Source organism: Zalophus californianus, chromosome 2 (genome assembly GCF_009762305.2).
Source record: "Zalophus californianus isolate mZalCal1 chromosome 2, mZalCal1.pri.v2, whole genome shotgun sequence".
In the NCBI taxonomy this organism is placed as follows: Eukaryota; Metazoa; Chordata; class Mammalia; order Carnivora; family Otariidae; genus Zalophus; species Zalophus californianus.
The window spans coordinates 38,005,694-38,134,137 of NC_045596.1; the positions used below are offsets into that span (position 1 = coordinate 38,005,694).

The 128,444-nt window shown below is 35.2% G+C and overlaps 1 protein-coding gene across 2 annotated transcripts; it reads right to left on the reverse strand.

The window, feature by feature from the left end:
• Positions 1-35,645: 35,645 nt before the first annotated feature.
• GABRG1 (gamma-aminobutyric acid type A receptor subunit gamma1) lies at positions 35,646-121,634 on the reverse strand. 2 transcript variants are annotated; one of them, XM_027600581.2, is made up of 9 exons: positions 120,819-121,634; positions 101,330-101,478; positions 84,805-84,872; positions 63,889-64,109; positions 62,990-63,072; positions 59,646-59,783; positions 59,369-59,521; positions 52,386-52,474; positions 35,646-41,579 (listed from the first exon to the last, which is right to left on the reverse strand). In XM_027600581.2, exons 1-9 carry the CDS (start codon positions 120,920-120,922, stop codon positions 41,310-41,312), a joined length of 1,275 nt encoding a protein of 424 aa, XP_027456382.1. In that variant the 5' UTR covers positions 120,923-121,634; the 3' UTR covers positions 35,646-41,309. The 2 variants fall into 2 exon arrangements, with proteins under 2 accessions (XP_027456382.1, XP_027456381.1); XM_027600580.2 differs by having other exon boundaries at positions 35,647-41,579; positions 52,386-52,597; positions 120,819-121,633.
• Positions 121,635-128,444: the final 6,810 nt, after the last annotated feature.

Sequence of the window (128,444 nt, forward strand, 5' to 3'; positions counted from 1 at the left end):
CACACTAAGTGTGATCTTAATGCTGTCAAACCCTTTTACTTGAAGACTAGTTGTTGTTTATGTTGAAAACATATATGCAATAGATTGTATCTGCCTGACTATATGAAAGGATAACATTTCTTTTTTTTCTTTGCAACCTAGTAGACTCCCTCTCAAGCACATCACATTCTGACTGAATGCTTACTCCATAATAAACTGTTTTCTTTCTCTACTACATTTGTGGACAGGTTTACCAGATTGACAGAAGATTTTGCTTTCAATTATATTTTACCAAAATGCTTTCTCTTTATAGGTGGACCAAGAGATACTTGGGCATTTATAGCTATAGAGAGAGAACAGATGACAATTGGCAAAAACTTCTGGATTTCTCCCTTACTTATGCTTTGATCATTTTTTTCTCCTCTGTACATAAAGCAGTAGTCAGAAAATCTGACAAATATAGGATTTAGATAGACAGTCTTTCTTAAGTGTTAGCAAAGAACTAATCCCTCAGAATCACTTGTTCTGTTGATAAAGAAGAAGATAAGGGATTCACTGTATCTTATTTGCCCAAGTCCTATTGGCCAATTGGTAATTGACCAATCCTCTAGGTAAGTAACTTAAGGGTCCAAAGTTTCAGTTTAATCATCATAAAAATGGGGCTAACATCTACTTCCCTGGGTTGTTATGCTTAGTAAACCTTCTGATGCAGTATGCTAGTCCATTTTCACTAACACTGTGTTGTGGATTTGCTGTCCTTGTCATTATTCTTTTGTTTCAGTCATGATAATCTATGATTATCACTGAATTTCTTGGTTCCACTAAGGACATCTGTTTGCAATTTGTGATTGTTAATGCCAAAACTGCCAGTAAAAAAAAAAAAAAAATCAAAAGCAATTTAAAAGTTTTTAAAAGATTTCTACATTAATATAAACAATGTCCAAGAAACTACTTCAAATCAACAAGAAAACACAGTTAAACACATTAGAAAAAATGGACAAAGAATAAGATTAATTTACAGAACAAAACCCCCAATGACTAAAGCTACATGAAAAGACAATTAACTCCTCTAGTAAAGAGGAATGGCAAAATAAGACCACAATGATATACCTTTAATCAGCCTGGCAAACTGGCAAACCCTATGATAAATATCAAGGGTTGTATATTAGGTAACAAGATAGTGATGTGGATGCATTCTGGAATGGAATAAAAACTGGTATAATTATTTTGGAGAGTACTTTAATAGGATGTAGTAAAATTTAGCATGCATATAGAGAATGACCCAGCAATTCCATTCCACATCCAAACATACAAGCGAGCCTCAAAAGAGAATTTTGCAGAACGTTTACTGCAGTATTGTTTGTAGAAGCAGAGTGTTGGAACTAATCCAGGTGTCTCTAGCAAGGAGAAGTTACATAAAATGTAGTTAATATACATTATAGAATGGTATGCCGCAGTAGTGGTTGGAAGCAATGAATCACATTTTTACACTCTTGTGGACAGATCTTAAAAATGTAGTGTCAAGTGGAAAATCAAGATATGGAAAATAGATCTACATGACAATGCAACATCTACAGAGGCAGGTTAAAACTTCCAGATTCCATAGGCACATTATCTGGGTACAATTTCCTGTTAGCTGTATGAGCTTGAGGAGCTCTTGCTAGCTTTGTGCCTCTTCCTTTTCTGTAAATAAAATAAAAAATGATAGTATTTGCATAATAAAATCATTATAAGAATTAAATAAGTCAGTATATGAAAATCACTTTTTTAAAGACTTTATTTATCTATTTATTTGAGAGAGAGAGAGAGAACAGGGCGGGGGGCAAAGGGAGAGAGAGCGAGAGAGAATAGATGCCCTGCTAAGCAGAAAGCCCAACGTGGGCCTCGATCCCAGGACCTGGAGATCATGACCTGAGCTGAAGGCAGACGCTTAACCAATTGAGCCACCCAGGTGCCCCTGAAAACTATTTTCAAGAGCTGAATAATTCTTAAAACTTTATTATCTGTTTTATTTTTTTTAAAGATTTTATTTATTTGACAGAGAGAGAGGGACCATGAACGGGAGGAGGGGCCTAAGGAGAGGGAGAAGCAGGCTCCCCGCGGAGCAGGAAGCCCAATGCAGGGCTTGATCCCAGGACCCTGAGATCATGACCTGAGCTGAAGGCAGACACTTAGCCAACGGAGCCATGCAGGCACCCTTTATTATCTATTCTAAAATGTATTTAAAACATGTATATATACCCAACAATGCTCCCTGTTTTTCAAAAGACCTATGCATTTTCGTGATGATATGTGAACATGAGAATTTTTTTCAGGGTGGGATAGGTATAAAATAAAATGCAGGAAATAAACAAAATATATAATATGAGAGAAGACTTGTAAAGATTGGTGATGATAGAGTCCCATGAATGGAAGTGCATGATGAACTAAACTATTCTCAACTGAGATCTAAATAAAACTACTCTATTTTAATAACTTCAACTGGATTCAGGCTTTTTCAGGACAACTTATCACAGTTAGTTAGAATACTATTTTTGCAAAAATCCTCAACAAAATTTGCATTTGATCATGTATCTAGAGAACAATACCCTAAAACCTTAAAGGAAATCACGTAAAGACAATCAAAATTTGATGTTCCTCAGTCTTACCACAATAATATGTACATAAAAAACTTCTGATTGTAAAATAAATTATTTTTTGGTGTGTAGAAAGGGAAAGGGAAATTCTGGAGTGTAAGCATGTAGTATTTTTTAATAGCTTTAACCCTAGCATCTGGAAACATATCTGACACTTCGGTTCTCAGTTATTATTTGCTGAGTTAATGAATAGGTACTATAATCAGAGATTTTCACTCCTTTTTCACTTGCATTTTTAAGGTGGATTTCGCTTGCATATTTAAGGGCTTATTCCTTCCTAGGGATTCAGTGGTCACTACTTCACCAATAACAAATGTAATCATAATGCTTTATGATCTCTGTCTCTTCACGCTTGTGCTGAGTTGCCCAATTAATGAAGCCTGACAGATGCCGATGTAGTTCCTTTCTGTCCCCAGGCAACTAACAATGATCCTGGTCGTGTGTTACAAGCCTTTGGATGCAACAGATAGAGTCAGCATTTTGTTTTCTGTCTCAAGCCCATTATCTAAAATGGTTAAAGTGAGGCTCCAGGCCTTAACTGAATTGCTCCCCATTCCCTTCTCTCTGCCAAGTGTACAAAATCGGCATGAAGAGATTTCTGCCACAGCATTTTGATTATGCCCTCATTTCATCCTGAACTTGTCAGGAGCTATAACAACGTATTAAAATCCTCATCAGTATTTTCTCCATGGTTGAGAAGACTCTATTCACTATGATCTCAGTGAGACTTAGTCTCATCATCTCCTCCATTTATGCTTAGAGATGCCTATGATGGATGGGTGCCCCTGGCCAGACCAGTACCCTCAGGTAGTTAGTGGGTGTGAATCAGACCAAAGCTGATGTACTCCACATTCCTCAAATCTTGGCCATTCAATTCCCAAGCCACTTCCCTCTCCCTGCCTGCCTGATTCCCATACTGATTTGTGATTGGGTGTCCGCATGTTAACATGACAAATTGTCTGTGTAAATTTTCCTTTCTTTTCAGTTATCAAAGATTAGCAACTCCAACAGAGCTCTGTTAATTAAAACAGAACATATGACAATGAATATGCTTATGTCTTGAGTTGTAACTATGATAAGCGGCGTTTTTTTTCCCTGATGAGAAGGTTTATTGTCCTTAGTATCTGAAGGACATAAACTTCAGATTCTTCTCTTTAAGTCCCTTCAATAATATATAATAATAAAATGTTGTTTTGTACTGTACAAAACATGTCCTCATTTACAGTCCCTTTATCCCCTCTTAATTTTCATATTTATTAAGAAATTAAACCTTGGGCACCTGGGTGGCTCAGTCGGTTAAGCGACTGCCTTCGGCTCAGGTCATGATCCTGGAGTCCCGGGATCGAGTCCCTCATCGGGGTCCCTGCTCAGCGGGGAGTCTGCTCCTCCCTCTGACCCTCTTCCCTCTCGTGCTCTCTATCTCTCATTCTCTCCCACTCAAATAAAGAAATAAAATCTTTAAAAAAAAAAAAAAAGAAATTAAACCTTGGTTTTGAAATTTCCTCACTGCAAAATCTGACTTAGTAATTAAATTTATCATATGTGCCTTCAATATGTACCTATTCCTAATTATGGAATGATAGCAATGATGAAAACAAATATAGCAGTAATTATAGGTTTCAAAGTTTTAGGATCAACAAAAATGTTATGAGTATGTCTTAATTTCTCTCCAAGTAGATACTAGCACCACCTATCATTAAGGATTGCTATAAGAATTAAATTTGGTACATATTAAGTGCTCAATACGTGTTATATATGATATCAATGTATGCTGTGGTGCCATATATTGTATAAGAGAAAATAATCGGCACAATTTTATATTAAAATATAAAAGCAAAACAAGTGTAATGTGTGATAATAGTAGTCATTCAAGAATTACATTATTGATAATGGTAGAGAGAAATATTTACCGTTTCCTGTGGGTTTTCCTTGAAGCTAGCCAATTTAACAATTCATTGTATCTGTGAAGATGCTAACCAGGGCTTTAAAGATTTATTTATTTATCTTAGTGGGGGATGGGGAGAGGGACAGAGAAAATTTCAAGCAGACTCCCTGCTGAGTGCAGAACCCACACAGGGCTTAAACTCACTATCCTGAGATTGTGACATAAGCTAAACATCAATCATTTAAGTGACGGTGCCACCCAGGCACCCACTAACAAGGACTTTAGAGTTGAAATTTCATAACAAAATCTCCTTCTGACATCTCCTGTGGTGGACATTCCCACTGCTCGTAAAACACAGTGCCCATCTCATCATGCTATGAAGGAAAATGACATGACAGATTCTTTCCATGTTGTTTTACTTAATGCAGTTTATCCTTTTTTTTTTTTTTTTTAAAAAGACACATTTATTCAGCGTCATGATCAGACTATTACATTTAGCAATCAACAGCATGGGTGCAAAAAAAAAAAAAAATCTACATTAAAACCCTTTGTTGGAATGCTTTACACTTTCCACAGAACAGAAACTAAAATAACCTGTTATAGAACCAAGGTTAGAATTTTCAGTAATCAGGATGAATTTTGTGGGGTTTTTTTTCTTTTTCAGTTAGAGGGCTGTAAATAGTATCTTTTATACTGATGTAGTTATATAGCCTTTGTTTCATATACGAAAATTCAAGCTGCAAGGTTTATTTTATGCACTCACTTGTTTATTTAATGTGCATTGTAAATTATTCTGCCACTATATTATCTAATAAATCAAATTGTTTGATGTTTACATAGTACTTGCTATCTCAAGATTGCAAATAATTTCTCAGGCAACTCATGGAATGTCAGAGAATCTCTATGAAATAGTAAATCCAATATTTATGAATAATGATATTTCAAAAAATACATAGTTGATATTTTTGAATTCCACTCCTGAGAAAATAAAAGTCAAACAAGATTTCAGCAAGTTGTTCTGAGCATGTACAGTTTCATTTTACCAAAGCCAGATCTATATATCAAGTTGGAGTGCATGGTGAATTTAGAAGAGATTCTTTTTTTCATATTCCCCAAATCTGATGAAAATTTTTGCTTTTCTACAGTCTTTTAAGTGATTGAAGGCATGTGAATTCTTAGCAATTTCATATGAACATCTGGGACTAATAGAGTTCAGAATTTGGAATTTAAATATTTTTTATGTTATATATCAACATATAACAATCCAAATTGGTGCAACCACATAGTATACTACTCAAAAAATAAATAAATAAATAACCATTTTCTGACAAACATCAGGAATGGTAGCAAATTGTAAGATGAAATAACTTTTTCTAAATAATCGCATTTTTTAAAAGATTTATTTATTTATGAGAGAAAGAGAGAAAGAATGAGTGGGGAGAGGAACTGAGGGAGAGGGAGAGGCAGGCTCCCCACGGAGCAGGGAGCCCGATGTGGGGCTTGATCCCAGGACGCTGGGATCGTGACCTGAGCCAGAGTCAGACACTTAACCAATTGAGCCACCCAGGCGCCCGCATTTTGTTTTTTTGTTTTTTTTTTAATTTGGGTCTTGAGACAGGGTGACACACTGCCAAACAATATAAGTTTTGAGGCCACACCACCCGTGAGAATTCTAACTTATCACCGCAGATATTTAATTTCGTGCTCATTTTGGCAGCACATATACTAAAATTGGAAGATTATTTAATTTCTCTGTGCATCAGATTCCTGATATCTAAAGTAAGATTAATAACAGTGCCTAATTGCATGGGTTGTTCATATAAAGCACATGTAAGAGTGATAATATACAATAAGCACTCAAAATAATTTTTAATATCATAAACCAACATGAAGAACAAAGTAGAATAAATGTTTCAATAAATATGATGATAATTGGTTATACTGATTTTTCGCACAAATCTATTAATAGATAAGGAAAAGAACATGTATTGATTATGGGAAATACAAACCTCACTGGTAAGCAAAGAAATATATACTGAAAACAATAAAATATTTTTTTGTCTTCTGAAGTAACATAGGAAAATATAAGAATACATTATGCAGGAAGTTTACACTTAAAAACATTTTTGCACAAGAATGGCTAGGACTCGCAGTACTATGGTAAATAACAGTGGTGAGAATGGACATCCTTGTCTTGTCCCTGACCATACAGGAAAAGCTCTCAGTTTTCCCCCATTGAGAATGATATTAGCTGTGGGTTTTTCATATATGTCTTTTATTATGTTGAGGTATGTTCCCTCTAAACCTACTTTGTTGACGGTTTTTATCATGAATGGATGTTTTACTTTGTCAAATGCTTTTCCTGATTCTATTGAAAGGATCGTATTGTTTTTATCCTTTTTTTATTAGAGTGGTGTATCACACTGATTGATTTGCGAACAGTGAACCACCCTTGCAACCCAGGTGTATATCCCACTTGATTGTGGCGAATGATTCTTTTATGGTATTATTGGATTCAATGTGCCAGTATTCTATTGAGAATTTTTGCATCCATGTTCATCAGGAATATTGGCCAGTAGTTCTGTTTTTTAGTGGAGACTTTGATTTTAGAATCAAAGTAATGCTGGCTTCATTGAGTGAGTTTTCCATCCATTCCTATTTTTCAAAATACTTTGAGAAGAATAGATCTTAACTCTTCTTTAAATGTTTGGTAGACTTCCCTGTGAAACCATCTGGCCCAGGATTTTTTTGGTGGGAGATTTTTGATTACTGATTCAAATTCTTTTCTGGTTATGTTAGTTCAAGTTTTCTATTTATTCTTATTTCAGTTTTGGTAGTTTATGGTTCTAGGAATTTATTCTTTGCTTCCAGATTGTCCAACTTGTTGATATATACTTTTTCATATAATTTCATATAATTTTCATATGATTTCTTGTAATTGTTTATATTTCCATAATGTTGGTTGTTATTTCTCCTCTCTCATTTGTGATTTTATTCATTTGGGTCCTTTCTCTTTTCTTTTTGACAAGCCTTGCCAGGGTTTATCATTTTTATGAATTTTTTCAAAGAACCAGTTCCTGGTTTCATTGATCTGTTTTGCTGGGGTTTTTTGTTTTGTTTTTAGTTTCCATACCACTTATTTCTGCTCTAATCTTTATTATTTCCCTTCTTCTGTTGGCTTTAAGTTTGTTTTGTTGTTCCTTTTCTAGCTCCTTTAGTTGTAAGGTTAGGTTGTTTATTTGAGATTTTTCTTTTTTCTTGAGGTAGATCTGTATTGCTATATACTTCCCTCTTATGACCACTTTTGCTGCATCCCAAGGTCTTGGGCCATGGTGTTTTTATTTCCATTTGTTTCCATGTATTTTTTGCAATTTCTTCTTTAATTTCCCGATTGACCCACTCATTCTTTAGTAGGATGTTCTTTAACCTACGTGTATTTGTAGTTCTCCAAAATTTTTCTGGCGATGACCTCAAGTGTCACAGTGCCATAATCAGAAAAGATGCATGGTACGATTTCAGTCTTTTTGTACTTGTTGAGGCCTGATCTGTGGCCCAGTATTTAACCTATTCTGGAGAATGTTCCATGTATACTTGAAAAGAATGTGTATTCTGCTGCTTTACGATGAAATATTCTGAATATATCTGTTAAGTTTTCTGGCCCAGTGTGTCAATTAAAGCCACTGTTTCCTTGTTGATTTTCTGCTTAGATGATCTGTCCACTGATGTAAGTAGGGGTGTTAAAGTTTCCCACTATTATTGTATTATTCAATGAGTTCCTTCATGTTTGTTATTAATTATTTTATATATTTAGGTGCTCCCAAGTTGGAGGCATAAGTATTTACAATTGCCTTATCTTCTTGTTGGAGAGACCCTTTTGTTATGACATAGTGCCTTTCTTCATCTCTTGTTAGAGTCTTTGGTTTAAAATCTAGTTTGTCTGATATAAGGATTGCTACCCCAGCTTTCTTTTGACATCTATTTGCATGGTAAATATTCTCCATTCCCTCACTTTCAATCTGCACGTGTCTTTATGTGTAAAATGAGTCTTCTATAGGCAGCATATGGATTGTTTTTTGTTTGTTTGTTTGTTTGTTTGTTTTTATCCATCCTGGCACACTAAGTCTTTTGATTGGAACATTTAGTCCATTACATTCAGAGCAATTATTCACAGATATGTATTTACTGCCATTTTATTACTTGTTTTGTCATTGTTTCTGGAGATTTTCTCTGTTCCTTTCTAGTCTTTGTCACTTTGGTTTTCCTTTTTACTCAAAGAGTCCCCTTTAATATTTCTTACAGAGTTGGTATAATGGTCGTGAACTCCTATAGTTTTTGTTTGTGTGGGAAACTCTTTATCTCTCCTCCTATTCTAAATGACAGCCTTGTCAAGAATAGGGTATTCTTGGCTGCATATTTTTCCTGTTCAACACATTGATATATTATGCCACTCCCTTCTGGCTTGCCAAGCTTCTGTGGATATATCTGCTGTTAGCCATACGGGTCTTCCCTTGTAAGTTAGGGACTTCTATCATCTTGCTGCTTTTAGGATTTTTTTCTTTATCACTATATTTTGCAAATTTAACTACAATATGTTGTGCTGTTGGCCTGCTTTTATTGATCTTGATGGGAATTTTCTGTGCCTCCTGGATTTGGATATCTGTTTCCTCCCCCAGATTAGGGAAGTTTTCAGCTATTATATCCTCAAATAAACGTTCTGTCCCCTTTTCTCTCTCATCTTCTTCTGGGACTCCTATGATACAAATGTTATTGCATTTCATGGAGTCACTGAGTTCCCTAAGTCTACTCTCATGATCCACAATTTTTCTTTATCTCTTTTGTTCAGCTTCATTATTTTCCATAATTCTATCTTCTGTATTACTTATTCATTCCTGGACTTCTTCCATCCTTGTGGTCATTACATCCAGTCAGTTTCAAATCTTAGTTATGGCATTTTCCATTTCTGCCTGATTGTTTTTTAGCTCTTTTATCTCTGGGGTAAGGACCTTCCTGAAGTCTTCCATGCTTTTCTCAAGCCTGGCAAGTATCCTTATGATTATTTCTTTAAATTCTGCATCAGGCATATTTCTTATATCTGTTGCTATTAGATCGCTGGCCATGAACTTTTCTTGTTCTTTCTTTTTGGATGAATTCTTCCATCTTGGTATTTTGTCTAGGTCTCTGTCTTGTTCTCTGTGTTAGAAAATCCTTGTATGTTTTCTGCTCCTGAGAGTAATGGTTTTATGAAGAAGAAGTCATATAATGTTCAGGGTCTGGGGTTTCAAGAAGTGTCTCTGATGTGTGCTTATGTGCAATCTGCTGCTGTGTTTTGGCTGCTCTATCCCCCAGGTCAGTCATCTGCAGAGGTTCTCCTTACTTGCAGTGGGTTGTATTTGGACCTTGGCCAGAGTGTGGTGAGTTTTAACTAGGTGTGCTCCGGGCTGTCTGTTTTTGTTTTGTTTTGTTTTGTTTTGTTTTGTTTTTGTTTTTTGTTTTTTCTAGATAGAGAGAGAGCACATGCACGAGCAGGGGTGGGGGGGTAGGGAGAGGCATACTGAGAGGGAGAAGCAGGCTCCTCACTGAGAAGGGAGCCCGATGTGGGGCTGGAGCCTGATGTGGGCCTCGATCCCAGGACCCTGGGATTATGACCTGAGCTGAAGACAGTTGCTTAACTGACTGAGCCACCCAGGCGCCCCTGGTCTTCTTGTTAAATGAGACTTGATGGTATTTCCACTAGAACTGAAGCTTGGCAGAACTCTATGGTCAGTAGACATGGTGCATGTGGGGGTTTGTGCTTGTCTTCTGGGATTGGAGCCCTTAGTGCTGGTCCTTAGATACACTTGCCCAAGAAAAGCAGTACCAGCAGAGCACAGGGGAGGTGGCTTGGTGTAAGGATGTGAGGCCGCCACTGTTGGTGTGTGCTGTTTACTGAACTTTGTTCATGCCAGGGGTGGGGGAGGGAAATCGTGTCAGCAGCATCTTTGTCCCTGGACAGGATAGTCTGTGCTCGCTGCTTTCAGGAAAACCCTCAGAAAAGTGAATAATTTTCCCCCATGCAACCTAGGCATTTGTCAGATCACTGCTTTCACTCTCTGTCTCCAGGTTGCTTGCCTGCCTGGAGCAGTGCAGTGCACTTCAGGCTCATTCCAGCCAAGCCAGCAGACTTGTAAAACCCCAAACTTTAGGGATCTGGTTTGGCGGGGACCTGTGCTTGTCCTCTGGTGAAGGATCTCATCATGCTGGGACCGATGCAGGTTTGATCCAGAAGGGCAGTCGTGCCAGAGTGCAGGGGCATGGGATTTGGAGCAAAGCAATCTAAACAGCCAGTTTCCAGGTTAGCCGCGCTCAGTAGGTGTTTCTGTGCCCATACTGAGGGGCGGGAGAGGTAAATGGTGCCTGCCAGCTCCTTTGTCCCCGGAGAGGCAATGTTACCTCTCACAGATGCCCTCCAAGAAAAGTAAAGTCTCCAGACATGTGCCTTAGGCAATCCTCAGATCTCACCATCTGCCCAGGATTTCTTGTGTGACTTCTCCCCAGGAATAGGGCGACACCCTCAGGTCTCCATCCCAGCCAAGCCCAGGGACCTCTAAAACTCCAGTCTTTGAGTCCTACTGGTTGCAAAAATTCATAGAAATTGGCCCCTCTCATTTTCCCAGCTTCCCAATGGCTTTAAGGAAGTGTTCTTGTGTGTATTCCCATGTGCTGCACTCTCTCGCCTTTCTCTAGGACCAGGGTTCCCTCTCCTCTGCAGCATCCACGATCTTTTTCTCCCCCAAACCATGTCTCCACAATTCCTACCTTCCTCTATGTGGCTTTTTCTCTCCCTCTAGTTGTGCAGTTTGTTCTATCAGTCTTCAGGTCTATTTCTTGAGTATTCAGAATGATTTGTTATGTATCTAGCTGTGTTCAAAGGGCAAGGCAAGCCTAGGGTCCTCCTATTAAGCCACCATCTTAGCTTCTCCTTCAGATCTCATTTTTAATCTGTATATTTCTAATAATAACATATGAATAAAGTGTATTTGTTTTCATAATGGTCTCTATGGAGTCCCTGTAAATATCTTAATTTTGAACTTTATTTATTTATTCAATTATTTATTTTCAACTCATTTTATTAATCAGGAAGTTGAAGTTCAGAAAAGTAAGATGAGTGTCCTCAGGTAACTTGAGCACATAAATGGTAAAACTGGAGCCCTGGGGTATTCTGATACTGAATGTATGTGTCTTGCTTTATACTATGTGGGTGCTTCTCTTCTCTTATTTGTAAGAATTAAAGGCAAAAGGAACAGGTAAAATATTATACCCATTTTGTTATTTATTCAACAAGTATTCATTGAGTATAATACATCAGACCATGTGATAAATACGGACATTAAAGAGTAAATCATAATCCTAAAATACATGACTGTTGAAGTTTCTATGGTGACGAGCATATAAAAATATAGAAAATGTCATCTTGGAAGTATGTGCCAAACACCTATAGGAAATGCCACCATGGAGGTGTGTGCCAAGTACAATGAAAATATAGTAGATGCATAAGAATGTCAACCTGGGGAGTCAGGGAAGGCTTCATAAAAGTGGCGATCTATGAAAGGATTTCACCAGATTGAAGAGGAAGTAGAGGAACAAGGTCTCAAATCAGGTGGCACTTTAGAAGAACAGTAGGGTATCCTCTAAGATACAACTACAGTGGACTGAAGAGGTAGTACATAAAGCTGGGACATAAGCTCATTGTGGGATAATAGGTGATTCAAGTGAGATTAAAATATATGGAGTAGTGAAAAGAACATTAGACTGAAAAGGAGAAAAATTTGTTTCCAGTATTGCCTTTCTTTTATAAGCAATTATTGTGAGTCTTTTATGTGCTAGACACTGTACTACTTGCAGAGCTTATGGCAATTAGCAAGAACAAATAAAAACCCTGCCCCAATGGAGTTCATAGCCTAGTGGATAAACCTACATTTTTAAAAATATTTACAATATATATTATAGTTGCTAAGTGGTATCTGGGAAGGGGGTAGGTGTGTGCAGGGAACTAAGGCAGTATGCAGGAGATATTAGTGACATTCATGTCCTGACCTCTAATCTGTAGGAGTTAGATTCAAGGGGAAGGTAGAAGTCCATTTAGAGCAAGAGAGTAGCATTTACAAAGCCCAGAGGCATGCAAGAGCATGCTGAGGTCAGTATGGGTAGTGAATAGCCCTTGAAAAGGAGAGATGAGAAGAGTTCAAGCAGAAAATCAGAAGTGGTCAGATGAGTCACACACTTGTAATGGAATTAGGTATTATTTTAAGGCAATGGTAAACCTTAGAGATTTTATGACATCACTCTGAAGAACATATTTTTGAATGATCACTCATTTATCAGTGTGGAGAATGCATTGAAAAAGGCAACGATATCATTTAACTAGGTGTTGTAGTGAGGAAGGGAAGACATAGTGGCAGTTTCAAGTCACTAGAGTCATAGAAGTACAGAAGCCAATTTCACTTAATCTTCCTGGGCCTCAGGTTCGTCTTCTAGCAAATAGAAATGTTGGGTTGGATGGGCTCCCATTAACTTTCCAATGGAAAAATTCACCCCAGAGTGTTCAGTTCATGTACTAAAATGAAAGGAGCATCTCATCCCCACCAGGGGCATTCAGAGAGTGGTGCAATGAAAATTTGACTTACCGCATAGCAATGAGGGTCTAGGCTGTAAGAGTCTGAAAGAGAAAAATAAAAAAGCAGCCACAAGAGAAAGAAGAAAGCTAATAAAGTGGAATGTCTGCTGGGAACATCTTCACACAGGCTCATTTGTGAAGATTCTTAGGGGAAACCAACAAACTAGAACAGTGTGAAATTTTTATCAGAAAACCCCAAATGACATGAAAATGGCCTCCTTCCAATTTATGTATAAATGTCACACCAAAGCGAATTCATTCTGATTTGGGGAATGTTTTCCCCTTAACCCAGGAACCTTTCATCTAAACAAAAAAGAGAAACCTGTTACCTTGTCCAGAGAGGGTACTCGCTCCAGATTGGTCGTCCCACTCTCCGCTCTGTGTGTTTGCAGTCTAACAAGGAGTGGAGATGTTGATGTAGGTGTTTGGCTTTTCTGTGTTACTGCATGGAAATCAGAGCAAGCATTTTTTAATAATACCTGAAAGGAGAACCAGATTCCTGCCATTCATGGTGGGAATGGAGAAAGAACTGGATAAAAGTGCTCACCTAGCCTTCTCATTCTTACACAACACTCCCCCAACTCTGTCGCTACCCTCCCTATGATTTATGGCCTTTCCCCACAAGGGGTCCATACACTTTTCTTTCCACGTGGTTGTCAGAATTTCTTCGGTCTGGTGATCTACTGTGCTCACCTCCAGCTCTGATGTACCTCTTTTGCATTCTGCCCTGTTCCTACCTAATCTGTTACCACTAGATATATAAAATTGTAAACTTCAAAGACCCTTTAAGAATCGGATAATCCAACAGCTTCATCTTACTGCTATAACAACTGAGTTGGAAGTCTCTGGCATCCTCTGCCTTCTCAACCCTGTCCTTAACCAGGACTGAATAAATAGGAAAAGGGTACTACTTGCCAAGTCACAATACTGATTAAGGCTCTTCCCTTCTATTACCAAGAAGGCATTCTCTTTGCCATCATTCTGAATTTAATACAAGGAAATAAAATGGTATTTCTGCTTCCAAAATTTTCTAATTAACATAGTAGTGTTTTTCCTGAATGTTAGAATTCAGTCTGCCCCTATCTTCACATAATTTTACCCTGGTGGTTAAGGTGAAGCGCTTAATGAAAATTAAGGAGGGCGCGTACTGCATGGAGCACTGGGTGTTACATGCAAACAGTGAATCATGGAACACTACATCACAAACTAATGATGTAATGTATGGTGACTAACATAACATAATAAAATATTTTAAAAAAAGAAAAAAGAAAATTAATTCAGAAAAGCGTTAGTGTTTATAAACATTAGAGGTAGCTGATCTATTCCCTAGATCCTATAAAGTTTTATTCATTATATATTTTTTTCGTTCATTGTTTTTTAGGGTTCCTCTGGCACCGTTCACTCATATATCTCATTACATGCCTGTCTTCTTTTTAAACTGTGAGCATCTTGATGGCAGAACACATGTAATCTTCATTTTTGTATTCTAAACCTCTAAAATTGTATCCGGCAAATAAGGCTGAGTGAATATTTACAGAGTGAGTAAAAAATTTGGTTTTGAACTGAAGAGACAGTATCACCTACATTAAATAAAGGCAGTATAAAAATCATGCAAAAATACATATGTCAATGAATTTCATTTAAGATACCTTAACTCTGGAGCTTTGGTGCTTACTGAGGCATGAGAGAAATTTGAAAAAGTAATTTATGCTACTTTGACATGCTTCCAATTTCTTCTTATAAAACCAGGAGAAAAACAGTAAAAGAAGCTAATCATTTGAATTGTGTAATTCTCTCATTTATTGAAAGTATTATGCAGTTTTAAGAATTAGTGGCTTGAACTGGTTCATCATTTCTACCAAAAGAAATTATATGTCTATCTAGGGTCTGCAAAGAGTTTCTTTGAGTTTTAATTTGTATAAGATAATCATGAGCATAGTCTTTAGCAAAAATTGTATTACATAAACTAACTTCAATTTCTACATTTCCAACTACTCTTTATTCATTCAAGGCTGACATAAATTTTTCAACAGTGGAGGTAGATGTGTAGTAAATGCGGCTCTCACACATATAGTAACATTTCTCATATGTAATTCCAAGTCTTCTTATGCTTAAATCATTACTGTTACATAAGGAAGACAAATTCTTGAAGACTGAGGAGGCAGCAATTTATTTGTTTCCTGGATTTGGTGTTAAAAAGAGGCTTTGTGTAAATGATCATTAAGTCACTGACTAGGACTGCTTAATTCATATTGAACCATCACCTACAAGCTGTAATCTGGAGGCAGTCTAGAGCCTCATCAGCAGACTGGCTGAATTTGTCTTTGGATCTTGCCAGAAGAATTTATCCTTGGATGTCTCCTTTCTCAAGGCAATAAAGAATCCTTCTGTACAGTTTGCACATGTGAAAATAATGTTTCCTCTAGCTTTGCCCCTGCTGCTTAAGGGCCGCATTGACACACTGGGAAATGTCTTTCTGTAGAAATTATCTAGAAGAACATTCTTAAAATGTATTCTGTGCAATACTAGTTTGATTAGTTTTTCCCTTTTCAAAAGGGGAAAAGAATTCTGTGATCAAATAGTTTAGGAAAACTGATTAGACAGACTCCTTTGCTGATGGATTTCTTAGGAGTTTAAAATTCTGTTATGCATTATCTACCTCGAGAAAGGAGAGAGAGAGCACAGTGTTTTCCAAACTTAATGACTACGAAATCTTTATTCAACTCTAACGCATATTGTGGGAATAATGTTCTGTTAAAAATACTTGCAAAAATTGTATTCATGTCAATGGGAATGGAAGTGAAAAGAACAATAGTCCATTAGTTGAGAAAACTGAAATGAGTTCAAAAGTTAAAGGCTTCTTTAGAAGAATATAATACATTCAAATGACAAAAAAATATCATTTTATGCCATAATGCCAACCAAATACAGTAAGATTTTTTCTTTCTCTGTTCTGTATTTGTCTTTTCTTCCATAGTAAGAATCCTGGCTCCCAAAAATCCCATTGTGTTTGCTTATTTGCTCAGTCCTGTACTACAGGGTTTAATTCCTGTTTCTATATTCCAAAAGAATATAGTAGCAATGGAACTACAGTAGCAGTGAGCACACCTCACAACTTGTCTTGTAAATACTCTTCCTCATTAAATGCAAAACAGGAGTGCTTAGGGTAATGGCTGATTATAAGATGACTCTGGAATATCTTACCGAGCCAGGAACTATGCAATCACTCAAAAATGAGGGGTCATGTACAAATGACACAAGAACCAACTTGACAAATTTCCCACTGACCAAAGCTGGGAAAGGAAATCTTCAAAATAAATAATGACAGTTATGGATTAAAACACAATGAGTATTTTTAACACGTGTTGCAGAGACCAGAGATGTACAGGACAACAAGATATATATACATTATATATATTTTACACACACACACACATACATACAGTTGACCCTTGAACAACATGGGTTTGACCTGGGCAGTGCACTTATATAGATTTTTTTTTAATATAAATACAGTACCGTACTTGTTTAGAAAGCAAGCTATGCAGTGTACTCACTCTGACTGTAATTCCATTGCTTCTATACCCTTTCAGAGCGTAGAAACAGGAGGGGCGCCTGGCTGACTCAGTCTCTAGAGGCTCTGACTCCTGATCTCAGGGTCATGAGTTCAAGCCCCAGGTTGGGCGTGGAGCCTCCTTTAAAAAAGAAAAAGAATATAGAAACAGGAATTATGCCATGTGTATTGTAGGACTCATTTGCTCATAATACAATCCATTGATATTGTTGGGAGCCAGGGTTCTTATTATGAAAGAAAAGACAAATAAATACAGAATGGGGAAAGAAAAACCTTACTGTATTTATTTGGCATTATCAGCATAAAGGGATAATTTTTGTCATTTGAATATATTTTCTCTTTTTATGGTTTTCTTAAAAACATTTTCTTTTCTCTAGCTTACTTTCTTGTACCAACGCATATAACATACAAAATACGTGTTAATTAACTTTGTTACCAGCAAAGCTCCAGGTCAACAACAGGGTACTAGTAGGTAGTTTTGGCTAGTCAAAAGTTTTATGCAGATTTTTGAGTTCACAGGGCATTGGCACCCCTAATCTCTGTGCTGTCAAGGGGTCAGATATAACTCAAGTTACATGGGAGTATTTTCTTATAAAATTAAAAATAACAGAAGAATTATATTTGCTGTCGTATACTGTATGCCAAATATTTTGAGTAAGTGTCTTACTCCGTTATAGTTTTCTAAATGATTAGTTTGCTACTACCTGTGGATGCTATGAAAATAAATGAGAAGAGATTTGGTCAATGAAAAGAAAAGGACACCAACAAGCACAAAAGAATTCATGAATCACATATTAACACTAAAGATCAAGCAAACAAATTCAGGAAGAAGGGAAAGCTCTTCTTTACAGTACAATGCCAACTAATAATTGCCAAAAAAGATGATGTAGTCAGAAAAATCACTATTTTGCAACCAATAAAGTAAGAATAAATTCAGGGTGGCGCCTGGGTGGCTCAGTCAGGTAAGCGTCTGACTCAGGGTTGTGAGATCAGGCCCAACATCAGGCTCTGTGCTGGGCATGGAGCCTGCTTAAGATTCTCCCTCCCCTCTGCCCCTCCCAGCTCATGCTCTCTCTCTTTTTCAAAGAAAAAAAAAAAAAGAATAAATTCAGGTCAGGATGATTTTTCATACAGCGTTTTCTACATTACCTTTGGCTTAATTCTTTATAAGTGAAACTATGAGTGATAATGGTCAAGTGTAGTCCACACAAATATAAAAGAAGGAGGTTTTATAGAAAAGATATATTAAACGTCTAGATGCAATGCTGATGGCTTTCTTTTTTCCCAAAACTGTTCTGAATTTCATGGTGTGAGTTAGAATTCTTAGCAATATTTTGACAATTATCTAAATTGAATAGCTTATTCTCCACTTCTGTCTCTAATCTTCAGAATCATTAACCCTTTTCTTGATGAATTCTGATGTACCATATGTTCTTCCTCAATTTTTATTTTTGTATCATTTCAGCAAACTACCACTAACATTAAAGTGTAATATTGGGTATTTTACCTATAGATTCTATTTCTTTTCTTATTTTAGTAGTTGTTTTGTATAGATATTTCCTTCCTAACCACCTGATGTGTAGTACTTTTCCTCTGCTTTAATTTTTTTTTTAAATTGGTTATATTTGCTCAGTTGTTGAATGACAAGGAAGCAAAAAGGAAATCTATCAGAAATAATATTAATCTTATAAGAAAAATTCATAGCAGCTTTCTGAATTTATCAATTACTTTTCCCAAGTTGAACATTTTTATAATACTGACTAAAAACATCATTTAACTTTCACATTCTAAAGTAAGTGTCATAATAACAACAAAGTTGTAAGTTTTTATAATTAGGGGGCATCGTCTCATTTTTTTATATCTCTTGTTTCCTAAGTTTCTGGGAAAATGCAAGTATGCACCATGAGTCTGGGAGATAATTTTGACTTAGATTAAAAACTAAAAGTTAGTTATAGAAACAGAAAGTCATTTGGTAATTTTTTGATATGATTCAGACTTTGGTGTAGGCAGATATCTTGTCATAACGAACATTTGTTTCATCACTACTTAAAAATCTAATTTGAGATATCTTTCGATGCTACAGTCATAAACTGACAAGTAGGAAAAAAAAGCCCTTATTTCAGTATGGGTGGTTTATTAAAATTGCTAGGTCATTCCTTGATTTACCAAATTTCCTTGTCTTTCCTGGAGTTGGGAAGTCAGTCTATCAAGGTATTTAAAAATCGATCCCTATAACTAGAACATGTATTATAAAAAACAGCTAACCTACATGTTCTAACATCTAACTTCATATTCTTGTGGATCATAATAACTAATATCACGTGATATTAGTTGTTAGGACTCATCACTGCTTTAAAGAATGGAGAATCTGATTAGTGAAGAAAATACAAACATTTTCTATTAGTGTATGTGTATTCAAAGTCAACTGGATATGAATTTTAGTCCTCCTTGGGAAAAAAAAACAAACAGCAGTGTAAGTAGTTTTGTTCTTCATGATTTAAGAATTACAACAGATACTATATAAGTTTAGTTTCTTGAAATATGAATGTATCCATCTTACAGAAGATGTAGATAGAAAAAATTATGTCAATTATCTTGGCAAGATATTACAAGAACAAATTAGTCTTCCTTTAAATGGCCTTAAAGCAGTTTCTTGCAAAAGAGAAATATAAAGGTTAATATCAAATTTCACTGATGTGGAATTAGGAAATGCTATCTGAATTGCTGAAAAATCAGAATCTTTGGAAAATTGAAGACAATCAGCTTTTACAAAGATCATAAAATATGAAGTCATTTTAAATGGTATTGACACATAAACAGAGTTTATGAGGACATGCATTATTGATTAGATCACAATTATGATTAAATTGGACATTTCACATTCAGAGAAAGATAAAAGCAAGAGTTAAGCTTTATTTTTCTTTGCATATAAAAAGGTTAACCTAGAGCTTGATGTATATAGAAGGAACAAAGTGAAAGTTTTTGTCTATATAAATGGTTAAGTGAATGGCAAAATGAATGACAATGTTTGAGGAGTTTGTTTCAATTGAACAAAATATCTCACAAATTACTTTTTCCCCTATAATAAATCTTTTTTTTAACATAATGGTAAAGTTTAACCCCATATATTGGCTGTTAAGAAAATTAGAAAGGGCTTCATTTTACTTAAAATGAATACTGAAAGAACATAAATTCAAAAGGATTTGTTGAACACCAGGTCTGGTTTGTAACACTGTAGTTTTATCTATTAAAGATCCTATGTAAAAAAATACTTAACCTTGGTAATATTTAAATAGAAATTTAGGAAAAAATAACAATCAGGGAATAATCATTTGATTTAATCCACCATTGTCACGAAAAGTCACGGAGAAAAATCAAGCAGAGTGAGGCATTATCAACTGCAGTGGAGAGGGGGAAAAGAGGTTGTTATTTTATGTAGGTTAGGGAAGGCCTCTTTGATCAGGTGATATTTGAACAGAGTGCTGAAGAATGTGGGGAGGCTAATTACGAAGAGATCAGAAGGAGGACTTTTTAAGCAGAAGGAACAGCAAGTACGAATTGTGGCTGGGAGTATGCGTGTTGTATTTGAGCAGATTGTAAGAAAACTAGTACAGCTGAGGTGGAAAGAATGAGGGAGGGAGTAGAAGGAGAAGCCTGGAATGTAGTACCAGGTCAGTCCGTGTAGCTTTGTAGCTCATTTTAGGGATTTGGGATTTTTACTTGAAAGAGATGGGAAGCCATTAAAACATTTCAAGCAGAGGACTGGAATGATCTGATTTACTTACATGTCAAAAAGATCACTCTGACTGTGGTGTGGAGAACAGAGGACACAAATGAAGAGTCTATTCAAGCCAGGCAAGATATGATGGTGACTTGTCACCCTGGAGAGAGCTTGGGAAGAGCTAGGAAGTAGCCATAAACTTGGCAAATCTTTAGAAAGAACCAGCAAGATTTGTGCTTAAGCTAAATGTTTGGTCAGTCACAAACCCAAGGTATTTAGTCTGGGCAACTAACCAGAAGGATGCAGTTCTTTCATGAACATGGAGAAGACTAAAGGAGGAGCATGTTTAAGGAGATGGAAATCAAGAAATTGGGGCAGGATATGATGTCTGTTGGAGAACCAAGGAAAGATGATAATTTGGCAGCTGAGTATAGAGTTCAAGGAAGAGATATGAATTGGGGAGCCATTAGCATTTCAGCAGTGTTTCCTGGATGAAATCACTTAGGAAGAGAGTGACTTAGTAAAGAAAATAGTCTAACAGTTAAGATCTAAGTACAAATTCCTATACCCTAAAAACAGAACGCAAGATTAAAGTTCCTTTATCAGACCTATCAAGTCCCGTACTTGCAACAATTGAAAAATAAAGATATGTCTTGAAAATAAATGAATCATTGGTTGATTGCACTCATTATGAATTGCCATTTATTTTATTTTTTTTTTAGAATTAAAAAGAAATGGAATAGATCTTGCCTCCACAGAGAGAAAGAGAGAACTATGTGTGAGGAGTTTGGCTTCTGTTTACAAACCTAAGTGTGGTTTTTTTTTCAGGCCCAACCTTGGGCAATTACAAAGGCTTTCCATGGGGAAAGCTGCTGTCCCCATACCAGATTTGGGGCACAACCACTGCATTGTAGCTTCTGGGGGGAGTTGAAGTCAAGAGTTCAGGGCCCCACTGGCTGGTCATGCTCTTCTCATATTTGCCTTCCTAACTATAGAACCTTCTTTCCTTATGTCTATATCTTGAGATCTTGGGCAGAGGTCTTCCAGTGCCTCTGCTGAGACCTCCTTACAGGGGAAGGAGGAAGAAAACCTAGAGGCACTCTTACTCAGGTTGACCCAATACTTTTCTGCCCCTAACCTTTCTCTTTGGTCTCCTCCCAACCCCAAAATCCATAAAATTGCCAATGCCTTTTGTTCAGGGCTTCCTCAACAGTGAGCCAACCCAACCCTTATGTCTTTGTCTTTGTCCGCTCACCTGACACTGGACTGGTGTGCTGCTTGGGGTGGGGAAATGGAATGGGGGATTGACACTTTTTCCAGTTTCAGACTCTTGTTTCAATTATAGAAGTAAGTAATTAAAGGCTTAACACTTTTATTTTTGGTTTGTTGCTTGAATGGGCTACTCCAACACAGGTGTTTATTCTCTTTCTCAGTTCAGCTGAGCTCTTAACAGTGTCAATCATCTGTTTACATTATTTTATCAGAACAAATTCAATATATTTTACTAACATTGTGTAGATTAAATTTTATCAAGGTATTTTTCTACATTTGAAATAGATTATGATTTCTTTTTTTTTAAGATTTTATTTATTTATTTGACAGAGAGAGACACAGCGAGAAAGGAAACACAAGCAGGGGGAGTGTGAAAGGGAGAAGCAGGCTTCCCGCGGAGCAGGTAGCCTGATGCAGGGCTCGATCCCAGGACTCTGGGATCATGACCTGAGCCAAAGGCAGACACTTAACGACCGAGCCACCCAGGCGCCCCATAGATTATGATTTCAACATTTCTTGATGTTCAGGTAATTATTCCAAAAATCCTATAAGCACTATTTTTGTAGGCAAATACTGCTTTGGCTTTATGTTAATGCTTGTATATTCCCACTGATGCCTTGGCAAAAAAATTAATAAACAAATCATATTTTACTCACTAGGCTCTTTCTTCTGCTAATTCTTTCTAACAGCCTTGTTAAATAATTATACTCCCAATGAATTAATGATAAGCCACAAACTTGGTTTTATACAAATTACTTGAGTATAACTACAATTAATCAATTTTCCCAGACTTATTTGTATTGCTTGTTTAGTACTATAATTGATAAACAAAATTTAATCTACATGAAAATCTGTCATTATTGAACAGATAACATGTCCTAAGATTCTTTTGAAAAGACAAAATACTAAAATTCAGTCAAAGCCAATTCCATTTTGATTCTAGATATGTAGGAAAAAAGATAACTTATGCATCATTATGAAAAGTGAAATGTGTCTATTAAGATTACTTAGCTTTTACCCACTACTTCATGTTTCATAGGAATTATAATATTTAAATATTATTCTTAATTCTATTTTTAATGTTGTCATTAGGACTGAAAGGACCAAAATGTCTTACACATGACAAGTACAGTTCACTGTAGAGAAAATTAAATGGGGATAGGTGTAAAAACTGGTTCTGTTTTCAACTCTGGAACTTAGTAGCTGAGTTCTATCGAAGTCACCAAACCTCTCTGAATTCCAATTTTCTTAGCTCTAAAATTAAATGTCAAAACATTGTTTTATTTCAGGAATCAAATTAGTTGGTATAGTTTAAAATGACATGTATTGTGACTACTCAACCCTTCAGTATTTTTATTACGATATTAGATCTGTAGATTTTCTTGGTGAAATGTGTTGAACCTCCTATGTGGCAATAGGTCGACTGTACCTAGGCAAGTTTGTAGTCTTCCTTTTCCCCTTCTCAATGCATTCAGCTCTTCTCCACCTTGCTTCCTTGCTGCGCACCAGGCTGAATGATCTCAGATAGGCTTTTATCCAAAGGATATTTGCTCTTGTGGGCCCAGTTCCTTCTCTCAGACAGAACCCTCTGTCTCCTTCCTCACATCTAAATTATCTGGGCTGGCCAAAGTGCAAGGTCACTAATCAGAAAGGAATAGTGTTGTGGTAGAAAGAATTCTGGAATTAGCCCTAAGAAGGCGTAAATCTTTGGTCTTCAGTGACTACTTTTCTAACTTTAAGAAAATAACTAGTTCTTGTTTCCTTAACAGTGCAGTGGAGTTAGTGATAATCTTTAGCTACTCTTCACATTTGAAGATCTAATGAAATAAGGTTCCCCGTAAGGGGCCTTGTAAACAATAAAACATGTAAAAAGCAAGTAGATATTACAGTTCAGATAAACATATCCATGCTAGTGGAAGAAAGACAATGAAATGGGAAAGACAATGACAAGTCTCTGAAAAACTTCCGTCATTATGAAAAGGTGTTTGAGTGTTTAACAGAGGGCTTCCAGATATAAGAGCTCCTCTCTATTGTTGAATTGAAAGGAATGGCATAGAACACTGCCTAGGAATGAGACACATTTAGTCAAGAAGGTGCTTTGGGTATCATTTACATATTAAAAAACTGATATCCTTAAAAAACCTGACAACCTAGGTGTAGAAATATACCATTTAATTACAATATATCCAAGTTTTATTTTTAAAAAAATCATGCAAGGTAGAAATGTTAATGATAATTCCTCTGGCATCTCCTCCAATAAATCTCTTGCATACCTTTTATCCCATCATGACTTTCTCTTTCCTGGAGAACCCAACCATCCTTCCATATGTTTACATGTGCCACCCCACTATGTCACACACATGACTTCAAAAAGTTCATATTAAAAAAATTAGATAAATTATTCCTGTAGTTTGGAACCAGTAATAGGAATAAAAATTATTGGACTCTGGTGAGATGAGGCTATCGTGTTACTCTTAATAACATCAACTGTATTTGAAATTGCTTGATGGTTCTTAATTTCTAAGGTTAGGTCTTATGACTCCAAGTGTTTCTATGCTAATTCTCAAGACCAATAGATACCATGCTGTGTCTGGAAGAAGTTTCTGAAACAGAAATGGATAACAGATGGTTTTTCGTAGATTGGAAGGACTTTTGATTCAGATGTTAAAGATGAGATTCAAAACACTTGGATGGTATCTAATTGTTCCAGAACTAGTAAATGGAAAACTCAAGTGGTTTTTTTAATGTGATTGGATAGTAGTAGATGAAGAGTGGTCTGTTTGACTCTAATTGCATATGTTTTCCCAGTGTATATGAAAGCACTAGGTGTAAGATATGCCAAATGATTACCATCAGAAGCATAGTCAGCATTCCACAAACATAACAGAAAATATTTTCAAACTTGAAAGTTGTCTACATACTCTTGGGTAAATGTCCATCAAAATTCAATGTTGAATATTTAATGAAGAATTTCTGTATTTTGTAGAATTGAAAATTAGAAGTGACTCATGGAAAAGTTGATGGAGGCAGAAGTGGAAAGACTCAGAAAGCTGAGTCCAGGATTTTTGTTTGTTTGGGGTAGCCTGTGACCACTGAAAGAAATCATATTTAGATTCCAATTAATTTGAATAGGCATTAAAACAATAGCAAGATTCCTCGGGCACTTTGCAATTATCACAAACAGGCTGATTAGTCCATTTTTTACAATTTACTACAAAAGTTTAAGTTTTTTATTTATCATTTTTATGGCCTTTAAAAGTCTAATTTCATTAATAGGTGCTCTCATCAATCCCGACGGCGATTTGTCTTCACTTTATTACTTTCACTTCACTTTTATTACTTATTAATGCACTTTTGAAATGAGAATGTGTTCGTATTTGTGGTATTTCAGCAATTTGGAAATAAAATATTGTTCTAAAACAATATCATTTGAGAAAATAATCCATGATGTTTATAATATTTCCCATTGAGAGCCACTGTTCCTAATGTTTCTGTGACTTAACTTATTTTGCTTTTTATAGAGGTAACCACATTTCTTTTATTTTTCTCTATATCCAACTGTGAAATAAAGAAACACACACACAAACACACATTGTAATTAGTCAGGCTAATCCAACTTCAAATCTTACTCTGCCATTTACCAACAACACGACCTGAACAGATAATTCTACTACCAAAATCTTCACTACATCATTTTATTTTTTTAATTTTGTAAAAGACTTTATTTATTTGAGAGAGAGAGAGAAGGAGGAGAGGGAGAAAGAGAATCCTGCTGAGGGAGGAGCCCAATCCAGGGCTCCATCTCAGGACCCTGACAGAGATCATGACCTGAGATGAAATCAAGAGTTGGATGCTTAACAGACTGTGCCACCCAGGTGCCCCTTCACTACCTCATTTTAAAATGACATAGGGAAGGGATGCCTGGGTGGCTCAGCAGGTTAAGCATCTGTCTTCGGTTCAGGTCATGATTCCAGAGTCCTGGGATCGAGTTCCGCTTTGGGCTCCCTGCTCAGTGAGAGCCTGCTTCTCCCTCTGTCTGCTGCTCCCCCTGCTTGTGCTCTATCTCTCTGACAAATAAATAAATACAATTAAAAAAATACCATAAGGAAACTCTAGAAATTAAATGAATTAATGTATAATATATATGTGTGTATATATACACACACACATCTATAATAAGAATATATAAAGAATGTATCATAATGTATTTAATTCATGTCTTCATGATTTCTGTGAGGTATTGGTGATCACAGCCCTCTTGGATTATCACCTCAGAAGATCTAGTCTGTCAGTCATGGAATTATGGCTGCTGAATTTTGTTTGCTGGAATATCATATGAAATGTATTACTGACACCTATGCAACAGGCCTATAGTTTTCTTCGTTCCTCCTTTTTTCCAGATTTTGAATAAGTTTTGTGGAAAAGTCAAATTGAGAAATTTAAAAAACTTATTTCTGGTCTATTCCTTGAAATGTAAAATAATTCTTTGTTACATTTCTCTGGCTCCAGTGCCTTTCCTTCTTGATTCACAGTGTTATTGCGGTAGCTAATACTTCCATTTCAATCTTGGGTAGTTCTTGTTGACTTGTTACTATTGTGTAATTGTACAAAGTACTTTAAGATGCTTCAAGTCTTTCTTTAACTGATGTTTTATCTTGCTTACATTTCCAACATTGTTTACATGAATTATCTTTTTATTCTCACTTGTTTTATCAGTGTTTTTTCTTCTTTACTTTTCAATTGCTTGCCTGTGTTAATCTATTCAGTTCACGTCATGTTTATCAGTTTACAATTTTCTGTCTTTGTCATTTTCCTCTTTTTTGATTTTTCTTGCATTTGTTATATTATTTGATTGAATTTTTATTCAATCCATTTTCTTTTTTTCTCATTGATAATGATACATTAAATACCGTCCATTTGCTCGATAGACTATATCTTGTTCCATACTTTTTAAAGGAAATTTTTCACACATTTGTTGTCTTATAATCAGGGTATAATTATAGCTTTTCTGTCTTTGAACCGTTATTTCAATACTTTTTTCAAATAATAGTTATTAATTTCCTCTTATGTGGCAGCTATTTTGGACCCTGACTTTCTGAAGTTTACAACATAGAAAATAGACAATCAATTAACCAATAGATCAATATTTGTGTAAATATTTATAAAAGTTACCGTTTATAATAAGTGCTTCAAAGTGAATAAATGGGACTCAGATCAGTCAGATATGGAGAACAGAGAATAATTGTAGGGTCCCACATTTATAGAGTTATCAGAGGATGCCTCCATTAGATTACGATTAAGCTTAGATATAAAATACAAGAAAGGGACAACAAAGCAAACTATAGGGGAAAGAATAATTTAAGCAAAAATAATAAATTATAACAAAGTTCTTAGTTATTAGCACTCCAGGGGCTTTGAAGTGACACTAGACAATCTTGTAGTTGTTGGCAAGGCCAAATGTTAACATGACTTTCTAGTAAATGAGTAACTGAATGAATTTATATTAACAAACTTCAAAGTGTGTGGAGATTAGATTGCAATGAATAAGGGTGGAAGGAGAAACATCAGAATTTTGAGCCAATTTAGGAGTTCAGGGGATAATGAAGATTGTGTTTACGAGCTCACAGTGGAACTAGAGACAAATAAATCACGAAAGTAGGAACAACAGGTATGTAGTATGTAGTATGTATGGGTTTTCCCAGAATATTGAAACAAATATTAATTTAAGTGCCTTACTTAGTATATATGCTTTTCAGTTTGCTACTCTATCTACTCATACCAGTCTTGGGTAGGCTGCTTCAGAAATTGTATATTTAAACAACCCACCTGGCCTAGGAGGCATTTAAATTAAGAAATACATATATATCCCTGCATTCATGAGGCTCACATTTATTCAGAATTGGAGAGATGATATAGAATGAATATATAGGTTATAACATTACTATCACTAAAGAATCCTAGGTTCCATCACTCACAGCTCCTTCATTTCTAAAGAAGAAAAGTTGCAGTAGTTACTGTTACTGCCTAAAATACCTCAAAACGTACTGCATGAAACACTCCTGTTGATATGCTCTTAGTTTTTATAGATTAAGAATTCAGATATGGCACAATGGGGATGATTTGTCCTGATTCCATTATGTCTGGGGCCTCAGGGAAGAAGATTAAATAGGTAGAGCCAATTCAGTACCTGAGGACTGCAATTAATCCCGGACGTCTTCACTCACTTGTTGAGTAGTTTGATACTGTCAGCTGGGACCTTAGTTGGCCTAAAGGCTAAGAACACCTACATACTATCTCTCCACGTGATTTCTCTGTGTAGGCTATTTTGGGCCTCCTCACAGTATACTAGGTAGTTTGTAGGACCGAGTACCCCAAGAGAACTAGGTAAAAGTTGTATTATTTTTTATGATCTAACATTGGAATGTTTGCATCATTACTTCCACTAGAATTACAAGCCTTTCCAGATTATAAAGAAATAACATAAGTCTTACCTCTTAACTGGAGGAAGGTCAAAATCACATTGTAAAAAGAACATGTACATTCGGCAATGTGGTTGCAACCATTTCTGAAAAAACACAATCTACCGTGCAACTGATACAGTAAATAATGGAACTCTGGAAGTATAATTTGCTTTATATAGTACTTGCGAAGAGCCAGCCACATCATTACTTCATTGCATATTTCATCTTAGTTTAAATGTTATTTTAATTTTCATCTTGATAGTTTTAAGGAAAGCAGGTCATGGTTGAAAACCACACCATTTAAAGACCATTAGGAAACACATTTTTCAGAATAGTCAAAGAAGCATTTCAACTTATTAGCTTTCCTATGATGAATCACAAAATAAATCAGCTTTATACTAGGAAGTCAGCATGGCTCAATAAACTAATCAATGAACTAAGGCTTCAGCATATGGTAAACACACTCTACTCCCCCCAAGATATTTTAAGCTCATTAAAATGGTCCAAACCAGATTCACATCCTTTTTTTTATGCAACTGTGAAATCCTTACCAAAAATGATTTTTTGCAAACCCTTTGAAAGTTCTCACAATTTATTCACATGCATTCTTGAATGTCTACCTTCCTTACTGTTCAACTAATCAGTCAGGATATATTGGAACAACAGCCCTGTGAAAAACCTGAGGAAACTCCTAATATATTTGGCCTCTTACAATTATGTATTTATTGGCAAAAGTTAAGGAAGTGATAAAAATATTGAATTATGGCTTACTTGGAGATTGATACTAATGCATTCTTCTTCTACCATATATTCTGCATCATAGAATATGAAATAGAAGGGTCATGAGATGCATATGCAACTTGGCACCCATGTCTGTCAATAATAACTTGCTGCAGGCAAGTAAGTGCTTTCCTTTTCTTGCTTCTTTTAATGCTTGCAATATGCCTGTACAGTGTCTTTAAAAATAGAGGCCTATTTTTTAACTCATAAAGACAAGAAATCCTGGGATAAGCAGTCTAAGGCTTATTTAGCAACTCAGCAGGGGTATGATCTCTGTTCTTTCTATACATCAACTTTTACACCTCCAGGTCTTGTGTCTAAATTTGAGGGAGGAAAAAGGGAAAGGCCAAAAGCTGACAAATCTAAGGACTGAATGTACCCACCAGCCTCATATAATTCTTAACAAGAAAAAGAAAAGTTTGCTGGAAGGAGACTCAGGGACTTTCTTACATCTAATTAATGGGGACTGGATCACGTGGTCACCTTTAAATTATAAAAAAAAAGTATGAGGAGACAAATATTTATTTGCTTCGTTTGCCTCTATAGAAGAGCAAAGCTGGGGGAAGAAAGGAGCTGTGAATAATCTTCTTTGGCACTCACTTCACATTGTCTACTGCACATCCTATGGAGTCATTGCGTTTATTGTCATCCTTGTTTTACAGTTGAGATGAGGGTGGTTGGTGGGGTGAAGTAGTTTCCCTAGTGTCATATAGTCAGTAACGAACAGAGATGGGCTACAAACTGGGCATCTAACATTCTCAACTGCTGTACAATGCATCTTCCTATTACCACCCTGGATCAGAACGTCATCATTTCAAGAAATCTCTTTTTCATAACTCTTTCCCCTTACATAATCATCAGAGCAGATATTAATAATTTTGGATCATCTGAAAGATGCCAAAAGTTTCTATAAAAGTTATCTTTACTAAATCAATTAAAACAAAACAGTAAGGCTTACAAGTTTAAGAAATTTGTCTATGGTCACACAAAAATAAGGGAGGGCTAGGATTTGGTTCTAATTCTACATAATTTCAAAGCCGTTTTGTTTTTTGTTTTTGTTTTTTATTACACAACAAGGGTTGTAATTTTCCTAAATATAATGACTGTTCTAGATGCCACCCACTTATATCCACTCTGCAAAGAAGATTTTAGAGGTAATTTATCTATCATCTATCTATCTATCTATCCATCATCTATCAATCTATCATCTACCTATCTACTAACAGACACATATTTAATTACGGTGAAAAACACAGAATATAAAATTTATCAGTTTAACCATTTTTAAGTGTACAGTTCAGATGTGCTAATTATATTTACATTATTTTGCAATAGATCTCTAGAACTTTTTCAGCTTGCAAAACTGAAACTCTATGCCTATTAAACAATTCCCCATTTCCACCATCCCACAGCAACTACCATTCAATTTTTTGTTTCTGTGAGTTTGACCACCTCAGATAACTCATATTAATGGAATCTACAGTATTTATCTTCTGGTGACTGGCTTATTTCACTTAGCATATTGTCTTCAAGTTTCATCCATGTTGTAGCATGTCACATAATTTATTTCTTTTTAAAAGCTGAATCAGATTCCATTGTATGCATATACTACATTTTCTTCATCCATTCATCTGTCGTTGGCCATTGGGTTGCTTCCAACTTTTAGCTATTGTGAATAATGCTACAATGCACATGGGTGTACAAAGATCCTGTTTTAATTCTTTTGGATATGGATAGTATTGCTGGATCATTATAGAAGTAATTTTAATTAATAAAATAATTTAAAACATTAAATCTGTAGATATCATTTAGAGATTGTCCTTTTTATCTACCCCTGCATCCTTGTAGTTTTATGTTAGAACAATTAACCTGTGGCCTTTGACTCTCCAGTTATATAGACCTATACAAATAATCTTGTTTCTCCAGATTGTTAGACCCTTAATGAAATCTTCTGCTTTTAATACCATTCTGGACATGCATGTCCTGCTAATTCTATCCTTCAATGTCAGTGACCACAAAAGAAATACATTTATATTAATACTTTAGGGCTTAGACTGGGTATGTGGAGCTTAGATGCTTACGGAGGCAGTTTTGTAGTGTGATATAGAGCACAGGCTCCAGGCTGGCATGCCTGGGTTTAATTCCAGCTGTACCACTCATTTTCTCTGCGTCCTTGGGCAAGTATCTCAACCACTCTGTGCCTCAGCTTCTGTTTATGTAAACTGGGGATAATAATACTATCTACTTCTTAGGCTAGTATAAGGATTAGGCTGGTTAATATGAATAAAGCTCTTAGGACAATATCAAGTGAGTATTATGTGCTGGCTATAATTACTTTTCTTATTGTCATATTATTTGTTATTGCCCACTCCTTTTTCATTCTCAGAAGCCATTCTGTCCTACAAGTTCTTAGAAAAACATGGTTCTTAGTCCCATCATAGTTATTCAACATGTCACCCGCAATTTCCTGCATTAATTATTTGTCGAAGGTGGTTAAATTAGAATTGAACTATGGTGTGTTCATGTTGAATCATAACTGTTCAATTGTGGGGCCAGCCAATACTACTGATACATTTTAAAGTCGCACCCTCATTCATGATTGAATTTTTGTAAATAATTCTGGGTACATTGTAAAAGCTCAGTGTATACTATTTTATTATGCTTTATAAGAATTATCAAACTCAGAAAGTATGTCATAGTCATTGTAATCTTAGCAAGAAAGGAAGCACTAGGAAGATTCAGATCTTGCCTTTCTTGGCCCAGCTTCTCTTCCTCCATTCAAAGTGTCAGGAAAACAAAAAAAAATTTACCATGGAGACAAAAAAAAAGAAAGAAAGAAAGAAAAGAAAATCACTAATATTAACCAGAACTTTGGCAACAAATGTCACTTTAAAAAAAAATCTAGCAAAGTAGTCCTTGGCTCTTAGAGCAAATATATACTTAGAAATTTATTGCACCAATGTGCCAAAATTTTACCTGCCAATATCAGGGAAAATGGAGTTGGAGAGATGGAGATTCTTCCTTGATGCCTGAGTTAAGCTTGCCAAGGCATCTTGGCCCAGTCATGGCTATTGACCCTGTAGTGGGAAGCAAGGAACTCAGTATTGCCTGGGGTGGTTCTAACTCTTATTTTCCAGGTAGAGAGAAAATAAATATATGACCTTAAGGTATATTAATTGTAATCATTTCTGAATCTCCCAGTATTGTCCTCAAACATTATTCTGAGTATGTTCCATTTCCCCTCCAAATTCTTCTAGCCTTCCGCTCTCTCCTCTGTGTCCCAGAAAACTGACTGTAAGGATTAGATTAAAGTCCCCCTTGACCTCTGGCTTTCAGTAGGGTTTGCCAATGATGAGCACTAGCAGAAAATCAAAGGAAGAAGGGAAGAGATGTCAGTGAGATATTTATTCTACAGGTTCCCTCCAGCAGAGTTGCCATGAGATGCCAGTGTCCTTCAGTTAAAGGTCACAGTGCCTGTCAAATGTCCTTTTTAAAAAAAAAGATTTTATTTATTTATGTGACACAGAGAGAGAGAGCACAGATAGGCAGAGTGGCAGGCAGAAGGAGAGGGAGAGCTGGCTCTCTGCTGAGCAGGGAGCCCAACGCGGGACTCAATCCCAGGACCTTGGGATCATGACCTGAGCCGAAGGCAGCCGTTTAACGGACTGAGCCACCTAGGCACCTCTCAAATGTCCTTTTGCCTACAGCTCTTTCCTTCTATCTTCCTGCCTATTCCCTTCCCCTTGGTCCTTTAGCACTCACTACTACTTCTGTAATTAGTTTCAGGATTCTAGAAGATGCTTGGGGGCTTTTCTAACTCTTATCTGTACTTTCATAAAGTGTCCTTTTATTAAACCCTTCTCAAATTACACAATTCAAATATCCCATCATTCTCTTTCTGGGATCATGACTGAAAAACACATCAAAAACACTGAGGTGAAAATACATTTTCTTACAAAAAGGGAGACAGAGTTAGGGAAGATGGGAGGGATTATGCCTGCTGGACAAATTGTTCAAATTCTTTTTTAACATACCTTAAAATCCAGAGTTTACATTGTAGACACAGAATTTATAAGAAAAAGGCAAGAGCTTGATGTGGGATGTTCACCAGGTCTCCCACACTCTCTGGTTCACAGAGTTCTTGTTTGCCAAATGGAGTGCTTACTATTGGTCCCTCATTTCCCATAGACTTTGCTAATGGTCAGCTGAGATCATTAATATAAAGATACTTGTCTAGTAAAACAGTATGCTAATATTATTTATAATAATGCAAAATGAGGTCTTTCAAAATTTTTATTATGAGTGTAATCTTTTAAAAAGACAAGTCAGAATGAAGAATTGAAATGTTAGCACAATTATTTGAAGGTTAGAAGCTAAAAATAATTAAAAATCTAAATCTTAGTTTGAATATAAGAAAGTTTTAGTAGTATACTTGAATCAATATTCAGAAATTTGATTTATGCTAAATGTTGAGGATGTCATTACTAAGTTACTTCTTATACAGAATTACCTGAAAGAAGCGTCCTATTTTATTCAGAGCGTACAATTTTTAACAAAATACTTTTGGTGACTATTTGAAATGTAAATTTTAATAATTAAAGTGCACATCCTGAAATGCAGAGGGAAAGTACATGAGTAATGTGCACAGTAAATTAAATATTTATTCCAGTGAAATTATTCAGAAAGGGCTGCTTAGATTTTAATACCGTGAAAATATTAAAAGCAAGATTTTATTTTGACACAAACAATTTTAATGAGAAAACATACTTCATGTTTTCTAAGGGGGAAAATATTAAAATTACTTTAATATTTGCATTTATAACTTTTCTTTTACTTAAAGCATCTTGTGTCAATTTTGGTGGCAATAGCAATCTTCTCTCTAGATTAATCTACTTATCTACTTCAAATAACATTGAAATAATTATGAAGAAGCATGTATTTTCATTAATAAAACAGATTTACAATAATTTTTTTTTTACAAATTCTAAACAAGAAAACAGAGCCTCAATTAATGTCTATTTGAGAGGGGCTGAAACTATAAAATACAGTGGAAAGCAATTAAGTGCATTATTTCACATAAAACTCTTTTTAACTAAGATCTTTTTCTTTTAAATTCAGATAAAAAAGGGGGGGCTTGGGTGGCTCAGTTGTTTAAGTGTCTGCCTTCGGCTCAGGTCATGATCCTGGGGTCCTGGGTTTGAGCCCCACATAGGGCTCCCTGCTCAGCAGGGAGTCTGCTTCTCCCTCTGCCCCTCCCCCAGCCCATGTTTTCTCTCTCTCTCTCTCTCTCTGTCTCTCTCTCTCAAATAAATAATCCTTTAAAAAATTAGAATAAAAAAATAAGAAAATGAATTTTTAAAAATGTGGTACATTTTTAAACGTCACAAGTAAAGTTATTCCAAAATATAAGTTGGCAAACTTTCTCAAGTGCCAGAGAAAAATATTTCGGCTTTATGGGCCACTTGATTTTTGTTGCACTTATTCAACAGTGCTCTTGTCGTGCAAAAGAAACCATAGACAATACATACATGAACGGAGTGGCTGTGTTCAAATCACCACTGCCGTAGCCATAGTTTGCCAATTCCTTTTCTAGAAAGTCAACAGTCTGTATTATATTTGATTGGATGGCAGGAGAATTTTTCAGAACACTTTTAGTACATATTTAAAACATTTCAGCTAAAATGAAGTCCACATTGGAAATAACAAATAAGCTGGTAAAGATCATGCTCTTACTAAATAATAGAATATTTTTGTGCATTAAACAGAACTGAGTAGATTATGCTTTAGGTCTAAACTTCTCTTTTGTGAAGGAAATCTGTCTTAGTGTTAGAATATGAACAATCATTTTGTCATTAGAGTAGTTCCATGTAATTGAAAGATAAGTGTCTCTAAATTTAATTTCAGGTTACAGGCATATGAGCTTGGAGAATGAATCTAACATACTGAGCCTTGGTTTTCCCATCTGTTAAAGAGAGCTCTTTGCTCTGAATACTACATTATTAATATAGAATGCTTAAAGTTCCAGACAATGGCAGGTGCTCAATAAACATTAAATCCTCCTCCATCTTCTTCAGTATTTTATGGAAACAGCACTGGACCTGAAGGAAAACTCATAAACTCTTTTCTTTTTTAAGTACTCTGCCATGGTGGCAGAGAACAGAGAACTTCAAGGGTGAAGCAGAAAATACCCTCTTTGCTGATTTTCTGGCTTTTAATTTTCCATCCCTATTTCCTCAAATGAAATAAGACACTTTCATGACATGGAGTATTTGGAATGGCCTGGGTATAATCCATGTAATATATATTGCTCTCATTGACTCACCTGGGGAAGAATATCTCACAGTTCATATTAGGATGAAATCCCAGGTTGTTAGAATAATCCAGAAATTCATAGTCTTTGTAGTGAAAATCATGCATAAAGATGAACTACCTTACCTACCTTTTTATAGTTCATTTTCAGAGCTCTCTATCAAAGAGAAAACCTTGTTTATGTTTTTCATTGGAAAAATGTAAAACAACATTGATCAGGAACTTAATTTAAACATTAAAGTCATGATTATATACTACCAAAACAATAAAGGGACATATCTGTAGGAAAACTATTTAAAAAAACACATTTTAAGAGAACGTAACACTGTTTCTCATTCCAAAGTTACTGACTTTATTTTGCACTTAGAATCGTCAAAGTACAGAATACTTTGAAAAGTTGAGTTACCTTTGCCACACACTCACAAAATGTTCCCCAAAATGATAAGGCAGAAGCAGACAACAGAAGCCATTACAATCACAAGCCATAAAACTTTATTATATGAAGTGACCGGATACACTTAATGGGTGCAAATAGCTGTTATTACAGTGTTTTATCGAGATCCAAACTATTTCCATAATTTAGGTCAGTCATGTCTTTAAATTCTGTTAATTAGCCCTTTGTGCTTAACTGCCTTACAGTTTTCACAGGCTTATCCTATCCATTCACAGATTCAAACTATTCATGGTCCAGGTACTTTTCATGGTCCAACAATAAAAATTTATTTATTTATTTTGAGATAAACACTTCAGAAATTGAGAATACAAATCAACTTCTTGGATTTGTCTCATCCCACAGCAACCTATTTCCTACTGCCAGTTTTCCTCCCTTCTTTGTCCAAATACATTATTTTTTCTTTCTCAGTTAGAAAGAAAGAAGAGAAAATTATTTGGAAAGAAAGCCCTTTTAATGAGAAATAGATTTAAATAATAATAGTAATCTGGACAGACCTGCCTTATGATTTGTACTTCAGGAGATTTTTCTTTTTCCTCATTCCTAATGTGGGAAAAACATATATCAATTGGAAAAAGATAAGCATTCGATTGAAATGTTCAAAGTAACAGCAAACAAGATTGTAATGCCTCCATAACTTCCTTGTAGTGTTTTAGTGTCTATTTACACACATGTCCGTACTGTTCGCTACAGGACCCCCGCTCTCCTCACGCACACCATGTCACTCCGTTAATGCTGCCTGTTCATCACCGTTCCGTCTCCATTTTCCTTTCTCATTCAGGGGCTAGCTTTCCCTTTCCTCCACTGAACTTGTATCACCGCAGTACTAACCTTCTTCCTCCCTCACCTCCTGTTTTATAATTGCTTCCTAACTGGCTTTGGCCTTTCTTACTCCAAACATCACACACCAACGAGAGGAAAGTTCTGCAGTATTAACAATGATTCTTTTCTACTTAAGTATCTTTGTGAACTCTCCATGAATTTAGACTATCACCCAGCCCCCTGTGGTTTGTATTTTTGCCTCTTTACCATAGGGCCTAACCTATCTTTGTTTGTCTCATCTTTAATTGTCTCTATATGCGTCTTAACTTGCAATTAAAATGGAACTTTTATTTGTGCCCATGCTTCTGTTTCTTTAGTCAAGCTGTTTACTCAACTGGAAGTGTGATCTCTAGTTAACCTCACCTAGTGACATATTGAATTCTCAAGCTCCCATCTGTGGAAACTTTCCCAGAGTTATCCTCCCTCCTTAAATTGCATAACTAATCCTCTCACTATATGTTTCTTGAGATTTCATTTTTATGTATCCCCTGTTGTACCTTATGCATAGGAAGTGCTGCATAAATATTTTGCATTAGGTTATGTCTCTTCCAAAATGCAAAGACAAAAAAAGGCAGAACTGACCTTATATTTACTAGAGTTTGGAAACTCCATTTGGAATCTTAAAAAAAAAAAGATTTATTTACCCATTTTTAGAGAAAGAGGAGAATGGGGGGCAGAGAGAGAGAGAGAGAATTCCAAGCAGACTCCACGCTGAGCGTGGAGCCCCACGCAGGGCCCAATCCTACGACCCCAAGATCAGAACCTGGGCTGAGGCCAAGAGTAGGATGCTTAACCCACTATGCCACCCAGGCACCGCCATGTGGAGTGTTTTTGACAGTGATTTAGTAATGGTTTCTGTGACTTTACAGTGACTTGTCAAGGGCTTCATATAACAGTGAGAAACAATGATGACCAACGGAAACATGAGACCCAGTATGTCTGTACTTCATATGGCAAGACATTGAGCAGTTAAGTAAATTTGATGATGTAAAGAATAATAGCTTGGTCAGAAATTATTTTCAAAAATGTTTTTGGTGGGACAAATGCTAACTCACTAAATGTCCACTGAATCACTTCAATTCCAGTGCTAAGTAAGATCAATGAAATGATCAAGAATGTGGTATCTTGCTACAGGAAATTTTCCAAGTGAAAATGGGCCCTGGCATAGAAGTTTGATAGTTTTATATATGTACTTATCCATTTATTAGGTGCTTATTCAATTATTGGTTATTAATTTAAATTTTACTTGAGCAAATGATCCTATCTAAATCACCCTTTTGCGTAATCAAAGTACAAGATGCATTTGGTTACAACATATTGACTTGGGGGGTGCCTTAAGCATCTGCCTTCAGCTCAGGTCCTGACCTGAAGTCCTAGGATTAAGCCCCGTTTCGGGGACCCCACTCAGTGGCTAGTCGGCTTCTCTCTCTCCCTTCACCCCTCCCCCTGGTTGTGTGCATGCTCTCTCTTGTTTGCTCTCTCTCTCAAATAAATACATAAAATCTTTTAAAAACAAAACAAAACACAACATATTGACTTGGAATACAATTTCCCATTTTACAGTTACGGGCCCCTTGATCTGAGAGTACTATCAATCATTCTTTTTGATGCTAGATCATTGACAAGCATGCAGCCCTCAACTTTGGCCTTGCTATTAAGCAAAACTGCAGCATATTCTATGACACTGTATTAATGTCAGATATGGGAACACTAAAGGAGAAAGCTGGTGATTTTATAACTACACACATTTACTGTGCTTTACCCTATAGTTAATCAGTTTTAATAAGTCCTTAATGAAATCTATGTCTTTAACTTAAAAAAACATCCAATAAATTGTCTGATTTCTATTTACATTAAAACTTTATACTTAGTTGGATTTACTGAGGAATTTTGCCCTTTCCCTACCAGATTCTCAGGGAAGCTGTCTTTTTTTTCTTTTCTCTTCTCTTGCTTTCCTTCTTTCTTTCTGTCTGTCTTTTTTTCCCCTCAGAAACTACTTGGCATTTTAGGAATTAATTTCAAGTGAGCCTAAGTTTTCTATGTAATTCAAGAATAAATAAAATATTACGAAATTGTAAATGTAAGAGAAAAAGATTGTGCCAGTCACAGTTTCCCTTCTCAGAACTTGTAGATCCTGGTCACATATTTAAAGGATGGGTCTATGTGAATTAATATTTTCCCAAATGATTCTGCTCCATTTAGCCTTCCTATACTCTACATCCACTTCTTTGGTCTGTATTAGTGCTACAACCACTTAAAGCAGCTAGGAAGCACAAATTCCAGTAGTCCAATGAATTCAGATATAACTCTGAAAGGAGGATTTTTTAGAAACCTGTTTCTCAAGATGATAAAACTTCTTGAAAGAAGAAAGGGACAGGAATTAGACTGCATTTGCTTTAAAAATAAGTTCGATTTGATTTCTTATAAACAGAGTCCAGTTGCAACTTCACTTTTTTATTCTCATTATTAGAAATACCAAGATTTGTACCCTTCTCTTTCTGATCTACATGTTTAAATAAAGCTGCTCAAAATTCCACTTGCTTTGAAAACAAAGTGCTTGTTTCAATGATTTATACAATGAATGTGTATAGTAAAGCATCTTTCATATTTTTATTAGTTTTATTTCCACTTGTTAATATTGCTAACATTTAAAGCCAAGTTAATGGAACACCAATGAGAAAATCAAAGCTATTTATATTAAGCATTTTAAAGTATTTTAAAATACAGCCATGCTCAGATAAAGTTGAAGAATCCCAGAATTCAAATTGCCTTCATGAAAATGAACAGGTTACAGCTTAGAACATAGAAATAGCCATAATACATTTTAGTAAAGTGTTTTATCCTTCATGGATACTTCATTTTCCATTTATCCATAAGTGAATATTCACATTAAAAATATCCATCAATACTCAGCTATAAAGATGAATGCGTGAGTTATTTGTAAGTGAATATATACATGGCCAAAGTTTAATTTGGCTCTCCATTCGAAAAAAGTAGTGTCGGTGGATATTGGGCATTATCACTCAAGTCATGCTTACATTGTTTCAGAGGTTTATAATCAAAGGAAAAAAAACTCTGATTTAGTTGAGGAATGCACAATGAAATGTATTCAGATTAAAAAACAACTATATATTCTATAAAGATAAGCATAACCATGCCAGAACCTCATTCATGTATTCTCTAACCATGTGGGCAGAATTACTGCATCAAAAACTAGTATCAAATGCAGAGGCCCTAGCTCCCTCCACATGCCCTAGGATAAGCTTTGATCACAAAACTCCTGATCCTCATGCTTGCTCTTGGCAATGAAAACAATTTTTAAAGCTTATCTCCAAAATCACTTTGGTAATTTCCCAAAAAATTAGGTAGTGGTGAATGCATGGTGAAGTCCTTATAATCGACGGATATGCCAAACTATTTACAGGAATGTAATGACCAAAGCCTAAATTTAACTCTTCTCGTAATGAGAGAGGCATTTGGGAAACTATCAACCAACATGCCCTACACTGTAGTGTGGTTTTCTCTGCTCCTATCTTTAAGAATCTACAGAGCTCCAACACTCGTGTTCCTTCGAGGTGCCTCTAATAGAACTCCACTTTTAACATGAACTTTGAGCCTGCTCTCATTTTTTAAAAAAGAGAACATCATAACAATTTACAACAAAGATATAAAACTGACAGTGTCCAAACATAGAAGCTGGCAAAGATAATATGCGATACGCACCTAAAACTATATTTCTAGGATGTTTTTAGTCTGGCAGTTATTAATAGTATATATTTAAGACCATATCTTCAATATGAACCATTACTCAATTTGCTAGATAATAATTCTTTTCCCACAACGAGTGAATACAAGCACTGTTCTTCAATGTTTTTCGTCCATTTAGGGAACGTTAACACTTTTGTAGAGCATAAAGAAAAAAATCAGTTCTTTCTGTATTTAATTTCAGTGTTGGTAGATCTAAACATTTCAGTGTTAACTTCATACTTCATAAATGCTGCGAGGCAGAGAATAAAATGGTTAAATGTAACTTTTTTTCACCTGTATTTAAAAGAAATTACTTTGGCGGTTTCCATCCTAGTTTGTAAATCACCAAAACTAAAGTAACTACAGTTCTATTTAATATTGTGTCAGGAAATGGACTTGATTAAAATACAGATAAAAATTGTCCTTCTAATAAGGTAAAAATTGGCCTTTTCTTCTAATTTAGTTTGTTCTTGGGAGTGAAAGATCTGGATATAGATGCCAGGAAATCAAGGCTTTATGGTTTTCACTAGCTCTATTCCAAACAGGGCATACAAATAAGAAGTAAGGGAAAAAATCAAATAACAATATTTTCCAGGCAAAAAATTACTACATAAACATTAGGCATGAGATTAGGCTCCCATTACAAACAATGATAGATTATATTTAAATAAAATATTATTAAAGTTATTAAAATATTCCATCTTTAAAATATGAATCACGGAACTTACAAATTCAAAATCTTAATGGGACACAAGTAAAATAAATAAGATTAAAGTAAAAATATATAATAGTATTTTACTATACGGAATTTTGCAACTAATCCCTTTTACATACAGTGAAGTAATTAACATGAAAGCCGCTACTGTATTTACCTATGAATCCGTAGAACAGTTACAATATTTTTACATTTTAACCATTGGTTTCTCTGCATTTTAAATTTAAACTTCGTATTACTGAAGTGCAATAGATTGTATTGGATTCAGTTAAACTTCTTATGATTTTTGCCTGGTAAATAGAACTTATAAGTAAAGATAGCCAACCCAGTAAACCAGATTGAACAGGGCAAAAGCTGTTGGGAAAAATATTCGAGAATAGGAGTCAATTTTAGCAATGCGTATGTGTATCCTTCCTTCCCTCCATGACCCTGTTCTGCAGTCTTCAAAGCAACAGAAGAAGCTGGTACAATCTTTGCCCTCCAAACACTGATACCCATAATCCTCTTCTCCATGTGGCAGAGAAATGCTATTCATTGGAATCAGAGTGGATCCAGGATGGAGTCCAGGGGACATCTGAGTAAAATCATAAATGAGTTTTTGAGAAAAAATATCATAAAGAAAGATCAATTTGTCTCCTCAAGGCGAACTCTAAAAGACTTGGTATGTAATAAAAATAACCTTAGTTTACAGAAATCAAAGAGGTGTTCGATCCCAATGCATTTTTAGATTATAATTTACTTTGTAAGACATAACATTATTTTCCATTTCAAAGACCATGCGGGAAAATACTTTCAAATATGCAATATATTTTATAGCTTTAGAAAATCAACCCACCAAAATATTGTTAACCATGAATCTAATTCTAAAACAAAAATAAACTCTATATTTCTCTATTTTAAATTAAAACATTCACATGCTATAAGTATCTGCTTGCTATTATTATATTATGTAATTTATTTTATTTTAGTTATAATGAGAACAAAGAGCAAAGATGACATTTTGAAAATGCAGAAAAGCTTTGAGGAGCTGTGAATGAATAAAAAAAGACATAGGTTGGCTTTGTAGCAGTGGATAAGGCATCATATTTTGGAGACAGAATATGCAGGAGTTAAAAACTCAGGTTTGATGGGGCACCTGGGTGGCTCAGTGGCTAAGCATCTGCCTTCAGCTCAGGTCATGATCCTGGGATCGATTCCCACATCGGGCTCCCTGCTCGGCGGGAAGCCTGCTTCTCCCTCTCCCGCTCCCCCTGCTTGTGTTCCCTCTCTTGCTGTCTTTCTCTGTCAAATAACTAAATAAAAATCTTAAAAAAAAAAAACCTCAGGTTTGAGAACATCTGTGCCCAAAATTCAACTCCTTCTACCAATATAGTTATCCTCACAGCTGGAATTATATTAGCACCTAATCTTTGTGATGGCTATGATGAGTAAGTTTCATGGCTTATTTAAATGAGTGCCCCATCTTGTCCAGTTATAATAGTTATTATTATCAGGATTATTTGAAACACATATCAAATTAACTTTTTAGGATACCAGACTCTAATACTTTTATAATAAAAAGATTTAAAAAAATATTTAAAAATCAAGCAAGTCTAGGATACCATGAAACACTAAAGCAATCACTTCGGAGTCAGACAGGCTTGGACAGAAATTCCAGCTCTGCCCAGGAGAGTTATGTCACTCTGAACAGAAAATGTTAGTGCTCTTCTTTCTACCTCTGTGTCCTCTCCTATACAAAAGTCACAATAATACATAGATCCATTTGATAATTAAATGAGATGATGTACATAAAGCACACAGCAAAACATTTGAAACAGAGCAAGTATTCAGCATAGGTGATATTATTGTTGTCATTGTCATTGCTAGTGGTGATGTTTGAAGAAGAAATACCACCATTTGGTATAAAATACATGCTAAAACAAGCAACAATAACAACAATATGGACCTCATGAAAAATGCTACTGGATAAAATACTTAATGAACTCTTGAATAAAATGGCAATTAAAACATTAATGAAAACTAGTTTTAGTAACTCTCCCTTCAGAATTTCTGCGTATTTTAGGGGTTATATTAAAATGTGAATCTTACAACTTGTTGTAATTGGTGGCTTTATTATCTAAACACTAAATATAATGCTGAGATTATAAAAATTATTTTAACCTGATCTTAAATTCTTCCTGATGAAAATGTTTGCAACAGTTTTTTCATCCTGCATTTTGAAATAGAGAAATTTCAAAGCTATGAAAATCAAACATTGTATGGAAAAGGTTTTAAAAGACACAAAAGAGAATTTTTAAATATTTGGACCTATATTCAAATCTATTTTGTTTCTAATTCAAACTACTAAATATTAAAATTCAGTAGATGTAAAAGTAGCAAATAATCATATTTAGTGATATTTTAAAAGAGAAATGCATCACACAAGTCATAATACTAGAAACAAAGTGTGCAGCCTGACGATAAGGAGCAATGCCCTAAACACAAATAAATTCATGACTCTACTTGCCTGGATGTATCATAAAAAGCAGAAGCAGTATATTATTAAATGTTCATGACATATCTTTTGAGCTTGACACTTGGGAATACCTGACTAGAGTCCGAAATTTTAGCGAAACAGTAAACTTATGTACAAAATGAGGCAAATTGGTATTCATTTCCTTGTTACTTAATACTTAAATAGCATATGTTCAAATACTAATCAGAATGAAAAGTGATTAAAGTACAAGTTTGTTAGTTGGCAATTTCAAGGTTACATGGCACAAAATTCCATATATCACTCAGCACTGCCCTAAATAGGAAAACGATGTGTTTGTTGGAAGATATCAATTGTGCATGAGGGGGATGATTAAACATGAAAATGTCCAAAAGTGGAGAAAAACTGCAAGTCGTTCATTTTAAAACTGGACTAATCTCTGGTGGTCAAAATCATGGAGAGCTTCTACAGGAGTGACACTTTCAATTGACATCCAGTTCCTGCTGCCCCCTCAAAACACAAGTTCATAAAGTAAAAGAAGCTACACTTTAATGAATGGATGGATGTGAACAGAAATAGACTTTATAGATGCTGAGAAAAATATCCCAAGAGCTGACACAGTAGCAATAAAATAAAATATTTTGACACATAGATTGTGACCTGGAAACCACTAAAAGAGTAATCAGAAGAATATACACATTCCAAACCTTATTTATCTGAAGTGCAGCTGTGTTACCCATCTTATAATTTCTCAAATAAAACTCCTATTGCCCCCCAAAATAGTAAGTATTGAAAAAATAAAAAATAAATTAGTTTAAGTAATATAAAAAGAAACTACACACTGAGTAAGATTTTCTTTTACTCTAAATAATATAATTTTGAGAATATACCATTTTGTTATTTGAAAAAGTCACTAAGAATATAGCTGACTTTAACATTATGAGACATTGATCCCATTCTCATTATTAAAGATATGTTTGTCTGCTTATATATTAAATACTACATTACTTATATATTAAAGATTTATTTATTATTGGGGGGGGGCTCAGAGCAGAGGGAGACAGAGAAAGAGAGAGAGTCTCAAGCAGATTCCCTCAACAGCGCAGAGCCCAACATGAGGCTCAGTCTCACGACTCAAGATCATGACCTGAGCAGAAACTAAGTCAGAGGCTCAATCAAGTAAGCCACTCAGGTGCCCCCCTTTATTTTTTAAAGATTTATTTATTTACTATTTGAGAGAGAGAATAAGTATTACATTATTTATATATTAGTGATACAGTAAAGTATACAAAATATATTTCAAGCACCAAGATACACTAATGCCAAAGAAATATTAAGTAGTAAATAAAATATTTATGAAATTATATTTATGTATGTGTTTGTATATTATAATTATTTGTGTCATATACTAAAATCATCAATGTTATTAAATATTAGAAATATGAACATAAAACGTTATTAGTCATGTTACTGATATTATGAAATACTGACTAATATTACTGTTATTAATTTCCCATTTAAAAACTTTGCATGCGAGAATGCAAGCCTGAGCACAGGTTTTCTCCACTCCACTTTTATAAAATCCCATTGAAGTATCAATCGGGATTTCAAAAACTACAAAATCCACATCAGTGTTAAAAACAGACATGAAGTGGATCTTCGTGATGCGGAGCAGCCAATCAGCATGTCGGAATTCATACTACGTTTTTGAAAGGCGAGCAACAGGTGAAAATAGACCAACAGATAAGGTAGACCAAAGGAAGCCCCATTTCAGAAGAGGCTCAGAAAATGGAAACCTGGGTGTGGGAGCTATTGTTCCCACCCAAGACACTTCAGAAACACTCTAATGCAGGACAATTGAAACAATAAGCAGGATGGGACACATGGCGTTAGTTAAATGTCCATCTCCAGAATAGCTACAGCTGTTTGAACCACTGTTCATCTGTGTATATAGAAAAGTAGAGATGCTGACAGGTGGGTGTCTGCTCATGTGTAGAATTCTGTAACTTCTAAAAAAAAAATAATAATAAACAGACAAATTCATGCCACTCTAGGCAGGACTAGGGCTCATGAAGTTGTTATTGGAATGTTCTAGTGATACCCTCATCATCTTTTAGAGTGCATGTGTGTATGTCTGGAAGCAGTAAGATGTCATGCTCCCCTTCCACACACATGATAATGAAATGTGACAGTTGCACACTCAACAGTTACATACAGGTCAAGCTTGCTGGGCCTACTGGAGAAAAATCACCAAGAACTTTCAAGGTAAACTAACAGTATAAAGGAAAAACATGAAGACAAACTGATTCTGAATTACTGATTCTAATGATTTAGGAAACATAAAGGAATATTAAACTTTTGAATTAGTTCACTCAGAAATACTTGAAGGGATGTTGTGTCCACTTAAGGAAAACAGGCGGGAGAACACTTAGAAAATGGGAGCTCTCAGAAATTCAAGAAGTTATTGTAAATTTAGAAAAAAACCTAAAGCATTGTAAAATAAAATCTTGAGGAAGGAAGTTGCCCACAATATACAGTCAAAAATACCTCAATAAAAAATATGATACAAATGATGTAATATATGGTGATTAACATAACAATAAAAAATTAAAAAAAAGAAAAAAAGAAAAAAAAATATGATAAAAAGAAAATCTGGAAGATGTGGATAATTAACCAAAGAGGTCTAAAATCCATCTAATGAGAACTTTAGAGGAAAAAAAGAAGTAAATTGAAATAAAGAATCAAGAAAATTCTCAGAAATGAAAGATAGGAATATTAAACAATGAGGAAATGATTAAAGTCAAAAAAAAAAAACCAACAGAAAGTGTACTGATTCTTAAGAAATTTTAACCCCATGGAGAAAGAGATGAAGATGAACACTTTCAGGTAGGAAAAGAAAAAGCTTTACTGACAAAGAAATAATAATCAGATTGGCATTATAATTATCGATAATAATGAATTAAGAAGTAGCTATTTAAGTGTATTATTTAAAATTTGGAAAATTAAGCAATAATTATTAAAGGTAAGATAAAATATTGAAGAAAATAATAAGGAGACAGTGGGAAAGCTATATTTTTCTCTTACACCAAAGAGTGATGACTATTTTGAAATCTGGTACCTCAAGAATCAGAAGTATACTGGAAATAATCATCACAGGAAAGTAAGGGCAAAAATGGTTAAAATGTGGTTAATTCTGAAGACTGGGACCAAGGGTTCAAGGCAAAGAATTTTATTCTTCACTTATACATTTTGCATTGCTTGATTTGTTCATGTGTTTCAACCGTGCATGTATTATTATTATTATTTTTAAATTTAATTTTTTAAATGAGATTTTTTACTTGTGATTCATCTGGTCCATTTCAGCTGTAACAATCTATGGGTTTAGTAGGAAGAAAAATATCAAGGAGTGTTATTTGGAAATCAAGGTGAAAAAAACAAGGAGTTGGTGGTGGTGGTATTTATATACCTCTAGAAGAGCATTATATACCATTGCCACAATTGATATTAAATGACTATTCTATCCATTGAAAACATCCCACATCCACTGACTCTTTACAATTATTTAAATAACCCTGTTTTTCACATCTCATCAATATCAAATGATCCCTTCTGGAAGCTTTGCCAAATATCATTGTAGGAAAGAAGATGTATAATTTGTGAAACTGTGTGACTTTTCATTATTTTAGCATTCTGAAAGGCAGACAAATGTTTATGCACATAGATATGCACTAACTGAAAACAAGATCTTTTCTTTGCAGAGAAGGGGCTGCAGGTTGGGGATTGTGGGCAAAAGAAAAACTTTCCCACATATTATCTTCACTCTAATACCCTGGTTCCTGCTTCAGGAATATATTGCTTCTTGAACTATTGCAATTGTTTCCAAATTTATCTCCCTGCCTCTTTTGTCATTCAAGTGTATATTCTATTCTGCTCGTATCCCTCAGAAACATAGATATGAATATGCCATCTTGCTTTTAAAAACATGCTTGGCTTAATAGGGCTCACAGTACAGAATGTAAAATTTTTACCACGGTACTGGAGACTTTCCACAACTTGGCCATAAACACTTTTCTATCCTCAGCCTAGGTTATTTTCTTTCTGAAGATTCCTATTTTCTAGACCAGCACTGTCCAATACAACTTTCTGTGATGATAAAAATGTTCTAGATCTGCACAGTCCAATATGGTAGCCACTAGTCACACGCAGCGATTGAGCACTTGAAATGTGGACTAACGATACTAAGATACTGAATTTTAAATTTTGGTTAATTTCAATTAATTTAAATCAACCTAGCCATATATGGCTAACGGTTACTGCATTGGACAATACAGCTTGGAACACATAACAGTCTATATTTTATTCTCACATATAAGACTCGGCTCATGCGGTTCTTTCTGTCTTAAATGCTCTTCCTAATTTTTTCTCCTGAAATTTGCAACTTATTCTTCAAAGAACTACTTCAATGATCTCTGTAATTTTCTCTGTCAAATCCCCTTTGGAAGAATTGGCTTACAGCTTTTTGAATGAATTATTTACACTTGAAATGAAAGGGAGCCATCCTATTTCACTGTGGCTCACATTGACATAGCCTCTTCTCACTGTTATATGCTTGAGTCAATGTTTCACAGACTGCATGCATCATATGGTATCCGGAGGTTTCCTCAGTGCAAGGGATAGAACACATAGCTCAGGCTTTATGGTACCTATCTCTATTTCAATATGAACATCTCCTTTAAAGATGTTTTTTATTGGAGGACCTGGGTGGCTCTGTTGGTTAAGCATCTGACTCTTGGTTCATGAACTCAGGATCCTGAGACTGAGCCCTGTGTCAGGCTCTATGCTCAGCAGGGAGTCTGCTTCCCTTCTCTGTGTCCGTCTGTCCTTTCCCCCCATGCTTTCTCTCTCTCTCTCTCTCTCTCTTTCTCTTTCTATCTCTCAGATAAATGTCTTTAAATTTTTTTTAAGGATTTTATTTATTTGAGAGAGAAAGAGCACAAGCAGGGGGAGCGGCAGGCAGAGGGAGAAGCAGGCTCCCCGCAGAGCAGGTAGCCTGATGCAGGGCTCGATCCCAGGACCCTGGGATCATGACCTGAGCTGAAGGCAGACGCTTAACTGACTGAGCCACCCAGGCGCCCCTAAAATATTTTTTAACTTATATTCATTGTAGAAAATATTTACTTCTGAAAAAGTATTTGAAATCTGTCATCTAATTGAGCTAATTCCCCTATAGGATCTTTGTTTACTTTTAATTTTTAATTTGTATTGTACTTTATGTATAGTATATTTTTCCATAACTAGATTTAAAGATTAATGAAGACAAAAATCATATGCTATTGTTTTTTTCTCTCCAAAGTGTCTTGTCCATGGTTGGTGAAATAAATTTCCATCATTGTACATTTTAACCAAATTGAAAGGTCACAAATAAGTCAGTCTGTCCTCAAATGGGTAAAACAGGACCCTGACATAGGTATGTATGACATGGTTTTCTGAGATTCCTAATCATCTATGGGAGGAATATTCTAGTTTCAACATGACTACTCTTGTGGCTTACCACAGTTACATTCCTATGACCTTTATCTGTTTCATAGAGTCTTGATTCCATGTTCCAACATTCTTAACTTAGAGTTTTTTAAAAAATAGATAATTACATAAACATATCTGAATCATATTCTTAATGAGTATAAATAAAAACACAATAATATGTATTAGATGGGATGGAAATGTGGACCAAATTAAAATGTCATTGGTATTCATAATAAAAATATAAAGAGGAAAGAAAGATATGGAAAGAATGATCAAAGGAAGGAAGGAAGGAAGGAAGGAAGGAAGGAAGGAAGGAAGGAAGGAAAGGAAGGAAGGAAGGAGGGAAGGAAGGGAGGGAGGGAGGGGGAGGGAAGGAGGGAAGAAAGGAAGGAAGGTGGGAGTTAAGGGGGAGACAGAGAGAATGAGGGAGAGAGGGAGAGAAAGGGCCTAATATTTCACATGTAGAGTAAGGTAAAAAGCATTTTTTTTTTTTTTTTTTTAAAGATTTTATTTATTTATTGGACAGAGAGAGACAGCGAGAGCAGGAACACGAGCAGGGGGAGTGGGAGAGGGAGAAGCAGGCTTCCTGCTGAGCAGGGAGCCCGATGTGGGACTCGATCCGAGGACCCTGGGATCATGACCTGAGCCGAAGGCAGATGCTTAACGACTGAGCCACCCAGGCGCCCAAGGTAAAAAGCATTTTTATTAATTTATGTTTTTTAAGAGGATTCATGGAAGCTAAAAATCTAAATTTGGACACATCTAAATATTATCTCTTTTTAAAATAAATTAGAATATTCTGGGTTCTCAGTTAAGCAGTCAGACCTCAAGAAAGTGATTTTGGTTTTGCTTAATAACAGACACGTTGATCTTTCAATGACTCTAGTCTAGGTCTTTGGTTCTGACCTATTACCATAAGTCATCTAAAGAACAAAAGGAGGAAATGCTAGATTTTAAACTACTCAGAATTTTAAACTTATGGAAAAAAGTGTGGATATGGAAGGAAGAAAAAGAGAGGAGAAGAGGAAGAAGAAGGAGGAGCAGGAGGGAAGGGGGAGGGGTTAAGGGAAGAAAGAAGAGGAAGAGGAAGAAGAAGAACAGAAAGAAGAACAACGACAACAAAGAAACATTTGAAAAGGTTTAAAAGCAAGACCCTGCAAGATTTCTGGGTCTAAGTTGTGTGTGTGATTGTCCTGGCTTGCAGAAGTAAAAGCAGACTCCACCAAACCATTAAATAGAGCACTTGCGACAACAAGCAGAGCTGCTTATTCTTCATAAAAGTGCATTCTGATTTACTTGATTAGCAAGACCAGATGGCTGAACACTGAACCAAGCAGGGAGTCAGATTTGATTACTGATTCCAGTTTTTCAACCAAAATGTCATTTAGTATTAAAAGAACTCATAAATCACATAACTGAACAGAAAGGAAAGACTACAGAACTTTATTTTGGCTCTGAGGAAAATATTTTTGTACCCACGTAGTCAGTTATATATATCAATTTAACTTTTGATGTTTGAAATTTAGTGTTTCAAAGCTCTTATTTAATTTTTATTCCATATTTTTTCATCTTTACTATTTGCTTCCTGGGCTTGATGCTAAATTTTAAATAACTCAATATAGATTTTTTTTTTTCTTAAATAACTATTCTAGAACATTGCTTAAGACACGGGTGTCCTTAATAAATATTTGGTGAATGGAAGATTAAAAAACATCATAATTTTAATGTTTGCACTCCAATGTTTAAGTTTACTGAGTAAATGTGACAAACTGATTAGCAATAGTCCCAGAGTAGACACTTGGTTGAGTGTCTTTGATAATATAATAACAGTATGTACATTATATATTCTTAAAATGAAATTAGAGAATCTATGTGAGATTGTACATTTCCTGATTTTATTCACAATTTCCAGAAGTAAAATTTTCAAAGTAGTAATTGAACATAGCTATGGGTGAGTAAAAAATAAAATGGAACACCCAGAGTGGATAATTTGCTTTGATTAAGGGAAAATAGTAGAAAACCTGTATTTTTCTTTACCTAAAAATTCAGCAAACGGATATTAAAGTTGACATCATTGCCCTCTGTTGGTTTGTCCTTTCAGGGGCTACAATATGTCCCATGGATAAGCTAAAATAAGTCAAATTGAGAAAGTCACAGGCTAATTCTGCAATGTAAGTTATCAAATGTGTACTGCCAGCCATGTGCTCTGCTCTCCTGGAATACTCTGGGAAACCGAGAGCAAATCTACATAGGGTTTGGTCCTTGGAATATGACATGAAAAGTAAAATATAATTTAAAAATATGTCAAAGATTTATAAAGAAATTAATGAAAAATGGGAGGAGGGATGAAAAGCATTGCATCTTAGAACTTACGAAGTTAGGAGATAATATGTAAAACTCCATGCCTCATTATATAGGCTCTATGGTAGGCTTACAAGCTTGCCACTCAGGCGTAGCTGTTGTATATAGTTCTCATTTATTTAGGTATTTGGGAACAAATCTGCTTTGAAAACATTTACTGGAATCAGCAATAAAGCGCCTTTTTGGTCAATATTGGAGAAACAGATGTTTGCTTTTCTGAGTCCTATGAGAACAGGAAATATAAAGGAAGGATTACCAGCTTCAGCTCTGGCACCAAAAAAGACCTGGGTATGAGTCTTGGATTTTTCACTTCCTCAGGCTGCTCTTGTGCAAATTACTGAACTCGTACTCATAGGAGCATAAATGAAATCATGAACGTAAAACACCTGGCATATTCAGTAAAAGTGTTAGGTATTATTTTAAGGTTGTTGTAATTGCCATTCCAATAAGAATTTATAGTCAATCATCCAACACTTAAGTATCTTAGAATTCATAGAACCAATTCTAATATATCAATTTGATGTTATCCGTGTTGAGGTGGATACACGATAGGGAAGAGGGACTAAGAGCACACAATTATACACAAACTGAAAACACTTTATAGATAGGACTTTCAAACGCAGCTGAATACTCACATTAAAGAGCGTTCTTTATCTTTAAAAATGAAGTAATTTTGTGGGCCACCTGTTGTTAGCACCCAAATCCTAACCCAAAAAAATAGAATCAGAGAGATCTTAAATATTTTTTTAGGTACAAAGAGTCTAGCACTTGAGGAAAATTCACAGTGTAAGAAACCACTCTTTACAAGGGGGATCCTTAGTCTTTTCTAAGGGGAACTATATATACTTTTCCTGGTGGGCAATGACCTAACAGTCATTGAAACCTCCAGTTTCATCTTAATGGGATTTGGCTTTTGTTAGAGTACCTCAAGAATTCCTATTAGTCTAAGCAAGTGTAACATGAGCATTCAAAATATCTCTAAGAGTAACTTGCTGTTTATGAAAATAGAGATTTTCAACATACCGAGCTTTTATTCTTCAGCTTTCTGTCTCTAGCAGTCTTTATTTTTTTGTTGCTGGTAAAATAATGCAAGGTGCCATATTCCATCAAGGCTGCAAAAACAAAAATGAAACAAACAGAAACAAAGAGATCCATCGCAGTCACATAAGAAACCTTAGGTAAGGACTTCCTGGCGATTGTACTCAGAGTTGTCATAGTCAGAACTGTAGTGATACCTGTGGAGGGAGCGGAAAATACAAGATAAAAAAATAGCACCAGATTTCTATTTTTCCACCTGATTTGGCAATGTTGGGAGTAGAAAGAAGCAATGGAAACAAAAGGAAATGATTACTCGTGATTTACAGAAAAAATGACCGGTAACCATAGCTACGTTATGTTCGACGTGCTCTTTGCATCTGCGATGAGTTTTAATCATCTAAATTTGTGGACTACAAATAGCTGACTCCCCACACCCATCCTTCCATTCCTCCATAGCAAGAGACTGTCCAATTTTTAGCTGGCATGAGATTGCATGGAAGAACTTCTTTGCCACCTTGGCTCAGCTATGTGTGGACACAGGCTGAGATCTAGCCAAGGAGAATCAAGTCAAGGGTGTAAACAGTGTCCAAAAGATGGCATTAAAAATGCAAAAAGGGAGTCAAAAATTCATATTTCCAATTGTGAAATAGGTAGGTCATGGGGCTGTAATGCAAAAAGCATGGTGATTATAGTTAATAAGGCTGTGTTGTATATTTAAAAGTTGCTGAGAGTAGATCTCCAAAGTTCTCATCACAAGAAAATAATTCTGTGACTATGTATGTTAGCTAGACTTATGGGGTGATCATTTTGCAACAGATATAAATATTGAATCATTATGTTGTACTCCTAGAACTAATATAATGTCAATTGTATTTCAATAAAAATAAAAGATGGCATTAAAGAGACAGAAAATGCCCATCTTTCTTTCTTCCTCATAGCTTTCTGCTGGAATGGAATGGCCAGAGCATCAACAGCCATCAGAACATTACATAATCGTGAGAATTAAAATCATCCACAACATAGCAGAAAACTAGAGGGAATCTGAGCCCCTCACCCTGAAATCACCCTTTGTCTATGTACCTCTGGGCTTCTCACATGAAAAACAAATACTCTTCTACCTAATTTAAGCTACAGTGATTTGAGGTTTTCTGCCACATACAGTTAAAATTAATCCAAACTAATACGGTGTTTTCTTATACAATAACTTGTAATAAAGCTATTTTTTAATCTCAAGGTTTAAGCAAAAAATACAAGCAAGATTACGTCAATGGTACACTTAAAAAGCACAGAAAAAAATCTTCATATTTTAAACAATTCGGCATATAAATTGGGTATCTCCCTGGGCCTCAGCCTTGTGTATGTATCTCTGGGTATGTCTGTTTCTCTTTAGTCGTGGCTTTCTTGTGGTTCTTACCACTGCTAATCTGGACACTCCTAACTCACGGCTGTACATGCTGTATGTCTCCTTACCTAAACTGCTATAATTCTCATTCTCTGTCCACTAAAATATGGCCCCATGAATGGAATTATGTACTCTCCAAAGAGTACTTAAAGTAATGTCAAACTCTTCTTAATTTGGCCAATTATTTATACAGTGACAACATCTGTGATGAAGAAAAAAATAGAAAGGGTCTCTTTGATATAGTAAAGGCAATACCACCTTTATTCTTCATGTCTCCTTTGAAACATGCCCTAATAATTTCTCTTACACACCTGTCTTTTTACTTTTATCATCGCTTAGGATTGAAAAAAAAAAAAGTAAAGACAGGAGTATGATGGATTGGGAGTCATGGTGGCAAATCTAGGTTCAAATTCTGACTTTTTTATCTATTAGCTCTGTGATCTTAAGGAAGTTTCTTAACTCCTCTATGCCTTTCATCTAAAAAACTGACACAGCAATATCTTGCTTAGTACTTACAATACATTTATACATAAGGTATTTATTTTATTTATCGGTTAAGGCAGATACTTAGAATATTGATTTTATATCTACCTTTCTAATATTAGCATTGTAAAGCTACAATTTCCCCTCTAAGCAAAGCTTTAGTTGCATCTCACAAATATTTATATGTGAATTTCTAATTAAAATTTAGCTTAAAATGTTTTCCAATTTCCATTTTCACCCAAGGGTTATCTAAAAGGTCATTTTTAAATTTCCAAATACATAAGGTCATTATTATCTATATTATTTATATTAATTCTTTAAAAAAAATTTTTTTTTTAGAAAGGGGGAGGGAATGAGGGAGAGAGAGAGAGGCTGGGAAAATCCCAAGCAGGCTCCATGCCCCCAGCATGGAGCCCGACTTGGGGCTGAGTCCCACAATCCTGAGACTGTGACCTAAGCCAAAATCAATAGTTGGACATTCAACTGACTGAGCCACCCAGGTGCCCCTATTTATATTAATTCTTAATTTACTTCCATTTTGGTCAGAAAATATACTCTGGAAAATTTTGGTCTTTTAAATTTTATTGAGATCTGGGTTAATGCTCCATATGCACTTGAAAATATGGAATATTCTGTAGTTAGGTATAGTCTTCTATAAATACCAGTCAGTAGTTGATAATTTCATTCAGATTTTCTACATTTTCATTGATTTTCTTCCATGTACTTGTTCTATCAAAGAGTGAGAAAGGATGTTAAAATATCCAAATATAATTACAGATTTTTTTTCTCCTGTTATTCCTGACAATTTTTGCTTCAATTATTTTTAAACCAAAACTACAAAGCTAGGCATATGGTAAGTGCTGATTTCCATGAATAAACAAGTCTTTCTTCTTCCTCCCCTTATGTGTTTTTTTCTGGTAACTGACTAAATCATAACATTGCTACACTCAGACAAAGGTAGATTTCCAAATGTATTCCTGGATTCCATACTTATGTCCCAATTTACTAAAAAAAACCCTTAAAGACAATGTGTGTTTTGATTTCAATATTAATGACTGCATTAAATTTCACTTTATTAAAATACTATTACATTTCTATTCATAAAGAATGAAACCTACAGCAAAAAACTTAGCTTTCAGACATTTATTTATTTTATTTAGTAATTATTATCACCATGGTTAGCTTAAAAATAAGTGGATTTCCTATGAAAATATATTTGAATCCATGATAATAAGAAAATATTTGGGTTATTAAGCAGATTCATTGATATATTTCCTGCTCAAAATCCTACAAGTCACATTGAGAATAAAATCTAAAGCCCATAAAGTGACCTACTAAGCCTATATGATCTAACAATTAGCCATATCTCCAATCTCATTTTCTACTACTTTTCGGTCAGTTCTAGCCATAGTTGTCTTTTTCTGACCTTCAGTCATGATGGCAAGGAAGATCCCACTTTAGGACCTGGTGGTTGTCCCTGTCTGGCCTTTCTTTCTATCACGTATCCACCAGGCTAGCTCCCATGCTTCACTGGGTCTCTGCTACCTCCTCAAAGGGGTGTAGCCTGACTCCACAGGATAAGATAGCAAACATCATATTTACGCACATCCCCTGCCATTCTCTTTCCATTTATTTTGGTTTCTCTTCATAGCCTCATTACTCACTGACGTTCTATACTCTTTATATTTGTACATTACCTGCACACCCCACTAGAACATGAATGCCATGAACATGGGGATTTTATAGCTACGGTTCACTGTTAACACTGAAGCACTTAGAACACTGCCTGTTTCGTAAAAAGCATTTGGTAAATGTTTGCTGAAACACAACGTGGAATAAATAAGCTCGGGAAATTGTACTTCAGTGACATATATATGTATCTATGTATGTGCATATACTTGTTTTAAAAAAAATCTTGAGCTCCAAATACATACGGCTCACAATTATAAGAGATATTCTTCAAGTTAGATCTGGCTATGGCTTATCTTTATAGTCAATATGCTAATACTAAAAAATATGAACTCAGATAACAACACAATTCCACCATTGGTTATCCCCTTTGATGACACCATGGCATTCTTTTTGGCTTCATATAAATATTATGGAAGAAGCAAGGGCAAAAATGAACTATTGGGACTTCATCAAGATAAAAAGCTTTTGCACAGCAAAGGAAACAGTCAACAAAACCAAAAGACAACCGACAGAATGGGAGAAGATATTTGCAAATGACATATCAGATAAAGGGCTAGTATCCAAAATCTATAAAGAACTTCCCAAACTCAACATCCAAAGAACAAATGATCCAATCAAGAAATGGGCAGAAGACATGAACAGACATTTTTCCAAAGAAGACATTCAAATGGCCAACAGACACATGAAAAAGTGCTCAACATCGCTCGGCATCAGGGAAATCCAAATCAAAACCTCAATGAGATACCACCTCACACCAGTCAGAATGGCTAAAATTAACAAGTCAGGAAATGACAGATGTTGGCGAGGATGTGAAGAAAGGGGAACCCCCCTACACTGTTGGTGGGAATGCAAGCTGGTGCAGCCACCCTGGAAAACAGTATGGAGGTTCCTGAAAAAGTTGAAAATAGAGCTACCATTCGACCCAGCAATTGCACTACTGGGTATTTACCCCAAAGATACAAAGGTAGGGATCCAAAGGGGTACGTGCACCCCAATGTTTATAGCAGCAATGTCCACAATAGTCAAACTATGGAAAGAGCCAAGATGTCCATCAACAGATGAATGGATAAAGAAAATGTGGCATATATATATATATATATATATATATATATATACAATGGAATATTATGCAACCATAAAAAACACGAAATTTTGCCATTTGCAAAGACATGGACAGAACTAGAGGGTATTATGCTAAGCTAAATAAGTCAATCAGAGAAAGACAAGTATCATAGGATCTCACTGATACGAGGAATTCTTAATCTCAGGAAACAAACTGAGGGTTGCTGGAGTGGTGGGGGGTGGGAGGGATGGGGTGGCTGGGTGATAGACACTGGGGAGGGTATGTGCTATGGTGAGCGCTGTGAATTGTATAAGACTGTTGAATCACATACCTGTACCTCTGAAACAAACAATACATTATATATTAAAAACAAAAAAAGAGGATAGTAAGAAACAAAAAAATGAAGAGGGGGAAATCAGAGAGGGAGATGACCCATGAGAGACGATGGACTCTGAGAAACAAACTGAGGGTTCTAGAGGGGAGGGGGTGGGGGGATGGGTTAGCCTGGTGATGGGTATTAAACAGGGCACGTTCTGCATGGAGCACTGGTTGTTATGCACAAACAATGAATCATGGAACACTACATCAAAAACTAATGATGTAATGTTTGGTGATTAACATAACATAATAAAATTTTAAAAAAAAGACAACTGCTGATCTGATTTCTAACACCATTGGTTAGTTTTGCTGTTTTAGAACTTCACATAAATGGGGGCACCTGGGTGGCTCAGTCATTAAGCATCTGCCTTCGGCTCAGGTCATGATCCCAGGGTCCTGGGATTGAGCCCCACATTGGGCTCCCTGCTCAGCAGGAAGCCTGCTGCTCCCTCTCTCACTCCCCCTGCTTGTGTTCCCTATCAAATAAATAAATAAAATATTTTAGAAAAAAACTTCATATAAACAAGCTTATAGTATGTATGCTTTTGTGTCTTGCTTATTTGATTCAGCATCCTATTTTTGAGATTCATCCATATTGTAGCTCTGTGTTGTGTATCAGTAGTATGCTCCTTTTTATTACAGAGACATATTCCATTGGCCATAATTTACAATTTACTTATTCATTCACCCATTGACAGACATTGGGTTATTTCTTGTTTGGGGCTATTGTGAATAAAGCTGCTATAAACATTAAAAAAAGAAATAATCCATTCAAATTTTCTTTGGGAAAAAATATGAGAATAATATTTAAAAACAAAAATGTAATATTTAAGTCATATTCATGGTAGCAAACAAAGAATCTGAAATAATTTATTTACTCTAAAGTATGGTCTAAACATAAAATAATTAGAAATAATAATAATAGTTTAAATAGGAAACAAAACTCAGGTATTAAGTACATTTTCTTCACTGGCTATATGTACATTTCTCTTTAGATTCCCAAGGGTACTGCATTTTCCAAGTTTAGAGCTGGGTGCCTCAGGCTTTATCTTGCCACTTTTATGTGATTTTCATTTTACTGTATTTATTAATACAGCTATCATAGAAACCACAAGAAAACCTCCCTATTGTTGAAAACAGACTGTCCCAACTTTATATTTTTTAAGACACAATTATCAGTAGTGTGATTCATGTCTTGCACTGATCTTGGGAATGAAATTGATCAATAAGTTGTCTTTGTATATCAATACATAAATGGATGCTATTTTCTTTTAAACAAACGTGTAGTAATTAGACACATTTTTATATGATTTTGATTATTGCAATTGATTGCTAAAGAAAGAAACCAAAAGTCTATTTTTTCAAGTATGAATTACAAATTACCCTTTTAATCAGTGTTATTGTACAGGCATGTCTCAAAATATTCATAGACTAATTACACATTTTATAGATTACAGAAGCCCAGAAGTTTCTTGTCCCTTTCAGTGACTTGCCCTTTAGAAAAGTTCACTGTTGATTAGCACCATTGTAAGAGCAGGGGATTTCAAAGCCTTCTAAACACACATCGGTTAATAAATGCTGGCTATCAGTGATTCAGCTAAAAAATAAAATAAAATCTTGATGAAGAGTGATTAAAAATACAGACCAAATTGAGATTCATGGATTATGTGTGGTTTTTGTTTATTAATTCCTGCTGAGTATTTATGTTTCCTTTGAACTCCATTAGCAGGAAAAATTTTAAAAATTCTAAAATTTTAAATTCTTTGTGATTCTGTTTCCTACTTGTTTGTCATATATTCATTTCAACATTTCATAAAGCACTAGAGTACTTGTAAATTTTTGCTTGATTGTAATGTAGAGGAATATTCTAATACATTCAACTATAAACTTTCTTCACATTAAAATATTTTAACAATCTCATGACACTATAGCATAATATTCGTATCATACCAAGTGATGTTCTTGCAGGTACTGCATCTTTATTGATCCAAAAAGACACCCAGGAAAGAACAACTGTCAGGATACACGGAATGTAGGTTTGAATAGTGAAATATCCCATTCGTCTACTCAGGTCAAAAAAAATTGTCATGATAATATAATCCCCTGGAAGAAAAAAACAGTTTTATTTTTGCTATTAAAATATATAAAAGTATAGATTCCAACCTATAATTTAAATCCATAGTCATTTGATGCTAGCATCATTCAGTGATTGGTGTTTCCTTCTTACCAGAGATTGTGTGAGAAATTTCAGTTGAGTTCCGTAACCCTACAAATGCAAACTGATATAATCTCCAGTATTTAGGATCAGCCACTTCTACAGAAGGTTTTTTCCACTTATACTCAATTTCATTTTTAGGGTACCCATCTAGATAAAATAAAAATAAAAATATATGGATTAGCAAGATTCAAGTCTGTTACTGTTACAATACCAATATTATTCCAAGGCAAGTTCTTTGAAATTCATGTTTGTATTATAGGTATGTCAAATATAGAAAACATGGCATAAAATATATGTGTATAGTTTAAAAATCATATAATGATTAAATAATGATAATCCATGTAACTCCACTTAAATAAAAAAATAGAATCATGCTAGTGTCTCGGAAAACTCATGTGTCCACCCCAATACAGTAGTCCCTCTTGTAAATAGAGGTAACCACTAACTTGATTTCTGTGATAATCCTTCCCTTGTGTTTTGGTTATAGATTTTCTGATATGCATTTCTGAAACATATAGCTTATTTTAGGTTCTTTTGAATTCTACTTGATTGTTGCCATACTAGATGCATTACTTTATACTTTACTTCTTTTGATATGATATTTGTAGTAGTCATCCGTGCTAATGTATGTAGCTTTAGCAAATTTGTTCCATCCTAAAGATGTACTGAAATTTATCTATTTTACTGTCGGAGACACCTATAATGTTTCCTTTTGGTCAATAAGAACACTGCTACTAGTGACATTACTATACATGCCTCACAAAATACATAGTGCAAGTTTCTCTGGGATCTATACCTAGGTATGGAATAGCTGGGGTCATAGATTGCATATAATTTCTACTTTATGAGACAGTGCCAATCTTCTTTTCATAAAGAGTATACCAATAAATTCTCTCACCAGCCAGAGTATGAAAGTATACTTGGATCCATATTCTCATTTAACTTGATGTGGACAGTCTATTTTTGCTGGTCTGTAAGCTAATTTTATTTCACATTTTCCTGATTATGAATGAAATAGTCATTTTTTCATATGTTTATTAGATTCTTAGGTTTCTTCTTTGGAGAATTGCTTGTTGAATCACCTATTCCTTTATTGGGCTTTCTCTCTCTCTCTCTCTCTTTCTCTCTCTTTCTCTTTTTGGTCTGAATTAGTTATATAACCTGAATACTAGATCTTTGTTAGTAATTTGTGTTGAAAATGTCTTTTTCATCTTGGAAGTTGCTTAGCATGGAGGTGTATTCTTTCAAAAAAAAATTTTTTTTTCTGCCACATGTCAGAAAAATCCACAGGGACTTTTCAGAGTAATCAAGTGATGGAAATTTGGGCTATAAATTCATGTGAAGGTGGGTTTGTAATTATATCCTCTCAAGGAATTACTTCACCCCAGTATGCTGATTGCAGAGGCAACTTTTCTTTTAGACTTTAGTATGTTTGTACATACATACACGTGTGTGTTGCTTCTCCATGTTACCTTAAGCATCCAGCCTTTGTAACCCAGCTGCATGTAGAAATTATGTAATATTAGAACCCTAATCCACAAGGCTGTCAAAGTCAAAGCTCAAATTTACCTTGTTTGGCAAATGTCCTTAGGTCAAAAGTGACTATAAATCTTTCTGGCTTAATTTTTTATGCTTCAATTCCTTCTTGGTGATTTCACTTACATGTTTTTGAGAAGATTTTTAATAATATAAAGTTTTAAAATGTTTTCAACAGAAGAATTGGTCTACTACATTACAGGAACAGAATTCACTATCAACTTCAAAAATTTTCAAAACATTGTATCACTTTGTACCAGGATATCCTCATCAGCCATTCAATGAAATAGCTCATCTCTCAACTAACCTATTAAAAATCTGTTTTCTCTTTTCTTTTTCCATGTCTTCTTTCTTGTTCTATCAGGCTCTAACCTTCCTGCTTTTCCATAATTTGTATTTTTTTTAAACTATCATTATCAATGCAATAGAATATAGTCATAGTATATGAGTGTGTGCACTGATAAAAATAGTGAGCTCGTTACTTAACTATTCTAAATGTAATGATATTGACTTTTTAAATGGGAATGTATTGAAATCTTTTGAATATATTTGTTGTGAAATTAGGCATAGAAACCTTAATTCTCTGCTGGATCCATGTAGAAGATCTCAAAAGTTAGCTATGATTATTATATTTATGTCAGTGATAACCAATTGGATTCACAGGGACAGATTATTAATTTCTAGCAATGACAATCAAAGCCAAAGAGATATCACACCAAGAATTTAGTTATGGTGTCTAGGAGGCAAGTACAATAATTGCTAGATTTTCAAATATTTGCATTTCAACTATTCCTTGAGTGCTTGGATTAATCAAGTCTTCGTTATGATTTGGCTGTTTTACTCATTGAGAAGTTAATGTTAGAAAATTAAAGCAGTGAGATAGATTATAAATTTAAAAGGACATTTTAATGAGACAAAAATCTTTAAGAAAAGTCAAGAAAATCTTTAATAAAAGCAACAAGAGATATTTGGGAATTTTGTAAGTGAAGAAGCAGGATAATACTGGTGAATACATAAAATCTAGAGTGAATAAACTTTAGAATGTGATATATAAAGAAGTCAAGTTTCAATAGAAGGAAAATAGCAGACAATTTGTGTATATAGGCAATAACATTTTGTAAACGCATTTTACATGTTTTCAAGACTTGTTCAATTATATATTATCTAGAAAAACACTTTTATAAAAATACATGTAAACAATAAATGTGAAATAAAATTGATATTCATATACAAAGATAATTATTTTCTTGGAACAAAATACTCTTTATTTTCAAATTATTTAGTTCTAATCATTTCTCTGTGTTTCAATCTTTCTTTTGAATAAAATAAGCTTATTTCTACCTTGGTTTTTCCAATTCATTAAAGTCTTCTCAAAGATTTGCTACTCACGCAGTAAATATTATTCACCAAACCAATCTTTGAAACATATTTTAAGATCCAATATAATAAAGTTAAATCTTGCCTCAGGAGATGAATAAAATTTGAAACAATATTTTATTCATGGCAGTGTTAAAACATTTGAACACAAACCTATCTTCAGGACTACTTTAATCAAAATAGGAAAAAGACACTCGATAAAACCAAAATGTGTGAGCAAAAATATAATTAAATATATACATTTACTATGCATTTATTGTCACTTTTTAATTTAAAAGCAAGAAAAATACGTCATTTGTAACTGTTTTATCTGAGAGACGAACATAATCCACACTTCTGAAAATTATATGTTATATTTTATCTCATTTTATTTTACACTTTTAAATAAACAGAGTCTGAGGCTGAAATTCTATGAAATTATAACATATTTTGTCACTTACAGCTTGAAAATTCCAGTGGGCAAGAATGTTCATCCATAGGAAAGTTATGAAGCTGAAGATAACATTCTGCATTGATTGTCAATCTATTTAAATGAAAAAATAAATATTAAATATAAGAAATAATTTCAAGCATTAAAAATCCTTTGTCTAATTTTCAAGAATGATGTTGGCCTACAATAACAGACTGTGATATATTAGAAAATAATAATAATTGTAATGTCTCAAAGTTTTAAGTGGTGATATTATAGCATTCACGAGTAAGAAAATTCTAACATTTTCCTCTCCAGCCAACTAAGCTGCCACTGTATATATTTCAGTATAATTTCTGTTTACAGTTAAAAATTTATACTTCAGGATCACAACAAACACACACACACAATTAACAGAGTATACATGGTTAAGCATGGTGATTGTTTTCTCTTAAATTTTCATGAACTTCTTTCCATTAAGGATGATTCTTAATAAGGTTGGGATGATTCTTGATATGTTAAGATATGTTCAAGACAATGAATTGAAACTTGAATCTTCTTTTAATCCTTTCTTAGGAGTGTTTTACTACCTTATTGAATTTTATAGCAGGATTGACTCCTAGAGAAAATCTCAGTCAACCATTTGCATTATGGGTTAAAACACATAATGGTCACACCACACCCTCCTATGTTTCAGAGGAGGGGGATATCAAGAGATATTTTTCTTTGCTTTTAGTCCCTTTCATATACCAGTTACTCTGAGCTTAAAAAAAGAAAGTTTCCAAAATATTCCACCACTTTAAATTTTAGTGTATGAAAGGAACTCCATACTTCTTTCTTTGTAAAACTGAAAAAGGAAAATTTGCGAATTGATCAAGTATTAGTATGGAAAATGAATTAGAACAACTACATTTTTTTAAGTAGTATTACCTCAGAGTATATAGAACTCGTCCATCATTCCAAATTCGAAGCAGACGATTAGGAGTTGTTATCCAATGTGCATCAGATTTTCTTGAGTTTCTGAAGAACGTGTCAGGAATCCAAATTTTCCCTACCATATTACTGTTAAGCATAAGCACTTTCATGGTACTGTTGAATTTTAAACGACTGTCAAACCAGGTTTGCGCAAAAATTATATCTATTGTGTATTCCTGAAAGATAAAAAGAAGGGAAACAGCCTAGAATAGTAAAGTCACTATTTTAGATGTTTTCTTCAGATGTTTAAATTTTTACATCATAAAGTTTCCGTAAGTAAATAGCTCTTAAACTCAGTCCTTTCAAATAAAAAAGTATGCCATTATCTTAACCTTCCTCTTTGTTTACCTGAGCCATATAAAATAAAATCCAAAATTTCTAGTAATAACTGCTTCCATCGTGGCTTTATAATTGTTTTGTAAATTTTACTCAAGATTTTATAATATGTGGGATATAGCCCCACATATTATACATATAATATAAAATATAAAATATTTTATTTTATTATATAAAATATAAAAGCAAATTATCTTAATGTTAAAAACTATATTAATTTTTGTGATATTTACATGAAGTTGAAGTTAAAAAAATCACAAATAAGTACAAAATCAAGATGCAAATACTCACCAAATTATCTAAAAGATCTCATATTGTCTTTTGTCCAAAAAAATTAATTACAATTATGTAGATCCATCATTTTCAAATGTTTCAAAACAATCACACACATGCACACACCGCTATTAAGTGGGTATAACATGCCAAGTATTATGTTGAGTTTAGTACATAACCTGTCATTAAAGCCTCACTGCAACCCTGTGAAATAAGTACTGCTATAATTTTTATTTTTAAATCACATTTATTGAGCAATACAGAAGTAAAATAATTCTCCCCCCAACACAGAAGTAAACAAGCAGATGATAAGGAGACTGAATCACCCCAGGCTGAATCCCAAATCCACATCCACAACAACCACATATATTGGTGGTCCTAGTGGAGCCTGATGGGGCCAGGATTAGAACACCAGGCTATGCCCATTATCAGCAAGTGACTGTAAACAGGAAATGGCATGGTTCCGAGAGAACCTTCAAGGGAGTGATTAGGTATTACCTACCTTTGCATCCTGACAAAATGCCTGCCATATTATAAGCATTAAAATTGATCTGATAAAATTAATGAATAAGAATGCAGTAATTATCAATGCTATTGAGGAAAGTGATTATATGCACGTGTGTGTATAACTTTGATATTAAGAGAGAAATAAAAGAGTAAATTGAAAAATATGAGGTATTATATGAGTTACTTGTGGTGAGAGAGGTTGGTTGCTCACTCCTGATATAATGCCAGCAACTGGCCAATTTACCTGGATGGACATATTTAGTATAAGAAATGGAAGTTTAGTTGAGAGTTTGACGAATGAAGATTTGAAAAAAGGTAAGGAGAATAATAAATAAACAGACTGGAGTCAACTTGTTAATAGGGGAGTTGCATCAAATCCTAATTTCCAGGCAGAATATTTATAATTGTAATTTACGTGACTAGAATGTGAGGAAATAGAATAGAGAAAGAATATAGACTAGAAAGGAAAATCTTCTTTTATGTATTTCGTTTTTTCTTTTTATTTATTTATTGAATAAATTTGACAGGTAACATTATGTAATTTTCAGGTGTATAGCATACAGCATACATAAAGTTACTTCGATACATTTATATACTGTGATCGGATTGCCATCGTAGCAATATTTATCATATTACATAATTACGGTACATTACTGTCTATATTCATTATACTATGCATTCGATCTCTATGGCTTATTTCCTTATTACAAGTTTGTATCCTTAAACACCATCATCTTATCTACTTTGGATGAACAGTGTCGCAATTTGGGAAAAGCACATACATATTAATAATTATTTAAAATCCAACAAAGCCTTAGACATTATGCAGTTGAGTACGAGATGTGCTTTATAAAGGGGTTAAGCAATATAAATAAACTACTATGAATAATTTTTTTATAAAATATATTTTTTAAAGATTTTATTTATTTATTTATTAGACAGAGAGAGAGAGAGAGAGAGAGAGAGCACAAGCAGGGGGAGCGGAAGGCAGAGGGAGAGGGAGAAGCCGGCCTCCCGCTGAGCAGGGAGCCCGATGCGGGGCTCGATCCCAGGACCCTGGGACCATGACCTGAGCCGAAGGCAGACACTTAACGACTGAGCCACCCAGGCGCCCCTACTATGAATAATTTGTCCATATTATAATGTAACGTGTGATCATTCAGTATTCTACCCATATATTTAGCCTCTACTGTGTGTCATTGTTTTGCACGGATGTAAAGACATAAAGTCCTTAAGCACAAAAACACTTGCACCATGATCCCCTCCTGACATAGTCTTGATTGCCATGAGGCTGCCAGAATGATTTAGAGAGAGAGATGACGAAAATTTCGTTTCTTCCAACTTGGTATGGAATGGCACAGAATCAAGTTGTGCTGTGGCATGGAGGTTGAAGGTGCTTCTGCAAGCAGGGAAGCCCTATTACATTCCATAGCCACCAACTTGCTGATGTCCTATCCATAACTCAAGCTGAGTGGTAATGCAAGACGTATCTCATAATACATAATAATAAAGTATATTTATTCTGTAGATGCTTAATCATATTATTTAGTAACATCAATGGATTGAACATGCATTTAGGGGGCCAATGGGCCCTCATATAAGGTATCACTGGTGTACTTTCTCCCTGAATCTTGTGGAAAATCCTTGGACAGGTTACAACAGTTACCTTTAACCCTTATTCTGACCGCCTGCTTCTCAGGCCAGATATCTTTTCTTTGGAATAAATTATGACTTATCTAAACAACCACTTCAACTTAGCCATTCAGAGTCTAGCAGTGTAACCTGTGTTAATGACATGGCTTCTGGTTTTAACAGTAAACACAAATAGAAGGAAACCTTACACTCATTCTATGGTGGAGCCTAAAAAGAGTATTTAATAACATTATATGGCAGAATTACTTTGTACTTTTGTATGGACTCCAACAGTAGAAACTGCTTAAGATAAAGGATGAGGCTTACGTACCAGGATTATAGGTTGGCAAAGACCCAACATTGGTTGGTAAAGGGAACATCATGCTACCTGCTAAGTATACTTGACTGCAGTGTTCCTAACTCATAGGGCATTAATGGCTGCACTTGTGAGGGAACTAACATGTGTAGGGGTGGGATTTAGCAAGCAGCTGTGAATCCTGCTTAGCAACTGACGGGATCTTTTTTAGAATACCTGTTGATAAAGTGTTAATCTCCATTGAAAGAGTTATGAATTCTAAAGAGTAAACTCTGAGCAGAGAGTCTTGGGGGAAATGGGAAAATCTTTCTACCCATAATTATTCCCTCAATCTAGCACGAAGAAGAGAAAGATATAGAGCGTGTGTCTTGATAATCCAACTTTCTTAAACCCTTTGCAGATGCTAATACCTCCAAGCTCTTTTAAATTGCTAATCCTTAATAAGTGCTTCCCTGAGATAAGAAGGTCATTAAAGTCTGTGCTATTTTATATGTAATCGAAAAATCCAATTTCATTTACCCATTCTATTTGTATAACTTCCGGAAAATGATCAAAGTGTGCTATTGTTCTTCGTGTTCTCATTTAGAGGTTATAATTATCTGCATAAGAAATAAGCAAAAGAAACATGAAAAGGAATGTCCATTCACTCAGGACAACAAGTACAATAGCTTCTAGTATAAGCATTTTGCAGTAAGGAACAGTGCATTTAACATTCGAGATCCAATGTACATTATGACACTTTGTTTTCTTGCAAGGTAGCTGAGAAAACAGCATTAGTGAATAAAGGTGAAGAAGTGAGTCATCTTGAGTTCTAACTCAGTCAAATCAAAACATAGTTGATGAAAGTGTGTGCCCTATAGTCTTCTTACTACGTGGTCAGACTTGCAATTATGCACATGTCTCACATTTAATAGAACTAGTTAATTCAATATTATTGTCTTTCTACTAATGGAAGAAACTTCACACAAAATGCAGACCTGCCTAAGTAATTAATAGAAGCGCATAATTTCGTCATGAAGTTTGTTTGATCCTCATCTGGTCTTCACACCCTGGCATTAATCTCTCCCTAAATTATCTATGCCTGTGGCCAAAATAGCATGCTGGGCCAAACAATGGTTGACAGTGCATTAGATGCTGGGGCTATGGACATGGAAGGAAGGGGGACAGGCATAGCTAATACACAGTACAAATAGCTTTAGTGGGAAAAGTTCATACGTAGCTGCTCCACTTTGCTCAGTTATCATAAAAGCCCTGATTCTTGATACTATCACAATATGGTAAGTAAAATCTTGGTATTATTCTAGTTTTCAAATAGAAAAAGAGATAAGGAACAAAGATGATACGTCAGGATAAACCACTGAATTCATCCAGAAAAACATCGAGAGATAGTTAAAAAGTAGACATGAATTCTGGGTTCAGTTACCAAACTTTTAGGCTCTTACTTTTATGTCTCTAACTGTAAATTGCCAAAAGAACATAACATCATGTGCACTCATCAGTTCACTTTTTAACAGATAATTTTCAGTGTTTAAGCTACTTCTATGTTGTTCTGGGTTTACAAAGATGAAAATGGATCCTACCTGTTATGAAAATACTATATATAAAATAAAAATTAGAAATTAATAAAACTTAGGAAAGGTACAGTTAAAGAGAAATGGAAACAGTAGAGGAAACTTAAGGAAGACTTTATGACAGAAGTTGTATTTAGCCTGAACCCTGAAGTATATATGAAATTCAGATACATGCTGGGGTCAAATAATAAAAGTGGGGAGGAAGTAAAGGTAGTAAAATGTAGGGCATAATGGGAAAAAAGAATGTAAGTCATATATAATGAAAAAAGTGGTGCATTTTCTGTCCATCAGGGAATGTGCATTCCTCAGATACACAGAAAATTCTATATCTGGAAGAGTGTTTGAAAACAATTATCTAAAATTACCAATTACCAATAATTGACTCTGGAACCTAGACACAGCTCCATCCCCATGTATTGCTGAACTGAGTACTATGAACTGAGAGTCCCAATACTTCACGTGTTAATTTTATGCACCATACTTAATAATGCATTTCCTATTAGATATTTCTTCTATAATAGTCAATATACAATTTCTTTTTTTTTAAAAGATTTTATTTATTTATTTGACAGAGAGAGACACGGTGAGGGCAGGAACATAAGCAGGGGGAGTGGGAGAGGGGGAAGCAGGCTTCCCACGGAGCAGGGAGCCTGATGTGGGACTCCATCCCAGGACTCTGGCATCATGACCTGAGCCGAAGGCAGACGTTTAACGACTGAGCCACCCAGGCGCCCCCAATATACAATTTCTAAGAGTAAAACATCAAACTTAAATAATCACAGACAACTAAACCTTAACAAAGGATTTACAAATAAAAAAAAAAATTCTCAGGCCTTAAAAAGTTTATAATATACTAGAGAAGATAGAGTTAGATTCTAGATTTATATAATAAGTCATGTAAAATCTGGGGTGGGAACAATCCTTATGAATTGTTTCAGTCAGGGTTCTCCAGGGAAATAGAAGCCATAAGATGGATGGAATGGATGGATAGGTTGATGGATGGACGGACAGAGACAGATACAACAAACAGATTTATCTTAAGGTTTTGACTCAAGAAATTGTGGGGACTTCAAAGGCAAAAACTTGCAAGGCAGGCCAGCAGACTGAAGAACAGAGAAGAGTCGATGTTTCAGTCTTGAGTCAGAGACCAGTCTGGTAGTAGAATCTCTTCTTCCTGGAGGGACCTCAGGACCATGAGAAAAGTCTCATAAAGCCTTATCTGATTGAATGAAACCCATCCACATTATAAAGGATGAGCTGATTTACTCAAAGTCTACTGATTCTCACACGTAAAAACTGTCTTCACAGCAACATCTAGACAAATATCTGGGTACCATAGCTTAGCCAAGTGGACACATAAAATAGACCATCACAGAGTTATAACAGTAGGAATGGACATTCATCGATGCAGGAAGCCTTAAAAAATTATGCATGTGTGTATTTGCTAGACAGATTAAAATGACTAATTTTTGTGGCAGGAAGAATCATATTTCCCCAGCTCATGTTTCTGTGTAAATCTACACTCTTCATTTTTTTCCCATCTCTTACTCTACCTCTCAGAGAAGTCTGTTCCATATTGCTCAACTGGCTAAATGTAATATATAAAAAAATCATTTCTTAATCAATTCTTGTCTCTTTTCCATTCTTTGAACTCCAAACTTGATCTGAAAAAACTCTCTCCAAATCTCAGTGGAAAGTTAGAGTCAGTAGGTGCACAGCAGTGCTGGCAAAACCATGAGTCCAGATCCCTAACCCTATTCTACATCCCCACTTCAATCACTAATTAGAAAGGTTTGTTTGCCTGTCTTCTACGCATGTTTGTCAGTGGATTCAGAATCTGTGCAGAGAGATAAAAATAGATTTTTTGGTCCTTTCAAACACCAAATATACTCCAGAACATATAGATTACCATTTTTTCCATACAAATATCCACTTGTTAGGAAGTTCTCAGATTCAATTTTGGCATTGCATAAAGGTAATAAAATTTGGAATTCTGTTTTTCAACTACAGGATTCCCAAATCAGGTCATATGATTTATGTTTATTTAGGGCATATGTTTTGCAAAGTAATTCCAAAATGTTATCTGCCTTAAGATTGCTGCATGGGATCAAACACACAATACTGCCTATCCCCTGTACCATTCATGGGAGAATAAGAGGTGTGGCTGTCCTCTTCCCAGACATGTACTGCTAGGATGAGAAAAGTCTTGGACATGTCAATAATATCTCGATCAGTCTACCATGAGAAATCCATTACTTCAGATCTTGAAATTTTAAACTATAAGGTCCTCTAAGCATTTATAAATTTGTGAATTTAACCTTCCACAGTTATGCATTCCCTGAGAAGTTTCATCAAAATTATGACCTACTGATACGAAATATCACACGGAAGGACAATTTCTTGAAAAAATTCAAGGAACTTCCCCAATGCACATGCATCAAAAGTTTTACTGTCGTCCCGCTTTTCCGAGATGGATACAAAAGAGGAAGGGATATGCACATGAAGTGTGTGGCATCTGCAACACAGGGAGTTGAAGTGAGAAACAAATACAATCTGGAAGGCAAAAGAAAGGCTTTCTAGATTCACCATAGCACTGCATCAATCACAAAGACCGAAACTTAAACGGCTGAAGCAAAAGCACCCAAGTGAAAAACCTAACATATAATCAAGAGAAATCCAAATTTTTTTCAGTATGGATAGTTGGACTATTCTGAATTCATGAGGTGAGACTGCATCTAGAGGGGGGCAGTTTAGTGTAGTGATTAAGGATGAATGCTACCATTGGGAAGTCTACTGGGGTTTGAATTCTGAATATAACAATTTTCAGTTGACCTTGAGTAAATTTCCCAGCTTGTTATGGCTCACTTCCTTCTCTTGAATTCCTGCTGTCTATAGTACATAAGGTTCTTGCTAATATTTAACGTAAATTACTTAAAACAATGATTTCACACATAGTAAGTATTCTATAATATTACGGTCATAATAATGAAGGAAAGACATCATATCATTTTAAAAAGGGGACAACAGGGCCTTTGCAAACATTCCAATTTGCAAAGATTATAAGACACAGCCATGTCATGCCTCCTCTGGAAGACATGAACATTTTATAGAAATAGTTTTATTTTTGAGGAAATTTCTTCATGTATAGAGACAGCCAGTTCCAATACCAAGATTCTAAGTCATAAAAATTGTCTAGCTTCTGGAAAGCTATAAATATTCTTATTACTAGCTCATTTGCAGAATTTGAATCAGCTAGTCAGTTTTTGTTTCATGAAATATTTGACCCACTCAAAACTTGGGACACCAACAGAGTCTTGTTTTTCTCCTACCTCAGTGGCCACTCCTTCTCAGTCCCTTTTGCTAGTTCCCCTGCATCTTTCATATGCCTAAGCAATGCAGTGCTCCAGTTTAATAATACTCAGTTCCCTTCTCTTCACTCCCAAGATAATCTCATCCAATCTCATGACTGAGTATCACGTATATAGTCTGAAGAATGCAAAGGCTATATTCCAAGTGCAAATACTTCCCTTGAAATCCCAACATGCATGTATAACTGCCTCCTTAATGTTTTTATTTGGATAGCTAATAGACACCTCAGTCTTAAAATTTCAAAATAGAACTCTTGATCTTCAATATCCTCCAAAACAAAACAACAACAACAAAAAAAAAACCAACAAAACAAAACAAAAAACAAAAAAAGTCTTCTCTCTCTTCTCCATTTCATTAAATGACAACTTTATTCTTCCAAGTTTTCAGTGAAAAAATCTTGGACTCATTCTTCATGCCTCTTTAACTCTACAATTCCACATCTGGTCTTCAAAATACCTTGGCATCCCCATTTTCAAGTTATTTACAGATTCTGATAAATTCTCATTTGTTTCACCATCATCAACTTTTTCCTTGATTATTGTGATTATTTGTAACTAGTTTCCTGCTTCCACAATTGGCTTCCTATAGTTTATCCTTCACTCAGAAGGATAATGGGTCTCACAGAAAATACTAAGTCATATCACTCCTCCAATCAACACTTTTCTATCACATTCCTGTATTCAGTCAGGCAAAAAAACAAAAAACAAAAACAAAACCCAACATCCTTTCAATGTATTAAGGACTCCAGATGATCTGAAACCTAATACACCAACTTTTCCTACCTCTTTTAACCCTTGTTAATTTTACGACAAACACTACTGTTCTCCTTGTTGCTCCATGCACATTCTTACCTCAGAGACTTTGCTCCTGCTATTCCCTCTGGCAAAGCACTCTCCAGGTATCTGCTTGACTTTCTTCTTTAACACTGCTGATTTCTATTCAAATGTCACCTAATGGGTGACACTTCCTTTGTCATGCACTAGAACTAGAACTTCACCACCATCCTGACCCTTCTTCCTATCAAACGTTTTGCCTCATTTCTCTGTATTCATTCATTACCACTTCATATGTTTTATATTTACTTATTTTATAGTGCCTCCCAACTAGAATGTAAGCTCCATGAGGGTAAAGGGTATTTGATTATTCAATACTATAACTTGAACTCCTTTTTTTTATCAAGCATTCTTCTTTTATTTATTTTTTATTTTTTTATTTGAGTATAATTGACACACGATGTTACATTAGTTTCAAACATATAACATAGTGATTCAACAACTCCATGTGTTAACATACTCAGATCACTGCAAGAGTAGCTACTTTCTGTCACCATGCAATGCTATTACAATACCATTGACTATATTCCCTATTCTGTACTTTTTATTCATTCCTATGTCTTTTTCATTTCATAACTGGAAGACAATATCTCCCATCACTCCCCCCTCACCCATTTTGCCCAACCTCTACATCCCTCCCCTCGGGCAAGCCTTGTGCACTCTTGGTGGGAACGTAACTTGGTACAGCCACTGTAGAAACAGTATGGAGATTCCTCAAAAATTAAAAATAGAAATACAATATGATCCAATAATTCCACTACTGGATATTTACTCAAAAATAATAAAAACACTAATTTGAAAAGATATATACACCCCTATGCTTATTGCAGCATTATTTACAATAGCCAAGATATGGAAGCAGCTCAAGTGTCCACTGATAGATGAATGGATAACGAAGATATGAGATACGTGTATATATACACACACACTATGGAATATTACTCAGTCATAAAAACGATGAAATCTTGCCATTTGTGACAATATGGATGGATCTAGAAGGTATGCTAAGTGAAATAAACCAGACAGAGAAAGACAAATACCATATGATTTCACTTATTTGTGGAATCTAAAAAACAAAACAAATGAATAAGCAAATGAAAAGCAGTATCAGACCTGTAACCTCAACTCTTAAAAATAGTGTCTGGCATATAAAAGATAATAAATAGTTGTTTATGGGATAAATGGACGATACATATATTTTAATCCCTGGTGTCTATAATGCATTTGAATTAATCTTCAAGAATTAGGCCAAAATCTCATAAATTCATGCCTGAGTTCATAGTTACATAGGTCTATGATCTAAACTGGAGTTATACAAATACTGTTACCTCTGCAACATGTGAGAGAATGTTACATTCTAAAGGAGGAACCTATAAATACACAGCATGACATCTGGAAAGAAATCATCTTCATTACCATTAAAAACATGGTAAGGGATTCTCTGCAACAGATGATTGATATTCAAGGGAGGACTCTGCTTCCTAGAGAAGCCCTATCACCAATGAACCATCTGTGTTCCATCTACATGGGCAACATTTACTGTTGATTGGTTCAGTGCTAGACAGCTAGATTCTTTGCTCTGTGGTCTGAGTGTGACAACTATTCCTGCATCTGTAGTTACACTGTATTAAAAATATATTCCTCTATATTTGTATATTGACATTTGTTAAGAGGATAGATCGCGGGATGCCTGGGTGGCTCAGTCAGTTAAGCACCTGACTCTTGGTTTCAGCTCAGGTCATGTTCTTGCGGTTGTGGGATCGGGCCCCGCATTGGGCTCCTTACTCAGAGTGGAACCTGCTTCAGATTCTCTCTCTCTTTCTCTCTCCTGCTCAGTCTCTCTCTCTCAAGTAAATAAGTAAAATCTTAAAAATAAAAGGAAAAATCTCAAGAGCTCTCACCACAAACACACACACAGAGAAAAAGAAAAAAAAAAAGGTAACTATGTGAGGTGATGGATACGTTAATTAGCTCGATTATGGTGATCACAAGGTGTATGTATATCAAAACATCAAGTGGTATACCTTAAATATATACAATTTTTATTTGTCAATTATACATCAATAAAGCTGAAAAAAATTTCTTGCTGTTAAAATTAGTCTTCCTATCTAAGCAAGATGAAACATTATATTTGGAAATGATATATTTAGAGAGAATCTGCATGCCTCAGGTTTTAAATTATTTATATTAATTACCACTTTATAGATTCTTTCCATTGTCCATATTCTTAAGGCAGAAAATGAATTTTCTGACACTGCCAGTCTGCTGCTAGAATGGCATTGTTTGTACTGCTTTAGAAGCACTGATTGCCAGTGTTTACCTCAGTAGTTTGAATATCATGTGCATACCAGAAAGCTGAGTGTTCTTATGAGAAAATCCAAGGTTTAGCACACAATTTGCAGAATTTCCATTATAGATATTTGTCATAATTTCCATAATAGCAAAACATCAAATGTCAAGACATTTAAACAAGTTCTTTCTCCTTCACATTTTAATTAAATTGCAGAGCAAATGATGTTTGTTCAGATTAACTACCAATCTAGGCCTAAAACGTTAGTATTTTATTAAAATCATTTCCACTGAAAAATACAAAAATAACATACTGAATAAGAGATAAGGCACTGTATTTTAATTATATGCACAATTTTAAATAGATGTCAGATAATCAACAAAATGATTCTGGATACCTCAAAAGAGGGTATTGTAGTGAGAAGTTGTGATGTAGTGTAAAGAACACTGGTTGGATGGAATCAGGAAATCCTACCATAGTTCCAAATCTGTGACTTTCTACAATATAATGCTGACCAAGTCACTTATTCTGTCTCACTGGAAAAATGAGGACAAGAGGCAAGATGGTTATTATAATCATCCTGAGCTCTAAAGCCTGGTGATCGTGAAAACATTGTTGATCATGAGAATGTTATAAAAGGTTAGAAATTAATTTTAAAAATGTTTTAAACATGGGGCGCCTGGGTGGCTCAGTCATTAAGCGTCTGCTTTCGGCTCAGGTCATGATCCCAGGGTCCTGCGATTGAGCCCCGCATCGGGCTCCCTGCTCGGCGGGAAGCCTGCTTCTCCCTCTCCCACTCCCCCTGCTTGTGTTCCCTCTCTCGCTGTGTCTCTCTCTGTCAAATAAATAAATAAATTCTTAAAAAAAATGTTTAAACATAAGCAAGGATAAAGGCTAAAATGAACATGATGTTTTTCAATGACCCTTCCCCATAAAATTACTTTGAGCTCTATGTGTTTTTGTTACTTTCATTTAATCCCACTTAATTTCCGCTAAATTGATTGTTGAAAATGGCTTCAGGCAACGGCCGCCAAACTTGGTTGACTAGAAGTCTTTGAAGAGCATTTCAACATTATAATTCCAGATCCCTGTCATGAATTACTGAATCAGAATCTCCTGGAGTGATGACAGAGAATTCAGATTTTTCTTATAAAGAAAAAAAATATTATTTTCTTATATATAGTTTGGGTTATAAAGGTTGGGAAGTTTTTGACAAGATTCTATCCTTTCCTCAATCCATTTATATACCATATCCACTAGTTTTTGGCATAGCAAAAAAAAACAAAAAACAAAAAGAATAAAAGAAGAAAGTAAAAGAGAGAGAGAGATCCTTGCTGTACAGAATAATAGATCTCTAACTGTGAAACTTAGGGCATTCAAACACCTTTTGCAGTCAGTATCTACAGATGAGAAAATTTATGTAGCATTCCCTCAAAATGAATCATGTGGGCTGCCATCTCTCTAAATATAAGCTCCCTTTATTGATCAGCATATGAGAACTTTGTGTGTGTGTGTGTGTGTGTGTGTGTGTATTTAAGAAAAGTTTGGTTTTTAACATTCAACTAAAATATGTACCTCTACACAATTTTAGAATGTAGCCTTCTAAAAGCATGAAATATTAACCCTTTGAAGTTACCTTAGGCCATGTCGAAGTACCACCACATGTGCAAAACTGCCTTTTCTTAGACATTTATTGTTTTGTAATGTTTTTATATTATTAGCAAAGCATTAGCACTTGTCACTCTCCTTCTATAAATAAATTTTATATTGAGATACAAAACAATTTAAGTTGTTGCCTATTAACTTTGGGTTCAGTATTGAAAGTCCTTGGTAGGTACCATAAAACCCAAATAATTCAATTTCAAACAAAGGGGTAAAAGAGGAGGAAACAAGAGGTATCTCTGAGTCAAATATAATAAATGAAATAGTGACTTAGAGCAGCTGGGAAGAAAACAAGGCTAAAACCAGCTATTAATCACATGTATGAAAGTCACGAGTTGAAACAACTCTCTAGACCCTCATTCTGCCAGAACTTTCCCTTTTAAGCCTAGCCTGAGGCCAGATCTACCAAGTAGTATGGGCTCATTCTACAACATTCTATATTTACTAATTCATAAAGGACTCAAATTGTAACTAACCCGGGACTCTCTACCTTGAGGCATATCATTAGAAAAGAATTCAAAATAGATACCTCCAAAATCTGACCAAGATGTATCAGAGATCTCAGAGGTGTTTATACACATATTCTAAGGAAATAATTATGGGTGGCCAAAGGATTTTGATAACATTACTTTTAATCACAACAAATTGGAAACATTCCAATTGTTAAATAATGGATTATTAGTATATTATGGTACAAATACATCCCCTAATATTATGTGATATTTAATGACATTTTTAAAAAAGTAATTAAGTGGAATAACAGTCATGATATAATAAATGGAAAGATACAAAGTTATAAAACAATATGTGTAATATTATAGCATTTGGTAAAACTATGTACATAAAGATATTAAAATGATAGTAACAATGGTTACACTGAATAATTATAATCTAAATTTTTTTCCTTTGGCCTAAGTGGAATTTCTAATTTTCCCATATTGGACATGTATTTCTTGTATAAGAAGAAAAAAGAACAATTTTTATCGTTTTTTTTTTTAAGAAAAAAAAAACATAGGGTCACCATTTGTAACTTAAAATAAGTATGGGCTCATACACTGCATTCTTCCTGGCACTTCCCCTTCTGTTTTGATATGATCTGTATTTTTTTAGCCATCTTCCCCATTAGGTTTTATGCCTCTCTGAAGGAAGGAGGTCCTGTCTTTTATAACTTAGCAGCCGATACACCAACTGTCACAATACAGGTAGTAAATAAATATAAGACAAACAAAACCACAAAATAAAAATTAAAATGAATTTGTGTACATCAAGAAATAATAAAATTATTTTAATAAGTTTTGGAGATTCAGAGGTTAATTTAATTTCCTTAATTTTAGAACTTTAACTTCCTATTTATGGGGCAAATGAGCATACTGGTTCAAAGAAGCATAGAGATGAAAATAACACTCACTCGTTTATAAATTTTAATTTTATCTCTGCTAGTGTTGAATCAAAAAGTACGTAAATTTTATGTTTTTTTAAGATGAAGCTTATGAAGAGAAATAGATTTTAGAGTATCTAAGGCCAACAAAATTAACATAATGCAGAAATAAAAAAAATTAAATCCATGGAAACAAGCCTTAAAATATTGTACAAACCAAGCAAATAAACTTAAAATCATTAAATACAAATGCATTTCTTCAAGTACTTTAATTTATCACAGCCAAGAAAACAAAAACCCTTTGTCTTCCCTCCATTAGCATATCCAGATCAATTAACCAAATACAAAAGTGTATATATAAATATATATATATATATATTCTATGTTTTTGCTGTTTCATAATTCCTCAACTTAATGTACTTGGCAAGGAGTGACTAATTCCTGTTAATATAATAAAAGGAATAAACAGGGTTTTTTTGATATGTAGAAGCTATGCCTAATTCATTAACTCCTTGAATCAAGAAGCAGCAGGGACACAAAAGAGAGAGAACGACAGAGAAAGAGGTAGAGAAACCAGTTGACCATGAGCACCATTTGCATGAAACACTGAAAAAAATGTGTGTCTTGCAGTGTAAGAAATTCTTGAAAAAAATCTCTGTGTGGGCACCAGCTTTCTCAATATATCTAGAATGTTTAAACACAAGTTATATGTCTGGAGAGTTTATTATCAAAAATGAGTGATAAGATAAAGTAAAAAAAAAGACTTAAAAGTCAGCCCTCACCATTTGCACGGACATTATTAACTATACCCCCCTCACCATCACCCCCCCACACACACACACATTTGATACTTGGCTGATCCATTTAAATGAATGGAACAAAATTTGATTGCTGGGAAAATCCTTTATTTCCACTCCATAATGAATCATGTTTATGACTTTTGTAATGTTACATATACTTTTGTTTAAGAATGTTTTGTTTTGGGACGCTTCAGTGGCTCAGTCATTAAACATCTGACTTCAGCTCAAAATAGGGTCCCAGGATCCTGGGATCAGCCCCACATGGGGCTCTTCGCTCAGCGGGGAGCCTGCTTCTCCTTCTGCCTGCCCCTCCCCCGGCTTGTGCATGTGCATCTGCACACATGCGCGAGCGCGCGCTCTCTCTCTCTCTCAAATAAATATATATTTTTTTAAAGAGTGTTTTGTTTTTCTTTTATAGGGAAGATTTGGATTTTCCTTTTCTGGTAAAAGGAGTCTGAAAAGGGGGATTATTTTTAAATATGCCTACACTAGCCATGAAGAAAGCATCTGGTTTTTGCTAAGTTTACTTAAGCGTTTGTGTCCTGCTGACGGTCTTGTAGACATCTCCAGCCAGTGGTGATTTTGGAGTCCAGCCCAGCCGGTGCCCCAACTACTTTCTAAGTTGTGCTCCACATAACTCGTGCCCTGGTTCCTCTGCTCTGCCTCCATTACCAAGACCAATCGCAGTTTAATGCAGGAAGGGTCTAGTCAGCTTCAGCTCTACACTCTAGGACTGTGTGATGTATCACTCGGGCAGCTAGAATGATATAAAGTGAGTTCTTCAGACATCAACCGGGACCTCATTCTTTTTTTAAGTTTTGATTTAAATTCCAGCTAGTTAACATACAGTGTAATATTTGTTTTAAGTGTACAACAGAGTGATTCATCATTTCTGTAAAACACCTGGTGCCGGTCACCTATTTCACCCATCCTCCCTCCCCCTCCTCTCTGATAACCATCAGTTTGTTCTCTACAGCTAAGAGTCTGTGTCTTGGTTTGCCTTTCACTCTCTACCTCTCCTTTTCTCCCCCCTTTGCTCATTGGTTTTGTTTCTTCAATTCCACATATGAGTGAAATCACATGGTATTCATCTTTCTCTGACTGACGTATTTTGCTTAGAATAACACCCTCTAGATGCATCTATGTCGTTGAGTTTGCTTCTCTCTCTGGGCCCATGCTTTCCAAGTGCTCATATTAGTAATCTCTTAATATTGGACTAAATAAAGGTGTACCTGTTTCTATAAGTAAACCCATGTCCAAATTATACCTGTAATTTTCTTATTTTTTATTGCCAGAAATATTCAGAAAGGGTTTTTTTTTGTTTGTTTGTTTGTTTGTTTTTGGCGGGGGAAGTTCTGTTTAAATGTTTTGTGTTCCCTTTTAACCAACACCAAAAAGAGAAAAAGAAATTTGGCCTTCCAAACAGGAGTCTCACTTCAGAGAGGAGTGGGCATGCATATTGAGAGCTGGGAAGTGTCTGTCTCTCCAGGCTGCTCTTCCCAGCCCTGCCACCCTGGGGATGGCCATTCCAAGGAGTTCACTTTATGGGAGGCCTGGAAGGCCTTGGAATGAGTGAGGGAGCAAACCCCCAACCTGCAGAGAAGAATTTGGTCTCCTCTGCAGGTAGGGACATGAGCATGTGGGGCCTGGTGGTTCCAGAGGAGAAGGGAGTGGAAAGGTTAGATCCGGAATGTTCCATGGAAGCTCCAGGGCCTCCAGGTTTGGAAAATATGTTTGCAAGAAAAATAAGATGCTTTGGGAATTTCTGCAGTCTATGTTCTCCACCTACCCATGAGAAACCTACTGTGTTGGCCAAAAGGACAGCAGGGAGGGAGCAGAGGTTGGAGGCCAGGCACTGGTCTGGCCTCAGTGGAAGATTCCAGAGAAGAGTGAGGCAGGCAGCTGTCTTTGGTTTCCTGGGTCTTCCTATTTCTGGCAGCTGTAGAGACTATGAAAACCCCCACCCACCTGGCCATTGAGGTGTGGGCTCCCAGGCTGTGGGCAGTGCTGAAAGAGGAAGGCTGGACATCTGCCATAGGTTGGTGGGTGCCCAGGCCCTGGACCCTCGGAAAAGGATGCCCAAGGGGAGCAGGGCTAGCTGAACAAACGGGGCCTGGGGACGCACCGCCTGCTAAGCTGGCCAAGGCACAGTGGTCATGGTTGGCACTGATGTAGGCCATGTAAGCCATCACGTGGGGGAATGTAGTTCTGCCCTGGATGCCATGCAGCAGGTGCGCCATGGGACCCTTGGCAAAGATGGCTACGTCCTCTCTGTCATAGGTCTCAGGGCACATGGGCATGGGAGACTGCACCTGGTAATTGCTGTGAGCGTAGTCCACCATGGAGACATTCTCTCGCTCATGGCCTACCACCTTGGAGCCAGGCCCATTGCCATATAGGATGGCAGTGAAGGATTTCTTGTCTGTATCACTTACCATGGGGGCCAAAGATAGAGTTGCCAGGGGGGTGTACTTGCCAAAGATGAAGACATGGGAGTGGTCCGCAGTGACAATGGTCAGTGTGTCTTCCAGGGAGGTAATGGTGTATGCCTACCCAATGGCCTGGTGGTATTTCTACCACCTTGTGCAGAGCCTGCTTGGCCTTTCCCTCAAAGCTATACCAGGAATTTTCATGTATCACTGTTTCTGTACTTATTCCCCTTGTGTTTTTTATATATAAGGATTTTTATTTATTTATTTGAGAGAGACAGAGGGACAGAGAGAGTGAGCACGAGCTGGGAGGGAGGGCAGAGGAAGAGGGACAAGCAGACTCCCTGCCTATCAGGAAGCCTGCCTTAGGGCTCAATCCCAGGATCCCAAGATCATGACCTGAGCCGAAATCAGACTCTTAACCGACTGAGCCACCCAGGTGCCCCCTTATTCCCCTGTGTTTAGCCTCCTTAGTTGCCCATAATTTCATCTTGGATTCCCTAGATGTCTTATTGATTTTGACTTGATTCAGAGAATTATTATGCCCTTTAAACGCTATATTAGCTAGTCAGAGGATAAGCTGCTATTGTTTTATTATCCTAAGACACTTATCCGAAAGAGTAAAATCACATAATTTCTCCAAAGCCCCCAAAATTAGGAAGTTAAAAAACATTTTAATTCCAGGCTAATAACCTCTATTAACATTTTTTTTTGCCTTCAGTTCTGATTGTATATTTTTGTTCTGTTTATATTTAAGATTGTTTTTTATTAACTTTTTAAAAATTTTAATTCCAGTATAGTTAAGATACAGTGTTATATTAGTTTCAGGTGTATACGAGAGTTATTCAGCAATTCTATACATTTCTCAGTGCTCATACATAACTCTACAGCACACATAGTTGAACAGCCTCTATCCAAATTACTTTATTCTTGTTCAGTCCTCATTAGTGCATCTGTTACTCATTTTGAATTTAAATTCTCAAAATGTAAACTATAGAATTAATCTATTTATTGACTAAATTATACATTTGTTCAATGTTCAATTATTGAATACCCTATTTTTTTATAGTGATACCACGATTGAAGTCATTAATCTAACCCTGAAAAAAGGTAAGGAAAAGCATATCTTATAATAGAATAATGTTGTTTTAGGTCTTACCAGCAATCTAAAGAGATATTATTTTATGTAGCCAGTCTTAAAAATAAATAACCATTTTTCATGAAGCCAAATTTTGGCTAATTAAAAAAAAATAAAACCATTAAGCTAATATATTAATTTTGTTCCTTACCAGTAACTTAAATTGTATGAATTGTTAAGGAGGGAAGGGGAAACCTATCCTCTTGGTTGCTTAATTACACTCAAATCTGCTTGCTTGATTACACTCATATGCAAAACAATGTTGTTCATTTTATGAAAACTGAATTCTAATTTTCCTGCATTGTTTAGTTAAAACAGTCTTCTATGTAAACTGCTCCTTATTAATCCCCAGTACGACAATGTTTCTCTTTTAATAAACACTATCAAGTATTCTATGTCTTCTTTTCTTGTATGTGCTTTAGTATCACCAGTTTTAATAGCAATTTCATTTAATTAGCTTTTTAAAAAACTATCATTGGCCAAGGTTATAAGTATGTACTTTGCCCTCCTGGGAAAACTAAATCTTTAATACCATGAAACTTTTATACAGGAAGATCATCATAGAAGTTTCTCAGTAGCCATTCTTGTCAAAGTATCTCTGGAATATAAATACAGCCTTGAATACTATTTATCTCTATTTTAATGACCACATTTTTTAAAAATGAATTCATTCAAATTAAAAACAAGAACCCAAGACTAAACATAAACATATACAATTCAGAAAATGTAGATGCCCATAAGCTCTAATGGGCTTGTCTTCTTTAAGCACTGGTTAATTGGAAACTAAACATTGTAAGATTCTCCTAAGAAGAAAATTAGCATTTTAGTAATCTATTACTTTATAAAATTTCATATTTGCATAATGTTAAATTAATACACGCAGGCATAGAGATTGCTTTATCTTTACAAAAATCAGCGGTTTGTTTAGGAATCCAATTGGGACAGAGCCAGTACTCAAAAAGGTATTGGAACTTTCCTTTTCCTTGGTTTCTTTGCCACTGTTTTGCCTCCATTTTCTTGCCAACCTTGTTGATTCTTTTACCATCTCAGCTTCATCTCTCAGGTCCTTATATGTATGTGTTCCTTAAGGTCTGATATTTATTCCTTTTTTCTTCTCTTTACTTTAAGACTATTGTTCCCATCTCTTAAGAGCTTTAGCTAATTTCTGACAAATACTTGCTCCAGCTCTAACTTTCTCCTGAGAGCTCCTCATTTCAGATTCTCAAATTCAACTTATTTCCACAGCCAATTCCTATTCCTTTGCAATAAGGAGACAAAGATGTCAGCTATGGTGTGGCCCAAATGTTGTCAGTACAGTAGTCAATGCAGGCAGCTGTGAAAGTTAATGACAATCATGTGAATGTCATATTAAGAGAGAAAACGGGGCTGACAGTAATACTGTAGGAATCATCAGACACAGGCAACTATTAGGCATGATGACTATTCAGATAAAAAAGGGGTTAAGACCTATAAGAAAGGGATGATTTGACTGTTGTACTAATGAAAAAAATGAGGTAAGAGAGAAAATCAGCAAAGTTTTAAGAATTATCTTTGGATGGTGTTATGGGCTGACTGGTATCCCCCTAAAATTCCTATATTGAAGCCCTAAACTCCAGTATCTCAGAATATGAATTTGGGATTACCTCAGAATAGAAGATCTATTGCCCAGACTACAGCGACCTCTTAACTCGTGTCTCTAACCCTCTTAATGGTCTTGTCCGTCTTCTACACTGTTGGAAAGTGATCTATTAAAAATATAAATTCACCTATGATACCCTCCTGATGAAAAGTTTCCATCATTTCTCTGATCTAAGGGAATACAATTCATATAACACACACTTCCTATTATGGCTGAGAAGACCCTCCTTAATAAGGACCATAGACATTCTGTCAGCCTCACTCTCTTACTTGCACTTTATGTTCCAGTGTTAATCAAACCCCTGGAAGTTCCCCTGATCTTATCAGGTTGTTGCATTCCTCCATGATCTTGTGCATGCCCCACTCTACCAGCAAGTCCTTTTCCTTCTCTATTTTCCCCTCAGTCTTTCTGGTTATCTCTCTCCAGATTTCTTCAGGGATCTACGCGTGATGGATAGGTGATAATTTTTCATGCCCTAGCATAGTTCCTACCAACACAGCACATTGGAGTAAGAGGTTACACATTCTTAGATATGGGATATTTTAGTGCTATCCCTGAACCTGGCACACAGTCATTTCACAGTTGCCCTGAACTCTTTCAGGATAAGCTATAAGAATTCATCACATATCCATTCTATTATTGGGGTATATACTCAAGAACTCTATGGCAGACAATTATTTTTAATATTCATCACTCACCATATTTATGGGATCAACTGGTCCAATGCTGTTTACATAAACATCAGTTTCAATTACTGTGGGCCTCACTGCAAAATACCAACACAGAGAATAGTCAAAGATAAGATCAGAGGTTGTATTAAATAAATCTTAGCTTTAAATAAATCTTCATAAATAACATTTACCATTTAAATAATAAAATAGTCCTCATTGGGAAATTAAGAAACATCGCCCACTACAAAAACACAAATATCTTTTCAGTTCAAAAATCAATTATGTACGTAAAAGTTAACATTTTTAACTAAAAACGTTTTTTAAAGATTTTTTTAAATTTTATTTTAGAGGGAGAGAGAGAGAGAGCATGAGCAAGGGGAGGGGCAGAAGGAGAGGGAGAAGGAGAATTCCAAGCAGAATCCGTGCTCAGTGTGGAGCCTGACTCAGGGCTTGACCCCAGACCCTAAGATCATGACCTGAGCTGAAATCAAGAGTTGGATGCTTAACCAACTGAGTCACCCAGGCACCCCTAAAAACACTTTAATGTACAACCTAAAAATGTTATAAATATCTAAATCCTTCACTAAAATTAAGGAAGTTAATTCAATAAGATTTATTAGATAATTTGCTCTCTGCTACATGATAGGGTTTTAGAATTCGAATGGATATTAGAACCTAAATATTATGCAATCCTACTTAACGCCTATCAGTGATGTGCTGGTAACTGTTTAATAGCCTTGTTCCCATAGTGGGGAAGCCCTGATTTGTAGATTTTGCCGATACCCATGGGTAAATATTCCCACAATGGTTGATTTAAGGATACAAATGTGAAGTCACTGAACACAGAGTTGGGACAGTATCTAATAAATAGCTATTGTGAGCCAGCAAAAGGATGTTCTAGCACACAATGGGATTTGAAGCATGGTTATGAGGATTAAAGGAGATAATGTCTGTAAAGCATCCACCTTCAGGTCTGATTCTTATGAGGAGCTTCATAAATATTTGTTCTTACTTCTTTCTTCCCTATCAACAACATTCCTTTAGGTTGTTTATGCTGGCTCCAGAATTAAGTGTATTTTTATCTAAATTTCACAGAGTATATTGTATAGATGTCACCATGGATTTCATCTATTGTGTTTTGTACATAACCATTTGTGTTTTCCCAGTTAGTCTTAAATGCTATGTATTGTATATCAGTATTTTTATAGTCTATCAAATGTGTAGTGCAGATCCAGCCTTTTAAGTGTTTAGCAAATGACACGATTAATGAATACCTGCAATAATACTGGATTATGGTTTTTAGTTTGCTATGAAAAATATTTTCACATAGTTTATTTTATTTCCCCTGTCCCACCAAATAAAATATAAAGAATTCATTTACTAATTTGCAAATACTTGTTGAAGAGTGAATATAAAGGGTTCACAAGGTAGACAAGAAGAAGTAAACGATTTCAAGAAGAAAACCTATCATATCTCAGAGAGATTTATATAGAAATGATGCAAACAAAATAAAGCAGAAAAACCTACTAGTAGATTGAAAGTTTCTACAATAAAGTGGCATGTTTAGTAACACTTACTCAGTTCTCCTTTCTAAATTTTATCTGACTTCCCATTTCTGGCCTAATATTTATCATTCTTACAATTCAGACATTATGTTAGACCTGGCAGGACACACCTCCCCCTCTAACACATAGCTAAACCTGCCTGGAGTCTCTATCCACCCCCAAGTCCCCTGTCTTGGAAACTTCCAACCTAGCAGATTTGCCATGCTAGCAAGAATTCAATGGAAAACTTGAGTTATTTTGAAAAACAGTGATTATATAATTTTATAACAATATTTAATTTTATCCTTCGCAATTAAAAAACAAACGACACTTAGAAAAACATAATAATATTTACATAGTTTGGTTTTCCTCAAGTAAAGATTTTATTACATGGTGTATATATATATATACATATGTATATATATATACATATATATATACATATATATATTTTAGCTAGAAAAGTAAATAAGATTTGTTAAAAATAGTTTTAGTATGCAAAAGTATAGGTCTCTAGACCTATACAATACATGGTAATATAATTCAGTCTGCTAGCCAATAATTAGATTTCTTAAATAAGTAGGTCATATGATTTATAGAAGGCTTTATAATTTAACTTAGGCGGATGACTTCTGAGATGATTTGCTTTAATTGTTTGCCATTTATTTTTGACTATGAATTGAAGCCAATAAATACCATATAATTAAGCTAGTTTTAGCTAGATTTACAGAATGAATTTTATGAAAGCCAATTAATTAAAAAAAAAACATAGGTTTGTAAGTTCCATTTGTAAGTATGTTTATTGCCAGTTATAAGCAATTAAGTGCAACGTACCAGACTTATTTAATTAGATTTTTTTCAGTTCATCTGATAAATCAACAAACACTGAACATCTCTTTATTACATGATAATAAGGGTTGAACATTGTCTATGCTGAGAAATAAATGATTCTTGGGGGCATTTTTATTTATAGGACATACTTTTCCCATATATAGTATAGAAAGTTTTAGATATGAGTGATCTATCCTGGTTTCCTGATATCAATATTTCCTTAACCAATCATGAGACAAATATATAATACTAGAAAAGTATTAACTTTTGCATTAGGGCATGAGCCACACTGAAATATTTCATGAGCAACGGAAATCACGTTCCTCTGAGATAAGACAAAAGAAGAATCACATTAGTGAGTCCAATGTAGATCATTGCTATTGATGAAGATATTCAATAGATAACTTAATAAATGTATATTTGCAAACTATGAGTATTTCCTTAGTTATTATGTACCCTATTTTATAACTTGGGGCTGCTAGTATTCCATCTAGTTCTTCGTATGTTTTGTTTTGTTTTTAATTTATTTGTTTGGCAGAGAGAAAGACCACAAGTAGGCAGAATGGCACGGGGAGGGAGAGGGAGAAGCAGGCTTCCCACTGAGCAGGGAGCCTGACTCGGAGCTGGATCCCAGGACCCTGGGATCATGACCTGAGCTGAAGACAGATGCTTAACCAACTGAGCCACCCAGCCGCCCCTCATGTAGCTCTTTAAACTTCCAGAACATGAGGAAGAATAAGCCTGAAAGGGAACTAAAATATTTCAGATTAATTTTAAAACCCCAGCTAGAGATTACATGCTTCAAAATATACAGCACAGAGGAAAACAACAGAAAACTGTCATTGTTCGTTAATAATGACTCATCACCACTTTTATCGATTCATACTATGAACAATACTTGTGGGTGAAATCACTTAAAATATAGGCTTCTTGGTAGAGTGAGTACATTTTCTTAGCTCTATGATTTTCTCAGTACAAAGTTTGTTCAATTGGAGGATTTTAGTGATACTTAAAAAAGAAAACATCAGATTTCCACTCAAAAATAAAAAAGGAGACTAAAAGGAAATTGTCATTCCAGGCCCATTAAATGATCTTTAGGAGGAGGGCACAGACTATGTTTAATTCTTCAACGCACATGGAAATGAAAGATCGTCTTTTTTGTGACAGCATAATGACGGAAAAAAACGTAATACCCTAGCAAATTACATTTTTGATAGATGAAAAGCAGGTAGAGAGGACACTGGATTATTTTTGCAAGGCCTCTTTCTGCATTGTGATTCTAAGTGCTTTGCTTTAAGTATCTCAGCAGAATATAAGATAAACTCTCAGTGAGAATGAATATAAGAATGGACATTCCAAGCAACTTAAAAGAAAATGCAGAGAACAGTAAGAAGAAGCAAAAAAGAATTTAAAAAGAAGAAAGCAGTGAGATCAATGAAGTTTCCACACACAGCTTCCACGTAGCTAAGGCAAAACTGAAGACAGCCAACTGTAGAAATGGGTAATCAGTTTTTAATCAGAAAATATAAAGTAAAACAGATTTTTAAAATATTTCCTAATTGTTTTTAACCATGCTTTCTTAGATGACATATTCAAATTGCTCTAAGATATCTTTAGCAGATTATGTAGCTTCTGGGTCACTTTTGTATATTAATTCAGATTAATTAATTAATTAAGGTGAATTAAAAATTAACTCAGGTCAATTAAAATCTCTAATCCTGGAACATAAGTTTAACAGTCTTTTCTGTTGTAACAGAATAGGCATTTAAAAAAAAAGAAATAGCCCCACTGATTTATATGTTACCATTATAATACACAGACTTTGAAAAAACCATAACTAATATGTTTTTCTTGCCCTAGAATAGACAGAGGGGTTTCTCAACCCAAAGATATCACATTTGGATCCTTCTCCCCAGGCCTTGCTACAAGGAAATGTCAACTAACACTCACCATCTCCTTCTGCAGGTTACATATGGATACGTATGGATGAAAAGGTACATATGGATAAATAAGTTCTTAAGTGCAGTCTAATACTTTAGCCAATAGATACCAACACAATAAACCAGAAATGATACTAACCCAGATTTTGGATAGAAAAAAATGCCTACAAAGAGCTCTTCAATAGTTAAGTCATTTATTAGGTATGCTCTGAGATGAACAGATAAAATGCTACTATGCAAGGTACATATGCCTACTTAAATTTAAATAGAAATTAATTAAAGTAAAAATGTATTCTCTTAGCCATACTAACCATATTTCAAGTAGTCAGTAGCTGATAACCAATATCAAGTATTCAATACACATACATATGAAAATTTTAATATATATTTAATAATCTATTTTAATGTAATATAATCCATACATATATTTAATCAAGTATATATATATTTAATTATTGGAAATGTCATCTTAGGAAAATAGAAGATGGGCTTCTCCTTCTATAGTTAAACATTTCTTTAGACAGCAGACTTAGCAACCTGCTCCTGCTCCTGTGTCTGATCTGGGGGGGGGAAGAAAGTGGGAAGAAAGGTGGAAAGGAATGATGGGATCTAAAGAAAAAAAAGCAGTGGAGTGTCTGCATACCTACTCTTCAGTGTGTCTAGGATATTTTAATTTCTTGTGAGTATAACTCACATCGAAAGAAACTGACTGGGCTAGAGGGATCTCACCAGTTTTTTGACACAAGAAAGTTGTACAGCAGGAGCGTGATCTTGTTGATGAAAGGAGTTAAGGCAGGTGGAAGATAGAACCATCGCAATTTCGCACGTCAAGGAAGTAAACAGTTAATATGCCTATGAACAAACAACAAAAAAAAATCCTACCCTCCTACCCATAAAACTTGTTATTTATACAACTGCTTCTCAAAGTACATCAAGGGCCAGTTGGTGTGTGCCGGAAATGAAGTGAAAACTAACAAGACAAAAGTTTCAACTGCACCCAATTAAATGAACACAAAGACCATTCCTCTTCATATCTCCTACGTGTTCCCATCACTAGGAACCTAGAAGAGTTAAGCAGATTGAATAAAAGAACAGATCACATCTGCTCCCTTCCTCACCCCACCAAGTCCCTCTCTGGTGGCACATGTGTACCTTGTGTCCTGGGAGAGTGATAACATTAATTCTGTTCAGATATTAATTCCTGGATTAGATCAAAGTATATGAATCACTAAAACTGCTTGGAAAGCCATAGACTCTACCCAAAAGGTTGTTAAGAAATAGAAAAAGATTTAACATACAGTAGTTGAAAATTTACTAGAATTATACAACATTTACTAAAATTATAAAACCTTAATGTCAATTTGCTATTAAGTTTAAAAGTCTTCAGTAAGTTCATTATGTAAGTTTTCATAACATCAGTGAAGAATAAAAATGCTAATGAAATTTTGGACAGAAAGGAATGCCTGCAAAGAGCACCTCAACAAGTAAGGCATTCATTATCTATACTCTGAGGAGCACAAATAAAATGCTACTATACACATTACGATCATCACGGTTCTTAGGTCATGTTTAATCTACACTATTAAACTAAGTGATGATGTCACAGATGTACATGGAATTTGAAAGTCCATATCTTGATCTGAAATAATGTTTTTAAAATGCTAAATTGATGAGGTAGAACTGTCAAAATACCTACACATGGAATAAAAAAGATTATATACACTGGCTTCTTCTATTCAGCAAATATTCATTCAGCAAACAGTAAGTGAAACCTTAAATTTATGCTTCAGGCATTGTTTTAGCGACCAGGGATATGGTGATGATCTATTTCAGGGATCTTATTTACAGGAAGAAAAGAGAGTATCAACTAATAATAGTGAAGTATGATGAGTAAAATGGAAGTACAGTTTTCTGCTTCTTATGATAAATAATTGGTATCAAATTAACATCTCAATGAACATGACTATATGATTTATTTAAAATTAAAAAAAATATTGAAAGAATCACACAGCAGCTAACAAAATCAGGATTTGACACAACAATTTCCTGGAAAGAATGTAAATGCAGTGATGTAAGCTCTGCATTATACTGGCCACTTTTCCCCTTTGGTGCATTTGCTGTTTTACTGCACAGAAATGGTGATTAAAAAAGGACAGTGACTTAGAACTTGCATCTGTCTCATTGGGCTGGAGAGACAAAATTGGAGTTCAGGGCTGTCAAGACAGCCAAGACTTCTCTGCAACAAAATGAACAAGAGAGGATTCAATCAGACATTCTCCATGAAATTCCACCTCAAGGTATTCGCTAATTCCTAAATTGTGCATATGCACAGTATGATGCTAAGAAACCAAATATAAATCAGCTGCTAGGCGTCTAAAATAATATGGAGAGATTTCAGCTATTTCCGGCATCTCTGGGGCCATCAAGGAGAAGGTTTCCTAGTACAAACCTCAGGCTATCAGTTGAGAGACTTCAAATGGTTATGCCCTGGAAAAAGGAAAGTTTTACAAAAGGAAATACACCAGTTTGAGCCAAATGAAGGTGATTTCCTTTCTTGACTCTACTACCAAAATTAAAATCCTCTCTGGAAAGAAATAACATCATCTAAATCTCCATTATTTTTAATATACTCTACTGGCATTTAATAAAAAATTAACATACCATAAATGAAACAGAGGTAACTCACCTTAAACCAAGAGAGAAAATGAAAAAGAAAAAGATTTATTTATTTATTTATTTAACAGAGAGAGAGAGAGAGAGAGAGAGAGAGAGAGAACACAAGCAGAGGGAGCAGCAGAGGGAGAGAGAGAGAGAGAAGCAGGCTCACCACTGAGCAGGGAGCCCGATGCAGGGCTCAATCCCAAAACACTGAGATCATGACCTGAGCCAAAGGCAGACACTTAACTGACTGAGCCACCCAGGTGCCCCAAAAAAGAAATTTTTTAAAAAGTCACACAAGTGATCAAGATATTGTGATTATCAGACTTTAAAATAATTACAGTTAATATATATAAGAAAATGATGAAAAGATGGCAAATTTGATAAAATACTTGAAATACTTTAAAAATCAGATGCAAATACTACAAGTAAGAATTATGAAAGTAGAAAAGGGGTCAATAATAAAAAAAGAGAATGAAACACAGAGAGAAACAATGAAAATTATATAAAAGTGTATGAGACATACTGGACATAGGAAAGAGTCAAACATCAGCAATTGGAGTCACAGAGAAATTGAGATAGAAAAAATAATTGAAGAAATATTGGTGAAGAATTTTCCAAAAGCAATCAGAAATTCCAACAAATAGATTCAAGAAATCCTGCAAGTTCTCCCAAATACCAAAAACACAACAAAAAAGTCTGGGAACCTTATATAAAACTGCAGAAAACCAAAGACAAAGAAAACCTACAAACAGAGATTAAAAAAATAGTTTATTTCTAAAACAGCAACATTGTTGTTGAAAAGTGTTTTTTTTCCAACAGAAATAATAGAATTGAGAAGACAATGGAGTGAAGTTTATAAAGTTTGAAAACAGCAGCTATCCTGAGTTTAAATATTCATTGAAAATATCATTCAAATGAAGGTGAATTAAAAATATTTTCAATAAGGGACGCCTGGGTGGCTCAGTCAGTTAAGCGTCTGCCTTCGGCTCAGGTCATGATCCTAGGGTCCTGGGATCGAGTCCCACATCAGGCTCCCTGCTCAGCGGGGAGCCTGCTTCTCCCTCTGCCTCTGCCTCTCTCTCTCTGTCTCTCATGAATAAATAAATAAAATCTTTAAAAAAAATATTTTCAATAAAAACTGAAATAATTTTTTGCCATGAGATTTACAATACTGTAAATCTGAAGAAATACTGAGAGGAATATTTTTCTAAATGGAAACACAGTAAGAAGAAAGGAAAGAATACTAAAGGGAGTAGTTTCTTGGTAAACATTAATTACTTTTAAACACTTTAAAATAATTTTGTTATTTCAAAATACAGCATAAAAACACATAGATATAATATCAAAAAAGGACTAGAGTTTCTGTGGTAAATGGCTTGAAATGTCCTTGAATTGTGATAAAGTTATTGGCTTATGATTAAATCTAATAAAGTAAGAATACACATTTTAATCACTAAAAATGATAAATAATTTTATATTTAATAAGATACTATAAAGAGAAAATAAAACTATAAGTATGGATGAATCCAAATGAGGGAAAGAATAGAGAAGAAAAAACTGTGTAGAGCAGATTAAGCAGATTAGGAAAACAAAACAAATATAAAAACAGTAGATTTAAAATATATATATACAATATTTATCTTAAATTTATCTGCACTAACCACTTTATTTAAAAGAAAAAGATTGTAATACTTAATAATAAAGTAAACAAAATCCAAATATAAAACTTCTATTCAATAAAAAGTCATAAAAATCCTAAATTTGTACATACCTAAACAGTTTCATTATGGGTATTAAGCAAAAACTGAATGGACTTAAGAAAAATAGAAAAATTAATGGTTTCAGTTAGATATTTTTTAATACAAAAACATAAAAAATACAAAAAAGTTGATATATAGATTATTTGAGCAACAATTTAACTTGAGTATGTTCTTGGCGGAAAATCAAATTGTTAGATATCAATAACAAAAATATACCCAGAACACAACCTAGTTTTTTAAATTAAGCATTATTCACTTAAACTAGTCAATGTATCCAAGAAGTAATTATAAAGGAATAAACTGTGAAAGCCTAAAGAAAGGTTTAGAGCAAATTTGTACAAATTTCTTGTCTTCATCTCTTAATATTTCCTCCAAAAATATATAGAACAACAAAAAGGGAAAAATACAAGTACCCAAAAACTATGGCCTCAGCATAACCTGAAGACAGAGAATGCCCAAATTCTAAAACAACTGTAAAAGAAACATAAAAAAACAAAACCACCAAATCCTGGCAAAAAATCTCTCAAGCTCTTTCTCATCTCTGTTCTAATGCAAGAATTTGTAGTAAGCAAAGCAGACTAAGCTAAACAGAGGAAGAAAGAAGAGAGCTACTTACCAAAAGTAGATGGAAGAGGACAAGCGGAGAGAATAAGTGTGCCATGAATCTGAAAGTGTTTAAAATGTGTCCTATGGGGCCCCTGGGTGGCTCAGTTGGTTAAGCGACTGCCTTCGGCTCAGGTCATGATCCTGGAGTCCCGGGATCGAGTCCCACATCGGGCTCCCTGCTGAGCGGGGAGTCTGCTTCTCCCTCTGACCCTCTTCCCTCTCGTGCTCTCTATCTCTCATGCTCTCTCTCAAATAAATAAATAAATAAATAAATAAATAAATAAATAAATAAATGTGTCCTATGGCCAGAACAAGAACTAACAGGAAAGCGATCTACCAATATATGTGATGTGAAAGAGCAGTCTCCAAAATAAGTAGTTTTGGGGTGGAAAAAAAAATGTCAAAAGGGAAAAAAGAAGTGGGCTTTAATAATTGGGTGGTGAGTAGGAAATGAAGCAAAGGCGGGGTGGATTTCATGCTCCTACAAGAAAAGAGAACCAGTGAATTGGAAATCATACCATTCCTCTCCTAGCATGAAACAAATATGCACCATCTACAAAGCAAATTCATTTAAAGTATCTGGCTTTGCTATAATGACATAAAAGAATGTCGATGAATTAGGAATCTTAAAAAACACTTGCAAACTAGAAACACAGTAGGGAAAAAAAGGAAGAGATCCATACAAAATTGTTGCAGAAATAAGAAATCAAGACCCAGGACAAATCAACTATGGAAAATCTCTTCAAAAAATACTAGCCCAAAAAATAAAAAAGTTGTAAGACAATACTCTAAACAGTCAAAAGTGTTCAAACAACCATTTGAGGACAAGAAAAAAAAAAAAAAAACCTTGAATCAGAAATTCAGAAAATAAGTAAAGAAATGTCCTCTCCCCATCCCACACATGAAAAAAAACTTATAGGAAGAAATGACCAGAGAATTGATTGAACTGAAGAAATAGAAGAAAAAGAAGCATAATTTAAGCATAAATTAAGTCAAAAAGCTTTAGATATGACAATTAAGGTCTCCTTTTTAATGTTTAAAGCCACAAGTCACTATGAAGATAATACACAGGATATTTATAAACCAAATAACAAAGCAGCTACTTTTATGAGGCAAAATCTACAAAAGAAGCAAGGAAACACAGATAACATGCCAAAAACTTAGAGTGAAAAGAAATCATTAAATTCCCAAGTCAAAAACTAGAAAAACAAAATAAGGTAAAACAAAATGAAATACAATGAAGGTTGTAATAAAGACAAGGTAGAAATTATGAGGAAGTTAATACAAAAATGGTAGAACTCATTAATAAATGGGATCCTGGGCTTTGGAAGATATTAACAAAGTAGAGGAAAAGACTATTTTAATTTTCTTGGCCAAAAAAAGGGGGTAATAATACAACATATAAAGTAAGAAGTTACAAAAGCAGAAGTAAAGTTTGAAACAGAAGAAACTTTTTAAAATCCTAAGAGACTACTTTGAAGACTTCTTTGCAAATAAACTTGAAAATATAGAAAAAAGGGACATTTTTCTTAAGGAAATACAGATTACCAAAATTCATCCTGACAGAGTATAAAGTATAAAAAGACCAATTTCCATAGGAAAACAAGGTGATTATTTCCAAAAAACATGAGACCTGGATGATTTTACGATGGAATTCTATAAAATCTCCAAAGACCAGTTGTCACTAAAGCTCAATAAATTGCTAGACCTTTGAGACTAAATGAAAACTCCCTACCATGAAACAAATATAAAAAAGATATCTAAGAAAGATGAAGACAGTACTCAAATATAAAATGAAACATGAATATCATTCATGAATACCAATGTAAAATAGTAAATAGTACATTAGCAAATGGAATCCAACACCTCATTGAGTATATACTACATCATGGCCAAGGAGGCTTTACTCCAGGATGCAAATTGTTTCAATTAATATTATTTACCATATTAATAGATCTAAGGAGGAAAATATTCATAATTATTTCCAGAAATACAGAAAATGCCTTTGACAAATTTTAATACCAATTTCCTGATTTAAAAACAAAATCAAGGGGCACCTGGGTGGCTAAGTCGGTTAATTGGCTGCCTTAGGCTTGATCATGATCTCAGGGTCCTGGGATCAAGCCCGGCATCAGGCTCCCTGCTCAGTGGGGAGTCTGCTTCTCCTTCTGCACCTGCAGCTCTCCCTGCTTGTGCTCTCTCTCTCTCTCACAAATAAATAAATAAAATCCTTAAAAAAAGATTTTATTCAAAAAATACATAACTAAAAATATAAAATATAAAAACAAAATCAAGAAAGTTGAGGGATAATTTCTTAATGTAAATCTTTGTAGGACAAAACATTAGTCATTTCCACTAAGATCTAGAAAAAGGCCAAGTTACCTACAATCTCCACTATTACTCAATATTATACTAGAGATATGAGTAAATGCTATTAGATAAGAGACATCAATTAGTTGCATATGAATTGGTAAAGAAAAAATAAAATTATCTTTATATACGATACGATAGCATATTTTGAAAAGTCAGATAATGCTTAAACCATAAAAAAGTCAGTAAAGCAGCATGAGGGTAGTAGGATATAAAATAAGCATTCATAAATCAATAACATTGATACACAAAACTAATAACCAGTAGAGGGCATTATAGTTGAGAAACTACCCTTCACATCAGGGAAAAGATTAAATACTTAGGACTCAATTTTTAAAATGTGAAAAATCTGTATGAGTAAATCTTTAAAATATTTCTGAAAGATGCAAAATAAATATGAAGAATTGCAAAGACAGCCCATGTTCCCATATTAGATGACTCAGTGTTATGAAGATGTTAGTTCTCTCAAAGTTAATTTACAAATTTAACACAATCCCAATAAACAAACAAGTATTATGAATCTTTTTTTTTAGAGAGCTAAATTTATTATTGTTAAAAAATGCAAAAATAGGGGACCTGGGTGGCCCAGTCAGTTAAGCAATCAACTCTTGACTCTGGCTCAGGTGATGATCTCAGAGCCTGCTTAAGATTCTCTCTCTCCCTCTCTTTCTCCCCGCCCACCCCTACTCTCCCTCTCAATAAATAAATAAATAAATAAATAAATAAATAAAAAGAAGCCAGAAAAACTGAAAGGAAAAACAAAACAAATGAAAATATGACATGGAACTAGCCTTATAAGACATTAATAGAAAATGTTTTAGCCTCAATATACTGTTGAATCTCTACTATTACTATAATGTAGTGACACATAGAAAAACAGATGAGGGAATGGAACAGAAAGATCAGAAATAACCAAAGTTCATAAGAAAATGTAAAGTATGAGAAAGTGGGTATCTCAAATAACAGAAGTAAAGATTGATTTCTTTCATAAATGATGTTTAGCCAACAGAAAAGCCATTCAGTAAAGAGACAAATTAGATTCATACTTTGTACCATACAGTAACTCCTAATGGACTAGGGAATTAAATATAAACAAATAAAACCATGCAAGTACTAAAAGTAGCCATCAATGAATTCTACTGAAAGTGAAATATAGCCAGTAACACTCGAGTCAAACTATATTAGAAATGAATAAAATAACCATTGAAGGGAATAGGAAAGATAAGAACCTAAGTTAACTTTGTTGAACAATATTTTAATTACATTCTGTAAAGCTAAAGATGAAAATAATTGTACTTGAGTATTTTATTCCTAGTTAATTTGTTTTCATAGACAAATGACATGTTAAAATTTTAGAACCATATTTTGTATTTACTGGAATTGAAAAGATAAGAAAATATGCTATGGATAAATCAGAGCCAGGTGTCTCACTGTTGGAAAAAGGAATTACAAATAAGGAAAGAGGAAACACTAGAACGAACCCCATGGTGTTTAGTTCGGAAGCAGAGCTGTCAGTATGAACTCACGGTTTATAATACATGTAAAAAGGGACAGATATAGAAATATAGATGCCCGTGAATGTGTTTGTAGAACATGTATTTTCTACTTCTGCTCACTGAAATGGTTCAGAAGCAATAACACCCAATATTAATGAATATATCTACTGCCCTGATCTTGATTTCTAAATACCTTGGAGAAATGGTGAATTTTATTGCTTGGATCAAGATGAGCCAGGAATATCTTATGTACTAAAAAGTAAGGATGTGATCAGAAAATGATGGTGATGTATGAAAGGACACAGAAGCCAAACTATAGGAAGTCCCAGTGCCAAATTTATTTTGAGCAACAAAATAATGATAATAATGGGTTATAAGCTATAAAATAAAACATATGTATAAGTCTACACTGAGTATAAATGAATAGATAAATAAATGGAGGATAAGCCTCAGCTCCTCCTTATAGTAGAATTACAAATAATATGCATAGAAGGAGTGATGATAATAATGAGTCACCATTTGGCACACAGAACAGTAATAAATACTGTAACAGATAAGAATCATTGATGGATACTAGCTTAATGGACAAACGTGCTGAGACATTTTTACATAGTTGACTGTCCTCCTGACAGTACCTCCTCACAACATATGTATTAATCTAGAAGGGAAAAAATAATAACTTTACAGTGGAGAAACCTAGAAGAAACCACACTAAACCAAGTGTTAAAATTAATATCACCAGCAATAGGATATACTAACATCATGTACCTCCTGATAGAACACACTGAAAGGGCACAACATCACTTCCGTGTTATCCTTAGCAAAAATGTATCAACTCAGTGGAATAATGAAAATATCAGACAAACTGACAGACATTCCACTGGCCAGTACTTTTTAAGGTTATCAAGTTTATGAAACATACAGAAAAATAAAAATTATATCAGATTGGAGGAAAATAAAGAGACATGAGAACAAAATGCATTGTGGGATCCTCGTTGTAGTTCCGAAACAAATAAAAAGACATTAGTGAGGCACATGCCATAATCTAAATAAGGTTTGTAGATTAGTTAATGGTATTCTTGATATTGTTTTCTTGACTTAGGTTAGGATTTCTATGGTTATATAAAATGTTAACATTACGGTTAAAGGGTTTGTGGAAATTCCACGTATGGATGCTATTTTATTAAGTCTAAGTTTTACCTTAAAATTAAATAATTAAAGCAATCTGAGAAAACAGCAAATTACATATGAGGAAATTAGATTAACATAATAAGCCAAATGTTATAAAACAATGAAATTTAAGAAAATTTTTCAGAGCCCCCAGGCCGCTCAGTCGGTTAAGCGGCCAATTCTTGGTTTCCGCTCAGGTCATTATCCCAGGGTCTTGGGATTGAGCCTCCCTGCTGGGCTCCCACACTCCATAGTCAGTTTGTGGATTCTCTCTCTTTCCCTCCCTCTGTTCCTCCCCCTGCACATACGCTCGCACTTTCTCTCACTCTCTCTCAAATAAATAAGTCTTAAATAAAAGTAAAGAAGAAAATTTTTCAACAGAGAAAATTGACAAAGCCAAATTTTGATTTTATGACAATACTAATAGAATTGAAAAAGTCTTTCAAGATTGATTCATAAATAAAAGAACAGATTACTAATATCAGAAATGATAAAGGGGAAAAAAACTCAGATCCTAGAAACATTAAAAATATCACAAAAGTTATTATGAAACAATTTAACACTAGTAAATTTGAAAATTTCTATTCCGTAAGAGGTTCAGCTTACTAAAAATGACTATTAAAGTAATTGAATTGTTAAAAAATTCTTCCCCAAATTAAACTCTAGGCCAGCATGACTTCACCAAATAATTTTCCCAAATATTTAAGGAAGAAATAGCATCCATTTTAGATAAACTCTTTCAAAGATGAAAAGTGAGGGAAGACAGAACTCATTTGTAGACCTTAGCATGATCTTGGTTCCAAAACTGAAAGAGACATTACAGGAAGTAAAATAAATGGCTAATGTCCTTTATGAACATAGATGTAAAATTCCAAAACAAAATATAAAACTGAATCTAGTGATATTTATTAAAGTTACCATATCACAACTAAGTGCCATTTATTCCAGATATGAAAATTTGGTTTAAGGTTTAAAAATCAGACAGTTACTTATAGAATAAATGGTAAGTAGAATAAAGGGCAATATACTAATCCATATGATTATTTCAATAGATGTACACAAATTATTTGAAATATTAAGGAGGAAAAAAGAACTCTGGCAAAATAAGAGAAAGGATTTACAAAGAATGTCTTAAAAAAAGAAGCCTACAGCAATCATACCTAATAGTGAAACATGAATTGCTCTCCCCGATATTAGGAACAGACCAAAACTATCCAAAATTTACTCTAGTCTTAGCCAATGCAACATGGCATGAAAAAAGTATAATTTTGGAAATAAAGTAAAATATTCATTATTTGCAAATAGATACTATTTGCAATGTAGTCATTATTTGTAAGTCATTATCTTTGTAGAGAATCTAGAAGAATAAAACAGTAAGTAATTAAAATTTCACAAGGCTCCTGTGGACAAAGTAAATATGCAAAATAACTTTTTTCTATATACTGCTAATATAAAATTAGAAAATAAATTTTTAAAAATCTATTTACACTTGCAACAAAAATTCCAAATACATAGAATTAAATCTAGTAAAATATATTCAACACTTCTTCATAGGAAACAATAAAAATACATATATAAATAAAGAAATACATGATGCTCATGAATTTAGGACAGTAAAAATTCAGTATGGTAATGATTTCAATTTCCCCATAGTGACCATAGATTTAATGCAATCCCAATGAAAATGCTGGCTGGTTTATAATTTTTGTTTGTTTTTAATAAGTCATTGGGGGGGACTTAGAAGTTAATTATTATAAAACTTATACATAAATGCAAATGACTAAGAAAAACAAAGTAGGATTACCAACACCATTACCGGCTTATAATTAATTAAAACAGTGCTGCATTGGTACAAAATTAGCACCCTACTTACCTTTCAAATATTCTCTTTTATGAAATACCTCTTAGCTTTTCAGGCAGTTTTATCAAAACTTTGCTATTGTACCCTTTATTGTAGCAGTTGTAAAATAATTACATCAAAAATATTTATATGCCTTTCTTCCCATGTCAGACTGTGAATTTCTCAACAGTGCCAGTTTAACTAATAATTATCAAACCTAGCAGTCTCTGACATACAGCAGATACGCAAGGAATATGAGCTATATGATTAAAATAACATCAGTAAATAAGGTTTCCATAGTCACCAAAATCCCAAACAGATAACTCAAACTTACCTCCTATATCTGGGCGAAGTTTATTATCATAGCCTTGAAGCAATGAGTTGAGAATTTGTGTTATATCTCCTTCATGAATCTTTGGTGCCAAGACCCAGGTTTTGTTCACTGTTAAATCCTCATCATCTTCGTCATCCACTTTATCAACACTAAATAATTCAAAAACATTTGAATGAGAGAAAGTTCAACCAAATTCTGTATTGAAAAACACAGTTTAATATAATCACAATTATTATAATTTTGTTAGGAAATAGTAAGAGAGGAAAATGCATTAATAATATTTTACATTCAGTAAGGCTAATGATTTCCTCATATGAACCATCCTGATATAATAATACTCAAAAATTAAGACTTCAGTACAAGAAACATAACACATAATATTGAAATAATAAATTAAACCTTGGCCACCACAGCTGTCATGTCATGTTGACTCAGGTCACGATCTCAGAGTCCTGAGATGGAGCCTTGCTTCAGGCTCTCAGCTTAGAGAGGAGTCTGCTTAAGGATTTTCTCCCTCTCCTTCTGCCCCTCCCCCCACTCGCATGCACTCTCTCTCTCTCTCTCTCTAAAATAAATAAATCTTTTAAAAAGATTTCCAGTTTTATTGAGATATAATTGACATATATTATACTACAAATTTAAAATGTATAACAGAATAATTTGATATATATATATAGCAAAATTATTACCACAATAAGTGTAGTTAACATCCACCCTTTTTATCCTTAATGAGTACAAATTAACATTATAAATTAAAACTTAACCTTTTTGGTATCTGCTACCTCATTTCCTCTCCATAGTAATTCTATTGATAGTTACTATCGGCAGATAATAAGGTGGGCTATTATTCTGAATATTTCTCTCCTTCCTGCCAGAGAATTATACTTTTCACTCCATTGACATCTAACTTGGTCATGTGACCTGAAATGCTCCTTCCTTACAGGAGGATGATACTTTCCTGATCTATTGAACTCGCATGTGGCCTTGTGATTTGCTTTGGCTAAGGGAATATAAGTGACATGCATCACTACCTAGCAGAAGATTTAATGTCAGTGCACAGTTCACCATATCTCTCTTGTCCTTCTACCAAAAGATGAGCCATACCTGGAGGCTACACCATTACTTCATTCCTAGAGTGAAGACAACATGGACAGAGCCACAGCTGACCTACAATGGCCATGTAGCCTGAGTGAGAAATCAACATTTAGTGTCATAAGCCACTGAGATTTGGGAGTAGTTTACTACCACAGTACACAACTTAAATTCATATGTGAACCCTTATGGTACATTTAGTTAACAGGTTTTTAATGAAGAGCTTATTTATATTAATTGTTCTGCTGTCTTTAACTTCAAAAAGTATATACTACAGAAATATAGTTATACGATTTATTTAATATAATTTCTTATTTCCTTCAATAAAATATATACATACACACACACACACACATTCATTCATAAACTAAAGCACTGAAAATACTGAAGTATTAAGGATCCCTGCTGGTGTGTCCTCCAGGTAAGTTATCTTATCTAATTAGAATTGCTAAGATACTGGCAACAACCCAAATTTTAGAGCATCCATTTAACTTTAAATCCCAGTTTTATAGAATGAAACATCTGGTGGTTAGAGGCAGACCACTGCACATATAAGCAGTTGATCTTTCTTTGAAACATGATTGTAGTTAAATGGAAGTCTCCAGGAAAAAAAAAAATAAAAAGCTTTTGCTATTTTTTAACAGTAGCAACATCCTGATAATCCAAAAGCACATGCTCATAGTGAATTATATTCCCATTTTCCCAGCTAGCTCAGAAGTAACATGAGAATCTCAGTGCTATCACAAAGCTAATTGTCCTCATTTTTGGCAATAATAGAAGGGAAATTTCATTACAGTTAATTTTTCTACATCTTCCCTCCAAGCTTTCTAAATTACTTTCAGAATATTCTTTAATTACATTAAGATCTTCTTATTGATATTATTTTGGTGATTAAAAAGTACTTGTCATAATTTTAAAAATAGTTCATATAGTTTATCTGATGTCTCAATATCTTCACAGGCTGGGGGATTTTTGTAATCTTTATATACATTGAGTGACCATTCATTTGGGGGAAAGGAGTATGATTTTCTTAGGTAACACTGAGATTTTCTTGACTCGTGCTCAAGCACTTCTTTTAAATAATTTGGATGAGTATAATTTTATAATTAATGGAAATACATTTACACCCCTAAGTATATAATTTTAGTAACTGTTATTTTATTTATTATTTTTTTAATTTTTTATTGTGATGTTAATCACCATACATTACATCATTAGTTTTTGATATAGTGTTCCATGATTCATTGTTTGTGCATAACACCCAGTGCTCCACGCAGACGTGCCCTCTTTAATACCCATCACCAGGCTAACCCATCCCCCCACCCCCCTCCCCTCTAGAACCCTCAGTTTGTTTTTCAGAGTCCATCATCTCTCATGGTTCATCTCCCCCTCCGATTTACCCCCCTTCATTCTTCAACTCCTACTATCTTCTTTTTTTTTCTTAACATATATTGCATTATTGGTTTTAGAGGTACAGATCTGTGATTCAACAGTCTTGCACAATTCACAGCGCTCACCATAGCACATACCCTCCCCAATGTCTATCACCCAGCCACCCCATCCCTCCCACCCCACCCCTACTCCAGCAACCTTCAGTTTGTTTCCTGAGATTAAGAATTCCTCATATCAGTGAGGTCATATGATACATATCTTTCTATGATCGACTTATTTCACTCAGCATAACACCCTCCAGTTCCATCCATGTCGTTGCAAATGGCAAGATCTCATTCCTTTTGATGGCTGCATAATATTCCATTGTGTATATATATCACATCTTCTTTATCCATTCATCTGTCAATGGACATCTTGGCTCTTTCCACAGTTTGGCTATTGTGGACATTGCTGCTATAAACATTGGGGTGCACGTACCCCTTCAGGTCCCTATATTTGTATCTTTGGGGTAAAAACCCAGTAGTACAATTGCTGGATCATATGGTAGCTCTATTTTCAACTTTTTGAGGAACCTCCATACTGTTTTCCAGAGTGGTTGCACCAGCTTGCATTCCGACCAACAGTGTAGGAGGGTTCCCCTTTCTCTGCATCCCCGCTAACATCTGTCATTTCCTGACTTGTTAATTTTAGCCATTCTGATTGGTGTGAGGTGGTATCTGTTTGAGGTTTTGATTTGGATTTCCCTGATGCCGAGCAATGTTGAGCACTTTTTCATGTGTCTGTTGGCCATTTGGATGTCTTCTTTGGAAAAATGTCCGTTCATGTATTCTGCCCATTTCTTGATTGGATTATTTATTCTTTGGGTGTTGAGATTGATAAGTTCTTTATAGATTTTGGATACTAGCCCTTTATCTGATATGTCATTTGCAAATATTTTCTCCCATTCTGTCGGTTGTCTTTTGGTTTTGTTGACTGTTCCTTTTGCTGTGCAAAAGATTTTATCTTGATGAAGTCCCAAGAGTTCATTTTTGCCCTTACTTCCCTCCTTTGGTGATATTTCTAGGAAGAAGTTGCTGCGGCTGAGGTTGAAGAGGTTGTTGCCTGTGTTCTCCTTTAGGATGTGAATGGACTCCTGTCTCACATTTAGGTCTTTCAACCATTTGGAGTCTATTTTTGTGTGTGGTGTAAGGAAATGGTCCAGTTTCATTCTTCTGCATGTGGCTGTCCAATTTTCCCAACACCATTTGTTGAAGAGACTGTCTTTTTTCCACTGGACATTCTTTCCTGCTATCTCAAAGATGACTTGACCATAGAGTTGAGGGTCCATTTCTGGGCTCTCGATTCTGTTCCATTGATCTATGTGTCTGTTTTTGTGCCAGTACCATACTGTCTTGATGATGACGGCTTTGTAATAGAGTTGGAAGTCCGGAATTGTGATGCCACCAGCTTTGCTTTTCTTTTCAACATTCCTCTGGCTATTCGGGGTCTCTTCTGGTTCCATACAAATTTTAGGATTATTTGTTCCATTTCTTTGAAAAAAGTGTTTGGTATTTTGATGGGGATTGCATTGAATGTGTAGATTGCTCTAGGTAGCATTGACATCTTCACACTGTTTGTTCTTCCAATCCATGAGCATGGAACGTTTTTCCATTTCTTTGTGTCTTCCTCAATTTCTTTCATGAGTATTTTATAGTTTTCTGAGTACAGAGCCTTTGCCTCTTTGGTTAGATTTATTGCTAGGTATCTTATGGTTTTGGGTGCAATTGTAAATGGGATCGACTCCTTAATTTCTCTCTCTTCTGCCTTGTTGTTGGTGTATAGGAATGCCACTGATTTCTGTGCATTGATTTTATATCTTGCCACTTTACTGAATTTCTGTATGAGTTCTAGTAGTTTTGGGGTGGAGTCTTTTGGGTTTTCCACATAAAGTATCATATCATCTGCAAAGAGGGAGAGTTTGACTTCCTCCTTGCCGATTTGGATGCCTTTGATTTCTTTTTGTTGTCTGATTGCTGTGGCTATGACTTCTAATATATGTTGAATAGCAGTAGTGAGAGTGGACATCCCTGCCGCATTCCTGATCTTAGGGGAAAAGCTCTCAGCTTTTCCCCATTGAGAATGATATTCGCTGTAGGTTTTTCATAGATGGGTTTTATGATACTGAGGTATGTACCCTCTATCACTATACTCTGAAGAGTTTTGATCAAGAAAGGATGCTGTACTTTGTCAAATGCTTTTTCTACATCTATTGAGAGGATCATATGATTCTTGTTCTTTCTTTTGTTAATGTATTGTATCACGTTGATTGATTTGCAGGTGTTGAACCAAACTATTAGCCCAGGGATAAATCCCACTTGGTCATGGTGAATAATCCTTTTAATGTACTGTTGAATCATATTGGCTAGTATTTTGGTGAGAATTTTTGCATCCGTGTTCATCAAGGATATTGGTCTGTAATTCTCCTTTTTGATGGGGTCTTTGTCTGGCTTTGGGATCAAGGTAATGGTGGCCTCATAAAATGAGTTTGGAAGTTTTCCTTCCATTTCTATTTTTTGGAACAGTTTCAGAATAGGTATTAATTCTTCTTTCAATGTTTGATAGAATTGCCCTGGGAAGCCATCTGGCCCTGGGCTCTTGTTTCTTGGGAGATTTTTGATGACTGATTCAATTTCCTTAGTGATTATAGGTCTGTTCATGTTTTCTATTTCTTCCTGGTTCAATTTTGGTAGTTGATACATCTCTAGGAATGCATCCATTTCTTCCAGGTTATCTAATTTGCTGGCATACAGTTGCTCATAATATGTTCTTATAATTGTTTGTATTTCTTTGGTGTTGGTTGTGATCTCTCCTCTTTCATTCATGATTTTGTTGATTTGGGTCATTTCTCTTTTCTTTTTGATCAGTCTGGCCAAGGGTTTGTCAATTTTATTAATTCTTTCAAAGAACCAGCTCCTAGTTTCATTGATCTGTTCTACTGTTCTTTTGGTTTCTATTTCATTGATTTCTGCTCTGATCTTTATTATTTCTCTTCTCTTGCTGGGTTTAGGCTTTATTTGCTCTTTTTTCTCTAGCTCCTTTAGGTGTAGAGTTAGGTTGTGTATTTGAGACGTTTCTTGTTTTTTGAGAAAGGCTTTATTGCTATATACTTTCTTCTTAGGACTGCCTTTGCTGTATCCCAAAGATTTTGAACAGTTGTGTTTTCATTTTCATTGGTTTCCATGAATTTTTTAAATTCTTCTTTAATTTCCTGGTTGACCCATTCATTCTTTAGTAGGATGCTCTTTAGCCTCCATGTATTTGAGTTCTTTCTGACTTTCCTCTTGTGATTCAGTTCTAGTTTCAAAGCACTGTGGTCTGAAAATATGCAGGGAATAATCCCAATCTTTTGGTACTGGTTGAGACTTGATTTGTGACCTAGGATGTGATCTATTCTGGAGAATGTTCCATGGGCACTAGAGAAGAATGTGTATTCTGTTGCTTTGGGATGGAATGTTCTGAATATTTCTGTGAAGTCCATTTGGTCCAGTGCATCATTTAAAGTCTTTATTTCCTTGTTGATCTTTTGCTTAGATGATCTGTCCATTTCAGTGAGGGAGGTGTTAAAGTCCCTCACTATTGTATTGTTGTCAATGTGTTTCTTTGCTTTCGTTATTAATTGCCTTATATAATTGCCTGCTCCCATGTTAGGGGGTTACATAGTTTCAATTGTTAGATCTTCTTGTTGGATAGACCCTTTCAGTAGGATATAGTATCCTTCCTCATCTCTTATTACAGTCTTTGTTTTAAAATCTAATTTGTCTGATATAAGGATTGCCACCCCAGCTTTCTGTTGGTGTCCATTAGCATGGTAAATGGTTTTCCACCCCCTCACTTTCAATCTGGGGGTGTCTTTGGGTCTGAAATGAGTCTCTTGCAGACAGCATATTGATGGGTCTTGTTTTTTAATCCAATCTGATAGCCTGTGTCTTTTGATTGGGGTATTTAGCCCATTTACATTCAGGGTAACTATTGAAAGATAAGAATTTAGTGCCATTGTATTGCCTGTAAGGTGACTGTTTCTGTATATTGTCGGTGTTCCTTTCTGGTCTATGCTGCTTTTAGGCTCTCTCTTTGCTTAGAGGACCCCTTTCAATATTTCTTGGAGGGCTGGTTTCATGTTTGCAAATTCCTTTAATTTTTGTTTGTCCTGGAAGCTTTTTATCTCTCCTTCTATTTTCAATGACAGCCTAGCTGGATATAGTATTCTTGGCTGCATATTTTTCTCATTTAGTGCTCTGAATATATCATGCCAGTCCTTTCTGACCTGCCAGGTCTCTGTGGATAGGTCTGTTGCCAATCTAATGTTTCTACCATTATAGGTTACATATCTCTTCTCCCGAGCTGCTTTCAAGATTTTCTCTTTGTCTCTGCGACTCGTAAGTTTTACTATTAGATGTCGGGGTGTTCACCTATTTTTATTGATTTTGAGAGGGGTTCTCTGTGCCTTCTGGATTTTGATGCCTGTTTCTTTCCCCACAGTAGGGAGGTTCTCTGCTATAATTTGCTCTAATATACCTTCTGCCCCTCTCTCTCTTTCTTCTTCTTCTTCTGGGATCCCAATTATTCTAATGTTGTTTCGTCTGATCATAAAGCTTATCTCTCAAATTCTGCACTCGTGATCCAGTAGTTATTTATCTCTCTTTTTCTCAGCTTCTTTATTTTCCTTCATTTGGTCTTCTATATCACTGATTCTCTCTTCTGCCTCATTTATCCTAGCAGTTAGTGCCCCCATTTTGGATTGCACCTCATTAATAGCCTTTTTGATTTCAACTTGGTTAGATTTTAGTTCTTTTATTTCTCCAGAAAGGGTTTCTCTAATAACTTCCATGCTTTTTTCAAGTCCAGCTAGTATCTTTAAAGTCATGATTCTGAACTCTAGGTCTGACATCACACTAATGTCCATATTGAGTAGGTCCCTGGCTGACGGTATTACCTCTTATTCTTTTTGTTGAGGTGATTTTTTTCATCTTGTCATTTTGTCCAGAGGAGAATAGATGAATGAGAGAACAAAATGCTAACAGGTTAACAATGTCCCCAGAAAATATACTCTAAACAAATCAGAAAAGACCTGAAACCAGGGGAAAAGAAAGGGAAAGAAAGAAAAAAGGAAGAGAAGAAGAAGAGAAAAAAAAAGAAAAAGATAAAAACAAACAAAAACAGAACAAAACAAAAAAAAAGAATATGATCAAATATGATCAGGCTGGTGCATAGATCAGTGCCCCACACTAGATTTTGGGTATATTTTGGTCTCTTAGAAGAGAGTGCCTCCTAAAATTTTAAAGAAAGAAAGACTTATATATGTATAGAATAAGGGTTGATACGATGAAGGGATGGAATATGATTGTAAAAATGAAAATTATAAAAAATTTTAAAAAAGGATTTGATCAGAAGGTGTTTGAAAAAAATAAAGAGGAGGATTTTAAAAAAAGGAAGGAAAGAAAGAAAAAAAAGGGGAGAGAATTGATCAGGCAGGAGACTGGAAAAAAGCCATACACTAGAGATTTAGGGTATATTTTGATATGTTAGAAGAAACTGTGCCTCAAAATTTTAAAGAGAGAACAACTTATATATATATGCCAAAAATAAAGGTAACTACTATGAAGGGATAGAATATGACTCTAAAAATGAAAAATAAATTTTTTTTAAAAAAAGGGATTGATAAGGTGTTGGTTGGAAAAGGGAAAAAGAAAAATTAAAAAAAAACAGTTAAAAAAATTAACTTTGTAAGACTAATGAATCATGGTAAAAAACCCATGAATTCTATGTGCAGTATTCCCCTAGCACTGGAGTTCTCCTGGTCTCATTGATGGGTAAACTTGGTCTTGGCTGGCTGTTCGTGCTGAACTTCTGGGGGAGGGGCCTGTTGCCGTGGTTCCCTAATGTCTTTGTGGAGGCAGAATTGCCCCGCCCTTGCCGGTCCCCGTCTAAGTAATCAGCTCCGGTTTGCTCTCGGAAGCTTTTGTTCCTTGCAAGCTTTCCGTACAGCTTTGGAGGACAAGAGTGAAAATGGTGGTCTCCCAATCTCTGCCCAGGAGGAGCCGAGAACTCAGGGCCCCGCTCCTCAGTGCACCCCCAGAGAAAGGCAGTCAATCACTCCCGTCTCCCCGGTCTCCGGCCGCACTCGGTGCTCACCCGGCCTGTGACCGAGCGTTGCTATCTCTGGCACCCGACCCCGTGTGGAGTCTCCAAACCCAGCAGATCCCTGCGGTGCGCTCCTGCACCGCTACTCCGGGGGGAGGGAGGGGAGTCTCCCCAGATCTGCCGCTTGTTGGGTCCCTGCTGGAGGAGCAGTGGCCCGACTATGTCGCCGATCACAGTTTATGGCAACCCCGAGCTGAGAGCCCGCTCCTCAGCTCCGTCTCTGCAGCTGGCTTCCCTGCTCCGATACCTGGGAGCTCTGCCGCACTCAGGCACCCCCGGTCTTTCTGTGACCCTGAGGGTCCTGAGACCACACTGTCCCACGAGGGTTCCACCCCCCGCTTAGCCACTGGAGCGACGTCCCTCAACGGAGCCGACTTCTAAAAGTCCCGATTATGTGCTCCGCGGCTCTATCACTTGCCAGAAGCGGCCGACGGAGGCCCCTCCCCCACCGTCTATCCTCCCAAATATCGCCTCAGATTCACTTCTCCGCACGTCCTACCTTCCAGAAAGTGGTCGCTTTTCTGTTCAGAGTTGTTGCTATTCTTTTCTTCGATCTCCTGTTGAGTTTGTAGGTGTTGAGAATGGTTTGATCCCTATTCAGCTGAATTCCTGAGACCAGATGAAATCCAGGTCTCCTACTCCTCCACCATCTTGCTCCGCCCCCAGTAACTGTTATTTTAAAGATTGATGTTTTTATTGTTACTAACAACCACTGAGTGCCTAGAGGGCAGCATTAAGTTCTTACCATGTTTCAGGAATTGTGTGCTACATTCTTTCCACACTTTATGTCATTTAATCCAGAGTAATTTCATGAAATAAATATTGATATTTCTACTTTACAGATGAGAAAAAATAGATTATTATAGAGTTTCCAGGACATACCCTATTAAATAATAAAACCAGGAAGATTAACTTAATTTGAAGGCTATTTTCTCCCACTTTTTTTTTTTTGGAAGGTTCCATAACATCATCTCATTTTATCTTTATTAAAAAATCCAGGGTGATTGGACTGTGAGTTTTCTAATTCATAAGAATGCAGCAACACTCATGGTAGGTAATTAGTACATTTGGATTGTGCATGGATAGGATGCTAATCTCCATCCTTGATTTCCAAAAGATTAGAATAATAATTTCAGGGAATCACACGCACATTCTCTGATGAAAAGACTTTCTACCATGTGTGCTTCACTTCCAATCCAATGCTTTAATTCATTTATAGAGGAAATATCATGTAGTGCAAAGGTGCTAACTTCTGAAAATGCAAAGACAAAGTTGTATTCCTGATCTAAATGACCTTATTTTCTAATAATGGAGAAAACTATTTAAACAAATGATATAGAAGACTATCATACGAAAAGATGTTTATCATAGTATTATCTATGATAGCACAAATTTTAAGTACTATGAGTATGTTTAAGTAAGTAATTATGTAACACTATGGTGTCATGGATGTATCCATTTGACTGATTTTGTGAATAGTCTACAAAAATAGAAAATTACTTCCATATTCTAATGTTATATGAAAAAATAGCATATAACAATTTGTTTTACCAAAACCTACATATAAAATGGCTGAAGGTTTAACGGGAAAGTGGCATAATGAGTACACTAAGGATTCTACACCTAGCAGAGCTGTAGAAAATTGAATTTTGTTTGTATATTAATAGTACGCTACAGTCTTTCTATAGAATTTTGTAATATAAATACATTTGTCATTAATGCCTACCTAAAAATGAGCTGCCTTTTCCTATAAATCAGATAGTGTTTTGAAATAAATTTCTAATCAAAAAATTAAATAATTAAACAGAGCCTTTTACAGAGAGAAGTAGAGCTTTACGCTCTGCCAAGGAAACGACAGTGGCAGCCCTGAAAATTTGCTGCTCGGCTCTTCCACGGGAACAGAGTTGACTGACACCCCAGCTGCCAGCCCTCCGAACCAGACCTACATCTGCACCAGACCCAAACTTCCCTGGGTGTCTTCCAGCAATAACAACATAGAGGCAGTCCTAGTACACACCCATTCCTGCAGAACGAGGGGCTCCTCTAAAGGGCAACTCATGTTAGACAACTCTCACTGGCCTGGTCGAAACTTTACTCCAAGCGCTCCATAGTCTGAGACTCTTTTGACACAAACTTCCTTCTCCCCTCCCCCAGCCCGCCCCACCAACCACCGTGGAGGTGTCAGACCTCCATTATGTCAGAGGCCCCCTCAGCTTGCTTCCACTTCTCCTTTTTATCTCAGACAGGCAATTCTCTCAAAAATCTCTTCCATGTCTAATCTCATCTTGGCATCTGCATCTCCAAGGCTTCTGCTTCTCACATTTTTTAATTGACAGCGCTAATTATTTACTAACGAAAAATTTTGAGTCAACTACATCAGTGTCGGTTTGTCTTTTTTTGTCTAAGCTATTTTAATACATGATACAAATCAATCTGTTTGTATGAGTTATTGCATGTGAAAAAGTGCTTTAATGAGCATATTACTGTTCTTAATAAAACAAGCAAAAGTTTTGAACTAGTGATAACTAAGACAGGCTAAGTAAAACAAGGTATGTTATACCATACAATTATAAAGAGTATTCATCTTTATAGCTAGAGAAAAATAATATAAGCCTATAGCAAGTCAATCAATTAATATAAACTGTCTTTCATAAAAAGGCTAAACATTCATCAGGGTTTGCGCAGGATGGCTTTGGTTTACACCTGTTGTCCTAGAATAATAAAAGCACCGTCTTTTACTCACGAAATGGCCTAATTTGGATGATAAATTATATAGTCATCCTTTATATAGTTCATATAAAGGTGACTGTAATGTCCTGGTTCTGACACCTGGGGACAATTCTTCCATTAATCTGTTTAGACGATGGAGATGAAACTCCAAAGCCAGGCCTCATCTGAGCTGTTGCTCATTACAGATTAGTGTTCCTTTATAAACATCAGATATGTTTCTATAAGCATAAGTCAAGTGACAAGTTCCAGGAAAGAAACATACCTGTTCTAATGTTTCAGAGTAGAAGATATCCTAATGCCAAAGCCTACAGGAGCTAGCTTTTAAAGAGTAGATACAGCCATTGATTTTAGATCTGAAATTAAGACGAGAAAAGTAAAGTAAAAAATAAAACGCGAATTTTCTTGTTTTCTTTTTTCCTTTATATTCTAGCTGCTAAACTCTTTTGTACAAAGCTCCTTTCTACAATTGTAGCCCTGAATCATCTTTATTATTTGGAAAAGTTAGTAGGGAAGCAAAAGAAGTAAAAGCATTACAGGTTATAGATCTGAACTTTCAGAGTTTTAAAGAGGTGAAATGATAGTCCACTCAATTCGATGATCATTTTTTTTTTTAGCACAGTGGAATATGGGATCCATCACTTAACACACATAGAGAAGAATACTTAGGAAATTTGAGGAAGGAGAAGGGAGCCTCGCCTAGAATATAAAGTGTGTTCCACTTTGTGTTTCCAAAATGTCCAGGGCTTAACTCCTATAAAATTGATCACATTGCATCTTAATTAACTACCTTATTTATTTACGACCTTATCTACGCTCATTGAAGGTAAGGGTTAAGGTTTTCAATGTGGTATCATTGGCACATAGCCCAATGCTTAACACATGGTAGGTGTCCAATAAAAATATTCACTGAATAAATGGAAAGAATATTAGATCTTATCTTGCTATTTGCAGGTAAAACTACAGTGAATCAAGAAAATAAACAGCTAAAAACTATAACTATTTGCCTTAATAGGAGAATTTATCATTGTAGCTAATGTAATATGAAATTAATTTAAAAAAACAAAGCATCTTTCTGATACTAGCACTAACCCCTCATAAATAAAAACAAAAATATTTCTTTCATAATAACAGTATGACTTACAAAATTATTAAGAGGAAATGTAATAGGGAAGATATAAGTCTTATGGGAAAAAAACAAAAAAAAATGAAGAACATAAAAAGAAAAAAAATAAAGGCAAAGTAAACATTTTGGCTATAAAACAACAATGTTAATATATTATCCCTAAATTAGCTTATAGATTTAATGAAGTTTTAATCAGAATCCCATAATTCAGATGCAAGATGTTAAAATCATCATAACTAAGTAGAAGAATCAATATGGGAGTTTATAAGAAATCATTAAAAAAGAGAATTGTTAGATGAAATTTGCCCTGCCAGAATAAAAAGAAAACAGATTTTTTAGAGGAGGTGAAATAAACGACAATTTTCATTAAGTCTATTAAAAATGACCATTGGGTTGAAAGTATATTAAAATAAAAAACATTCTCTATTGTTCCAACTTATATACATAGATCCTGACAGAACATAAATTAGTCTTAGAAGCAATATAATTCTTTATGACATTCACATTCTCTGAGGCTTCAATGCTCTTATGCATCAGATAAATTCTGTAAGTCTGCTAAAAAATTTTGCAAAGAGGAGGTTTATTAAATTAGAAAACATATTAAAAGATCTTAAAATTAAACCAAAGAAAGAAATGGCAATTAGTTCCTCTGAATGCAGAAAAATATACCTTTTTTTCCTAAGTCTTGGGATCACAAAATGAGAGATTAAAATATTTTCATTGACACAAGGGTACCTTCAGACCCACTCAAAAAGGAGAGAATACAAATGCATGGAACAAAAGCAGCAAGTCCATCTTTCTAGTCATTCCAGGTGTGACAGTTTGAAGGTTTTTCAAAAAGAACTCTTACTAAGGAAATGACAACACAAACATACACTCATAAGCCACCTGCCCAGAAACACAAATTAGTTTATAGAACATACATGTCTAACACTTAAATTTAATCTAGCCAATATGGTTACTTTGTTCTAGTCCATATGGCTATTTTGTGGAAAAGGCAATCTTTACTCAAAACACTCTTCTTCATGTGTTGGAAGATTATTCTGATAGTTATACATATCTAGGATGAGTGAGAGGTGAGCAATGTCCCTGCATTTAAGCAATTCACAAACTGTACAAGTAACAGTCCTAGAAATCTACTCAAATATTCACTCTACTCAAATATTAACTTGTCCAGAATCCTTGATTCTAGCAGTCTTAAAGCTACCGGGAGAACCAAATCACACCCTGATCACACCAATATTAAACTATTTATATTAGGCTAACTATATTCTCATCATAGACTTTCTGAAATGCTCATGTAGCTGCAGGTTAGAGTGGAGGGTCTTTGTCAACTTTACTTCTCTGTCCTTAATGCCTAGCGTGATCTCTACTACTGGGTTACTCAATGTATCTGTTACTCAATGTATTTGTCTAAAAATAAGGAGAAATTTTAAATCTCCAAATACATTGTATCTGGGAGAAAAGGATTCCTACAGTTCAGAAGTTCACTATTAAACTAAATGATACAGGTTATAACAGGATGTTGCTATTTTAATGCCACAGGTTAGATGACCAGAGTAAAGGGTCTCCCAGAAGATACAGGAATACAGTCTTCAATTTCAAAAGGCCTACTAAACTGTGAGACCATACCACTGGCCACAGACTAGTAATGTTACCTCTCTGTCTCTCTCTCTCTCTCTCTCTCTCCTTCACTAATACTGGTCCATGGCAGTGAGAACATTCAGTCTTTCCCCAGAGTTGCAACTGATGCCAGTTCCCTTGGTGTCCCCACTGTAGCTAGAATTCTAGAATTCTGAATAGCAAATACAGCATTTTATCATCAACGTAAACTACTAGAGTACAGGGTCACTGGCGACAGGGACTCTGCCTTCTTTGTCCTGCACATCTAGCATTTTTCTATTACATACATGCCCTCTATACAGGATACAAACACTATGAGGGCAAGGATTCTGTCTTACTTACCACTGCATCTCCAGTTGCTAGAACTCTGCTTAACACACAGTAGGCACTGAGTAAATATTTGTTGTATGAATGCTAATGCTCAATAAATGTTTAGAGTGAATTAATAGCTAAGACTATTTCCTGAAACATGAGGCTTCAGTTGGTTAAACTATTTTACTACAAATAGAATTAGATTCTGAGATACTTAAAAATAGAAAGAGACATAAATTTCATCTGCCTCCCACAGAGTACAAGAACTCTAACAAGCATCTGCTTGAAGAAGTCTAGTGATAAGGCATCCATTATTTTGTTAGAGGCCTTTCGAAAGAAAATCTGCCTTCACGTAGCTTTCACTACTTGGTTATGGTTTGGCTGCTATACCTATGTGTAATATAGCATCCTTAGAAATAAGTTGCTATCTGAGTCCTCAAAAAACCTTAACTGAATTCCAAATTCTTGCTTTTAACTCTTTATCCTATGATATTTTTTTCTAGATCAAGGGCTCCACTTTGTTAAAGTTTTTCCTAAAATAATTAATCTAGCACTGCACATAATATTCCAGATTATGTGATAGGTACACAGTAGATTTTTATACCTCCTCTGTTTCTATCAATTGCATTGTCTGTTCTTTTCTTTCCTTTCCTCATTTCTTCCATCCCTCTTTTCCTTTTCCCCCCTACTCATCCATAGTCATGTTATTTGCTTTGACTTACACTGCATTTGTAATCTGAGAAGTGTGGTGGTTAAGAATGCAGGCTCTGGGCATAGAACACATGGACTTGAGTCTTGGATTCAGCATTTATCAGCAAGAAGATGTTTAGCAAGTTCCTAAAAATTGCTGTGCCCCAGTTTTCTCATCTGCAAAATGGGAGAAGAACAGTATCTAGGCATTATTATCCCTTCATACTTGATTGGTTACTTGGCTAAGTGTAATGTTCTAGGCCAAACATTTGTTTTTATAATATTGGAGACATTTCCCCCATAGTCTTCTGGTATTGTGATGAGAAATCTCATGGCTCTCTAATTTTCTTTCCTTGATTGAGATCTGTTCTAACAGCAGACTGTTCTGTTCATCCTGGGAGTTCTGAATGTATGTTTCCTTATTGTGACTACAAGATGTTTTGCTTTGATTAATACCATAAATCTAGGCCTTAGCAGTGAGTGTAAACTGCATATAGGTAATACTCATGTCCAGTCTATTCGCCACTGTAAACCCAGCATGTTGTACTGTGCATGGCACATAACAGGCATTCAAGAAATATTTGTTGAATAAAAGAATGAATGATCTCTCCAGAACCCAAAACATATCTAATAATACGTAAGGGTTCAAGGACTTCACTGCACTCGAGACAACTTTAACCAGTATATATAATACTAGAATCCCTGTAATTCTCAGAATATCTGTTGTTATATCTTTTCAGTTAAAATTTTAAGTGCTATGTATTTTGCACAAATTTTCTCTCTTGGTCTTGAAACAAGCTGGAAAGGAGAATTTCATTTCCACTTTCACAGATGAGGACTCTTTGCCTCAAAGATTTTCCTGAAATTACCCTAGTGGGAAATGGTGGAGCTAAAACTAGAATTTACATTCTCATGACCAAGTCTAGGATTCTCAATTGGTACCTTGTGTATATGTGAATTATTCCCCTGAGGCCCATACATTTAATTTATGCACACTTTTCTTCTTTCCCTCGTGGCAGTCATTTATCATATTTTAATAATATCTCAAGAGCTTTTTTTCCCCCACTTTTCCACCCTGCCTTGTCTCCTCTCCTTTGGGACCCTGCCTTCATTAATACTTTCTTAGACAAATTTTAATCACCTTTATATAACTATAAAATATTAGATTAGCCTATTTAATGATTGAATGAAAAGTCAAACATTTCCTTTTGTTGCTTAGGCAAAAGTATGTCCCATAGTATATAATGGAACAAAATAGAAGGATATACCTAAAAGACTCTACATAGGGGATTGATCTATTACAGTATTTGCATTTTAGTTTCAAAAGCATTTTGTCTCTCGGTCCTTCTTTGAACATTTTATTATCATGGAACATCATTACTCAGTAATTTCGTCCTCAAGTTTGCATCAGTATTTTATCAGAAAATTAAGTAAAAAATCTAAATGCCTAAAGAAAAACCAATCACTACCACCTCCACAAAATACTGAAATTACTTGAAAATAATATATTTTATAAAGGAAGTGTATTTGAATATTTTCATTTTGGCAACTGACTGCTAAATTGTATGATTATTGACTCATGAAATTGTTTGGGGAAAAAAAAACAAGTTATTTTCCCTGGGCTCTCTCAAAATATAACTTCTTAGTCAAAGCTTATCATAAATACTTTTTAGAACAACTAAAACCTCCAAACACTTCTTTCCACTCTTCTTAAAAGCCTGATTATAGTTAGATTTTTTCAACATTATAAATAAGTCAAATCAAGCTTAAGAGATTTTAACCAATTTGTCAAGATGCCATAGAGCTTCACAGAGAACGAAACACAGGAACCTTGGCTACAGCTTTTAGTTACAACAATAGGATAAGCTTTCATAGTTCAGCAATATAAAAATCAATAGTGTCTCTCCTTTATGCATTTGATGGAAACTAATGAGGAAACAAGCTATTGTCTCTGATTAAATATAAGAAATAACAACTTCCAGTTTGGTAAATCCCCAAATAGGTGACTTCGAAGATTTATTTTAGAAACCAGCATAAGACAACAAAATTCTTATAAACAGAACCATTCGTGATTAGTTTTAAAAGAAACGTCCCTCAAAAGAAGGAGAAAGGGAGAAGGAAATATGAATGTAACTGGTTTATACATGTTGACACCCATTATCTCCAGCTAAATATTAAAAGGGTGAAAACTTCACCACAACTGTAGCTACTTTAAAGTAAAAACATAAACTGTCATCATAGAGGCCCTGACAGCTAATTATAATGGCAACATATAGCTTTATTTTTTAATATTCTTTTATTGTTTGGCCAGAATAATCCAAATTATCTATACTATTATGATAAAATGAATTACTTGTCTATTTTAACTGCATAACACTTCTCCCTCACTCACTCTTACATATGGTAAAAAAAAAAAAAAAGTACCTGGAATTCCAATTAGAATTTCACTCTTGAAAACTGCAAAGAAAAGCCAATAGAGCAACGATTGACTTGTTTTATGTTTCAGTTCAAATCTAAAACATACTGAATATGAAAACTTGTAGAAATCATAAGTGATCTCCTACTGCCCTTCATTTCCTAGATGAATTAACTGTTCAAAGAGGGTAAGGACTCTTGACATAGATCATGTCTCTAGACTTCCAGAACCCATCTCTGTCCACTATACTACATAACTCTTTAACTCTGAGCAACTTGAAGAGAGTTCTGGAGCCAATTATGATAATTATAATGTAAATAGACTCAAAAACAAAAGATATGATTTCTTTACTATCTCTTTAGATGTTTTGTTTTAGATATTTCATCAATCAGCTTGTCTATTAGGTTCCAAGGGAAACTTGCTCTTATAATTGGCAAAGGAGCATACAGGTTGTTACTTCAGAAAACCACTGGGTAAATCTGTTTTTACTTATTAGAATACAGATTCATTTGTAATATTATGAAGATGCATGAAAACACTGATACATGATCAACCAAAATATCTCCTATAATTTTACAATATATTCAAAGAAATAAGTGATTATGATACAACTTACATACAGGAAATAATTAGTCAGTAGTATGTTTGTGCCCATGCAGAACGAATTTTAAGTTTCTAAGGGGAAAGGGTAAATAAACTAAAACTGTGATACTTTAAAAAAAATCATATGTCAAACATTTTCTGGCCAGTCAAATACTGCTCAGCATAGCTTAATCCATTCTCTGTTTCTGGAGAGAAAATATAGTTGTTCTATCTGCTGGTAATGACAAAAATATTCACTCTAGCTATATAGAGTCATCATCATCATTTTTTTTAGTATTGATGCAAGTAGTGATAAAGACATGTTTCCATCTGCATAGTGATTGCATTTTACTCGAGTTCTAAACAAGATCACATAATACAATAATATAATGTTAAATATGCATTTATATAAAACACAGTTACATGATATGAATAGTATGTCCAAGACCTTAATAGTGTCTATGTCTTAATATATGTTAACTCCATTCAGCCACTACTCTTATATCCAGGTACAATACCTGAGCATTTTATTTTTCTGTCAGACGATCTGAAAGTTTTATTGGAAGATATTACAGCCCAAGGAGCCCAAATCCTGTTCCTGTTAGATTGGAGGCTTGGGGTTGCTAATGTCTCTCTGTCTATCTTTGTCACACACACACACACACACACACACACACACACACACACACATTCATATCCATACAATTTTTTACTTCCTTGTAGATAACCAATTAAAATAAAAATTATTCAGATAGCTCAATAAAATATACATGGTTATCTCTAACTTAAATATAACACCCTCTAAACCCTGATTTTTAAGCCATATTTATAATCTCTCTCCATATGTAACTTTGGGTTTTTCCGGAATAGCAAAAAGAAAAAAAGATAAGAGAAAAAGCAATATTTGTTTATAGAAAATCATCATACATACCATGTTGTGTAACAAGTTTCTAAAATAACTTTCTCTTTAAAATTCAGAATTATCCAGAAAGTTCATCAGTGACATTCATCACTAAATTTAGTAGCAAAATCATTTTTACTCCGTCTCCCAGGAACTGAACCTTTACTAGTTTCTACTGTGCCAAGTCAAACAAGCCAAAACCAAACCAAACAAAACAAAACAAATCCAAAACTGAACTGCCTTCCATGCTTTCACACATAGGCTCGTCTCATCCTATCTGAAAATAAGTGTATCTGATCAGAAAATAAAATGATGGTAAAATATCTCGCTTGTGCCCAGAGAAATGCCACTTACTTAACTTGGAATGGTTTTCAAAAAAAAAAAAAAAGAAATGAGGTGGAAGGGGGTTGATCCCAAAGAATAGTTTTAAGTCCTTAAATTTACTCACCAGTTTCCCAGATGCAGGGTCAGTAACAAGAACATCAGCCTCACCACTCCACTTTGACTCCACAGAAGAAAAGGGGAGAAGAGAAAAGCTTTCCAAGAACCCATCAGGATCTCTTTTTCCTCTCAGTTCTCCAAGCTAGGACTTTTTCTCTCACCTCGGCAGCAGCCAGGAGAGTACAGCGGGGGAGAGTGGTAAGGCAGTACACCTCCCAACCAGGTAGGATGCGACTCCCAGCGGAATTGAGCCGGGGAGCCAATCAGACCCAGAGGATGCTGGCATAAATTATCTGAAAAAGAGTTGGGCCAATCTAAGGCCCAAAGAGGCGGGGCTTCTCCTACTAGAAATCGAGCCCAGTGGGGAAAAGGGCTCCGTCTTTCCAAAAGAAAAACAAACCTCCCTCTCTCTCAGCCTCGGAGAAACGTTTGAGTGGCCTCGACAGATTCCCTCCCTAGGGGAAGAAGCCTCCCTCTTCCCCCTGGCCTACCCTCCTGCCTGACACTATTTCGGGGGCCACTGCCTCTTTCTCTCCCGCGTTTGAATTCTGAATCTGCCTTCCCAGAGAGACCCGTGGCAAGCTTACAGTACCTAATCGGTTTTCCCCAGGCTCACGAAGGTTCTGCTAATGTTTGTTAATTATCGTTGTTAATTTTGAGTGCTGGGCGGTGTCTCATTTCGCTTTGCAGTCCCAGCCCCTGGCACAGTGCCCGGCACAAATGAGCTCTCAGGAGAGGCTGAATATCTAATTGTATGAATGAATGAGCGGGCTCGGTGCATTCCTGGTAATCACGTTTCCAACCCCCCTTTCGCTGCCTTTACGAGTGAAAGGATTGGCAGTCTCCTCTCTCAGGGCACCAAAGGATGCTCATGAATAGTGCCCTGCAAGAACTATCGCATTTTACAGAAACATAAACAAAAATTCTATTTTAAAATGGTCCTCTTAGCCATAGGAGTTGGAGACCTATTACATGGGTAATCCTTGCTCTCTGCTCCCTCCCCAGTTGCCTTCCCGTTTGTTGAGCTCCGTGTTTGGTACCTAACTTCAGAGGCTCTGCTTTGAGTTTGCAGCCGAGCCCAACAGTTGCTATGGCAACCAGAAGCCTCTGGCAGCTTGAACAACTGTACAGGGGAAGACAGTGGTGGTGGTTGGTGGTGGTAGAAGCAGGCTGTCTCTGCCCAGCCATCTTCTGCCTTTATGCCTTCCTCAATCCCTGCTTCCCACTGAAGCCACCCGGAGTTGGGGTCTTTGGCTGTCTCTTTGATCACCCCACAACCACCTAGAATTGACCAGATTCAGGGGTGAATGGCAAGTAAAAACCACGGAGTTACTTGAGAGTATTTGTCTCCGGGCAAACAATTCAAGGCAGAAGTAACAGTGTTTGTACATGAGCATAAGGTAACTGTTGCTACCTTATCTACTCAAATCACTTAAAGGAACTGGATGGGGGTAAAAAGGTTACAGATATTTCCTGGCCCAGAATAACAGATGGTGCAGTGGGGGGCTTTTCTCTTCTCTCTGACTGATTCTCCATCTTTTTAGTCTCCTCTGAAAATAGTATTGACCTCCTTGTTTTTCCTCTTCTACTAAACGTTAATTAGACAGCATTATTCTCTTCCGACAAAGCATGTTAGTCAAGATAGCTCATACCAAATAATTTATTTAACAATAAAGTTTCGTTATAATAGATTCTGAGGTGAATAAATTTAGTTAAAAGTAGAAGTCAATATAAATCTGAGTAGATTTTTTTCTGCTTTAATTAAGAATGTGCTTTGGACACCTATTTAACTGTTTCATTGGATGCCCACACTAATTCACTGATCTGATTAGCCAGTGAACCAGGAATTAATTCACTAGAAGTATGTAGTGAATAGCAAATACTTGCCTGGTTACTCTTTGCGTTATGTTAAGATTAGGTAAGATTTTTGCATATATTAATGGGGATATGATACTGCAGAGTGTTATACAATAGTAGTTGATAGTTCTTCCATCAAAAATTCTTAACAAGGTTTCACTCTTATTGTTCCCATATATAACTGAAAGATGGTGAGAACAGTTAAGAGAAATTAATGGAGAGGAACGGTGAAGGATATACCCTTGAGTGATTACATGTTGCCTGTTTACTTTTATGGAAGATAAAGGACTGGAGTAATTTCTAGACCAAGAAATTTCCTGTATTTTTCCAAACTCTAGATTTTGGACAAATTTGTGCTGCAATATTTTCAAATTTATCTCATTCCTTTCTTTCAAGCAATTTTATCTGACTATTTCTATCTTTTTGATTTTTTTTTCCTTTTTATAACATATATCTTCTGGAAAACTGATCCTATTTTGCTGTCATAGTTAATTATAATTCCCTGTAAACTGAGTAAAAGGGATCTGAGCCCTCCAGAACCCGAAGAAGGAATAATTATTTTGGATATCAGCCATGTCTTGACCCTGAGAGTCTGTTTCCTTTGATTTAATAAACCAGATGGGTCAGGGGGTTGGGCGGGGGGGTGACACATATTGTGAGTCCTGAAAAAAGCCAAGTATACTATACTTGTCAAAAAAAGCAGTGTCTTACAGAGTAATACTCAAGAGAAAACAGATCAGGTGTCATGCATGATTCTAGGTTAAAAGGCCAGAAATTTCTACAGCTAAGGGACTGGAGGAAGCTCGCTGTCTTCCATTGTGGCAGTCATTTCCAACTCAAGTCATTTGACCCCATGAGACCTTTATCAATATCTGAAGATACTTTCAGTTGTCACAACTTGGGGAGAGGGGAGGCGTAAGCTACTGGCATCTAGGGGTAGAGTCCAGAGTTGCTGCTACACATTCTATAACTGAAAAGAAAGCTGTCCTACAACAAAGAATTATAAAGTTCAAATTGTCAATAAACTGAAGTTGAGAAGCCCTGCAATATGGATGAAGGAGATAGGTAACCAGATTCCACTGCACTTGAGGATTTCCTTATACTTCTTTGAAGTCACCATTCCCCTCCTCCTTCCTTTGATAGGCTGAGCCACAACCATCACTCGTCTTGTATCTAGCTGCAATGACTATCAACTCATTGTGCACAGCAAATTTCTGTTTTCCAGAATTTGTTCAGGTATCATCTTAGAATAAAATGTTTGAGATCCCTATTAAAAATGCAGATTCATGGGCTTCTATCTACACCTAATAAGATTTTTAGCAAGAACCTCTGGAAATAATCATGCCCCAGAAAGTTTGAGAACCATTGTCCTATAATCATTTCACAATATGACCAGGAAGACAGTGACTTGATTATGTACGTGCAACCCTGGTCCCAACAAACCCAGTTTTTGACATGATTCATCTGGTCATTATTAATTTATTCATTAAAAATATGTATTGAAAAATTCTGATGTCAGACACTATGTCTGACCTTAAGAATACAATGGTGAACAAGACCTGCAACTTTGTGCCTCAATTTCTTCACTTATAAAAAGGAGGTAAGAATTCTATTTAGCTGATAGAGTTGTTTTAAGGATTAAATGGATTAATATATGGGGATCGCTTAAACAGTACATGTATATAGAAATTACTCAAAAAATGTCATTGTTGTTAACTCATTGAAAGTAGGTTTCAAATGTAATTTATTTCCTCCAGCCTTAAGTATAATTCCTGGCACCAGGTAGTTATTTCTAGTAGCTACAGTCTAATAGGGTGAGTGGAGAGGATTAGGGGACACTGCTGTTCTCACCCCACCCTCAACATTACCATTATTCCTGGCTTCTCCAGAGCTTTTGCTCTGGGAAAGAAATGCACTTTTCTTCCGATGGCCACAAACTGTACTTCAGTCAAAACAATAACAGGTTCCTAAACGTATTCCTCAGTATCATACTTGTTTTGCCTTGTCAGATGCTGCTTCCTTAGCTTAGGAAGCTTTTCCTCCTCTCCATTTGCCTGCTTTCTTCATCCTTCCTAGTTAAGTTTAGGGCTTATTTTTTCCCCCCAGCCCTTATTGCTTATTCACTCCGTGCTAGTCTGTTGTATAGTCTGTCCTATAATAATAGTTAAAACCTACTGAATGTTTACTATGTATCACCAGGCATTATACTTATCAGTTCTAAATTACAAGTGCATATAGTCTTCTGTTCACTTAAAGCAACCACTTCATATTTGTATCATAGAATATATCACCATTTTTGGAAACTATCTGGATTGCTACCCAAACCGTCAGTTCTGTGTTTTTAAATTTTATACTGAAGAGTCATAGTGCTTATCAGACCTCGTATTATAATATGTGTATATTTAATATTATGATAGTATGTGTATCTTTACCTTTCTCTCCCTAGAGTGTGGTAGCTCAATGAAGGCAGAGATTTCATTTCTTTTCATCACCCCCTTTGTCCAAAGCAGTGGCTGGCAAGTAATAGATGCTCAATACATATCTGCAGAATAATTCAGTATTCAATGTATAATCAAATGAATAAACACATTGATGGCTTTAATCCTTTTATATATTTCTGGATCCCTTAAGGGATCTCTCTTCAACAGCGTTAAGTCTTAGTGCCCATCGCTAAGTAGACAAAATCTAGATTGTGTTGATTAACTTATTCCTTCCATGGGACCATGGTAATTAATTACTTTTCCTGTATATAGGTCAATATGATCAAAATTAACAAAACAGAAGAGAGGGCCAACACAAAGAGATTTCAAGACTGAAGGCACACTCTTTGTCAATCTGTCCAGCCTCCTGAATCCTGTATGTGGCCTCTAGAATGCAGCCAAGAGAGAGAGTTCAGAACTGATCCTTGGTGGCAGACAGCAATGGATCTATAGCTTTTAACCCTAAGTCCATCCCATTTTTTTGTTTGGTTCTGTATTGTAATTCCTTAATATAGCTTTCTGCTGCTGGTTATCTCTACTTTTTCTTGTTTATTCCCTATTTTCCATTCTATCTGATTTCCTCACCAATATGCAAGTATGCTCGTGTATAACATTAAAATATGCATATACACATATTAACCTCATTTCCCACTCTGTCTTCCATGCTTATCACTTACTCCCATTAATAGCCATCCTTCCCTACTTCTTCCCCATTCATCACTCACCAAAATCTACGGTGTGCCTTCTGCCCCCATGACACCAATGCCTCTATGTTGCTAAATCCAGTAGATGTTCTGCTTAGTCACTTTCTATGATCTTTCATCAGCATTTGATCCAGTTGACCATTTCTTTTCTCAAAACACTCATACATGTCATGATACCATGCTTTCCTGGTTTTTCTCATGCATCTTTAGCTAAATCTTTTTAAGCTTCTTTACATGTTTGTTCTATCTGGCCCCAACATCGTGGAATTGCTCAAATATCAGAAACTTCTTTTTGCATCACACTCTCATATTAGGCAACCTCATCTGTTTCCCAAGCTCTATAACTAGATCATCTATATCTATATCTATATGTAACTTTTAAAAAAGGAAAGAGGCACTTGGATCGCTCAGTTTTGTTAAGCATCTGACTTTTGATTTCAGCTCAGGTCACGATTTCGGGGTTGTGAGATCGAGACCCACATTGGGCTCTGAGCTCAACAGAGAGTCTGCTTGAGATTCTTTCTTTCCCTCTCCGTCTGCCCCTCCCCGCCCAAATAAATAAATAAATAAATAAATAAATAAATAAATAAATATCTTTAAAAAAATTAAAAAGGAAATGATTCCCTTCAAATCACATTGCAAGTCTGGAATTTCTATTGGACTTCAGACGCATATGTCCAACTAATACCAGCCTAGTCAAACTGAAACCTCAGTTTTTCTAGATATACACATCATCTAATCTGTCATGAACTCTTCACTATTCCCAGATCTTATCTCCAGTCTATCCAGTGTAGATTGCAGTGACCACAGTCTCATAAATAAGACAGACCTTCTTCAAACTTAAGATTGTCTACTACTAATTGTGTAAGAATAAGAAGCTTACTTATTTTTCAATACCTTAATTCCCATATGATTGCTGTAAAAATGAAATTAGTCAATGTATATAAAGCTCTTAGAACAGTGTCTGCCACATAGTAAGCGCTCAGTTAATCTTAATTATTGCTATTGTTATTATCATTCTCCAAATTCTTTCTATTTCTACTGCCAATTAATCCAAGCAGCCATCCTCTTTTACTTGGACAACTACAACACCTTCCATTTCCAGTCATACCTATCTCTGATTTATTTTTCATATAACTAGCAGATGGTAGAAAATTGACTATGGTCTGTGCAAATCACTCAGTGATTTCCTATTGTAGGATAAAACTGTAATATTATTATTATCACCTTTGAGACCTTCTAGCTTCTGCTCCTTCCCTTTCACCCCTACTCCATCTTAGCACCTCTTTCCTTCTTTCAAAGTGTTCCAGCCAGAATGACCCCCCTTTGGTTTTTTCATTGTTGTGACTCATTGATACCATTGGGGTTTGCAGGTGATTTCCCCATGCCTGGATCACTCCATTCACCCTTCCCCCTTCATCTGGCTATTGTCTTCTTTTCAGTCTCAGATTAACAGGCACATTTCCAAGCAAGCCCCAGTTCCCCAATCTAAATTAAGTCCTCCATTATGCCATCCAATAGCCCTCAGTACTTTTCCTTCCTTTCCTTGCCTTCCTCAGTACTTTTCCTTTTCTTCTTCAGTACTTTTCTTCCTTCCTTCCACTTGCTATATTTTATAATTCGCTGATTTCTTTGATTTAAGAAATAGTCAGAAAGCACTAGGGTTTCAAGCATTCTTCTATATACTAAAGATACCATAATAAACAAAACAGTTTCATACTCTCATGGAGCTAGCATTTTATTGAGCTCTCTATAATATAAATTACATATATCTTCAATCTTAAACATGTTTTCCATAAACATTTGTTTAATTTTTGTCTCTTATTTAGGCTGTTATTCCTTGATAACAAAAGACTTTATCTCTTCTTCTTTATTCACACTGTCCCCAATGTCTAGTATACTGCCCCATCAGAGCCTTTTCCTGAGTGAATAAATGAATGAAGGAATGAAAGTACAAGAAAGTTGAAATTACATAAGTAAACTCTTGTAAGCATCATGAATCATATAATTAAGTTATATTTGGAAAAAGATGAAATGTAGAATTAGGTCACATAAATTTAATCTGTCTTAATTACTTTTGTGATTTTTAGCAAGCCATGATAATATCTCTCAATTATCTCAGTAACCTAAGGTTTCTCAATTAGAAAATAGAGATGAAAATTACTCCTAACAAAACAGATATGAAGATTAAAAAAGGAAACTTTAGTATTACTCTTTGTAAATCATTAAATGATATAGAAATATTAGTTGTGGATATTATTATTTTTTGATGATCAATACAAAATCATGGTAATTAAAGAAGGCATGACAAAGAAATACAAAATATCAAGAACTAACAATGACATAGTCTTACAGTTTTCTAAACATTGGATATCTTAGTTTGTTTAGATATCTTAATTTATTGAAAGCCTATAACAATCCTGGGAGACATTTACTATTATAATTCCTTTATTTTATAGATGGAAAAACTAAGCAGCAGAGATTTACTTCCCCACATCACATAGCAAGTAGGTGGTAGAGCTGGGATTTCAACCTAGGGATTCAGGTTCCAGAGCCCATGTTTTGACCTACTACATGATACTGTCTTTTAGA

Bases quoted from the DNA above. Each gene is read 5' to 3' on its own strand.
- GABRG1 (XM_027600580.2), bottom strand. From the start codon at position 120,922: ATGGGTTCTTGGAAAGCTTTTCTCTTCTCCCCTTTTCTTCTGTGGAGT. The intron at 64,110-84,804 runs GTGAGTGATGAA...TTTATCTTTCAG, and splicing joins CAGTTGATCCCATAAATATG to GAATACACAATAGATATAAT. The intron at 41,580-52,385 runs GTATGTTGAAAA...GATTTTACTCAG, and splicing joins AGCTGAAGAATAAAAGCTCG to ATGTCCCCTGGACTCCATCC.